The 130,323-nt window shown below is 39.4% G+C and overlaps 2 protein-coding genes across 7 annotated transcripts; one reads left to right on the plus strand and one right to left on the minus strand.

The window, feature by feature from the left end:
* Nucleotides 1-15,244: 15,244 nt before the first annotated feature.
* mkks (McKusick-Kaufman syndrome) lies at nucleotides 15,245-23,221 on the minus strand. Of its 2 annotated transcripts, XM_002931737.5 has the most exons (6): nucleotides 23,132-23,221; nucleotides 21,578-21,805; nucleotides 19,837-21,229; nucleotides 19,451-19,626; nucleotides 17,717-17,827; nucleotides 15,245-16,845 (listed from the first exon to the last, which is right to left on the minus strand). In XM_002931737.5, exons 3-6 carry the CDS (start codon nucleotides 20,825-20,827, stop codon nucleotides 16,405-16,407), a joined length of 1,719 nt encoding a protein of 572 aa, XP_002931783.1. In that variant the 5' UTR covers nucleotides 20,828-21,229; nucleotides 21,578-21,805; nucleotides 23,132-23,221; the 3' UTR covers nucleotides 15,245-16,404. The 2 variants fall into 2 exon arrangements, with proteins under 2 accessions (XP_002931783.1, XP_004914779.1); XM_004914722.4 differs by lacking the exon at nucleotides 21,578-21,805.
* Nucleotides 23,191-116,898, plus strand: slx4ip (SLX4 interacting protein). Of its 5 annotated transcripts, NM_001097385.1 has the most exon segments (10): nucleotides 23,709-23,787; nucleotides 28,343-28,387; nucleotides 55,150-55,239; nucleotides 60,934-61,057; nucleotides 86,623-86,700; nucleotides 92,076-92,167; nucleotides 108,832-108,935; nucleotides 113,707-114,354; nucleotides 114,464-115,370; nucleotides 115,426-116,898. In NM_001097385.1, coding segments are annotated over 8 exon segments (1,197 nt in total). In that variant the 5' UTR covers nucleotides 23,709-23,787; nucleotides 28,343-28,366; the 3' UTR covers nucleotides 114,504-115,370; nucleotides 115,426-116,898.
* Nucleotides 116,899-130,323: the final 13,425 nt, after the last annotated feature.

Raw genomic sequence — 130,323 nt, forward strand, 5'->3', positions numbered from 1 at the left:
TATCTTTACATAAGGTTTAAAAACCTAACAATAACTCCCCTTTACTTGACAGTCAAGTGAGAGGGAAATTATTCAGAATAAATAACAAGCTCTGTTTAACAATTTTTTTATTCTGAGGAAAATATATTGAGATGCGGCTTTCCCTTTTTCCATCCGCCCAACTGTAGGAGGGCTTTAATAAAGAAAACACATTAATGCCCAATGTAAATATTAATTAAAACTGAATATTAGTAAAGGTGACTGCTTGATTTTGTTTTATATAAGCCATATTTGTTGGCATTATGTTCTGCATAGGTATGTACTTATGAACACTACATAGCCCAAAGTATCCACACTCTTTATCTAAAATGATGAATAATTTTAGCACTAGAACTTTTCATAGGGTGCATGGGATTTTTATGGGTGATCAGAGGCAAAGAAACTTATGTTACCATATGTAATGCCAGCTGAGTGGTGTAAAGGTCACTGTCATTGGGCTCTAGAGCAGTGGAAATGAGTAGCCACTTGAAAAAGGGCCTGTGATGCTCAATTAGAGCTAGGGCTTCTAGTTAAAAATGAAATTGAACTAAACGCCAGCTAGGAATGCCATATGTTATACTTTGAACTTACTGCACCAGCTTAAAGCTTCAGCATCTCCATAGTAGTAATGATCCAGTAGTCACAGCAGCTCCCCATATTGGCTTCTGTTAGAAGTGTCAGTGGGCTCTGGGCAGCTGTTGAGAAACAAAGCTTAAGAGTCCTCGCAAATTATCAAGCAGAGAGGCTGACCTCACAAACAACTGATGCTACTGTACAGTACTGTATTTTAAATTCTAAGCCATGTACTACTACTATTTACTAAACAGGCTTATATTGTCACATTTATATACATTCTATATGTACAGTATATTGTGAGTGGGTCACTAAGCTCAGTAACTGAAGCAGCACAGAGTATGTGAAGGAATCTGTAGAAAAGAAAATGGGGGCTACTGAGGCATCTTTGGAGGCACAGATCTTCCCTGCTAAAGGCCTGTGGTTGCCTTGGGCTGGTACAGAAGCACAAAATATAATGTAACATTTCTGTCCTAATTCCTTAGATAAACTTTAGTTCTCCATTAAAGTTACAGTTCTACTTTAAAGCTTTTGGCAACAATTAGGAGAAGGCCCTTCCTATTTAGGCACAACAATGCCCCTGCACAAAGTGAAGTCTGTGCAGAATAAGTTTGCTGAGATGGGAGTAAGAGAATGTGGCTTGTGGGAGGAATTGGAACGCCAGCTGCAAGCCAGGCCTGATCCCTAATATCAGTGACCATGGTCTAGTAGAAAGCCTTTCCAGAAGAGTAGAGGCTGTTATACAGGTATAGGATCCCATTATCCAGAAAGCTCCGAATTGTGGGAAGGCCATCTCCCAAAGACTCCATTTTAATTAAATAATTCACGTTTTTTAAATTATTTATTTTTTTCTCTGTAATAATAAATCAGTACCTTGTACTTGATCCCAACTAAGATATAATTACCCCTTATTGGGGCAGAACAGCCCTATTGGGTTTATTTAATGGTTAAATGATTCCCTTTTCTCTGTAATAATAAAACAGTACCTGTACTTGATCCCAACTAAGATATAATTACCCCTTATTGGGGGCAGAACAGCCCTATTGGGTTTATTTAATGGTTAAATGATTCCCTTTTCTCTGTAATAATAAAACAGTACCTGTACTTGATCCCAACTAAGATATAATTAATCCTTATTGGAGGCAAAACAATCCTATTGTTTAAAGAATTGTTTGTTAGCCTTAAAGTATGGTGATCAATATTAAGAACCAGGTCCCAAGCATTCTGGATAACAGGTCCCAAACCTGTAGCAGCAAAACAAGTTCCATCATCATATTAACACCCTTGGTTTGGGAATAAGATGTTGTTGGACTGGCAGTTATCTAGGTACTTTTGGCCAGATAGTGTATTAGTAGCCACAGTGTTAAAATTCATACATTTGTGCTATTACTGTAAATTTCTGTTCAGAATGAAAGTGTTACACAAACTATCACAGGACTGAAAGATGTGTCTCTATGAAACACTAAAGGCAGAAAAGAGCAATGATGTCTCTCTAGGGCACACGGATCAAAGGGAATCAAAACCCTATGTTCCTGGGCTTTTAGTTAAAGAATAAGTTGAAATACTTACATACCAGAGGGAACTTCTAGTTGTTGTTTCAAAAATAACTGGTCTATGATGGTGATTGCTATGATATGCCATCAGCACGGCTTAGTAGCTAGCAACTGGGATATGTTTGCTGCAGGGCAGAGAGTGCATGTGGGAAATCTGACATTTCAGAATGGAGAGCCAAGAACTATGACTGTACAATGTTATATTGCTACTCCATAAGGCATTACTAAAAAAAAATTGATCAGTTTATTATCTCTTCTGCTAGAACTAAACCCTGTATGATGTTTTTTTTAATTTACAGCATTAGGCATGTAGATCACCGCACCGTCTGTGCCATTGCTGGAATACCTGTAGTATCTACTACAAAACTGAAACAGCTAACATCTCCTTTGTACCTTATGTATACATTGAAAGGGGAACTCCACCCAAACACAACTTAAGCTTTTTAAAAAGTAAATATAATTTCAAGCAATTTTGCAATATAAATAGGCAGCCTTTTCATATTTTTTAATATAATAATATGGTTTGGAATAATTACCTAAGCCTGACCCCCTGTTCCCCTGCTGATTTGGCTGACTACTTTAAACTGTAATAGTAATCATCTGTCCTCAGCCTGCCTTCAGCTTGTATCCTCCAGATCCCACAATTCCCTGCACACGTGACATCAATAAGGAAAGAAACATCACAGTGCAATGCATTGTGGGTTATATAGTTCCTGCATGCTGTCTGTAAGCTATGAAGAAGTTGTAAAAATTTGTAACATCAGTGTTTTAGTCTCTCCTCCCCTGCCAGGATTTCAAATGATGTAGAAAGAGAAGAACTGTTTTGCAGCTGGATTTCAGCATATAAAAATGGTATCTATTCATACTTTTTGAAGGAATAGATTACAGTGATAGGTATATTGGAGTTTCTGTGTTATGGAAGCCAGAGTTCCCCTTTAATTTAGTAGTCAAGGGTAGAACATGTTGACAGTCATGAAGACCTGGACATGAAGCCTGCCAACCCTGTGAAGCGGGCATCAGCATTCACTGGAGGCCTCCAATTCATTTATGTGCACAAAGTTATGAAAAGAGAAATTACTGAGTATGCTGACACCTGGATGCTACACACTCGCAAGGACTGATCAAAAAGGGGAGTTGATGGATAAGTATCATCTGTGTTTGGCAACAGTGATGGCACCTATTGCTTTTTCAATTGACTGTGACTGCATTAAGCTAAAATAGTGCGCAATGTGCTGTGTTAAGCTAAAATAGTGCACTATTTGCCTTGAGCCAGTAGACAGAATTAAGATTTGGGCCTGATACTGTTACAGTTCTGGGCTATCGTGCCCTTAAACTCACTGGCAAAAACCCCATTAAGCCAAAAAGGTGTGTAAAGTGGTGTGGTGATATTCTGTGGTAAAGGAGCAGCGTCCAAAGAACAGTTTCCGTGACTTGATGTATAGGGGATGTATTAAAAAAAAACTGCTACTTGGAAAGGAGATGAACTTCCTCTAGGAAGATTGAAAGTTATGTGCATTTCATCAAATACCTCTGTGCGAGAAAGTCTCTACTGCTAGTCTGCCTGTGTAGGGTCAAGGTTAAGGCAAAAGTCCATAATACAGCAGGTAACATGTTCAAACCCAACAGAGGGCAAGGCAGGGGATGATTTCTTACTCTTCTTTTCTGCGTAGCTTTTCAACAGCTGCCCAGGGCACACTGAGCATGTACAGTGTCACTGACACCCCTAAACAAATCCAGGATGGAAAGCTCCTGTGTACAATTCTGAAGCCCTATAACATTACTGCTATTGAGAGGCTGGTACCGTAAGTAATATGGCATTTCTACCCTTCTATTTGATTTTAGGATTTAGTTCTCCTTTAGTACTGTGATATTACATTAGGCACACTGTCCTACTTAGCGTGGTTGGGTAAGAAGGTGGCTATGGAAAATAGGGGGAGCATGAGTGGTTTTCCAAGAACACCATGGTAATATACAGCAAGATGTGACAAGAAGCAATTAAACTGATCACGGCTGTTAATATCACTGCAGCTTGTTGATTAGAGACTACCAACCCTTTACAATACACAGTATTTCTACAAGCAAACACTGCCAGCATTATTTCCATTTGCTCGTAGATTACATCCCTTTCATTATTATTCTGTTCCCTGTCTGCTGGAATAAGTTCCCTCAAAGAATTCTAATCAACAACAAGAACGCTGTGACCTCTTTTTGCCGACTTAGGCTCAGAGATTAGTATTTTATGCCATGAAATCATATGCGGAATTTTCACATTTACACTTGGTTTGTCAGATGTTTATGAATAATAGAACAGAGATGAAGCATAAGATTTCTTACATACGCTCAGTATTCAGGATCTAACACACACAAGAAAGTAGTCTAATACACTCAGGGGGTCTGGGAGGGTTTTCAGTTTGGTAAATTTGTTTTTCATTTACAAATTATTGTTTAATTAGTTTATGTAATAATGTAAAATTACATTTAATGTCTAGTGATAATTGTAAAAGTACACTTATGCTGTCTGTACCGGCCCCATTTTTGTACACAGGGTTGCCACCTTTTTAATAAAAGCAAACAAAAGGAATTCTGGGAATGAATTCCAAACTCTTAAAAAAATCCCATTTACATGGGTTTATCCTATAGGCTAAAGCTCACCCACTGGGTTTTTAAAGCAGAAGCCAGGATAATAGCTGATCAGATTCCTAACTACAGACCGGTTTCGCCTTTCTTGAGGCTCATCAGTGTAGTGCAGGGTTTTCTGATCAGCTTAAGTAGAGTCACCATGTGGTTCTACAAACAAATAAATAAGGTTGAGGAGACTGCCTCATACAGACAAAAGCAAACAAAAGGAATTCTGGGAATGAATTCCAAACTCTTAAAAAATGCCATTTACATGGGTTTATCCTATAGGCTACAGCTCACCCACTGGGTTTTTAAAGCAGAAGCCAGGATAATAGCTGATCAGATTCCTAACTACAGACCGGTTTCGCCTTTCTTGAGGCTCATCAGTGTAGTGCAGGGTTTTCTGATCAGCTTAAGTAGAGTCACCATGTGGTTCTACAAACAAATAAATAAGGTTGAGGAGACTGCCTCATACAGACAAAAGCAAACAAAAGGAATTCTGGGAATGAATTCCAAACTCTTAAAAAATGCCATTTACATGGGTTTATCCTATAGGCTACAGCTCACCCACTGGGTTTGAAGCTGAAGCCAGGATAATAGCTGATCAGATTCCCAACTACAGACCGGTTTCGCCTTTCTTGAGGCTCATCAGTGTAGTGCAGGAAACTATAGCAGCCAGGGTAGGGGCAGGACCACAAAGGGAATAACTGTGACATAAGGGGCGGGGTTATGAAGTCAAGGGGGTGGGGCCAAGCCATTGAGTGCGATTTGGTAAGTATTCTAGCTAGTAATGGAGAAAAGGTATCAATTGTCACTAAATGTGTAATACTAGCACTAGCCTTTGCTGTTTTACTGGCTTGGCCATTGAAATACCGGCCACCGTATCTATCAACCCTATCTGTACTTCATCTGGTAGCAGAGGTGCTTGTTTCTTTCCCATCTCGAGAAATGTCAATGGAGATCTAATGCCTTCTATTACATGGCCGTAGGAGAGAATAATGAGATTCTGGTACTCATTCTCCAATGTTCTGGCCATCTTTCAAGTTGTTAGAAAGGCAAGAGGCTTGTTCTGTCCATTAAGAAAAACCCATGATTAATACATTATAAGTGCACATGATAAATTGCATTTAGTAACAGAATGGCTTATTTCCAGCGTGACAAAGGAAAGTATTTACTGGTGATTTGTTTTTAGCTGAGATATTTATGAACACAGTGGAATATGCTCTGTCCCCTCCAACGCCCTTGAGACCGTAGCTTTTGCTTTAGGTGCAATGCATCATGGATCTCATATAATTAGTGACGCAGAAAGGAAACTGCCACCAGGGCTGATAGGTAGATGACATTAATAAAAAAGAGATTAAATATTTGCTTTGGTGTAAATCTTCACTATATCCCTTTTAGTTTGGTCATTGCCAAAAAAAAGGAGCCTTACGGTTATACAGAACTAAAACTGCTGAAGTTCATAGTTTATTATAAGAATACAAACTGCTTAGGCCTTGGTCATAGTATTTCTCCTCAATGTGGAAAAACTTTAATAGTGCTTCAATATCAACATTATATATTTAAATCAAATCTTTAATGGCAATATTAATTTTTTAAAAAATGTTATATAAATGTTCCTGCCTATTTATCGGTACCTTATACTGAAAATGAACATAACCAGCTGACAGTGTACTAGCCTATGCCCCGTCATTTACTGTAATGCTACTAAAAAGGGGAATTATCCTTACTGAAACAAAAAATATCCTTTTAGCAGAACAGACAGATAGAAATGTACCTTCTTTCATTAAACCTGAGACTCATGTGCGCCCCCTTCTGTGCTATGGAAGGATTTTTGTTTGAATAAGAAGAGGGATGTCATGCTCTGGTGCTGCAGATTTGTGTTTTGGATATTCAGGGTTTCATGCACATCTGAAATTCTAATGTGTGACCAGTGTATAAAGTAGCATAAAAGTGCATTTAATGAGCACCTTGTTACAGTTCCAGACTGGGTGTTCTACAGTCCACAGAGAACCTGACACCCTGGGTCCACTCTCACGAATAGGATAAGTTTTTATATAGGCTTGAAAAAGGTGCTCCAGTCCTCTGTTCCATTAATCTGAATTTCTTTATGAAGCAACGTGAGATGGATAATTTAGAGGTGTAGGGCCTATCAAGTTAAGGTCCCTTATGTGCTACATAAGAGCTTCATAATCAAGTAAGGTTACTACCTGGCGGTATTTGACCTACTCAGATGGTAAATCACCAGCTAGGGCCGATGCCAGAATTATAAGGTCATTTTGTAACACCCTATGAATCCCTCCCTTCCCCGATCCACTTTGCTGATGTATATCACTTTATATGGCCTGACCCCCCTATACTCTGCCCATTTTGCACCTACCCAGCCCATTTTCCCACCCATTACCCTTCCTGCTCCCTTGACCCGAATGGCGGTATAAATGTAAAAAAAAAATCATGTTATGACCATAGAAATACCTATACAGAGAAAATGTACCACATTTGTGATGTCTACCTGTTAGGGCACTAGGATACCCCAGACCTAGGTTCCCTATCCCTTGCTGTATCATGAGATTGGTATGAACTGGCACCTTTTTGTAGGACTCTTACAGTTGCTTAGATATGTAATTTCTTGCACAAGTACAAGATTCATATTCCTCAAGGGTCTCTTTAGTACAGAACAGTGCTGTCCAACTTCTGTTGTACTGAGGGCCGGAATTTTTCCGACCTACGTGGTGGAGGGCCGATAATGGAAGCCAGTTTTGACCACTCCCCTTTTTGAAACTGCACCCACTTGAAACCACACCCATGTTATCACATGACCATGCCCATTTTAATGGTTGTAGTACAGCAAAAACCTGCCATACTCTGCCTGCCCTACCCTGCCTGTGTGTGTGCCATACTCTGCCTGCCCTACCCTGCCTTTGTGTGTGCCATACTCTGCCTTCCCTACCCTGCCTGTGTGTGCCATACTCTGCCTGCCCTACCCTGCCTGCGTGCCATACTTTCACTGTGTGTGCCATTCTTGGCTGGGTTGTGCCATGCTTGGCCTGTGTGTGCCATACTCTGCCTGCCCTACTCTGCCTGTGTGTGCCATACTCTGCCTTCCCTACCCAGCCTGCGTGTGCCATACTTTCACTGTGTGTGCCATTCTTGGCTGGTTTGTGCCAAACTTGGCCTGTGTGTGCCATACTCTGCCTGCCCTACTCTGCCTGTGTGTGCCATACTCTGCCTTCCCTACCCTGCCTGTGTGTGCCATACTCTGCTTGCCCTATGCTGCCTGTGTGTATGGCACACACAGGCAGCCTACAGTGACACAATGCTGGCACTGCTCCTACAGTCTGCACAATAACTATATATTAAAAAACTTTTTAATTGCAGTACTACCTCAGTATATGTTCTTTTTGTAGTGTGCAGGGATTATTTGTGGGTTTCTACTGCTCCTGAGGTGTGAACAGGGGAACAATGGGGGTGAGCCTGAAGTGTGAACACTGCAGGGGGTGAACAATGCAGAGATTAAAAGGTGTGAAAAACACAGGGGATTAAATATTTAAACAATACAGCCTGATTACAGCCTGAATCTGAGGTGAGAACCATGCAGGGGGGGCAGTTAATCACAGTACTGATACCACTTAGAGCTTACACAAGAGTAAGCCATCAAAGCAGCCAGACAGGTGGGGGGCCACACAGAGGGGGGTCGGCCCGCGGGCCGCCAGTTGGACAGCACTTGCAAGACATTGTGGCAATTGGAATCTTTCCTGGAGGAGGCTGACTAGGGTTGCCACCTGGCTGGTACTTTACTAGCCTAACTGGTAAAGTACCAGACAATATTTGGCCTGGCATTACAAATTTACTGGCAACATAGTTGCAAGTTAGGTTGTAACCCCCAAACTGTTCCACCCCAAAGCCCTTTGCTCTCTCCCAATCTACCCCCAACTCAGTAACCCTGCCTTCTCACGCCTCTACACCACAACTCTGCCCCCTAGAATGTCATGTCATGGCCCCCCTCTATTGACATCATGGTCAGCAGCCTTTTCCCTGCTGGCCGGTATTGCCCTGGAAAAAGGGTATCAATGCTACTGGCTATTGCTTTGTTTCAATAATACATTTATTTGGGCTAAGCAGTGCAAAAAAAATGGAAAAACGTAGAGACTGGTAAAGCTACTGTAGCTTTAAGAATATAACATTTCCTTTTATTAAAATTTTTATTCTTTGGGCGCTGTTCGTTTCTATGTGGAGAGTGGAGTGACAGTTCTATGGGCACAGTAATTAAGTGCAGTGAGACCTGCATTATGGCAAAGCAGCTCCCTCTGCTGGACACACAAAAACACTGCAGATAAAGCTACAATTTGCCTGGTTTGTCCCCTGACTGAGAACAAGCAGGCTATGTGTAATATAGGAAATAATATACAGGGACTGTTGCCTGAAGTATTGAAAAGGCTGCTGCCATTGTTAGACTAACCGAGCAGATTATCCAAATTTAGGGAGCAGGCAATGTGTTATAAGGTAAGCAATATACAGGGACCTTTACCAGCTGCCATTGTTAGTATAATAAGTCGATTATGCCAGTTTAAGGAATGACTGGCAGAAGAATACTTATACATAGGAGAAATTAATGACAACACTTTATTGATGGCCCTAAACCTGTTGTTATTATTACCTTTTATTTATATCCCGATAGACAGCTGACATATTCCCTAGTGTTTTACAGATTATATATCAGCCTGCAATCTAAGGTCCCTATCACATTTATACATTCTCTTGTCAATGTTACCAGGAGCCAGCTAACCTGCCAGTAAGTAGATCTGGCACATGGGATAAGGAACGCCAGGCAAATTCAAGGTGGCAATTTGCAGTGACAGCACAGTCCAGAAAAAGAAATGCAGTTTTACTAGAGGGCACCACAAGGGATCTCTGACGCCACAGGATGGAACAATTATTTGTGAACTGAGTGGATTCAAATTAAATTGGAAGGCAAAGATAAGAGCCAATATTTACTGAATAGAAAAAGAAGTAACATTAATAGCTAATTATACACTATTTCTAATCATGATTGGAGCTTTCCCTTAAATACTCTATTATACAGTGCACATAGAGCATCCTTTTGCTGTGTATTAGCACTTACACATTCTAAAGTTGGCTGCCATACTGCTTGGCTCAGCTGAGAATTTGTTTTTACACAGACTCTTTCCCTGAGGTCTATGGTCTACTCATACATCAGTCACTTGTAGGGTGGAAAATCTTCCTCCTAAATAGTCATAGATACTGATAGCATATTGAGCACTGGGCCAGTTATTACTAAGCCAAACAGTTGATTTATATATATATATATATATATATAGAAACAACAACAAGAGATCCTCTGCACTCACCCATTATAAATATTTATAGGACATTAAGACATTCTGTGAATTAAGCTACTAAGAAATGCCCTCCCCTTTAAGCAAAACAGGGATTATTTGTCCATATATTGCAATATATTCAAGCTGGCCAACTGCGTCAAAGTCATCCCTTCTGGCCAGTCCTACACTGACTTATGCGATTCATTAAGCTGCAGTCAGGTGATCCCAGTGGAGCCAATAAAAGGGCAACCATATGGGGGTTTTAACCTTGAAAGCAAGAAAGTTGCAGGTAAAACTTAGTCCCTTTGCTATTGAAGCAGTAGAATTCTTAATGAATCGCATAAGTCAGTGTAGGACTGGCCAGAAGGGATGACTTTGACGCAACAGAATGTCTTAATGCCCTATATATATTGATAATGGGTGAGTGCAGAGGATCTCTTGTTGTTGTTTCTATGTATTTTGTGGTCACAACCTCATATATATATATATATACATATATATATATATATATATATATATATATATATCTGTCGCCAGGAGAGCTGTGATGTTTGCTATTAGTTCATTTTACTGCAGACAGGGAATGTTTACGGGGGCACCCAGACAGTTGTGTAATGTAAAATATAGATTATGGGCCAGGCACAGATACCATATTGAAGCTTGAAAAAGAAGTAGACTAGAAATGCTACAAAAGTATAGATCAGATGTAGCACAGCCCTAAAGTTGCCCCAGTAGCTCCCCATCATCTTTTTTGCTGATTCTGTCAGTGAACTGCGCTTATTATTGAGGACATATTTTTGATTTAGTTACTCAAGACCCGTGAGTGTAACTTTTTTCTGCTTGTTTTTCTTGTACCCGGGCAGCTGTTTTCTACATTGTTTAAATAGTCACTGTCTGTGGCACCTTGCAGCCGCCCTGCTGGCATAAGCCAGAATCCACAGATTACCAGTCCGGGCCTGATTACATTACAGCTCAGATATTAATCAGCCCAGTAGCATCAGGATCTATGTCCTACAAACCTAAGGCTGATGCCACACGGGCCTATTCTCGGCAAGCCGAAAAACACTTGCCGAGAATACGCCCCGCTACTGTACATTTACCCTACCTTGTGCCTGCACCCGAATGAATGAAATACGCTCAGGTGCAGGCACATAAAGCCGATATACGCCAAAAAAAATGCAAGACTTCGTATCGGCTACATGCGCCTGCACCCGAGTGTATTTCATTCATTCGGGTGCAGGCACAGGTAGGAACGTATGGCGGTATTTTCGGCAAGCTTCTTTTGGCTTTCCGAAAATATATGCCATACACTCAGTTAGGCATCAGCCTAATTTTCTGCCTGATGATCAATGACCTCTAAGCTTAGTTTCTCAACCATTTGACTGAGCATGTGCAGTGTTACAGGCCTAACAGGATCCAAAATGGCATGCTGCTCTGGAATTTTTGAAGGCCTAGATTTTGCTTTTTAGTGGGTTTCTGAATCTCTCTCCTGGCACAATAAGTTCAGTATATTATACAGCATTGTAGGGCATATTCATTTTTACTCTTTGGTCATCCTTTAAGCCAGTGATCTCCAACCAGTGGCTCAGGGGCAACATGTTGCTCACCAACCCCTTGGATGTTGCTCTCAGTGCCCCCAAACCAGGGAGTTATTTTTGAATTCCTGACTTGGGGGCAAGTTTTGGTTGAATAAAAACAAGATTTCCTACCAAATAAAGCCCCTGTAAGCGGATAGGGTGCATAGAGGCTGCCTAATAGCCAATCTTAGCCCTTATTTGGCACCTCCATGAACTTTTATGGTGCTTGTGTTGCTCCCCAAGTCTTTTTACATTTGACTCTGGTTCACTAGTAAGAAAGGTTGGGGACCCCTGATTTAATCTAACTGTGTGCTTTTCTTTAAAATAATGGAATATATAAAGTTATGGTTACAATAAAGGTAACAAGCAAATTGGCACCGGCCTTTATTTATATAGCACTCACTGATCATCATCCTCTCAGTAGCTGCCCCAGTGGAACTAACAAGGTCCCCATCACATTCTCAGACATGCACTAGGATCGCTATCAGAAGCCAATGTGTCTGCCAGCAAGAAGAGCATAAACACTCTGTGTAGGTCATGGCGTGGTTGGAATCCAACACACATATTACAGGATACATTTAAAGGAGTTTAAATGCTGAATATCCCCACTTTGTTGTTCCTTCTAATCACTGAAAAACATCTCAGCAAGTAGGATTTCATTATTATAATAACGTACCTAAAGTTTTATTTCTTATTTAGCGCTATGCAGTAACAGCCGTGCCACCAGCCTCAATTTTCCTCGTAATAAGCAGTCTTTAATCAATTTAGGAGATTAAAGGAATTTATCCAAGGAATCTCAACACCGTAATTCCTCCATCATTTTCAAAATTGGTTTTGCAGGGAAGGAAATCTATTTTCAAAGCACCTTGCAATTAGTGTCTGCGCTACTCATTCATCCATCTCAGCCGACACGTGTTTATTGGTTGCCTTTAATGCTATGCTAGGGATTTTCTTGATATCTTCTTTTTTTATTTGGAAAAATAGAGGGCTAGAAGATCAATTACATTACTGACAGTGATTATAGATACAATAAACACTATTATAGTGCACAGGGCTCTATTTTTTTTAGGATATTTTTTTCAGTGGCTCTAAACCCATATCAAACAATTTGCTTGATAAAAGGTCAATATAATTCTGGGCCACTTTCCAAAATATATGAGATAGAATTGTATGCCTTAGAGCAGTGATGTGAAGCAGAACATGTTGCTCCCCAACCCCTTGGCTGTTGCTCTCAGTGCCCCCAAACCAGGGAGTTATTTTTGAATTCCTGACTTGGGGGCAAGTTTTGGTTGAATACAAAGAAGATTTCCTACCAAATAAAGCCCCCTGTAAGCTGATAGGGTGCATAGAGGCTGCCTAATAGCCAATCACAGCCCTTATTTGGCACCTCCATGAACTTTTATGACACTTGTGTTGCTCTCCAAATCTTTTTACATTTGACTGTGGCTCACGAGTAAGAAAGGTTGGGGACCCCTGCCTTAGAGTTACATTTGCTTGCATTATGCAAAATGTTATATTTGGGCTTTAAGCACTTAAAAAGGAACAAAAATGTGAACAACTGAACAACTCCAATCAAGTTTTTGGAGTTGTTTATGGTAGCTTCCAGTGCCCAAGTACTTTACTTTAGTACAGTATGGACCATGCATAGCAACATACGAGAGAGAAATAACAATATAGTATAGCACTGTTATACACTAGTATATAGTATAGTACAGGTATAGGACCCATTATCCAGAATGCTCGGGACCAAGGGTATTCCGGATAAGGGGTCTTTCCATAATTTGGATCTCCATACCTTAAGTCTACTAAAACATTAATAAAACATTAATTAAACCCAATAGGATTGTTTTGCATCCAATAAGGATTATTTATATCTTAGTTGGGATCAATTACAAGGTTCTTTTTTATTTCTACATAAAAAAAGGAAATCAGTTTTAAAATTCTGAATTATTTGCTTATAATGGAGTCTATGGGAGACGGGCTTTCCGTAATTCGGAGCTTTCTGGATAATGGGTTTCCGGATAAGGGGTCCAATACCTGTACAGTACTGTTACACTATATGGCTAAAAGTATATGGAAGCCTGCCTGCCTGATAGCTTAATCCAAAACCAAATGTATTAATATAAAGCTGCTTCTACCATCTACTCTTCAGGGAAGGCTTTCCACTAGATATTAGGACATTGTTGGTGGGAATTGGTTCAATTGGTTTCAGGTACTGAAATTAGGAATAAGGCCTCACTCACATGGATGTTCAAGTTCACCCGACAGATGTTCGGTTGGCAAGAGATCAGGGCTCTTTGCAGGGCAATTAAGTTCTTCCAATCCTATCTCAGCAAACCTACTGTGTATGAACCTTGCTTTGTACATTATGGTGCCTTCGTTAAACTACCCAGCTCAGAATTGTCAAGAATGTCAATGTATGATCATACACTTGTGTCAGCAAGTACTTTTGGTCATATAGTATACCTTTACAGTGCAGAATTCTCCCTTCTCCAGCCTCTCTCCTACCCTAGAGCAGGCAGGGATGTAGGGATGTGATTGGGCAGAAGGGCGAGGGGGAAAGCGTTGGTTATGCATGCCTGGCCCCTCCAAAGATTTTTTTGTTGTGGGGCCCTGCATCACATAGTTACCCTGCATCACATAGTTACCCTACTGCTTATGACCCTCCCTATTTCTATCTCTTTAAAAATGATCCAAAGTAAAGTATAATAATGGAACTGGGAGAAAATATTTTCTGTGCTACATCACTTTCTATACCTATTCTGCATAGTGGTACAACACAGAGAATGGGTTTTATATTAGACCTTACCATGTTGTTTGATAACCTTACAGGTAGTACATACAGCAAGGGACCTACTAATTATGCTGTTTAAAATAAATTATTTTAAAACACTTTGGTGTTACTGTTCCTTTAAGAAAAAATGGGGAACTAAAGCACCATAAGGAACAGATTTCTACGACTGATAAAAACAAATACATTCCAGGCACTTTATGAGGAGATGCTACATTGCTGCTAGACCTTACAGAGCCTCTCCAGAGGATTTCTACTTGATTTGGCTACCCATGAACTTGGCTAAATAAGGCTGATTGGATTATTGGCCTCATTGACTCTCTGAAGACCCGTTATGAAAGGATGAATCAATGTGGCCCTCACCCAAGGAAATCTTCAAACATGTCTAATAAATATCAAAGATGCAGCCTGTCGAGAAGCTCCCATATAAGAATAATAAGCCGCCAAGTTGGCATTTTATTATGGATCATGTATGTCCAGCTTGACACCAAGGAATTTAGTTCGTTTCTTCTCCTTCTACTTCATGGTAAGTAAGTAGATTTACCCTATGATCATGTTTCCCTAAGCCACTGAAGCGAGTGAGATTTTGCTGTTCTCCTGGAACCATATGACCCTGACTGTTACCCCAATATATTATTTATTTGTAACACTGTGTATATCCATGTATTTGAAGAGATGCTAAAAGAAAATCCAACCTTACACACCAACAACATTACAGTGAAACCAACTGCCCTATAGTTACAGTTAGAAAAATAATACAGACACCACCATATATGACTGTGATTTGTGAATATTTATTTACATTTATTATTAAAATGACACGGTAAAGTCTAATTAGGTTTAATTAAATACAGAATATGGGATCTGTCCTCTGGAACAACACATTAATCAATACTCTGGAATAATGCAGCTTAATTACCATGAAGTGCAAGGTACCATCTTATTATTAGGGAGAAAAAGGTAATCAGTTGGAGCTTTCCAGTAATGAATTTGCAGATAATAGATCATATGCCTATACAAGTATGGGATCTGTTATCCGCAAACCTGTTATCCAGAAATTTCCAAATTACAGGCAGGGCATCTCCCATAGACTCGATTTTAATCAGATAATTAAAAATTTAAAATAAATTCCCTTTTTCTCTGTAATTTAAAACAGTACCTTGTACTTTATCCCAACTAGGATACAATAAATCCATATTGTAGGCAAAAGAATCCTATTGGGTTTATTTAAAGTTTAAATGATTTTTAGTTTATGTGTTACCCAAAAAAGTGCAAACAGAAGAACTCACTAGTTGAAATGTTGGGTTTGGGTGCCTGAGGGAGCGGAATCACAAGAACTTGGTCAGGCACTCCAAAAGTACCAACAATGACGGTTCAAATAAAGTAAAGTAAGTACAAATGTTTATTGAGTATTACATGTCTAAAATAAAGCCCGACGTCCAAAAAAATTCACTTCAGCTGGGGGGCACATGGGACATAACTTTTCAGTTAGTTTGTGAGCACGCGGGTCAGATTCAATTAGTGCAAACTAAATGAACAGTTATGTCCCATATGACCCCCCCTCAAGTCACTGATTGGTTACTGATGGCTAACAGCTTAGAGAGCTGTAAAGGAGGTATTAGTGATCTGGCTATTATGTTAGGCATTTGCTCACTCCAGCCTTTAGAGATTACATTTTTGGCTTACTTTTAGAAATATTTTTTATTCAGTTTATCTTACCCAGTTTAATTTTACACTTAAATGTTCCTTTAATGACTCGATAGTAATATATTTACCACAACTCCCAACATTTAAGTTTTAATCAGTAGAAACATCACATGGTATAAGGTAATTTGCCATAGATAAGACCCCACCCACTGTAAAATATCTCTATAGCAAGGTGAGTTTTACAATCAAATTTTTCACTCCGAATACACTTGTTTAAGAAACAGGACTTAATTGGGATCTTCAATTACATATGACAGGTCCAGAATTAAACTGGCAGTGTTAACAGCCACTTGTAAGGCGTTACATTTTGCAGCAAAACAGTCAAAAACAAACTTGTCCGACTTTGGGTATAATTGTTTTTCTGTGCTCCCCTGAGGACAGAATGGTTCGTACCTACTTCCCAGAGCACTGCACTTTAACCCTTCTAATTTCCTGTGCGTTCCACACCCGCATTGCTGCCCAGTATCTGAGCAATGGAAATCCACAGCACCATCAGGAGCAGCAGACCAGCAATGACCCATCTGTAGATCAATGGACATTTCTCCTCCGTCGTGTTCCAGATTTCGTGCTAGAGCCTCTAATGAGATGCAAAAGCAATCGGCCACCAGCTGGTACTCTGCCGCTGTGCAGTTCAGCTCTGTCAGGCCACTGCTGTGCATATTGGCACTCTGAAACAGAGTAAAATCACAGCTAAGCTCTAGCTAATACTGGATAGATATTAACTACTTCTATGGTCATAATGTTTATATACTCAGAGGTTTGTTAGTTATAACGGTTTGGAAAATCACTTGGACCTGACACATTAGCTACAGCTTTATATACAAATATATATATATATATACAAATATATATATATACAGCATGAAATAATCCATGGCCGGCACACCCTTAAAATTCAAAAAATTTTTTTTGGCTGTGCACCCCACAGAATACTAAAGCCTTGGAGTGCAGACACCATCAGGACTGATATATATATATATATATATATATATATATATATATATATATATATATAAATATGTGTGTGTGTGTGTAACTAAGTACATATGCTGACTGCCTAGAGATAGAGTTTTATATTATGGTGCATCCAGACACAAAGAAAACAATACCAACCTGAAGACCATTATCAGTGAAGCCTCTGGTATATTCCCAGTACAGAAAATGTGTATGCAATATATATTAGAAATGCTTTACTTAAAACAGCAATGGAGCATGATAAGTAGGATGCTCTTTGAAACAGGGGTAAAAAAATGAAATTATTTATCTTGTTCACTAAATATAGTCATTAACAGTCACAGCATGATTAAATTGGCCCATGGTGCACGCTCCTGTGTGCAACAGTAACTAAAAGCCCAAAAAAAGGTGGGAGGGGATATATAAGGGTGTACAGGGTAGCTGCAAGCTATTTCCTACATGCTGAATTATCTCTAACAAGGATGTCCAAGCTCAGGGTCATTTATTTCTTAATTACAATCTAGCTTCTGGCTTTTGATGGGGTGCATTAAATTAGACAGTTCTATTTTGCAGTAATAATTTTACCTTGTATCTCAGCAATGCTGCCAAGTGTGTTTCTGTGCAGCCACCACCAAGCAACACCCATGGGTTCTTAAGAGTGAGCTGTAATACACGCTCTGCTGCCTCGCAGGTCCGCTGCAATAAAAATGAAGATGTTGTTATTTATTAAATCACTGTTCAAAGCAAAACAGGTTAATAACTGTATAAATCACCCCATTCACTTAATGATCCAGACAATTTTGGAATTAACTTTAAAAAAAATGGTACCGTTGGACAATTCAGTAATTTATAATTGGTCTCCAGTTCCAGGCTGGAACAGAAGCAGCCATTCCTTTATCTCCTAAATTAAAAACAGTCAGTGATATATATTCTAGCCTCCCGTTAGGGAAATTGGGTTTATTAAAGTACAATAAAATAAAGTCACCAGCTAAATCTGCAAGATGTATTCTCTAGTTTTATTTTGCCATTTATCAAATATTTGTTTAATGCTGACACAAAACACCAGAATAAATATAAGAATAAGATTTTAGACTTAGTATTGTAACAAAACCATGATAAATTTGCAAGAAACTAGTTACAAGGCAGAACTACTAAGAAAAAAATAAAATATAATATGCAACAGAACTTCAGGAAAAAAAGTGCAAAACCTCACAAATTCTATGTGCTCAAAACTTTGCAAAAGTCAATAATAGTTGGTGCCCAATGACATTTATATTGCTACTGAACTTATATAAGCTCTTGAAGCTAGTCCTAGGGGCAGCTCTTATTGCTTATTTAAACAACTTTGCATACAGGGTCTGGCTGTGCTATACACCTAGTGCCAGATTGGAAATAAGGTGCAAGGTAGAGAGATTTTGGTATCACCAGGCAGCACTGTATTTATGGGCAAGGGCCAAATATCTGTGCTCCATTGAGCACATAGAGTTTAGAAAAGTGAATGGCAGGTGGTTAAGTGTAAAAAACATAAGGAGTAATTTATAATACCAGGGGGCACAAGTGCAAGAGGGTGGCCCTTAGTCACATTTACTAGCACTTCTGCCCCCCAGGGTTGCCGTTCTCTGCACAGAGTGCCTGCTGCTACTACCTTGTATCTCAGACGGGCCCCTGCCCGCCTATTTTAAATCTAGTGCATTGAATCTCTGCTCCATTAGAGAGGAATGATCAGAAAATTAGAATTTGACCAAGCAGCCACACATATAAGCCTTTTGACTTCACAAACTCACCTTTAAGCTTATGCCCAGTTGGACAACTTTCTCATGGCATTTAATCAATGTAGGAACATAAGCCAAGTGGCAGTTGATCTGGCTTTGAAAACCTTGTCAGTAATGGGTCAAAACTGCAAGTGCAAGCGATTGCTTGGATTTTTACAGATTACTAAAAGCTTTACGGGGCAGGGACCTCCTTCCTACTGTGTCTCATACCACATGGCACTTATTCCCTGTGCATATTATATATATATATATATATATATATATATATTTATTGTATTTATTTATTTATTATAACACTTGTCCTCCCTGTGTGTAATTTTGTATTTTGAAAGATTGTACAGCACTGCGTACCCTTGTGGCGATTTATAAATAAAGTTATACATACATACATACATAATGACATCCTATACAAGGTGGAACACTTACTTTACTGTTAAAAATGAAACAAAAAAAAATAATTCTAGACTAGTAACACATGGTATTGGTAAGGAAGATAAAATACTACAGAAAAGGGCAAGACTTGTGACATAGTGAAACATGGACTTACCATAAGCTCTTTTAATGATGTCTCATTTCGATTACAGAGGACAAAGCTGCACACTGAGTTGCCAGTGGGAATAAGGTGTATATAATGCTTAGATCCCATAGACATTTTATGAAGACCTTGCAAGCTGCCATAGCAAGTGTCAGGGATGGAGCTAAGAGAAGCTATAGGTTGTGCACCTGTTATTGGAAAGGGAGCAAAAATATTGTCATGTAAAAACTTTTTCAACCAAAAATAGGTTACAACTGATAAAGCAAAGAGAGGAGAGGACAATGAATCATGTTCATACTTTTAAGGTCACTATGAATATTCACAATAGCACTTGCTCATCACATCACTTGGCTGAAGATTACCCCTTTTAACTTATACACTATTTAAAGAAAAATTACCTGTCATTTGACTCACGGGTTCCATTAAAGCTGCACCTAATCTATCCACTGCAACGACACTGTGCTCTTTAAGGTATTGCTTCAAGGATGGATGGACAACTTTTTGACACAGAAGGAAGTTGACACGGTCCTCAACTAATTTTTTCCCAAGAATCAAGAGTTGGTCCAGCATAACATTTTCCGTGTCAACGCTATTTAGTATGTTCAGAGTCCCTTCTCCTGTATCACAAAGGTCTCCAGATAGTGAGATGGAAAACAAAGCTAGCTTAATTTCTGCAAATGGTAATCCACTGGAAGGTACAGATCTGCTCCAACAAAACTCGGGCATTTCAATGAGAAGGCCAGGCACCACGGAGGATTCTGATACACTGTGACCTTCAATTGGTACAATAACACTTTTCCCTAAAACAATATTGGGCCCAGACTTATCAGGAATGGTACAGATGAAGGCTTTTAGGATTAACGTGCTGATGTAATCTGCTTCTTGGGTAGTCAGCATACAAGCCGGCTTGCTAGACACCACAGAACGTATTAAGCATAACAATGGCTTGCTGCTATTAAAATCTACTTTTACTTTACATGCACAGTCATCAGCACTCAGATAACTAATACACATGTTCAGAAGACTCCTGCTTACTTTAATTACTGTGTGCCGTGCTATGTTTAAATTGAAAAAGTGATCGACCAAATAGCAACACAGACTGGCTGCAAAAAGGCCAGAATCACTGAAGCAAGATATATGATTCCTTATGGATGCTACAAGCAGCTTTGCCACTGGTTTGCTGACAGAAAAGCTATTGAATAAGGCAGAGGACTGTGATGTAGTGAGAACACATCCACCTGTGCCATTATGGACTTGTTTGATTCTGCCTAGTGGGCCATAACATGACATAATAACACCATGCAGCACACTAAGTGAGTCCCTCACAGACTGGATATTCATTGGGCCCGTTGTACAAACGGATGGCTTTTTAGCTTCAACTCTGGACATGGTAAAATACTGATCTGATTGCAGAACAATAAATACAGTCTGTAATTAAAGATTCATTTTTTTTATTCACATTATCTCAAAATCTATAAAATGAACATCCCCCATCTCAGATCACATCAGCATAATGACAAAACATACACCCCACCAACAATCATGCACCATGCTGTCTTGTTTTGTGGATGGAAGTGAAGTAGCCAGTTGGATCATTCACTGTTTTTGGACTCTTTCAGTTGTAAATTTGACTTTGCAGACTGTTTTGCCAGCTTCTGAATAAAGTATGTTCCAAAATGAATGCCTAAAAAGGATATGCCAGCAACCCACAGCCAGTTCTTTCGTAACCACGTCTGTTTTTTAATCATCCTTCTTGAATTAATAAATGGAGATATAAGCTAGGACGGTTATCTGAAGGAAATTGGAAGAAAAAAGAGACAGTGATTGTTTATGAATGCTACCTGTTGTAAAAGGGTTTTCATTCACATATAATATTGCTTTTAAGAGAGCTTATTGGGAATATTTTCTAAGCAGGTAAAATAAGCATTACAAGCATTCCAGAAGCCCATTGTAAACATAAAGTAAACAAGAAGTTGACAAATATTTAATTACACATGATAAATGCCTAAAAAAGAGTGAAAATCTTGGTATAATATATGTAACCTAACAGCCAAGCCACTACTTTTCCTCTATCAAACCTCAACAAGGTTGGGGGTTACAAGTATTTTGATGAACCTTTAACAGACCACGAAAACGTACCTAGATCAAGTTATGTGTAGGTTATTTGGCCTTTTTCGCTGTGTTTTTTTCTACAGCATATCCAGTTATGGCAGGCTCTGGTTCTAGAGTGTCTTCTCTTTCAGGCTGGAATATTGGGTTTGACTTAATATTATACCATCCCCAATGTACAAGTCCAAGACCTGTTCCCATAACAATTAAAACTTTGTAGTTCTTCCAAAGGTTTCCTAGCCCCATACCTCAGATTATCTAAATAAAAGAAAGACATAAAAAATAGGAAATATGTCTGTCACAGAAAAAAACCCTAAACATTATGCTTTATGAGTAGGCAAGATCAGCAGGAAGACTGCATGCAGGTTTCATGGGCACTCCCTGATCTCTCGAAGTTCTTTAAGCTGAGGACAGTATCAGCATGCACTAAAAAGTCTACAGAAAATCAGAACCGGCACACATGAGACTAAGGAAAACACACCGAAATATAATGCACAGTTTCCTTTAACACATTTAAGCACATGTCTTGTGGCAGCTCTGAGTTTTATGCAGTTTACAGACTTATTAACCAGTCAGCAACATCATTCTGTGCTACTACTGTTCTATCCCTGTCACATTTATACGAGAACATTCATTGTACAAGGATGTCTTTCTCAGTCATTCCTTGAAAACATTGCACATAACGACAATATAGTTGTATAACTAACTTATAAGACAAGGAAATATACAACAACTGGGAGGTGCCAAAATTTTAGGCCGCTCGGGGCTAGTGCTCCTGTTAGGAGAAAACTGCACTGGCTTTCCCCAGACGAAGGAAAGCAGACAATTCACTCCATATGCTCCCAGCCTTATAGTGGTAGTTCACCTACAAGTTACCTTTTACTAAGATGGTCGGTCATTTATTAGAAAGTTTTGTTCTTTTTTTTTTTTTTTATTTCTTATAGTTTTTAAATGATTTGTTTCTTTATTCTGATTCTTCCCGCTTTCAAATAGGGGTCACACTGACAACAGCAGACAAGAAACTTTGTATATTTATTACTTATTTTTTTTCAAGTCACTGGTTGCTAGAGTAATGTGGACCTTAGCAACCAAATAGTTTTTGAAGTTAAATTGATACTGAACTCTTCCTATAACTGAGACACCAACTAACCCCTTGTCATTAGGGTAATAATGATCAACTCCAGGCATTTTGGATACCTTATTTTATGTTAAGGTGCATATGTTTTTTCCAGAAGGCTCTTCTATTTACATTCCATTTACAGATTGGTATTTTATAAATAAATGTTAATAATAGTAATAATACATGACGACAGCCATTCATATGTTCAAATAACAACAAAGCAGTAAAGTTGCGTTTTAAGAGCCCTTATTTGGTCCTCTTGTGAAAAAAGCATGCTATACACTGTATTATTAAACAAAGTATACTTTTTATTGTTATATTGGTTTATATAGTCTCCCTTTACGACTATTACTTAGTTCCTGGTTCCTGAAAGCATGCCTAATACACACACAGACTCATGCAACCCACATATAAACCAAAGCACAGAGAACCCAATAAATGAAAGCCATTTAGCCACCACTCACCAGCAGTCTCTTTATACTACCAATAAGGATAAAGACTGTCCCAAGCGAGGACACAAGGTCATGCCAGCAAACAGGTTGGGCAGCGAAGCCACTCACTAGGGCGCAGCTTGATGACGTCACGCCCCCTGACGCAGATGTAACTTTTAGGATAACAAATTAATAACGCTACTCCGGGAATTTGCCCCGTTAACGCAATGCATACCAATATCTAAAAACATGTCGGTAATTTCAACTTGGCATAGTGCGTCACGTGGTATTTTTTTAACGTCAAGCCATTTGTCATTAGGTATAAGTCGCTGTAACAGAAGGCGCTGGTGGGGGGGGTGTAGCCATGGAAACGTTGACGCGCTGGGATTCCCGTGTTTTCAAAGACGGATTTACTGTAGACCGTTTGTGCATTCCGATTAAATCGAAACGAAGGCCTACTATGTTTTCCTGAAACTCGTAAATAATCGATTGGTCGTAACGAGGACTTTTGCCTCTTTCCGGCTACCGTAGCGTCCATCATTGAATGGGGAAGGCGCTGCTGCTTTGCCCATACTAAGTATTTCCCCCCTAGGTATTAGCGCGGTTTCTTGTTGCTGCTTCGCAGTCTCCAGCTCATGGGACCGTGGGGGATGTAGGCAAGAGAGGGATTAAAGGCATTTGTCTCTAAGGTAAAGGCGGCAAAATATTGTCTAAACATAACGATTAGGCATATGTGCAACCTCTAGTGGCCTTCTATTGCTGTACTACTGTTCCCATAAGCCCCTTTCAGCAGAGTTCAGTACTACTTCAGCAAAAGGACCCAGCGAGTTATATAGTGAATGCACTATTGTAAAATATAAGTCATAAAGGAGTTCCATGACCATATATAATCACTGGAGCATATTCAGCAGCTGATTTGTGTGGACCATTTAGGCAGATCTGGGGAGAAAACCTGCCTCTTAATTGTTTAATGTAACTGTAAATTAAGTATTTATTATTAAAACTACCCCCTGTTCATTTACTGTTCTGCTGTACAGTTCTGCCTACATAAGTGCTATATAAATAAAAATACAGTGATTTTAAGTTGTTGCACTGCCACCTAGTGGCAGCTTTATAACTATTAGTGCAATGTGCATCAAACATGATGTATTTATTTTTTTTAAATTTTGATTAAAGGCAACAAATACATTTTAAAAAGCTAGTGTTTTTTGTAGTGGTTGACGTAAGCTTAATATGTTGAAAGGAGTGTATGCGCTTCACTGTAATAATAAAGGCCCACCCACAGTCACATAAAGCCTCACCCATTGGCACACCAACCAACATGACTATTGTTGCATTTTCTTTAAAAGGGATATAATGGGTAAAAAACAAGAATGTGCCAGTGCATTATACTCCTCCAAATACTGAAGAAATATACTTAAAAAAAATATGTGATTGTGCTGATTTATTGAAAATTTCCCCAAAAAACTTTCTAGTCCCACCCATCTGTTGTTTCACTAGCCACTGGCTACTTTCTCAGGCTGTGCAGGGGAGCTGACAGTACCGCACTGTGCAATAGGAACCAATCAGCAGCTAGGTGGACCTAATAGGGAACCAGGGTTGGACTGGGCCGCACAGACATCGAGAAAAATCCCGGTGGGCCCGACCCTTGCCGGCGCTTCCCCTGCCTGACTGGTCCTCCCCTAATGCATTAAATTTCCGCCTGCTCAGGGGAGGACATCGGGGGGGTTTGGGGAAGCGGACGGCGGGGGCACTTGCAGGGCCCCTGGGACAGGAGCACCCCCCTGTAGGGAACTGACATTTGTCTTTCCTTGTGTGACGTTAGTGCAGCTATTGGTTATTCCCCTCCTACTGTGCTTCTGGCAGGAACTGTTAGAACATGCCCACATTTTCATTTGAACCACGGACACGAAATTTAAAAGATCATATAGGGAGCTCCAATAACAGGGCTTATTTTTAAAGATAATAATTTTTAGCTGCCCCGTATATTGTTTGCCTACAGGAATAGGGGGTGGGCTTTAAAACTCCTTTAAAAGCAAAGTTTTTTTTAAATTGAAAGTTGGACTGAGGATGTAGCCAGTACTTCATGACCCAGTGACCATGACAGCCCTAGCAGTTCCTTGCACTATACATGTTGCATTGTTTTTTTTTGTTTTTTATTTTGCTTTTAATACCTGAGGTGAGGGTGTTCACTGATAACGCTGGTATGTAATAATTACCCCTGTGTATAGTCACTCAGCAGCTTTGTTTATTTCATAACAAGTTATGTCATGGAACAGTGGCCTCAGCAATTTATGATACCACAGCCCCAGCAATATTTAATACTTTATTTTTTTTATCCCGTGTATTAGCACTGACTATCGGATTATAGTACAGAAGTTATCAGTGTTCCCTGCAATCATGCTCCAACCTGTTTATCAGATAAAAATATTCTGAACTTTCGCCACTCGGCAAGATCATCACATTCTGTGTGTTTTTAGTCTTAATTACAATTGAGCAATTCCGAATTCAGCATTTTTATTTTTCAATGTGAATTGGAGAAGAGTTTTGGGAAAGTGTGAAAGTAACAATACAGAATGTCAAGACAGGATGATTCTGGCTGATTCATGTTGTAATAAATCTGTAATTTCCCCAGGAGCATGTTGCTAGTGCAATTTTATAGACTCCTGACCAAGCTTTTTTTTTTAAATGAGTATTTATGTTTTTATGACCCCACCTGATGTTGCCTTGCGCAATTGCTAGTACTTGTACAGAGATCAGGAGAGCATTGCACTCTTCATAATATGTTCCTTTGATTCATGTGATTTTTCTGCAAACCTGAAGAAGAATATTTTTCTCACAGAAGCACATTTGGCCCCGTAATTGGTATTTATTGGAACTACCATACTGATTTCATCTTCTAATTGAAAGCTATAGGTTTTGAAACAAAACAAAAAACTCAAGCACTAGGGAACAAAAAACAAAATATCTGTTTTTTTTATCCATAATTGTTCAGTTGAAGAGATAAGCATAGTTTTAAATTATTGTCATTGCTGTAACATAATTGCAAGTGCCTAGATAAGTTTTAAAGGGCAAGGAAAATATATCGATAGGGGGCTGAGTTGACTCTCAGATTTAAAAATAACATTCTCAGACTAAGCAGAAGAGGACCATAGCCAGCATCAAATTTGAATTGTTTCATTGCCAATAAGCCACACCTTTATCTTGTAGACCCTTAGGACTCATTTAGAAATACTTATATAGAACTTTTCTTTCAGGGGATAATTCCAGCAGATAACGTAAGCTTAATTGGCACTTCTTAGTTAAATTAGTTTGAAAAAAGGGAATTCAACCCTTTCAGATAAACCCCCATGTAAGATGTGATATAATAATATGCCCTCTTCCTGAGGAGCAGACACAAATTCCACACCAATAAGTGTACATTAAAGGGAAGATATTATTACAATTAAATGATTATTTAAACTAAAACAGTACTTACACTATATACTATTACAGATTATTTATAGTCTACGTTATAGTTACCAACAAACAGTGAAAGAAAACGTGGTGGCTTTCATTACCCATAAGATATGGTAGTTATAGACCCATACAAACCAATAAAAATAATGGCAAAAACAAGATATAAGTTTCTTACAACTCATCTAATAATCACTGATAAACAGATTATTGGGTTTTTAAATGGAAACTCTCACTACGAAAGAAAATCCACCATGTTCTGTTGGGTATTTTAAAAATCTATCCATCGGAAACGTATCCTTAGAATTGTTGTGATATCCCATGTTTTATTTGTTGGTTTTCACATATAAATCTATTTTTCCTGCTGCAGAACAGCTGACTCATTGTGATTCCCAGACTGATGGTTACACCATCGTATAACTGTTCTGTTGGGAGAGGCTGTGCCATTTGCTTTATTCTTGGCTTGAGGGAGAATAATGGGCATTTTGTGCCAATAAATGCATCCTCAGAATGTCGTTGAATGCAGTAGGAAGCGGCAGGGGCTTGGGGCTTTCGGTGCAGTCAGCCCGTGTGCTGTAGAATTTGGAATTTCTGAATTGTAATTAGTCTAAAAACACACAGATCTTGCTGAGTGGTGAGAGTTAGTACAGGTAGTACAGTACTATCATATTGCAATATACATTTATAAACTTATCAAATTTTTCATATGTCACATTATTTGGTATAAAAACATACATTTCAGTAACTGCCTAAGCAGTACCTATGCTTAGAAAGCCTGTGGTATATTTTCCAACCAGTGGTCCCAGGTTCTGTGGGACAGTTCACAATCGTCCAAAAAGGGGCAGGTTGGACAAGTGGAAGGCGTTTTGGGTGGATTAGGGTCAAGTCTAAGTGCCTTGTGCTTTGCAGATTGGTGGAAGAAATGTTCTGCTTCTCTTCAGTTTGCTTTTGCCCTTTTCTTTTGCAATGTCTAATTAGAGTTGGCGCTCTTATATAACTACACACACCAGAATATAGTTAAAAACACACAAATGATTTTTATTTGCTTGTAGTACAAAACATAAAAGTAAAATTAATTAAAAAGGTTTATGGTATATATACAATACACTTTTAATCTTATAGCACATTAGCGGCATCTGTCTGCTTGGGATATACTTTTATTTCATTACATCGGCTTCTTGCTTTACTCTGTATAGGAGAAGGGAAAAACTAATTAATCCCTTATTAAATAATCGCTTCTCCAAGCTACTTGCTGATACAATAGTTGATCTTATATGATCATATTGGGTGGGAATCCTGATATAAGTAGATACTAACTGTAACTCTGTAAGAATATTGTATATCATACAGGCTCCATATAAAAGATATTTTTAATCCATAAAAGAATCACACTATCTGACTTTTAACGTGTATGCTCCGCTTGAAAATGTATATAAACCATAAACCTTTTTTTATTAATTTTACTTTTATGTTTTGTACTATGAGCAAATAAAAATCATTTGTGTATTTTTAACCTTACTCTTGTGTGTGTAGTTATATAATAAGCACGCCAACTCTAATTAGACATTCACTATATATTACATGGGATTAGGTGGAGGAAGGCGGCTCACTATCTATAAAACACATTCAATTTAATAATCTCTTATTTTTTTTTGTTTTTGTTGTGTGGTAAAATTTGGAAATATTGTTGCAATATTTATTCAGTCATTCAATAAGTATTTTGTTAATTGTTTTTTTAATTGGCCCTTGTGTATAATACTACATGAGACAACCTTTAATCTCTTGCAGATCTTGATTTTGAACTTTTTTGCCATGAACAAGCTTGTTGTAAAGGTATGTATTTCAAACTGAAATGAAAATGACATGCAAAGTACCAAAGTAGTATCTATCTATCTATCTATCTATCTATGATCTGTCATCATCTATCTATCTATAGATTAGGCTAGAATTAATACTTATTTATACTTTGAAAGTTGCCGCCAAGGCTCCATATTTTCCCACTCTTTTAAAGAAATGCAACAATCAAGTGCTGAGGTTTATTCTCTAGTCTGCATTGTTTTTTTTCTCTTAATCAGCCATATTGGGCTTAAGTTGGCAGATAATCACCAATAAAACTAATAAAGCTGCATGGATGAATAGTAATTATTTCAGCTGCAAGCCAAGACAGAGTCTTCTGCATATATCTGCGTGTGTTCTTATTTTTTTTTTTTTTTATAATAAGTAAGCTTCCCACATTATCCCTACATCTAGGAACAAAACAATCCTTCCAGAATCCAAGACCTCCTTTCTTAAAATATCAGTGGATGCTCTGGTGTTTGCTGGAAGGATCTACTGGTGAATAAGGCACCACAGAGTTTATTGTATGGTCCCATAATATAATTATACAGTTATCATATTCCCCTCTTAAGGGCCTTTTCTCCAGTTTAAACATTCCCAGCATGGCAATTCTTTCTTTATAATTTCTATTACCTTTGTCAGCTTAGTCGCTCTTCTCTGTACTTTTTCTTTTTCAATTATTTGAGCACTGGAGACCAATACGGTACTGCATATTCTTGAAAGGGCATTACCAGTGCATCTGCCACTTAGCTGCCCAGATTGGCAGCTTGTCCAGAAACCCCTGCCAGGATGCTACATCCCGCATGAAATTAATTGACCTGTATAGTCTTATTAGCAATATCATTAATCTAAAAAACATTAAAGTAAAGTGGACCCAATACATCACCCTGCTGTGCCTGACTAAGAACCCATGTAGTGAATGCACCATTGACAAGCTCTCTCTGTACTGGGTTCATTAGCCAGGTTTCTATAAATGTGCAAACAGCATTACAACGAACTTAATTAAAAAGCAGTTGCTTATGTGACACTATTTCAGTTTTGCTAAAATCTAAATAGATTACGTCTGCTGCAGCCCAGTTATCCAACTTACTACTTAAATCATCATAAAAAGCTATTAAATTTGTCTGAAATGACCAGGTCCTTTCATAAAGCCATGACTACTTATTATGCCATTCTCCAGAACAGTGCTGTCCAACTTCTGTTGTACCGAGGGCCGGAATTTTTCCGACCTACACGGTGGAGGGCCGATAATGGAAGCCAGTTTTGACCACTCCCCTTTTTGAAACCGCACCCACTTGAAACCACACCCATGTTATCACATGAACATACCCATATTAATGGTTGTAGTGCCATACTTTCACTGTGTTTACCATTCTTGGCTGGTTTGTGCCATACTTGGCCTGTGTGTGCCATACTCTGCCTGTGTGTGCCATACTCTGCCTTCCCTACCCTGCCTGTGTGTGCCATACTCTGCCTGTGTGTGCCATACTCTGCCTTCCCTACCCTGCCTGTGTGTGCCATACTCTGCCTTCCCTACCCTGCCTGTGTGTGCCATACTCTGCTTGCCCTATGATGCCTGTGTGTATGGCACACACAGGCAGCATACAGTGACACAATGCTGGCACTGCTCCTACAGTCTGCACAATAACTATGTATTAAAAAACTTTTTAATTGAAGTACCACCTCAGTATATGATCTTTTTGTAGTGTGCAGGGATTATTTGTGGGTTTCTACTGCTCCTGAGGTGTGAACAATGGGGGTGATTACAGCCTGAGCCTGAGGTGTGAACACTGCAGGGGGTGAACAATGCAGAGATTAAAAGGTGTGAACAACACAAGGGATTACATATTTAAACAATACAGCCTGATTACAGCCTGAATCTGAGGTGTGAGCAATGCAGGGGGCCAGTTAATCTCAGTACTGATACCATTTAAAGCTTACACAAGAGTAAGGCATCAAAGCAGCCAGACAGGTGGGGGGCCACAGAGAGGGGGGTCGCGGGCCGCCAGTTGGACAGCACTACTCCAGAACATAACTGCCAATGTGATCCCTTAACATACCAGATACAAAGTTATCTGAGAAAAAGTGACCTAGGTAAAACTGAACTAAGCTCTCAAATACTCAAGGGTCTATTCCATTAGGGGCCTTCACTTGAGATTCATATGGGCTTTTCTTATATGAAGCTTATATGAACAATTCTAGATGAATATGCAATAGGGCAGAGGGAAAATAAGGAAATAGGGTTTGGAAATAAGGGGTGTGTATTTTCGATGAACTCTAGTTCATATAGAAACTTGTTTGTTCATGCAGCAAAGCTGACTGTTTGTGTTGTTACAGCTCACAGAGTAGGCTTGATTAACTCTTTGTGAAGATTTATATTGGTCAGTAAAATTTCTTTAAAAAAATCCCATTTGCTGAGAAGGGAAATAAGAGGAACTGGAGTAGTATGCTCGTTAAATTTTATCTAAATTATTAGAATATCCCTCCAGTAGGTGGCAGTTTCAATATGAAATCATCTATCCCCCTGATCTACAATCATAAACCCAATGGATGTCAAGGCCTTAAGGTGGTCATACACTTATCGGCCCATGTAGCTCGTTGATGCGGCCCCCGAACCAACTGCGCCTATACCGGTCATTCTAATTCAATCGTATGACCATTGGTCGCACAAAAGATCGTTCCCACCCTCCACTGACGTTCAGGGCTGAATTGTCACATATGGAGGTAGAAACAATAGGCAATTATACCTCTACCTGGCGATTCAGCTCTGAACGTAGATTTTGCTCTGGGGCCTTTAATGGTGCCCGATCAAAACCTTTTAACCTGGCTGATCGATGAGTAGACCGATATCCGCAACCTTCAAGCAGCCATACACACACTGAATATCATACGAAATGAGGTTTCGTACGATATTATTGGTGCGTGTATGGTCGGCTTTAGTGTGATGTTTCTTAGGCAGCAGTGTTCATTTCATGTTTTCTATTGACTCCAGTCAGAGGCACAAAAATGCATTGGAGCTAAAGCCATTGCAACTTAGACGGAACTGCTCGGTGAATGGCACTTTATTGCTTTCAGACTTGCCGCATACTTTTGTACCAAGTTATTGCACCAGCAATAGTAATCAAGGCCTGTACAGTAGCAAGTTGGATAGATTAGCAGACAATGATAATAAGATGCAGTACAGGTAAAGAACCCATTATCCAGAATGCTTGGGACCTAAGGTTTTCTGGATAAGGGGTCTTTCCGTAATTTGGATCTCCATACTACTAAAAAATCATTAAAACATTAATTAAACCCGATAGGATTGTTTCAACTCTATTAAGAATTAATAGAAAAGAAATACAATCTGAATTATTTGATTAAAATGCAGTTCGTGGGAGATGGCCTCCCCGTAATTTGGAGCTTTCTGGATAATGGGTTTCTGGATAACAGATCCCATACCTGTACTGCCAAAAAGTGTAGATCTTAACCCAGTGTGACGTGGGGTCCAAGTGCAAATGCCTCAAACCTTCAACTTGAGACATTTAATAATATCAGGCACTCACAGACCCCTACATTTGTTTCTAAGTGTCTTCTTGACATTAAGATACACAAAGGGAGAGCATAGTAATTATGGTGTCTACTTGGGTTTCCCCTTAGGTTCCTTGCCAGACACCATAGGTTAAATAGCTACTATGAAACTAACCTTAATGCTTGTTCTTTTTATAGGCTTTATTGTCCAGAATGTTAGAGACCTTAGGTTTTCTGGATAAGGGATCTTTTTGTAATTTGGATTTCCATACCTCACCACACTATTACCTTAAATATTAAATAAACCCAATAAGATTGTTTTGCCACCAATATAGATTAGTTGGGATCAAGTACAAGGTACTGTTTTATTATTACAGAGAAAAAGGGAATCGTCTAAAAGTGAGATTGATATACTTAAATGGAGTCTATGGGCGATGGCCTTTCTGTAATTTGCAGCTTTTTGGATAAAGGGTTTCTGAATAAAGACTTGGGATATGTTTGGGGGCCTTAGAGTGTAAGCTCCACTGGGGGTGAGGACTAATGTACAATTTCTATAAAGCTCTGTTTAACATGCTGGCAGCCATAGGCTGAGTATAATAAAGATTTAGGGATGCTTAGCCCCCACCAAAAAAAAAACCCAGAAACAATACACACACATATAATTATAAATTTCCCGGTAGAGAGCCTTCTGTTGGTAGCATCCCCTCCTCCTACCCTGCTGGTGCTGTATAATAAAGCATAATAATAACAATAATAATAGGTGGCTAAAAATGATTTAATCCTGGCATATACCTTAGTAAAGAAGAAACTTCTTAGGAACCTTACTAGTGCATTTAACCTAGTACAGGTATGGGACCTGTTATCCAGAATGCTCGGGACCTGGTGTTTTCTGGAGAAGGGGTCTTTCTGTAATTCGGATCTCCTACCTTAAGTCTGCTAAAGAATTTATTTAAACTGTAATTAAACCCAGTAGGACTGTTTTGCCCCCAATAAGGAGTAATTATATCTTCGCTGGGATCAAGTACAGGTACTGTTTTATTATTACAGAGAAAAGGGAATCATTTAACCATTAAATAAACCCAATAGGGCTGTTCTGCCCCCAATAAGGGGTAATTATATCTTAGTTGGGATCAAGTACAGGTACTGTTTTATTATTACAGAGAAAAGGGAATCATTTAACCATTAAATAAACCCAATAGGGCTGTTCTGCCCCCAATAAGGGGTAATTATATCTTAGTTGGGATCAAGTACAGGTACTGTTTTATTATTACAGAGAAAAGGGAATCATTTAACCATTAAATAAACCCAATAGGGCTGTTCTGCCCCCAATAAGGGGTAATTATATCTTAGCTGGGATCAAGTACAGGTACTGTTTTATTATTACAGAGAAAAGGGAATCATTTAACCATTAAATAAACCCAATAGGGCTGTTCTGCCCCCAATAAGGGGTAATTATATCTTAGCTGGGATCAAGTACAGGTACTGTTTTATTATTACAGAGAAAAGGGGAATCATTTTTAAAAATTGGAATTATTTGCTTATAACAAAATCTATGGGAGATGGCCTTTACGTAATTCGGTACTTTCTGGATAAAGGGTTTCCAGATAGGTGGTCCGATACCTGTATTAAACCTGTAATATTTGCAGGTTTGCCATAGAATTTTCTGATCATGGACTATTGTCCCTTGACATATAAGAACATATTTATAGATATTTAGAATTACTTTTGTTATGCCACATGCAAACACACAGCGATAAAGTGCCAATACTTTGGATCTGTGTTTTATGAGGTTATAAATATGCCCCTTAATTTTGATGCATTATATTTGCAAGTTCTCGTAGTTCATTTATTTAAACAAATCAGCGGTTACATACTTTATATTGCATTGTACAATTATCTGCTACAGCTTATAAAGTTTTCCTTTTTCTTTTTAAATAGCATAAACTGTATATACGTCTCCCAGCTTTTATATACAGCACAGCATAGAAATGGTATCACCATGTTGCTATCACTTTAAGTATGTGCACTTCTTACCTCATTTGTATGTGCACACTCCTGCCATACGCATCTAACAACCTCCTTAATCTGACGTTCTCTAGAAAATCTAAGCATTTAAGTAGGTTGAGTCCCCCCCGTGATCGGTATCAGCCCCTCTCGTGCACATGTGGAGGCGACACGTCAAGCCATTGTATATTTTACATTGCTTGAAACTCTTTTTATGCACATTTAACACTTGTAGGCTCTCTCCAATCTCTCAGCAACTCCATTAAGCTGCACCATGGCCGGGGGCCAAAAAAGATTGAAATTTATCCGCAGGTGGCCCCGTTAGATTTACATTTCCATTCTCACAATTTGTAAACAGTATATTGCATCTGAGACTTAAAGTAAACCGATGCGGCAGGATTTCATACAGAAATGGAAAGCTTTACTGATCTTTTCAAAGCCGAATGTGTTGTCATTTAAAAGCACCAATAGAAATGTTATGCACTATTCGTATGCATTTCTCTTGTTTGCCTATAGAAACGCAGGGTTATAACCAACCTGAGACCTTTCAAATACATCGTTTTTACTGTGCATGTGTATTTTTTTTCGAAATTGTATAATTTGATAAGGATTCCTTATCAATATTCCCTCTAAGCTGTGTGCTCGTACACACACACACAAATTTTGAAGCCAGGGCACACAACAAATGACAAGCAAATCGGCACATTGATACAGTCCTACAGGTTTCTACAGGCCCCAATGGAGGATACAATTGTTGGCCCTAGGGTCAACGATAGAATCAGCCAGACTTGATGCAAAAAGCAGGACAACTAGCAGGAAAACAACTGCTCCCTTATCAGACTAGGACATCTGGACTGCCATGTATGGCTGTTATAAAGGAGAACTAAACCCTAAAAATGAATCTGGCTTAAAACGAGAAGGAAAGGTATAAACTAAGTAAGCTTTATCAGTAAGGTCTATGTAAATACAGTCATAAGCACTTACAGTAATGCTGCACCTCTATCAAAAGAAACACAGGGTTTCTTGTCTCTTTTTTTGTTAACATGATGTTCCAGTGTCAGTGTCTGACTTCCTCTCTCAGAAACATCCTTTATTTCCGGGGCCAGAGTCTGCGCAGTTCTCTTCTCTCTCCCCTCCCACTAGAATGCTAAGAACTCCCCCCCCCCCCCCATAAGGAATGTGTGATCTCAGCTATAATGGCTAGACTGCAGGCAGGAAGCTACTTAAAATGGCAGCTGCTATCTTAAGCAAATGGAGAAAGCTTCTAAAGCTGTTTACTCAGTTATGGTAATGGTTTCTGCAGAATAAATATATTGTTCTAGGTGGCACTAATGTGGCAAATCTATTGGCAGCCATCTCCCATAGACTCCGTTTCAATCAAATCATTCAGATGTCTAAAATTATTTCCTTTTTCACTGTACTAAAACTGTACCTTGTACTTGATCCCAACTAAGATATAATTAATCCTTATTGGAGGCAAAACAATTCTATTGGGTTTAATTACTGTTTAAATAAATTTTTTTAGTAGACTTAAGGTATGGAGATCCAAATTACAGAAAGGTCCCTTATCCGGAAAACCCCAGGTCCCGAGCATTCTGGATAATTGGTCCCATACCTGTAGTATTTTTTTTATGTAAATATAATAGAATCCCCATTTTATGTTTTTTAGGGGACAACAAAAAAAATGGTGTAAAATCTGGCAAAATATAATATCAGGAAATGCATTATGCATGATATATTGGTGAGACCACAAAAAACAGTGCATAATGAGAAAAAAAACGTAAAATTTGGGTATGTAAAATTGATGTTTCACTGTACACATATACACTGTAGTTGCATGCTTAAAAAATTGCAGTGGGTTAGTGAAGGAACCATAATACCAATTAGTAAGTAGCCCCTCTCTGCTTCAATAGTCGCATGGTATTTCTCAGTTCTAGATGGGAACTGCCATAGTCACAACCGTGCAACATACTGAAAGGGCCGTAAAAGGCTGTAAGTTAATGTTATATACATAATGGATACCTATAATAATACAGGTATGGAATCTGTTATCCAGAACCCATTATCCAGAAAACTTTGAATTACGGGAAGGCCATCTCCCATAGAGTCCATTTTGAGCAAATCATTTTAATTTTTAAAAATGATTTCCCTTTTCTCTGTAATAATAAAACAGTACTTGTACTTGATCCCAACTAAGATATAATTACCCCTTATTGGGGGCAGAACAGCCCTATTGGGTTTATTTAATGGTTAAATGATTCCCTTTTCTCTGTAATAATAAAACAGTACCTGTACTTGATCCCAACTAAGATATAATTACCCCTTATTGGGGGCAAAATAATCCTATTGGGTTTATTTCATGCTTAAATTATCTTTAGCAGACTTAAGGTAGGAGATCCAAATTATGGAAAGACCCCTTATCGGGACAACTCCAGGTCCCGAGCATTCTGGCTACCAGGTCCCATACCTGTATTTGTTATGCTTTTGTGGGCTATTTTATCAGGACCTAGATAACCTTCATGTGTATTTAAAAAGTGTTCTTTTTAATGCTCGATGCTTAACTTAAGTTGAAATAAAGTTGCATTTCCATAAGTGTACGCAGCCACATTCAGCAGATCCAGATCACTGTTTCTTTTGCCTGAAACACCTGATGCTGCATGGTCTGTTTATTCAGCAGAACATGGGAAATGGCAGTTCTTTACTGTCCTCACCCCCTGCTGCTCTTTGGCTCCGTAGAGTGCAAGCAACTGACTAAGAATGAAGTAGTGAATGGAAAATATTCTTCCTGCGGCCTGTTGCTGCACCTGTAATAACATATTATTAGTGTTACTAACTATTCCCAGTTACTAGCGTAAATGAATATTCTTTCATATAGCCAAAAAGAAGCCGGCTGAGTTTGGCAATGTTAAAGGGGTAGTTCACCTTTAAGTTAATGGCCAATACTAAGCAACTTTTCAGTCGGTCTTCATTTTTTTTAAATAGTTTTTTATACTTTATTCTTCTGCTTCTTTCCACCTTTCAAATGGGCGTCACTGACCCCAAGCAGCAAAATCTATTGCTCTATGAGGCTACAGTTGTATTATTATTGTTACTTTTTATTACTTATCTTTGTATCCAGCCTCTCTCCTATTTATATATTTGTTTCAAATATAAATTACTCCATGAATACTAAGGTAATTTGGACCCTAGCTACCAGATAACTCCTGAAATCCCAAACTGGGAGCTGCTGAATAAAAACTGGAATAATTAAAAAAAAAAACCACCAATAATATAAAATGAAGACCAATTGCAAATTGTGTCAGAATAGCCCTCTCTACATCATACTAAAAGTTAACTAAAAGGAGAACAACCCTTTTAATCTCATTGTTAGAACTCATCAATATTAAAAGCATGGTTGGCATCACTAATTAGAGTAGATGAAAATAACAGTAGAAAGGTAGTTAAGGAGTTAAGGTTGTCCCCTTTTCTGGGAAACAATTACCTGCCTTCCTATATTTTTTTTAGTTTTGTTCTCCATTAATCCTGTGTTGGCATCAAGTATTGTTTAACTTGCTAGGTGGCCTCCCTGGAAGGACTTCCATTTTAGTTATCAATAAATGATGGCACATTCCACAGTGCTATAGCCAGCAGGGGGAGCAGTTCATCCATGATTGAGCATTTGGTGACATTGTCTTTCAGAGTATGTATGGACTCAATGAAATGGAGAAAAAAAAAAAGCTGACTCTGTAGAAAATACTGTGTATGTACATTTATCAGAAGAACAAAGCAAGTACAAAGTTCTGACTGCACATGTTTTTCGCCTAAAGACTGTGCAATATGCTAGGTTTGTTCCGTGTAATACACAGTGCCTCACATAGTACTGGCTTGCATGTTCTCCATGAAAAAAGCGACATTTGAGGACTTGTAAATAACATGTCCATGCCCCGCCACCTGATTATTGTAAGGGTTATAACTGTACTTATATCTTGCTGACCCCAATGCTACAAGTTACGATTTTACGATTATTGGCTAAATAAAAGGGGGGCCCACTGGGATTGCTGGTGGAACAGCAGTATATAAGGGCACTAAAGGGTAGAGCATCTGCAGACATATAAGATAGTATCCCCCACTAGCTTAGCCTGCAGATATATACTAGTCATTGGGTTTCTGTAATGCACTGGAATTGCACCTTTTTGTCATTTAGTGATATAGATTGTATGTGATAATTTTACTGACTTCAACAGCCAGGATGAGAAATAAAAGGTTGTGCATTTTTTTTTATAGTGAAAGTTTATTGGAAACTCATGTAAAATAAACAGACAGTCTTTATCAGTCATGATCAGTCAATCAGCAATGGGACTGAGCATGAATATGTTACATACAGCACATAAAAACACAGAGTATATGCCAACACATTATACTACTAATGGTAAAATACTTTGGCTGTAAAGCACAGTACAGGGCTCACAATGAGTAAAGATACTGTCCGCATATCAGTCTCTTTGAAATAATTGCATTTAAACTTAAAATACTTTATTGAACAATACTACAGACTTGATCACCCTCCTCAGGGCTATTGTGAATACATAATCTCGCAGTAAGCTTAGGATCAGTCACAATCAAACCACTAAGCTTCCTTTATGCAACACATAATTCTCTAGGCATTGGATGCCATATACACACCCATTCCATTTATTAGTCAAGGGGTAATAACATAAGGCCTTTGTAGGGGTAAGTCTCTTGGTTTAGGCTTCAGTTGCCCAATAGACTTGATCTTGGGTGCTGCCACAGTTACTTTTAATTTCTCTTACATGTTTAAAATTCCCCTTTGCATGTTCAGCATTCTTCCAACTAAACCCTGTTATGGCAGCAATGAGTCAATAAGTGGCTTATGGATGGGTTTGGGGACCTGTAAGTTCTGTTCAACTTCTTCCACACAGTATTCTCCTACACACTTTGCAGTTGTAAGGAATAGAGTTGTGTCATCTGTTTGTATCCCAGCCTTCTCTAAGGGGAGGAATCAAGAGCCGGAGAGTAGGCAGTTATATTGCTGACTGGCCGGCAGCATCTAATGGGGTTATGTAATAAAAGGCACTAAGTTTGCCCAGAAGCAGTGACATATCAGCCAATAAGATGTTTGTTTGTAAGCAGGGTGACCCTGCTGATTGGTTGGTATGGGTTACTGCTCCTGGGCATACTTAGTGCTTTTTATTACATATCAGGGTAAGTATGTTATCTGGAAATCCATTATCCAGAAAGTTCCGAATTACAGAAAGGTCATCCCCCATAGACTTCATAATATGCAAATAATTCAGATTTTTAGAAATTATTTCCCTTTTCTCTATAATAATAAAATAGTACCTGATGCTTTATCCGTTTTGGAGGCAAACAATCCTATTGGGATTATTTAATGTTTAAATTATTTTTTTAGAAGACTTGAACTCTGTTGATCCAAATTATGGAAAGATCCCTTATCTGGAAAACTCCAGGTCTTGTATTCTAGATAACAGGTCCCATACCCGTATAACAAAATTTAAAGACTAAGAGAAAGGAAAATTGTCCTACTTACATAAGTTACATTAGATGCTTAGTATATTTAGTAGTTGCAATTAATTGTACTGTCAGTATAGGAACGGATCACTACTATTGCATAAGATGCCAGAAAGCAATCTGTACACGATCTTTAGTATTATGGAATGGCACAGCCATTTGTTACATGGGTAGGCCTGTGGCCTTGGGATAAACAGATTGCAGATTAAAGCTCAGCACTTTTGTAAACCTTATTGCTGCAATAGTGCTGAATAGTTCTCTACTACTATAGAATGGGGCAGAGTCATTAGTAAGGTGGCTGGGCCTCTGATTGTGCTTGGATTCCATGTCCAAATGTATGTTATATGATAATAGGAAATATCAATAGAAGGCAGGGGCACTTGCTATGCTGGGCCATTGCTTTCTGGGGCCCATTTTACTTTGAGCTACTACTACTTTTTTTAGTTGACTGAGAGGATGGTCCCTGAGACATTTTGTCCTGTATAGTCCTACTGTGTCTAAATACAGGAAGAACAAATCCACAAACGGACAAACTTTTATAGCAGGCAATAGCCCTTTATGTGGCTATTTAAGCCTGCATCCTTCTCTACCCATTGCTGGATAATTGAGCTCTTTGCAGTGATCAAGTCTCCTGAGTTTCTACCCCAAGTATCCTGTGTTACTGTAAGTCTTTTTCTGCCCTGCCCTTTTTGCCCTTATTCTCACTCCCTGGTTTTTGAGCCCTGGCCTGTAGTTTGGATTCTTGTTTTCCTTCTGCCTGCCCTGACCTTCTTCTTGTTTCACAAACTGTTTTGCCTGCTGCCTGCCCAGACCATTGCCTGTACTCAGCCTTTATTTGCCTGCTGCCTGCCTAGAATATATACGCCTTTTTGTTATTTTAAGATCCAGGAATGCACTTGCAGTTAGGACAGATATCAGGGCAGTGCAGTTGGTACCAATTTGGAATTCATTGATGATCAAATCACCATGAATATTTAATACATGATTTTTGGTTAGAATAAGACTCCCCAACATTTTTTTTATCAGATCATCAGTTCTTTATCTAGATTGAATTGATTTACTTGCATCTGTTTAACCCAACAACATAGCAGATCAACAATTTACTAACTGCTTACTTGGTAGGGTTTGCCCAGAGGATGTGGATTTGCTTTGCAAAAATCTAACTATATAGGGCAGTCCCAAACCCTTTCACCTGTCCCAGACAGCCCCAAACCACCAAGTCCTTGTCACTACCAAGTGACAGCTTCATAGTCACCAACATGTAAAAAATAAAACTTCCCAGGTATTTATTTCTGCTGTGGTGGTACAGTATAGCTATAATTAGTGCACCACACTTATTGTACATGCATAATACAAACTACTGACTATGATACAGGTAAAGGATCTATTATCCAGAAAGCATGGGACCTAAGGTTTTACAGATAAGGGATCTTTCTATAATTTGGATTATCAAACCCCATAGGATTGTTTTGACTTCAATAGGGATTAATTATATCTTAGTTAGGATCAAGTATATGGCACTCTTTTATTATTACAGAGATAAAGGAAACCATTCCTAAAAATTAGAATTATTTGGGGTATGGCCTTCCAATAATTCGGAGCATTCTGGATAACAGGTTTCCGAGTAACAGATCCCATACCTGTACTCTTAGAAGTTCAATTGTTTAAGCAAACTATTTCAATAACTCTAACTTTTAGAGCAAGAGAAGAAACACTGACAATTGCTTTGTGGTTATTAGACAGGTTGGATACTTTAGAAGAGCTGGGCAGTTTGAATTGTGGGGATATTTCCTGGAACATTAAATCCCTCCAAACTATTCTAAAAATGTATCAGTTCCTAGGAATAGGGGAGAGTTGCCAGTTATTGAGGCATCATAAAGGGAAACATTTTTTTTTCTTTTCTTTGCATAATGTGTATGACTTATATGATTATTGGGCCTGACTCAAGAAACCACCAGTTCTATTAATAAAATCTTAGTCTCTCCCATCTCCCAACGATTAGGGAAGGCAAGTTTTGAAATTACGGAAAATGTGTAATAATGGAAGTATCAGAAAGAAAAAGTTCAGCAGCGAGGCTTGTGATCTGACTCGTCATTTTTATTGGGTAATAAAAAAAATATTCATTTCAATTACGTTCACCATGATTGTGCACATTTCTTATGTCTTCCTTCCCTTTTCTTTTGCAAAAATATTTATATTTAGATCACTGAGGAACCAAGATCCATTTTCTAATGACCTATATTTTTGCTTTAAAATGAATTTCATATTTACAGATAATATCATATAATATCTCTGCTATACAATATATAGATGTATAATACTTAATGACAATACTTTAACAAGGGTTACAGAGTAAAATATAATGGGATCAGAGGATCCTACTCTCAAGAGCTTACAGCAAATGCTATCAAAGTTAATATTTACTAATTTTATGGCAGTCCTTATATTCCTTACTGTAAATGGTTAATATTATAGTTGCAATAAGGACCCTGCCCTTACGCAATTGGTTAATCTTAGGTTCAGGTATAATCTGGCCGTGTTTCAAAGGCTTAGACTGTCCTAAATGGTTGCTTTCTGGCTTTGAAGTGGGATGTCAGTGTTGAATGATAAGCACAGGACAGTATGCTACCAAGAGGTTTTTAAGTACAATGTCACATTTGTTTTATCAATGGTTGTGAATACTACCTATAATGTTCGCAAGACAAAAGAAGAATAAAGAGAAATAACATGAATGAAACAAAACCACTTTTCTAACTCTTTGCAATTTACACGGACTGGACCTATTTATATTTGATGGCCACATTTTTCTTTTTGGGATAAAATCAGGATAGAGAATTTCCTTTGACAGTTTGGGAGGGTTCTGAATAAGTAATCTTATTTCTTTTTCTACACTTTAAAGGTGGTGATTATACAAGGGCAGATTTAAGATTCTGATTTGACCCTGTATATTGGGGGCACCAATGGGCTAGCTGGCTGAGATCTGGGCAAAAATGGAGCTGATGTCAATTGGGCAGGTTTCCCCTTCACACAAAGAGTGCATCAGCATATCGATGCATCCTCTTCCAACCAGTCTATGTAGACCCCAGTGGTTGATGGGCTAATGATTGGATCAGCTAAATTTGGCCCAGCATATGGGTGGCCAAATTGGGCTTTCTTCCACCGGCTACCTAGAAAATTGGCAGAATACTTGATAAGTGTCTAACCAATTGTTTAGGCACCTCCCAGCAAATATAAGCGCTATCTCCAGACTACACTTGCACTTATGTTCACTGACACGTGCACTGGCCTGTGGGTGCCATGCCGCTCTCTTTCCTGAAGTCCCTTCTGTACTACCCTGTGCCACACTTATGTGCAGTAGAGTAAGAATTGGAATTTAAGTTAAAAGTTCTGGTTTTTACCCTGCACTGCATGCACACAGCTCTGGATGAAACAGGGAATTCCTGTGTGTAGAATGCTAATAAAGGCCAGAGTCAGCCTTTTTTGGACTTTGCCTACTGCGTGCGGCATTGTGCAAATATCCAAAAGCAGAGACCTGTAAACTTCTTTTTAAATCTAATGCAACATGTGTAAGGCTGCACTAGATTCAAATTTGGTGGGCGGGGGAGGCACGTGGGCGTCTCCCCTCCTGCCCCCTACCTTCCTACGGAGCTGTAGGAGGCACAGGCCACATCAGGCTACTGTCCTTACTGCCTGCTCTAAGGCAGACGCTGCTCTTTGCATGGAGCAGTGAATTTTTTATTTACTTATTTTTTTTAATACATTTCTCAGTTTTAAAAAAGCTTTAAAGAATTGGTCGAAAAAGTTTAAGGCTAACGTCTCACGGAGAGATTAGTTGGCCATAACAAATCTCTGCTGCCGCAGGCGATGCCATTTGTTGCTGGTGGAAAGGCATTTCTGGGAGGTTAGTCGCTGTGGTATCATGGCCGATTAATCTCTCTGTGGGACTGTTCTTCCTTGTAAATCTACTCCATAGATCACAGCTATAATCCAATACAAAGAGCTAATCTGATTATTCATAAAGTTACGTACTTGTTCAACACCACCCTAATTCCTAAAATTACACCATCATTTTATTTACACCACAGTCAACGTGGCATTGCTAGCAGACGTCAAATTCAGGCAGCAGTGGACTGTGTAGAAAAGTGGCGCCACTCAATACCATTTTTACGGTGCCTTTTTGAGCTTTAACCTTTTTTATGCCACAGTTTCACGCTTGAATACATATTTGCATTAAATAGTTATAAAGCTTAATAAATATATGTGATTTTATAGCACACCATGGAGTTAAATGGGATGTCTGGTGTATATCAATGCCGTTTTTTTGCACAGCTTTATGTATAAGTGTACTTTTTACATATCGGACATTTTTATTACAATCCCTTAAATGGAGCTGAGATTGCCCACACCATGCATTTGTTTGCCTTACTGTGGCACACACAACTGCATTTCAGCTGTCAGAGACGGAGGGGCTGCTATGTGTAATTACCTTATCTATAAACGTGATAATTGAGAGTTATTTAAAGGACAAGGATGCTTTATTTGTCGTCTTATCGGTGCTGCTTGAAAGTTAAAGCCTGCTAATAAGATGAGAGAAAATGTGACAGGAGAGGACACATCATAAAAATGCTCTTAAACACCTATAAAGGAGCTAATGATTGGCTTATTGGCTTTCTTCATTCAGTTTTCGTAGCAATTTTTTCACTTTTTCCTGCTATACTCACACACGCTGTTTCAAGTAAATCCAAATTGGTTAACAAAAAAGAGATTATTTAATGTCACCTTTAATGGTAGTAGTACTCCTGCTTTGTCAACATCAGAGCAATGAAAAGAACTGGTACTGGACATACTTTTTGCCTTTTGTTAGAAATAAACATCTATTTATTAGAAAGAAATATCTATTATGTTTGGTTCTTGCATTAAACAGGACAAAATTATATAAACTGAATATATATATATATATATATATAAATATAATATATATATACATATATAAATATATATGAATATAACTTCATTCCAACTTTCTGATTCAAACAAGCTGCCAAAAACAAACTACTATTCCACTGATAAGCCCTCTGTATAATGAGCTGCTTCTTATCTCAAAACCCAACAAAGGCTGCAGCTGGGGGAAGGAAGGTGTTTGCTTATACAGAGGGCTTCTTAGTGTACAGTTGGGCAAAAAATATGTTCAGCACAAGCCCCAATTCATTGACCTCATGTTGAAGAAGGGTGTATAACTACATAATATAGTCAAGAGGAAAAGAAAACTATCTGTTGAAATCCCATCTATTGTGATTATTTCAGTCAATTCTATTAGGGGAACCAACTTAATTGCAGGAACTCCCCAATTTAGGGAAGCAAATGACCCCAGAGATGGGTGGCTGGTCATATTTGCTGCCAACCTCTCCACACTGTCCCAGCCCCACTGCAATGAGTTGCAGCCACCTCCTCAGGCAGTAGTAAGGCTATTTATATTTGTAAATGTAATTACTACTAAAAGACGTATTTGCCCCTTTCTGTTCTCTGCATTGCTAGTTCTGAATCTTGAAACAGTGAAGAGGTCAGTTGATAAATATCTGTGAAGAAGCATACAGGGTACTTGGGTTCTTGGTTGGAGGAAAGCTGGCTTGTGCTACATTGCTTCAAGAGTCAGAACTAGCAGTGCTAAAAATGCATAAATACTGTACATACTGCTTTGAATTGCAGTTAGGCTTACAAATAACTTTAAAAGCACTGAACATTTTTTTTATTAATGTACAAGTTCCCTTTTAAAAGTTCTGTGTATTTAATATGTATATGGAGTCTGCAGTTATTAATGCTGCCAAATATTCTAGCTGCCTTAGGGCTAGCCAGTGTTTGCTGAACTACAACGCCAGAGATTTATAGTTTGGCAGTGCCTTGTGTGCCACCAGTTAGCAGCAGCCAGCGAACTAGGCAAATGCCATACATACTTTGCAGAAGACATTGTTATCAGTAGTCCAGGCATTTTATTAAATCCTCAAAGACTTTCCGAAGCACTAAATTGTATCCAGTGGCAATTAATATCCTTAGATGTTAGCCGACATGATCCTGTACTGATCATTCCCTTTGCTAGCACCCTGGGAAACGATAGCCTATACTGCTTTTTATAGCACGCTGATTCCTCATTCATGTCTTGAGACAGAGCGAGAGGATTATTTTGGCTAAACCCAACACCAGAGTTCAAAGTTTAGAGGGACCATTTAGCCTGCTGCATGGATCTAGTTAACATTTTTATGCAGTGTTGCATGCCTCAGAACTTTTATGTTGCTCTTAGTTATTACCCAGCATTAGGCTATTTAGATAGGGACTTCCAATATCCGCTAATGTACATTATGTCTGCTTACATTTTATCATTCTGGCTAAGTTCAAAGGTTCAGTATTCTTCCAGGCGGATTACACAGAGCATCGGAGCATTCCTGCCAGTGCAATGTATGAACAGTACTGATTTGCCCGAGTGTAAAACCAGTTTACCTTTTGCAGAAACCTTTTTAATAGTGCATCACAGATAACTTTGCTTTCTAGTTTATATGTGTACTGTTTTTGTAAAATGTGTTATTTGATACATTAGTTGGTGTTATTTTGTTAGAAGGTGTTTCTCCCTGACTTTACAGGGGTCATATACTCTCCTGTATAACATAATGTAATGTTGCTCTTCTAAGCATTTTTCCCATATAAATTAAAGGGCGCTTATTGCATGAAAAATGTCCCCTCAAAGTGCAGGCTAACAGCCTCCTAGGGCTTAAAGGAGAAAGAAAGGTAAAAACTAAGTAAGTCTTATCAGAAAGGTCTATGTAAATACAGCCATAAGCACTCACAGAAACGCTGCACTGACTTCTCTGAAAAAAGATTTCTTGTGTCTGTAATTCCTGTGCCACAGACACGCAGCTTTCTGCTCTCTGCTCTTTCCTGCTACCCCCTCCCTCAAGAATGCTAAGAACTCACCCCCCCCCCCTTAGGAATGTGGATCTGAGCCAATCAGCAGGAAGCTGACTCATAGTCGAACTGAGCATGTTCACTTGGTCTGCATGTCTGTGCAGGAGTGAGGCATTATGGGAACTTTCTTTACTCAGCTCAGCATTTTTTCTTCCTGTTTGGCTTCTGATCATCTGAACAGGAGAAATATGGGGAGATTTATGGGCACTATTGAGACAACTGAAGGTATGCCTGCAGCTTGAAATTAAAGGAACAGTAACACCAAAAAATGAAAGTGTATAAAAGTAACTAAAATATAATGTGCTGCTGCCCTGCACTGGTAAAAGTTGTGTGTTTACTTCAGAAAGTCTACTATAATTTATATAAATAAGCTGCTATGTAGCCATGGGGGCAGCCATTCAAAGGAGAAAAGGCACAGGCACATAGCAGATAACAGATAAAACACTATTGTATTCTACAGAACTTATCTGTTATCTGCTATGTAACCTGTGCCCTTTCTCCTTTTTTCCAGCTTGAATGGCTGCCCCCGTGGCTACACAGCAGCTTATTATATAAATTATAGTAGTGTTACTGTAGCAAACACACCAGTTCTACCAGTGCAGGGCAACAGTGCATTATATTTTTATTACTTTAAAGCTCTTTCATTTTTTGGTGTTACTGTTCCTTTAACTCTTTACTAGCCTTTCCTTCTCCTTTAAACCGTGGGAGAGTTGATATGATTCTCACACATGTACTAAAATAGTGCATCAGTGAAGAACTCACTGTTTCATTGGTTGTTGGGGTGCCCTGGACCGAATTCTGGGGGCTTTAAAACATTTAAATTGGATGCTAGTAAATTCTAGATATGTTACTGCAAGACCCCATAATTCTGCCCAGCCTCATAGTTGCTATTTGGGCTTTCCATGTTGTTTGGGCCCTGTGTGAGTGGCTTACTGGCTGACCAATTAGATCGGTTAGAAATCCAGAGCAGCATTTGCTTACTAAGGATTCTGGGAATTCCTGAAATTGTTTCTCTATCACTTTCCTGTAGGAAATGATTCCATCATTGTTTCTATACTCTGCCTTATGAGACTGGATAGACCTTCTTGGCTAAATCAGCTACTCTATTGCATTGCAAATGTTAAGTAACATTTGCTTCTTGTAACTTTTCAGTTATTGGAATCCTGTCAGTCTAAAAACTCTGTTTTGGCTTCGCTGCTTCTACGTTCTATAGTCATGGAAAAGCGTCTGTATAAAATTCCCATTTATGGAAAAATGCTCATGAGAGCTGTATGCACGTTCCCTGCCTCACCACTTCTTTATTCCTTCTGTTGCTGAAGTGTGGCATATTGCTCTTTTTATTCAGTTTGATACTGAGTCGGACCACACACATGCAGTAGTCTCTAGCCACTTAAACACGTAAACAGTTTTGGTTTCTCCTAGAGAAAGAGAAGCTAGTTCTGATTCTGATTGGCAAAACTTTGTTCATTTGTTTGTCTACATTTAGCACCCACTAGAAAGAAAGAAAATACAAGTTGGCAAACTTGTCGGGTATAAGGTGCCTGTGATGTTGTAGATAAGGAATATTCTATATCCACAGGTAAAGCAATGTGCCTAGAGTTACTTTTGGGGGGGGGGGGGGTTGTTATCTGTTAACTGATATGCATATAAATAATGTTGCTCATAAAATAAGGTCTATTTAAACAATGGACCGGAAGTATTTTATTTCATTTGGAATTAAGTAATAACTACTGTTCCTTTCGCTATATCTCCTACCAGAAGGAAAACCTTTTGGCTTTTCTTTGGCTTTCTTTTTAAAGGGAATTGACAGCAGGAATAATAATGCTAAAGGGCAAGGAGGTGTTAAGCAACATTTTTCATCTCTGCTAATGCCTTCTTCCTAGAAAAACACAGTTTGACAGTGTGAAACTAGACTAAAGATAAGGGGCAGTGAAAGGCCGCTTGGGAACCGAGAGTGATGCAGTGCAGAGTTGTTATCAAGACATTAGGAGAATGGGACCTTGTGTTAAAAATGCACCCAAAATTATTTGTTTTGTGATTAGAAGTAAAAAATAGAATTGCTGGATTACACGCTTATATGGTTCTCATTATAAGAGAGTGGTGATTTCAAAAAGGGTCAAAGTTGCTTTAGTTGGCACTTGTCTTGGCAATCAGATGTGCTTTTTTTTAACATTCTTAAAGATGTTATTCCATGTGAGTTATGACTTGGTGACTGCTTATTCCATAAAGTTTTCAACAAGGGAACCAACTGGTGTCTCTAATCAAAACAAACTCTGAATAATAAAATGGTTGCTAAAAAATTAGTGTTTCAGCACAACAGGTATTAGAACCACTTAAAAAGCAGCCAAACTGAATACGGAACTTCGGGACTCTTGCCAAATAAACCCTTTAATTTGAAGCATAGGAGGTGCTAAATAAATCAGTTTTAGACATAGGGGTTTATTTATTAAAGAGTGAAGTTAGAGCTCCTTACAGTCCGCTAGAGTGAAATTTCACCATGTATAGCACTGCAGAGTCTCCTGGTTTAAACTGCGCGCTTGATTTCTACACAAGTTGGCCCTGTAGAATCTCTTCTCTCAAATCATTTGCTTATCTATGGGGCACTCCCTGGTGACATCATCAGCCATACGCGTTTCGTCTACAACTTCCTCAGAGGCTTGTTCCTCCTGTCCAGGAACAACGTCTGAGGAAGTCGCAGACCATCCATAAACAGCGGATGGTAAGATTATTTGACTTTTAAACCCTTGGTACAACAGTGATCTTTATCCACTTGGGGCCTACATAGATCCCAAATGGAACACAATAAGTGGTGGTGTCTAGATAAAAAGTATTACACTAAATGTTTTCTCTGCTAGTCTTCCCTGGAGCCTATGTGCACTGGCTCTTATTTTATGTAGTGATAAATATACCCCATAGTCTTTATTGGGGTTATTATTATTATTACTAATGTGCACCCACATTTCGAAAAAACGCTTTTCCCATCTGGAAGAACATACCTTCAGCAAATGGGTTCTTCTTTATGGAAAGATCTGATGGTATTGCAGGATACCATGTATAGTGATGGTCAGTCAGTCAGTCAAGTGCAAATAGTGAATCTCATCTCAAATGTATCAGAAAACAAGAAAGTAAATGCAAACTTCAAATTGCATAACTTCATTTAATAGCAGTTAGCAACATTAGAACACTAAAATCTCAAAGAAGCACCACCCCTTTCCCAACCATCCAACATAACTAAAAACAGACTGTGGGTACGTTTATGTAAACTGAACAGTAAATCCTTGGCCCATCATGTTTGGCAAAATCCATATTGTGATCTGTATCAACCACAAGAAGGAGCTACCTGGCTTCAATTAGGGAAATGTTCTCCTACTATAAATATGGATCAGTCAGTTATAATTTGGTCTTTTTGTGTAACCATGACCCCTTAACCATAGTGTATTTAGAATTAATATTACAGACTAGCAGATTGTAATGGAGTGACACTCGAATAGGGTTTTAAAAGGTCACATTCTAAGCAAACACATATATATATGGTTTTTTCTTGTTGATCACTTTTTTACTAAAAAAAAAAATAAAGTTTTGTCCACCTGCAGGTTTTAGAAACTTATACAAAATAGCACCCCAAGTAGCCTCCTGAAAAAGGCAGCTGAAAACCCAAAATTATACATGTAGGGGTTAAGAGCGGTTTGGTGCTACGTCGTGCAGTACTACTAGTATCAAAGTGCCGTGGCTTTGAGGTGTGGCACAATGTGGCCCTCTATGATACTGCTCCCCCTGCCCACAAAGGACTGTTTTAGTGTCCATTCAATTATAGTGCTTAATTTATTTTTATCTAAGTTTAAAAGAACGGGAGATTTTAGTCATAGACCTTAACATTTGAGGAAATAGGTCATTCTTCCCAAGTGAATATTATTGTGTTATAGCAACATGATAATCTCTGCAGCATTGCCAAATCTTGATAAAATCAAGCAAAACACAATGGTAGATTAAAATTCCTTTCCCTGCCCAGGCACCACTAGATATTTCTCAGACCTTGTTCTAACCGCGCTTGAATTTTCTACATGTCCATGTGCTACCAGAGTACAAAAAAAATCCCACAAGAAAAAGTATATCCCCCGCAGATATAGCTATCTAACAATGTAAAGACAAGGGAAAAGACTTAGTAGAGCAGGTATGGGATCACTTATCCAAAAACATATTATAAAGAAAGCTGTGAATATCAGCAATGCCTTTCCTCACAATATTTTGTTGCAGACTGCCACATTTCTTGTACCTGGTGTCTCCCAAATTTGCAAAACAAATTGCAAAAGGTAAAATGGTCCCAACAACAAGTTATTGAAGGGGTCCCACCCCCCAAATGTGGGACAATAGGATTTATTGCAATTGTTTTGGATTAAGAGTCCAAGATTAAGTTACAGGCATTGTCTCTCAAACATTTAAATAGGGATTATGATCTGATCCTTTTTAGGATTCCTACCTCATGAACCTTCTTTATTTGCCTCCAGGAGTTTTTGTCTAGATCAGAGCTGTCCAACTGGAGGCTTGTGGGCCAAATGTGGCCCTCCCAAGGATTTTTATGGCCCCCAGTCTGCTTAGAGGCTCCATAAACTCCTCTGTATGATATCATCTTAATTTAAACAAGCCCTTGAACATGCTATATGAAAAATCATCACCCCACTACAAATAATCAGTTGGACAGCACTCGTCTCGATGATGAATACTTAGAACTGTGTGTTTTGGTTTAAATGGCACCTGATGCCACAGTAAGTAGCTGGATTTTTTTTATCCATGTAAGCCTATTTCTACCTTATGCGTTCTTTATATACTGTTTTATATAAGCTCTCGTTAAAGCTTGAGAAAGAACGAAATTTGAAATGTTACTGTGTAAGGTCAGACTTGGCAATAATAGCATGAATCTCTTCGGAATGCTTCTGGGAATTTGATTCTAGAACTTATATGCAGGGCTGTCAATAGAAGGGGACAGGGAGGTCTCCTGCCTCGGGCCTGGTGACTCCATGAACAGGCCTTCCTGTCAAAGGGGAAAGGTTTGGCTGGACCAGGGCCTGGATTGGGGCAGTTCAGGGGCATTGGCCATTTAGGTGTTTTGGGCCCCACTATTTCACACACACAGATACATAAAGGAACAGGTGCACTTACTACAATGGCAAAACCAGGAGTCTGTATAGAGGTAATGATATAAAGTTCATGGAATGGCGCTCGCAAGATTTAAGGAAAAAAAACATAGACAAAACTACATCCAACAACAGTAAGTAATCCAAAGTGTATTGTAATGTACAGCAAGTGAAAGGCAGAGAAACAGAAATGAAAACAACATCAGAGCCTAAGAAAGCAAAAGAAACAAACAATGGTGCTGCCAATGGCCAAACCTGTAGGTTGCCTGTCCCCTACATTGGAACGTAACTGGGGTTAGCGACAATCGTGCTGGTCATATCTATTGTAAACGTGGATGCTGCTTGTTTGGGCATCACCTGGGCCTTTCTTGCCATTTTTTAAGTGCGCTGCCTTTAAATTATATATATAATTCTGTTTTGCTAGAAGCACATAGCAGAAAATGTCATGCAGCTTAGTCAGTACTCTTTATTAGTTTATATTACAACCTGCACTCATGTGGTAGCCTTTTGATTATCCATTATCCCCAAGACTGCCTTGGCAAGAAACCATTTCAGCCCTGCCTAGTATTATTGCTTAGTATTATTGTGTGTGGCTCAAATAAAGCACTTTGGAAATAACTACAGAACTGCAACTTGAACCACAACACTGATATTACATTCAATAATCCCAAAGTTTCAGTTATATACTAAATTGACACATAACCTTTTTGTGCTTAGTATTCTGCCCACTGTAAGAAGGAAAAATCAGAAAGCTTCTCATTTGCTGGGAGCAGACTTGTTTTCAGACCGCGGGTTACATGTTTTCTGCAACCAACCTATAATTACATACTTTACTGTTTTACTTCCTTCAGTTTCCCACATAACGTCAGCATTCTGTTAGTCGGACATTTCCAGCGAATGAACCAGAGTCTGAGCGTGTTGCACACAGTCTCCTGTGTTACATTTGGTTCGCCCGCATGGAGGGGCTACAGGCTGATTCTCTCACATGATTTTATACTCCATATTTTTGATGACGAGGATAACTCGGCTTGCTCCAACTTTGTGGCTGACCAAAAAATCACATCTAACTTACCATGATTGCAGCTGACTGATTTAAGCCATAGGACTTTCCAAAGACCATTTCCCCTTGCCACCACAAACCTAACCGAGGGTGTCTCCAGAGCATTGCAAGGTCATTATGATGGTGCTGGTCTTAGAAATGTGCATTTGCATTACTCATAGCCATAATTCACATGTATAAAGAGAATGTATAATACTAACTCATGTGCTACACCAGTTTAGTTACCAAAGGCGGCTTATCTGAACTGCACAGGGGCAATTTAGCACCTCTTGGAGAATGCTATGCTAGACACTATTCTAAACCAATAGCCACTACCTTACTTGGTTTTATTTTCACTTCATATTTATATACAACTTAGCAAATTTAGATAGAAGCCGGTCTGAGTATTTCACAATCTGCTCAGTTACTGGGATTTTCACGCACAACCATTTCTAGGGTTTACAAAGAATGGTGTGAAATGGGAAAAACATCCAGTATGCGGCAGTCCTGTGGGCAAAAATGCCTTGTTGATGCTAGAGGTCAGAGAAGGGTATTAGTATGGTGTTCCTAATAATCCTTTAGGTGAGTGTAAATGTGAGCTGTAAATGTAATACTTTAGTGGAGCAGATTTAGGCAAATGGCACGTGGAGCTTTTTTCCCGTCAGCATTTTCTCATGATGTCACTCTGCTTAGAACTGACCAGAGAAAAGTCAGATGATTTTCTATGTTTACTAATGTCATTTTCTAAGCAGAGCAACATCAAAAGATGTGACCAGTTGGCCAAAATGACCAGCAGGTGGCAACGTTGTTTCAAATTCATTATATAATCAGAGTACAAAGTTAGAAAATCTTGAAAACTAGAAATGCATCATTTTAGTTGTGAAAGTGATTAGAGGACTGCAATTTTACAATAATTTGTGAATTAAATTATCGGCAAGTGTCTCATCCCACCTTTTAGAGTTCCAGTTGCCACCTTTGTTACCTTTATGATCTGGTTCAGGGGGTGGAGCTGGTGACATGGAGGTGGAACAATGACATGCAGACGCCAATTAATGACATGGCAGGCCATCTTCAGACTTGAGAAAAGTAGACAGGCTGTTTTGAACTGGGCAGCTCTGTCTGTATGTCAGTCTGTATGTTTCAAAACTGGATGGGTGGCTGCCTGGGCGCTCTATTCATGAGGGTTGCCATAGGTCTGATAGCAATGGCCACAGTGGTCTGGTAGCAATGGGCGATTGCACACACTGCCTTCTTTACTGTAAATGACACCTAGGGGCTGATTTACCAAAGTCCGAATTTCGGCTGTTTTTAAGTACGATTGGCAAAAATTCGTATTAATAATGATAATTTCTGATGTGCGTTAATTGCACAAAATTTCATACCTGGCCCAAGGAAAGTCTCCCATAGGGCTCAATGGCACTCTGCAGCTCCAACTCGGCCCAAGGAAAGTCTCCCATAGGGCTCAATGGCACTCTGCAGCTCCAACCCGGCCCAAGGAAAGTCTCCCATAGGGCTCAATGGCACTCTGCAGCTCCAACCCGGCCCAAGGAAAGTCTCCCATAGGGCTCAATGGCACTCTGCAGCTCCAACCCGGCCCAAGGAAAGTCTCCCATAGGGCTCAATGGCACTCTGCAGCTCCGACCCGGCCCAAGGAAAGTCTCCCATAGGGCTCAATGGCACTCTGGAGCTCCAACCTGGCCCAAGGAAAGTCTCCCATAGGGCTCAATGGCACTCTGCAGCTCCAACCTGGCCAAAAGATAGTCACGATACCGAAGCTTGAATAAATTCCAAAACTTTCATAGTCGTTGTAACAAATACGATTTTGTTGCGCAAATTCACGCAAAGCACGAAAAAGTCGCAGAAAGTAACGAAAATATTGTGGAAAATATGCAAAGTTCTATAAATTAGAAAATATACTAATTTTTTGTAATCGTACCCATTCAGATTTTGATAAATCAGCCCCTTAATGTTCCTTATACAATTCCAATGAAATTATGTAATAAATTATATTTTTATTATTAATATCAAGGTGGTTCTAGCTTATCAAGGTGGTTCTAGCTACAGCTGTTTTAAAGACAGAATAGGAGGGCAAATAATGATAATAAATAAATAACATTAAAACATGAAGACCAATTATATACCATTGTGTTATATAATGTTTGAACACAACATGTGTCTAAATGCAGTTCCAGTTTTAATATTCAAATATTTCCTAAAATGGCATAAAGATTGAGGCACAAAGTTTATAAAGCGTATTACCTGGATATTATTATATGTTTAATGATAATCTTTAGCCACCTGTTCGGTAATACCTTGTAATTGTGGTTTAAAACGGGGTACTTCTGTGGTCCTCAGCGCGTCGTTTGTTTCCCCCTTAATTTTACAGGCTTAATTGAAAAGTTCCAGCAGGTCTTTCAATGAATGCAAAACTAATGGCCTGCCACTTCCAGCAGTGGGTCAGGTAATCATGTAATTTGATGTGTTCCTTTTGAATTAGAGGCTTAGAATGATTTCTGGATGGTGGCTTCCTTTTTATGTCTCTCGTACATGTGCCTTACAACATCCTAAAGGTTTCATCCTTTGTTCCGCAGTGTGGGAACTTCGCCGTTCTGGTGGATCTTCAAGTTTTGCCTCAAGGCACCAGTAAAGACACCAGCTGGTTTTCTGACCATGAGAAGGAGGTACAACAAAACCATTTTAACTTCAAAAGCCTGTAGCTGCAGGGAAGAAATTGGACTGCCCTGATTTGCTCAGATCTTATTTTCATTGTTATGTTGGGACTACTGTGAGTTATAAGTAACCTTTAACAGCTCCTAAGGGACTCTTAGGCATGTGTTCTGTTTCCCTTTACTTAATGACTCCTTTTATACTGCTCTTTCTCATAAATGCATAATTTTACTTATGTTTTTCTATAGCTGGACTTTACGCCATGCCTTGTTAACGTTACAGTAAGTGTTTTATAACACACACAACTGTAAAAATCATCCTTGGTTTCATGCTGACATACGCTTGGATGTTCGTGCTGGTTTAGTTTCCAAAACCCCAAAACGTTATATATATATATATATATATATATATATAGTACACAGGGAGGAGCACACCCTATACAAGTCCAAATGCCCTTGGTGCAGGTCAAAAACAAAAATATAATAGAAAGAGTGCCGCACTCACAGGGACTTGATACAAAAGAAAAAGTGTTTTTATTGAAAAAAGTGAGTGCGGCACTCTTTCTATTATATATATATATCATTTTTTTCAAATAATCGTTTGAAGCCTTTGATGTGAAATAGCCTGTGAGTGCCGGTTTATTCCATTTATATATATATATATATATACAGGTATAGGACCCGTTATCAAGAATGCTTGGGACCAAGGGTATTCCGGATAAGGGGTCTTTCCGTAATATCGATCTCCATACTTTAAGTCTGCTAAAAAATCAATAAAACATTATTTAAACCCAATAGGATTGTTTTGCATCCAATAAGGATTATTTATATCTTAGTTGGGATCAATTACAAGGTACTGTTTTATTATTACAGAGAAAAAGGAAATCAGTTTTACAATTCTGAATTATTTAATTAAAATGGAGTCAATGGGAGAGGGGCTTTCCATAATTTGGAGCTTTCTGGATAACGGGTTACCAGGTAAGGGATCCCATACCTGTATATAGATATTTTTTTTAATGGGGAAAGTAGCCCAGCAAGAAATTATTATCTTAATGTCCCCATGATTTGTTTCTGTTCGCCAGCCTAATTACTCTGAAAAATCCAGATAATCCAGTAGAATTTCATTATTTGAAATATGAGGATTTCTCTGTGATAACTCAAAAGTTGGCAAATAATAACCCAGGAAGTGTTTACAACGTCACCATTTAATTATAGTACCAGGCATAAATATTTAAATTACAGGCTTATTTGTACTCTCACATTCTACATCTTTCTAGGCAATTCAGTTGTAAATGCTCTGTTTAAGAAATCTTTTATTTTTTTCCAAAGTAGGCTATATTTTACATATCTTTAGTAAGTTGGTTCAAAGCAAAGTTCCTCCTTCCTTCAGTTTAGTGCCAAAAGGGCCTGGATGTTCTCCAGACAATTTTAAGGAACATTCTCTTCTCACAGCCCATTTCATATGTTACACAGACTTAAAGGGGAACTAATTTTGACTCATTTTAATGTAGAATGTAATGCGGTCACATATATCCTAGTACAGGTATAGGACCTATTATGCAGAATGCTCAGGACCCGGGGCTTTCCAGATAAGGGATCTTTCCATAATTTGGATCTCCATGCCTTAAGTCTACAAAAAAATCATTTTAACATCATTTAAACCCAATAGGGCTGTTCTGCCCCAATAAGGGGTAATTATATCTTAGTTGGGATCAAGTACAGGTACTGTTTTATTATTACAGAGAAAAGGGGAATCATTTAACCATTAAATAAACCCAATAGGGCTGTTCTGTCCCCAATAAGGGGTAATTATATCTTAGTTGGGATCAAGTACAGGTACTGTTTTATTATTACAGAGAAAAGGGAATCATTTAACCATTAAATAAACCCAATAGGGCTGTTCTGCCTCCAATAAGGGGTAATTATATCTTAGTTGGGATCAAGTACAGGTACTGTTTTATTATTACAGAGAAAAGGGAATCATTTAACCATTAAATAAACCCAATAGGGCTGTTCTGCCCCCAATAAGGGGTAATTATATCTTAGTTGGGATCAAGTACAAGGTACTGTTTTATTATTACAGAGAAAAGGGAATCATTTACCGTATATACTCGAGTATAAGCCGATCCGAATATAAGCCGAGGTACCTAATTTTACCTAAGAAAACTGGAAAAACGTATTGACTCGAGTATAAGCCGACACCCCCAGTTACATGGGAGTAGGAGAAACAATAGGTTAGCTGAAAGCAGTTCTAATGTGTAGCGCTGGCTCCTTCTGAAAGCTCAGACCCAAGCACAATGCACCGAGATGGCGCCTACACACCAATATTACAGCTACAAATACATTTGTTGGTTCAAGAACACAATTTTATTTGCTATGTAAACAGTGTAAAGCATGCTGTGGCTTCCCTTAATGGTACAACGATGTTATACACCATTACATAAACTGGAACTTCCTCAGGGGCATCTTTACTTCCACTTTCTGCCAATCAGACCACATTATTAGCCCAATTATACACATACATTATGTAACCACTTGATATAGCAATTAAGCAATACAGACAGGCAGGTCAACAAACGGATAAAATGGTGTAGAGGCATAAAGTGCAAAGCTACCATATGAAGTTGAAGGACTGTCTCATCAGCAGGGTCTGGGGGCGTATAAAAAACTCATGGTGGCGATTTGGGACATAAGTGCCCGATGAGACACCTACAGAATGGCCACCCAGCACCCTGCTATATTTCAATGAGACCCAAAGCAACTCCCGGTGTGCAAGTGAAGCAGCGGTACCTTGCGGTGTGCCCTGTCAGCAGCGCCAGAGGATCCGTAAGTCCAGCATTTACGCTGCTCTTTAAATAAGCGGCGGCGCTCCTCTTAATTCCTACCTGTGTGTCTGCAAGGAGCCGTCATGTAATCACCTCGCCAGCTGCCGCGTGACAAGGGTTAGAGGAACAGAGCGCTCTCGGCAGATTACAATAAGCAGCACACCCGACAGCAACAAGACAGTAGTTTCGCGCTGCTTGGCCGGTCCTTAGAGTTGCGGGACAACCTCAATAAAGTCCGCGAATGGGTCCTTCTCCTGTGTAGGCAATACAACGCCGAGTCCGAGCGCTATCTGGCGGGAACGAGCAGCTGCAAATCCATTTACCATATATGCGCGTATATGCTCGAGTATAAGCCGAGGGTTCCTTTTTCAGCACATTTTTAGTGCTGAAAAACTCGGCTTATACTCGAGTATATACGGTAACCATTAAATAAACCCAATAGGGCTGTTCTGCCCCAATAAGGGGTAATTATATCTTAGTTGGGATCAAGTACAGGTACTGTTTTATTATTACAGAGAAAAGGGAATCATTAAACCATTAAATAAACCCAATAGGGCTGTTCTGCCCCCAATAAGGGGTAATTATATCTTAGTTGGGATCAAGTACAGGTAATGTTTTATTATGACTGAGAAAAGGGAATCATTTAACCATTAAATAAACCCAATAGGGCTGTTCTGCCCCCAATAAGGGGTAATTATATCTTAGTTGGGATCAAGTACAGGTACTGTTTTATTATTACAGAAAAAAGGGAATCATTTAAACATTAAATAAACCCAATAGGGCTGTTCTGCCCCCAATAAGGGGTAATTATATCTTAGTTGGGATCAAGTACAGGTACTGTTTTATTATTACAGAGAAAAAGGAAATCATTTTTAAAAATTAGAATTATTTGCTTATAATGGAGTCTATGGGAGATGGCCTTTCAGTAACAGGTTTCCAGATAAGGGATCCCATACCTGTACAGGTATTGGATCTGTTATCCAGAAATATGTTATCCATAAAGCTCCCAATTACAGACAGGCCATTTTTCATAGACTTTTAATCAAATAATTAACATTGTTAAAATTGATTTCCTTCTTCTCTGTAATAATATAAAACATCAAAATTATGAAAAGACCCATTACCTGGAAAGCCCCAGGTCCCAAGGGTTCTGGATAACAGGTCCCTTACCTGTAGTATGTGAAAATAGCAGGTCAGAAGTCCGCCTAAATAATATTGGTAAAAATAAAAAAAATCATCACATTTCTACAGTTTATTGGCAGTGAAATGTTAAAGGGGTGGTTCACCTTTACATTAACTTTTAGTATGTTATAGAATGTCCTATTCCTAGGAACTTTGCAATTGGGCTTTATTATTTATTTTTATAGTTGTCAAACTATTTGCCTTTCACTTCTACATTTTTTCCAGCATTCAAATGGGGGTCACTGACCTCCACAGCCAAAAATGATTGCTCTGGGCGCTTACAAATCTATTAATATTGTTACTTTTAATTACTTATCTTACTTTTAAGCCCCTCTCCTATTCATATTGTAGTCTTTCATTTAACCCACTGCCTGGTTGCTAAGGTAATAAAGATGCTAGCAACCAGGTAGCTACTGAAATCCCAAACTGGAGAGCTGCTGAACAAAAAGGTAAATAACTAAAAAAACATAAAAAATGACAACCTATTGTGAATTGACTCAGAATATCAATATCTACATCATATTAAAAGTTAATTTAAAGGTGAACAACCCCATTTAAATAGGCAGAACTATTTGTATGGTTATCCAAAACACTATTGGGTCCCAAGCATTCTGGATAATAGATATCATAGCTGTACTGTATTTACAATCATCTAAAACATAAAGATTGAGGGTCAGGTTGAAGAACTAATCAACCAAAGGAAAATGGAATTATAAAGAACTTATTGAACAAATTGTTGATGCCTGAGGCATTTAAGAAGCCCCTGACTGCTTGGAGACAAATTAAGATCATTACAAGGTAATATGGGCTTATTGAAACTGCATGCAGCATCACAGTCAGTGGGCAGGATAATACTATATGGATTAACAACTGCTTGTTTGCAAGAAAATCCTGCCTGGGGGTAAAGGGGAGGGATTTTCAATGGTCACAGCTATTGAACGCAACTTTACCTAGGTAAATGGTTTTGCTATTGAAAAAGACAGATATTGTCAACTCTTATCCTAATTGTTCATCAGGGCCACCCATAGTTCTTAATGAGACAACTTATTCTTACTGGCAGGAACATCTAGAACAGGGATCCCCAATCTTATTTACTTGTGGCACCTACTTTGGGCCACTGAGAGCAACATCAAAGGGGGTGGTGAGCAACACATTGCTCCTGAGCCACTGGTTGGGGATCACTAGTCTAGAACAAATATGCTTGGAGTAGAAGAGTGTAGTGCCAAAGAAACAAGGCTTTAGTGGCTGGAATAGACCTGTGTAGGCCTACACTATTTTAAACAGGTCATTGCCATAGCAAAGGGTATTTTTTAAAGCAGTTGGGGATGCAACCATACCTAATGGCTTATGGGCCAAACAACAAAAGAAATAATCAGTTTTTCAATTTTGACCATTTACACTCAATACAAATTTGACTGATAAAAACTATTGTTTTGTGGCCTTACATACAGACCAGCAGTCAAGCCATAACTCCATGAGAATAAGCTGTCTCCAAGCAGGTGTACAGGTTACAGACTGACCAGTGCATTAGCAGAACTAACTAGATGTATACTGGATTGCTTCTAACTCTACCCATTTCAAAGTTTTGTACAAATAGATAAAAAAAGAACAATTTCAGTAGGTCCTTAAGATTAAAGAACAACTTTATGTTTGTGCTGCTCATATTGTTTGAGTCACCGTAAAAATATGATGTTCATTTCAGGAAGTTTGCACTCTTGTAAGGGATACACTCGATTCCAGGGTGAAAGAGTATCTTGACAGTCGCAGACAACCGGGCCAGTTGAAACGTAAGGAATACACTCAGGCTAGCCCACTGATTTTGAAAGGTGAGTGAAAATACTTTTGTCATTTAGCTTTCAATGATTTTGCATTGTTAAAATAAAAAAAATGAACAATAGATTGAGTTTTAATTAAAAAAATGAAAATGGGAACATTTTTCAGATGGAGCAGGGGTTTGTTTTTTACATTAAAGGAATACTGTCATAGGAAAACATGTTTTTTTCAAAATGCATCAGTTAATAGAGCTTCTCCAGCAGAATAAGCAGAGTAGGAGAAACAATAGGTTACCTGAAAGCAGTTGTAATGTGTAGCGCTGGCTCCTTCTGAAATCTCAGACTCGGGCACAATGCACTGAGATCTACTTCCTGATTCCAAAAAGCAAAGACAAACAAACCAGCAGCCCCCTGAAAGGCCTCTGTATAATGAGCTCCTCTTTAATTAAAAAGATAGCAGGCTGTAGCTGGAGAACTGGAGAGGATTATACCAAGGCTTCTCAGTGGGCTGTTGGTTCATTTGACTTTGTTTATTGGGACCAGGATGGAATTGTTTCTTTAGGGCTCTGGCACACGGGGGAGATTAGTCGCCCGCGATTAACTCCCTGTTCGCGGGCGACTAATCTCCCCGAGTTGCCTACCCCTGCCATCCCACCGGCGACTTACATGTTCGCCGGTGGGATGGCAGGGGTAGGCAACTCGGGGAGATTAGTTGCCCGCAAACAGGGAGTTAATCGCGGGCGACTAATCTCCCCCGTGTGCCAGAGCCCTAAGTTTCACTTTCAAACTTCGCTATGTTTAGAGCAAGCAGTAGATATACCGTTCCTTTAAGTTCTAATGATCATGGTGTGTTCTGGTTAACTCTGCTGTCTGCTTTGAATCTGGATTACTTCCCACTGACTGGAAAAGAAAAGTGCTAATGTGCTAATATTTTTATGAGCTTTGTATAATAAACTCTTCCTTACCCTCTATGGCGCTTGTTTCTTGTGCAGAATTGATAAGGAATGGTTTTCTTGGTACAGGGGGCAAATTTAGTCCTTACAATCCAATAATAAAGTCTATGGGAGATGAAAGAAAGCGGCCAATTTGCTCCTAATTGCTGGTGTAACATAATTTGTACATAGATCCTCATAATCTGGGTTCAGGTATAATATGCAACTAAAAAGAAATTGTAGACTTGAAAAAAATGCTTTATATTATGGAAATGGACTAGATACCATGACCCACTAAAAAGCGCTTTACTAGCCTAAAACCGCAAGTTACAGGTCAGCCCAAACATCACAAGTTAGGAGAAAGGTACAGTTCACTTCGGTGCAAGGCAGTCCTATATTTACAGTAACACTTGTCTTGAGTAAATGTTTAGTTCAGGCCCACTGCTGCTGTATGTTGTACCTGCAAGCACTCTCACTTATGGTTGGTAGATGTGCTTGTCCTGCCCATGTTCAGCCTCTTATGCCCAAAAATTCTTTATGCCGAATTAAGGTATAAAATGGAATGCTTGGAAAAAAAATGCATGAAAATTCAGTTTCAGCATTTTTTTTTGTAATTTGCACTTTAACCAACTTAGTAGACGAACACCAAGGTGTGATAATGAAGCAGTGTTTGGCTTTGTGGTAATATTATATACCCATAACATATACCTACCATCTTGAATAAAGGTGCTTTAATAATTTTGTTAGTGGAAATTTCAAATGTTTATTTAGAATAAATGATGTTCTGCCCATTGACCCGGATGTACAAGTGTTTAACCATAACTTCAAAAGGCACCTAATTACTTTCAATGATCAGGACTACAAAGTCAGCCGAGCAAGTTCTCCAGCTACTGAAATGTACACCCCTAGTGCTTTTGATATAATATTAAACCCCAGAGAATTGCCCGGTGATGTTAGTTAATTGTGTTAAACAGGCCTGGCAACATCTGATACATTTGTTCTGTGCTGTTGCCCAAGGCATCCGGCCCATTACACATGAGGATGACCTAACCGGAAATTTTCTGTCAAACGCACTCTGAAGACCTGTTGTACTGGGAAATCCAAACTGGATTGTAGTTCTCTGTCATTGAGCATTGGAATATTTCTTTTCAAAGCTTCCAGTGATAACACTTTTCCTATAAAATTACAGACACTGTTTGCTTTTAGAAAATACCATTTTCTTCTGAATCCTCATAACACAGGGAGCCTGTACTGCTCACGGCAGAAAGATAAAAAGTACAGTTACTGGGGAGTATGATTATTAGATCCTATTTGTTTAGAATTGCAGAAGACACAGTAATATGTATTTTATTGGTTTCAATGAATATTCCTTTGTCATTTAGACATACAGGTGGGGTATGTGTTATCCAGAATGCTTGGGACCTGGGCTTTTCCCAGATCGGTGATCTTAACATAATTTGGTTTGACCATACCTTAAGTCTGCGAAATAATTTTTATGGACTTTTTATTTATCAGTTTTCGAGTTTGTGAATATGAGTTCGTTTTTCTACATTAAATAAACTTGAATATTGAATGTTTGCTTATTTATTAATAAGGAAAAAAAAACTGGAATACCTTGAATTTTTGAGTTTAAAAACTCAAACAAAAACCCCCGAAAAATTTGCAAAACTCTAATTGAAAATATGGCTTGACTTTGCGTAGGACAACTCCCACTGACTTCTATAGAAACTTGCAAGTTTTTAATTAGCAAAGTTTTACATTCAAGTTTTTTGCAGATATTCAAGTTTTTGAACCATAATTCAAATTCAAGTTATTTGCTCTAAAAAATAGGGAAAAAATTGAACTTGAGCATTAATAAATCACCCTCTTAAACATGAAATAAATCCAAAAGGATTGTTGTGCCACCAATATGGATTCATGCAGCTTAGTTACTATCAAGTACAAAGTGCTGTTTTATTATTACAGAGAAAAATGAAAACATTTTTTAAAATTAGTTTTTCCCTTATTTGAGGCATTCTGGATAACGGGCTTCTGTATAACAAATCCTGTTATAGCTGTACTGTCTCAAATCTAAAACAATGGTCAGACAACCATTAGTAGACTGAAATGCATATTTTATGCACTTTGGCAGTTACAGTTTTTGATGGGGGGGGCAGATCATTGGTATGTTATTCATTTTCTAGCAATTAGCCCGTTATAGCATAAACTTGTTTGTCACTCATGGATCAGTTTTTGCTCAGAACCAATCACTGTCATGTTTTCTAGGGTTCATTGCCTGGCAGGGACCAGGCAACCATACAGGTCAATGGATGGGCAATTCCTAGTATTTTTCTGGCTGTCCACCAAGCTTGAAATCATGCAGGCAGTAAAATGATGCCCAGTATTGCCACTGTCCTGAAAATTAGTAGTGTGTAGACCTGTGCCAACCAAATGGGAGCAAAATTCTAATTACGGATATACTTATTTGCTGTGTGATATTGGTATGTTTGTGCTCACTTTGCCTAAAATGTCAGATCTGTGGAGAACCTAAGAACCTAAGAAATAATTCCAAATCATTTTCTATCATATTAGTAGAGCAAAATAAACCTTACTTAAACTATGTAAATTATTACATTTTTTTCCACTTCAGTCTTGAAATTTACAGTCACAACAAGCAGGCAGCCGCCATTTTATTATTTAGGGAAGCTTTGTATCACCCCAAAATCTTAAGCATTTGCCATGTAGGTGATATCTAAGAAGTGCTGAATGGAAAGTAAAAGTAATTGTAATTAAACATCTGAGCTGTCAATCATATATTGCCTGCCCTGCCTCTATGTCTACGGCATAGAGGCGGGGCAGGCAATATATGATTGACAGCTCAGATTTTTCAATTCATTTATAACAGGTATGGAGAATTTAATTTACAAAAAAATGGGGTTTCATGCTTAATTTGTTATACAGCTATTTATGTGTGGGTGACAGGTTCCCTTTAAGACCATGGGCACTGGCTGTAATTTGAGACTGCCATGCAGTTACATTACCTGCCTTTTGTATAACAGGGACAACCTCTGACATTGCCAAGAACAGCAAAATCTGTTGAAAAACACAACTACATATAACTCTGTCATTTGTTTCTGATAGCATAATACAATTATATATATTTCTTCCACACCAGGATGATGTATCACTGCATGTTTAGTGTTTCAGACTCCCAAATGTAAGCTGATATGAAAGAAATGTGAGTGTTCCTTCCAAGCGATGTACAGAACCAGCATCTGAAGCAGAATCAGCCAGCGTGTGTCATGCTGCTCTAGGAAAAAGCCGAGCATTGTATAAGATTTCTTAAGGGCGGAATTCAGTCATGCCTTACATCATGTTTTGGAGACTCCCTGTTTCAAAGAATATGAAGCTCTACTTTTGTTCAGGGCTTGTTACTCTATGAAACAAAACTTTTTTTAAAATTAGAACATACAAGGGCTCATTTACAAACGCGAGGTGCAAACCTGGCACCATTTAAATTGACATACAAAGTGCACTTGCGCTACTTGTGCTCATCTATGTGGTGCCATTCAGTAGTCTGCCAGTTTAAGGTTTTATAGTGCATAAGGCACTGGGTTCAAGGAAGTCTTGTACCTAATACAGGTATGGGACCTGTTATCCAGAATGCTCAGGGCCTGTGGTTTTCTGGATAAGGGATCTTTCTGTAATTTGGATCCCCATACCTTAAGTCTGCTAAAAAATCCTGTAAACATTAATCAAACCCATTGGTTTTTTTTGCCCCCAATAAGGATTAATTCTATCTTAGTTGAGATCAAGTTCAAGGTACTGTTTTATTATTACATAGAAAAAGGAAATCATTTTTAAAAAATGTAAGTAATTGATTAAACAAGGTTCATGGGAGAAGCCTTTCTTATTCAATAACTGAATTAAATTACGCTTGCGCATAATGAGCAAGTGTCGCAACATGGCTGCCCACACCAGGAGCTCCCTCTGTAAGCCCGCACCTCTGGTGGGGGAAACAATATAGGGGTGATAGGTGTCCTTTAAGCCTAGTGGGGCTTGCTGTTTACTATTCCAAATGCTGTTTGTCTCATTTACTAAGAGTGGGCAAATTTTAACCTGGCCCAAATGCATGCAAACATGCAGGGCTGGAACTAGGGGCAAACAGAAGAAGCCAATCCACACTCACCAGCACACCCTGGCCTTTCCACTCTGTTCCACCTGGTGCACAGTATTTGGACCTCGGCACTATCCACTGCATTCCAAATTGCACTAAAATACGCCCCTTCATCAGATATCTGAAGAAGGGGCGTGTCCCTGAAATGTTATATAGTTTGCTACTATTAAAAATCAGCAGGGTTTATCCCGCTTAAATAAGCCCTGTTGTGCTGGTATTTTTGTGCAATTTGCAAACAGAAGAAGGTCATGCTTAGGATGCAATAGTGTGGGCGCTGCACAGGTACCTCATCTGTCTGCCTTCCCTAGTTTTGGCCTGTCTGTAAGTCCAGGGAGCTCGGTGCTTGAGTTGTTTGGGTGGTTCCGAGTCCAGGAACAGGTTGGGGGTGTGGGATATGGGGTAATTACTTGCCTTGGGCCCCCGCAACCTAAGGCCTGGCACTGACAACCAGCCACATTTTTGCTTTCATTATTCTTTCTGTAGCTGACTAGACAAAGCTATGGCTTACAGCACATGTTGTTATGGTAAATTCCTATGTGCAGATTTGCCCAGTGATAGTAATTGAGACTAGTCCTCTTTATAATAAATTGGTTCCTGTTCACATGCATTACAATACTTGGGCAGATATTGAAAGAATAAAACATTTCCATTAGCTCCACTGCAACTAAAAATGTGTTTCCCAAGATTCTTCTGTGATTTATACATATTCTCAGGATTTTTTTTTTTTGGCTGGCGTCTTTTTACCTAAGCATCTTGGGAGCTCAGAGGTGATGACAACCATTGTAACCAATGGGCACGCCAGCCATTGCATTCATGACAGTGAACTTAAGTTGAATTTGAAAATCTGTTCAATAGATGCCTACGGGAACATTGCACAATGGAAGAAGAATTTTCTTGGTGTCACGGAAAAATATTAATAAATGCTCAACAGCAACAAAACACAAGAAACAATACTCAGTGTTTCTCACTTGCGAGGTCAAGTAAGGGGAAAAAAAAGAAACTCAAATATTCATAAATCTGCCCCTTGGAGATGTTTTAAAAAAATCTAAAACATTCCCAGGAGCTGTAAATTTCCTGCAAGTCAAAAAATGAACTGTCAGAAACGAAGAGTGGAAATAAGGGACTTCTGGGAAATCTGCATTATTATTATTAGTAAAGGAAAAATCAGTCTTCAACAGAACAGTGCACACTATAAGCTTGAATATATATCTTTATAAATATAAACACACAGATTAACATTGCTGTACCTTTGAGAATAGCACTTTCCCAATAGGCTTTTTTATTATGTGCCCGATATATATGAAGTGGTATGGGCAGTGGTATGAGTAACTCTGGCAGCAGTTCAACTTGTCAGCGGTAAGGCAGTCCCATCTCACTCAGCATGTTCTGTGTTGTGTATAGGGCACTGGGAGACTGCTGAGTCAGATCTGCAGCACTCCCACTTGTGAGAACGCATTTCATGCCCTTGTCACAGAATATTAAAAGGTACTAAAAGTAGCTCCGCTTAAGGGAATAGGGAAGTAAAAATATATTAACTATATATATATATATGGAAAATGATTAAATTTCAGCATTTCATTTGCTTTACAAAGAATGTGCCAGTAGCATTTTTCCTAATATTGAGTTTTTTTGTGTGTCTTCTTACATCGCTAAGCTTCAGTCTGGCATAGGCACTGGCTGGTAATTGTATGCCTTCAAGTTGGAGGAAATTTATTAGCAGGTGTGAACTGAGCAGTTCAGAGAGCACTAGAGAAGATGTGGAAGCCATGGAAAGATATTGCTGGAACAAGGACAGCTTACCCTGTGGGAATTGCACGAAAAACATTGCCTTAATTAGCAATGTGTTCTTTCATTGATAGTGCCAGTGTCAGTTGTGCACGCAGACCAGACAGTACTGGTTTGTTGGATCTAGATTAGAAATGTCAAACAATTAACATGGCTATGAATTTTAATTCAAGATATAAATATTTGTCATTTTTAGCCGGTATCTATATAGCACCAACATATTGATCAATCAGTAACTACACGCCCTGCTCATTAGAAGTTACAGTTTGGAAGAGTATACAGGGAATAATGTCCCCCCAACTGAGAAATAAAGGGATATTAGGCAGGTCATGGAACTCGGGTAACTCCTATATCCTCACACTGTATTTTGCTACAGGAAGTACATAATCTTGTATAATACACAAGTCGAGTCATTTGACACAAACAAAATCACTAAGCATCAGTTAAAACTGATAACATCACTAATCACTGTTTATAAGGATATAATTTACAGGATATTAATGGCTTATATATATATATATATATATATATATATATATATGTGGCACACACAGGGACTTCAAGAAAAAACAAAAAAGTTTATTAATTGGATTCTGTCCTTTTATTAATAACTTTAGCCAGCACCTAGGGTAGTTGGTTGTTTCTGGGGTGTGCTCCTTCTGTTCTTTTGTATCAGCTTGCTATATATACACACACGTGTAGGATCTGTTATCCAGAAACACATTACAGGAAAGCTATCTCCCTAACCTTTTTTCTCTGTAATAATAAAACAGTACAATCGTAATGGGTTTAATTAATATTTTAATTATTTTATAGCAGACTTAAGGTATGGAGATGAATATATATATATTCATCTCCATATATATATATATATATATACCAGGAAAATTTAATAAAAAAAAGATACTTATTTTATTTAGATCGACGTTTCGGTCCTCACCCGGGACCTTTATCAAGATCATTTACATACATATAATAGGTATAATGGGAACTCCAAGGTGAGTTCTAATATCCTTATATTTTACAACAAGTTTTAGTAAGTCGTGACAAATTACATCATTAAACCCTTATTATAACTCTGTTTATAAGGATATCATTTACATGATATTCATGGCTTGTATATATACAGTATATATATCTTCTAGATTGTAAGCTCTAATGCAACGTAATAATACAGGTTAAAAATCGTGGAGACTGTTATTGTCTTACTATTGGGGGCAAATTTACTAAAACTCTAACATTTCTCTTTTTTTTTTTTTTTATTTTAAAATTCAAATAAACTCGTAACCTGGCATGTACTGAAAAAATTTAAATGAAAAAGTCGCAGGAAAGGCTCAAAAATGTTGTATTTTTTTGCCAAAAATCCAAAACCTCTAAAGTTTCGAAGCAAAAGAAGCATCCTCCAGGGGAGGGATATCTGCCATTGACTTATACATGATCTCAGCAGGTTTTAGCTGGTGAGTTGCCGGATTTGGATTTTTAGCTATTTTGAATCATAGTAAGTCTTTAAAAAGTTACAGTTAGTAAATGGCCCCCATAGTCTTCTTACCTATTGAATTGCACCTCTTGTGGGTATTAATACTCTATTTTATGCCAGTCTGTCAGTGAATGAGAATGAGAGTCGGTGAATGCGCCACCAAAAGCAAGTCATACAGCTATTCCAGTACATATAGAAAGAGAAACAGATAAGTATGGTAAACTTTATAAATAATTAAAAAAAAAACACTACATGGGATAATTACAAAAACGGATCTTGAGCATTAATTGAATGAAACTATATAAGCATTATCTTTAATGGCAACAGGTGGAAGGTGCTGCCATTTTGACCACAGTGGTCAAAATGGCATGAGTGCCAGAGGTCTAATGAATGTGTTGCTTCCAGTAGTTAGACACCATTGAAGGTCTTCTTCTTTAGTAAAAAATATTTATTTTGATTTTGTTTATAGCCTTTAAATCCTAAAATAGATAAACATGAAACTGTTTCCAACCAGTTAGTGTTGGAAATAAAAATGAAAGTGCTATTAAATCCTGTGGGTTTGGACAGTAGCCATGAAGAAGGTTCATTCAGTTTTCTCAAACTCCAGAAATGCAAAGAGGCCGCAACCTACAGAAAGATTTCATCAGAATTCACTAGTTAACTTAAAAAAAAAGAGCTCTCGGAGGATAAAAGGTGATAAAACAAAGGCTTCTTCTCATTTGCACATGCTCTAACCTGTAGAAACTCAAGTTAAACATATTTCTCATTAAAAGGTTTGGAAGCGTACGCTGGCTCCCACCAAGAACATTTTGAGTAAGAAAAGAAGCCAAGCTTAGGAGTTGTCTCATTAGGATACCAAAGTCAAAGACGCGTTTGTTGCTGAAGTCTGTTATTGCTAAATATTGTGACAGGCTGCTTCTCCTATCTCGGTTTTAAGGGCCATATCTAATAACATGCATGTCAATCTCTGCAAGTCGATGGGAGAAAATATGCTCGGCATTTATTTGAAATGTCTTCACATGAAAAAATATACCCGTAGTATCGATAACAATTAGCTTACAATGGCTGCTGTATTCCGGGGCCGACTTAAGTGTTGAAAGGATAAGAAAGTACTTTGGAAACTTGACAGATTTGGAAAATAAGAATTTGCATAATTGCAGCCAGAAGCATGACCTGGAAATGAAATGTTTTGACCTTTTAGCTGCATGGTTTCCTGCATGCATTGTGTAGGCATCCAACAGTGTGAGAAAATTACAGGCGAGTTCGCCAGGACTACGGGCATATCTTTGTAACACAGCAGACACTATTGTGTAAATGTCATTTAGATCAAATGGTGTACATTGTGTGCCTTGACAAGGCAAAAATTATAAACTGTTCATATTTTTCTACCTGTCATAACTTCATCTGGAATATCAATTGTCTGCAGTGTGCACAAATGGCTTTCCTGCTTTAGTGCCTGCAGTCTTATCACCGAGATAATGTTTGGAGACAAAGAAAAAACATAAATCATTATTTAAAGGAAAGATAAGAGTGCCAAGTTACAAGGAAATAAAGCTTGTGTTAGGTCATAGAATTGACTGAATTGATTGCATTTACCATGTTAACTCTCATGCAATTAGAATACGTGTTTTTAGAATAGCTAATCAGCTTTATCGCTAGTAAAACTGCATTAAACTATATTAATGTTATTATATTATAATATTATTATATTATTTAACATTAAGTTTCAATGTATAAGAAATTGCACTGAATCGGACAGGCAATTGTCAGATACTGCTGTCAATCTCATTTCTAAACCCAGGATCTTGGTCTTTATTACTTTTGCTGGGACATTTTTTCCATTAGATGTTATTGGGATTTGATTTCATTCACCCCCAAGTACATTAGTAAGGCTTGACCCTATTGCAGGTTGATTAGGTCTTGCTTGCATTTAGCATTCCAATTCAGACCTAGTGTGTTCAATTTGTTTAAAGTTAAGGTCAAGACTCTATGTAGGTACAGAACTTTCTTTGTGCATTGAGTGTTTTTCTACTAAAGAAAGAAAGAGCCTTCCCTAGTTGCCACTAAGTAAGAAGCACAAATTGTCAAGCAAGTATTCCAGCACCCGACCATATTCTCCCTGCACCAAATTTTACAATCGGCATTAAGCATTTACATAGCACTTTATCTGCCTGCCAGATCCGGGCTTGTCTGTTAGACTGCCAGAAGTGTAGCACAATTATCACTTCGGGGAACCCGTTTCCACCTCTACAGAGGTCAGTGGCATAACCCATTATATATGCCAAGGCATGGCAATGTACATTGAAATGTGAAGGTAGTGTGCAGCTGCCCACCCATAAACAAGTTCACGCTTTTGATGAATAATTCCTGTGCTGATTTTGCTTCCAGAGACAGTTAAGACCTCAACACCATAGGGCACATTTACTAATCCACAAATCCGAATGGGAAAAATTCAGATTGGAAACGAACATTTCATGACTTTTTCGTATTTTTGCGATTTTCCCGTCACCGCTATGACTTTTTCGTAAATTGTCGCGACTTTTTCGTAGCTGTTACGACTTGTGCAAAGTGTCGCGACTTTTTCGTAGCCGTTACGATTTGCTCGTATATTGTCGCAACTTTTTCGTATTGAGCGCTCGTAAACGTTGGGCAAACCTTTCCGACTTACATGATTTTGGAAGCCTCCCCTAGGACTCAATGGCACTCTGCAGCTCCAACCTGGCCCAAGGAAAGTCTCCCATAGGACTCAATGGCACTCTGCAGCTCCAACCTGGCCCAAGGAAAGTCATGATACTGAAGCTTGAATGAATCCGAAACTTTCGTACTCGGCGCGACGGCTACGAAAGAGTTGCGACAATTTGCGCAAGTCGTAACAGCTACAAAAAAGTCGCAACAATTTACGAAAAAGTCGTAACGGCTGCGAAAAAGTCGTAACGGCTACGAAAAAGTCGCGACAATTTACGAAAAAGTCGCGACAATTTACGAAAAAGTCGCGACAATTTATGAAAAAATCGCAACAATTTACAAAAAAATCGCAAAATACCGATCATTACGTAAAAAACGCATTCGGACGCTTTTCGGACGTTCGTGGATTAGTAAATGTGCCCCAATGGGTCCTATTCATGGTTGTTGAAACCTTTATAAGTTTCCTAACTCGTACTTGGTTTCAGGCCCGATCATCATCACCTTTTTTCCCCTGAGTGGGCTTTTGTAAAAAATAAAAAGTTTATATTTTAGGTGGAAAGCCTGTGTGGTAACAATCCCTTCCTGCTACAGCATCTCCGATGTAAGGTCCCAAGATACAATGTAATTTAAGCTGGCCGTACACGCACCGATAATATCGTACAAAACCTCGTTTTGTACTATATTTGGTGCGTGCATGGCAAGAAGGCGAGTCGAGTCTGCTGATATCGGTCGACTCGCCGATTGGCCAGGTTAAAAGATTTTGATCGGGCACCATAGAAGGCGCCTGAGCAAAATCTGTCGTCAGGGCTGAATCGGCAGAAGGAGGTAGAAATCCTATTGTTTCTACCTCCTTATCTGCTGTTTCAGCCCTTAAGATTAGTGGCGGATTTAACGATCTTTAGTGCGACCGATGGTCGCACGAAAGATCGCAAATCACCACGTGTGTGGCCACCTTTAGACAACAAACACTATTCCAGATAATCATCTGTAAGGTTGGTGAACACAAGCACAGTTGGCTTATGCTGGTTTATCTAGTCGTTTGTATGTTTTAAAGTTGGGATTTCCATAAGTATTCTAAAAGGCCTCGCGGCACACCCCAAGGCATAAATGTTAGCTGCTTTACCTATAATATCCTCCTTATCTCAATTAATTGGTTCCTATACTGTTACCATGTCTATAGTATGTGATCTCAAATTTGAATTCAGAGACTATACTTTTATTACATTTCTGCCCATACTTCTTTGTTTTATAAAGAAATATTGTTACATTTATCTGAAATCCTGTTGTTATAAAGAAAAAACTTAAAAACAAAAAAAGAATATCCTGAAGGATTCCCAGACATCCAGTGTATGATAAATCAGCCCCATTATATGTTTTGCTTGATGTATTTCTTGATTGATTTTTGCTTCTGGCAACATGCTGTGCACAATTACACGGTAATTTAAATGGTAAAGATTTAAGTAGTAATACGTTTAATGGTATAACGATAATAGATAGGGGCAAGCGCATAGCAAAAAAAATTATGTGTTTCAAAGTCAAAGAGATAAATGGATTTTGCACGTTGTCAGTTTAAATTTGTGGATTTACTTAAGGTTTTTATAGGAATCCTGTGCTAATTCATTTTTACAGTATGTTTCAGATCTTCACACCATAGTATAGAGAATTCACGTTGGCTTGGTGTGTCAGGGGGTGCAAAGTTTAGCAAGTTTTACCTTCACTTTACACAATCGCAGATTTTGACAAAGCCAAAATTATAGGAAGGCCATCTCTCACAGAGTCTATTTTATGCAAATAATTCTAATTACTGGAAACGATTTGTTCTCTATGTAATAAAACAGTAGCTTCTAATTGATGGTTACTAAGCTGCATGGATCAATATTGGTGGCAAAACAATCCTATAGGGTTTATTTTTATTTATTTAGTGTTTAAATGTACTTAAGGTACAGTGATCTAAATTATGGAAAATCCCTTATCTGGAAAACTCCAGGTCCCAGGTTAACATGTCCCATACTTGTACTACAAATGTTATTTCTAATTTACATATCCACAGTCTTTTGCCATAAGTTCCCTCAGGTGGCAATTTTAAGGACAATGGCATGGTATTTCTTATTTCAGATGTCTTGGCCCTGTATCATTAAATAGCTCACCAAAAGCAAAAATCAACCTTGTGCGTCTCCAAGCACATTGCCTGATTAATACTAGGATGCTAGCCTGGTTAGTGATTGCCAACTAAGTCAATGGGGGTAATTTCAGGCCTGATTTTTAGTAGCCCAAAGTACCGCGAATCCGTATAAGTGGCCATATTGGTGGAAAGATCTGCTTGTTTGGCGAACTCACCAAACGAGTGGATGTTATAGAGTAGGGCCACCTGCTTTTACCTGGTGGTCTGGTTTTACTCGTGTCTGGAGCTTTGCAACAATGCCATTTTCCAAGAATTAAGGAACTAGGAATCTTTTGCAAATATGGATTTTTCAAATATATGGGCTGGGTTAAAAGTATATAAATAGAAGTCTGAAAAGCATCAGTGAAAAAAATATTATCCTTTTATAGTACTATTAACTCCCCCCCTTCCCCGCACTTTACCCTGTAAAAAGTGACTTCTCTGGAGTAGTACTTGTTTAGGCTGATCACTTTTTCAGTCATGGTATGGGAATGTTTCCTTATCATCTAACTAGATGCACGTTCCAATGTATCTATATGATGGCAGAATGTAAGCTTTTCCACTGATTACTATAATTAATGTAGTTCTGACATGTTATGTTGAAGTGTGCAGCCAATTTTCTGACTAGGCATGCAATTCCAGAGAAGCCAAGGCTGGGGTGGCACAGAAACAGTAAAAGCCAAAGGGCTTTGTCTCTTTCCTATCTATTTAGCTAATCTTGGCCTATTTAGTTTATTGCTTAGTACATCCTGTATTATACATATGAGGGCACACGTATGTCTGCAAGTGCAACAAGCAAAATGCAATTTTGAGGCCACTCGTCTTTTTTTTTTTTTCCACCACGCAGTGTTTTTTCCCTAGAATTCCTGTGTCATTGCGGCCACAAAGGGGCAATGCTCTTAATGCAATTGCTCTGCACCTATCAAAAACTATGCTAGTCAGATTCCAAAATATTTGGTGCAACTGCACCCTGTTTGTAACAGAGCGCAAAAATCAGTTGTGCCAAATATTTTAGAAGTCTACATGGCATCGTTATCGAGTTGTGATTGACCTATGCACCCTTTTCTTTTGCCTAACTGATTGATGCAGGATGCAGAACCCTGGAGCTACCATCTGGTCCAGAGGTGGTAGCCAGGGGACTGAGTGGCACCGAACGCAACTATATGGAATTGCAAAGAGCGCATTTTTTTTTTTTTTTTTTAAAGGTTTATTTTTCTTTTTATTGATAGTGAAATAAAATGTTAACATAAACAAACAGGTTACATATATGGATATGAGTGGTTGGTTACTTTACACAATACAAGTTGGTTATACAGCTTTGTTATCATGAGTACAGTTTTGTTGCAAGGTGTTAATACGGACGCGGTTCTTTTAAGGGGTGAGGGGCCCATTTGATTCACACCACGTGGCCCAGATTTTTTCAAATTTGCCGTGTGCCCCCCTGGTCTCATAGGTAAGTTTTATAAGGGGTAGGGCGGCATTGACGAGTTGTTGCCAGAGTTCGAGCGTGGGTACACTGTTGCCCATCCATCTCATTATAATGGCTTTTTTGGCGTAGAATGTAAGGGATCTAAATCTTATTCTGGCTGCATTGGTGGGGAGCATATCCTCCACCGTGCCTAGGAGACAGGTTGTGGGATTGATGACATTGGGTAGCGCTAGCACTGTTGAGATAGTGTCCATCACAGCAGTCCAGAACTGCGCTATGGGGGGGCAGCTCCAGATTAGGTGAATAAAGTCCGCTCGGGGGGATTTGCACCTGGGGCAGCAATCGTCAGGCGCTTTGCCGAACCGGTGGAGTTTTGTGGGTGTAATATATAGTTGGTGCAGGACCTTGTATTGGATCAACCTGTCCCGTATGGAGATAAGGAATTCATAACAGGTTTCTGTTGTTTCCTCCCAGTGCTCTAGTGTTAAGCTGGGGATAGCGGTGGTCCACAGGTTGTATGCACGTTCGAAGGGTTTGACATTAGTTGCCAGAAGGTGGGTATATATTCTAGATAGGAGCTTTTTGGTTTGGGGTTGGTATAGTGTTGCTTCTAGGTCCAGTGAGACCAGGGTTGGGGTTAGGGTTTGGAACTGCGCCTGAAAGGCGTGCCTGAGCTGTAAGTATCTAAATAGATGTAGGTGCACTTGGGGTGCTTTTCTTCGCAGTTCTTGGTGTGAAGGGAATTGTGCACCTTGGACTAAGTCGCCTAATTTTTTGATCCCTAGTTTGGGCCAGATTGTGAAGTCAGGTAGGTTCTTGATGTGGGGGAGTAGGGAGTTACCCCATAGGGCCATGTGGGGAGATAGATGTGGGAGTGGGTGGCCTAGGAGTTTGAGTGCCACTGCCCAAGCTTTGTGAGGGGTTTTGAGTGAGTCGGGTAGAGCACCTCCGTCAGTAATATGTCTGTAGGGGAAGTTGCCCAGACCCTCCATGGAGTTAAGGAGGGAGGCATGCAGGGCCATGTTGGGGTTGTACGGATTGGGGCAGAACTGCCAGTGTAAATATGATATCTGGGAAGCCAGGTAGTAAAAGAAAAAGTGTGGGAGAGCCAGGCCTCCTTGTTGCAGTGGTGCTGCTAGGCGTTGCCAGGAGATACGCGGTGTTTTGTTTGCCCATACATATGGTATTATTAGGGTGTTGAGTTTGCGGAATAGTGAGCGTGGGAGGGGGTATGGTGTGGCATGGAATATATATAGGAGTTTGGGGAGAAAGACCATTTTCAGTAGGTTGATACGCCCCCAGAGTGTGAGTGGTAATTTTACCCATGCTTTCAGCGTCTGGGCCATGTGGTCCATCAGTGGGTCAAGATTGAGCTTGATAAATTGTGTGGGATCGGAGTGTACATGGATGCCCAGATATTTGAAGGACTGGACCCATTGTAATTCCATACCAGTTGGGAGCGGAATTGCCGGTGTTTGGTCTAGGGTATATACTTGGGATTTGTCCCAGTTTATTTTGAGACCTGAGAATTTGCCGAATTTCTGGATCTCTAGGAGAAGTGCTGGGAGCGATTGGGCGGGGTTGGCTAGGTATACCAGGATATCATCCGCAAACAATGATACCTTCTCGGATATATTGCCGTATGTGAGACCTTGTATGCTGGGGGAGTTCCGTATAAGTATGGCCAATGGTTCAATGGCGAGAGCGAATAGGGTAGGGGAGAGGGGGCAGCCTTGGCGAGTGCCTCTAGAGAGGGTAATGGGTTCTGAGGTAATACCGTTGACTCTGATTTTGGCTGTGGGGTTTTGGTATAGCAGTTGGACCCATTTGATGAACTGCTGTCCCAGGCCAAATCTTTTGAGGACCTCCCATAGGTAGGGCCATTCAACAGAATCGAATGCTTTCTCCGAGTCTAGGGAGGCTATGACCCTCGACCCGGTTTCCCTGTGGGGGGTCTGTAAGTTTGTAAATAGTCGACGTAGATTGATATCTGTCGCTCTGCCCGGCATGAAACCGGATTGGTCGGGGTGGACCAGGTCCTCCACCACCTTTGTTAATCTGTTGGCCAGGACTTTTGCCAGTATTTTGGCGTCTGTGTTTATTAGGGATATTGGGCGGTAAGAGCCGCATAATGTAGGATCCCTGCCAGATTTGGGGATGACCACAATTAGGGCTTCTGTAAAGGATGGCGGTAGGGTTCCCGTGTCCCATGCATCTTGGAGCGTGACTAAAAGGTGCGGGGGTATTATGTCTGCCAGCCCTTTATACCAGTCTGGGGGCAACCCATCCAAACCAGGTGTTTTGTTGGAGGGTAGGGCTTGTATGGCAAGTTGTATCTCAGCTGGTGTTATGGGGAGGTTAAGCCAGGCTCTCTCTGCTGGGGAGAGGGAGGGGATAGGGATATTGTCTAGAAATTGTAGGAGTTGTGGGGTTGTGTGTGAGGCTGTGGACTCATATAGTTTCTGGTAAAATTTGGCAAAGGTGGTGGCTATTTCCCTGGGGTCACTTAACAATTTCCCTTCGGAATTTTTGATTCTAGGGATAGCTGTGGTGGGGTTTTGAGTTCTGGCAAAGAACGCCAATAATTTGCTGTTCTTGTCTCCCTGGTCGTATATTCGCTGGGAACTGTACAGGAGGGCTTTTTTAGTTGTTGCTGTGGATTCCCTGTCTAAGGTTGCCCTGGCTGCCAGAAGAGAGGAGTAGGTGAGTGGGGAGGGGTTGGCAAAGTGTTGTGCTTGGGAGTCCGCCATTTGTTGCTCGGCAGCTCTGACTGACTCTTGGGCTGTATGTCTAGCATGGGCAATAGCCCCGGAGAGAGAGCCTCTCATGACTGCCTTGGAGGCCTCCCATACTATGGATGGGGAGGCTGTCCCAGAATTGAGTTCCCAGTACTCCTTATATGTTTTGGCCAAAGAGCGCATTTTGACACAAGTACCTGAAAGTGATTTTAAACACTAATTGCAGGGACCACAGCTGCATTTGCAGACATACATGAGCCCCATGGTCTGTGTAGAACTAAAAAGTTTAGCAGTGCCAGCCTTGCAGCCGCAGCATGTTCCACTCAGATGAGCCGGAGACATGCATGCCTTTGAACTTTCCTGCTGGTGACCTACAGCCTGACGGAGTATTTTCCAGACCCGTTTAGAGCATATCCATCATACAGTACATGAATGGCATGCTTCTCCAAAGGTCCTCTCTCCATTCATTTACAAACTACTTTTGAAGGACAATGTCACCCTGTTTTATCCATTTGTTGTTATGTTGTGCCTTTGTGCTGTGGATTTGCTTTGGAAACTCTGAGCTTGCAGCTGTTTCAATTGTCTTAGCATTATTCTAGGTTTGCACGTCAATGCTTACATCTAAAAACTCACAATGAGAGGCCTGGGTTCTTCAAAGTGAGCAGGATCCTTTCATTACAAACCTTTTGTCTTTCTTGATGTTTCCCTTCTTCCAGTTATTTAGATAATCAGCCACATTAGGCAAGTTACTGGCACACCCTCATGGGGCAATGCGCACGAATCGATTAACAAGCGAAGGCACTTGCACAAGATTATCTCGGCGGGCAGTGAATTTGACGCATTTTGGCCCTAATTGTTTGGGCAACATTTATAAAAAGGAGAGCATTCATGTAAGGGCTCTGGCACACGGGGAGATTAGTCGCCCGCGACAAAACTCCCTGTTCGCGGGTGACTAATCTCCCCGAGTTGCTGCCAGTTGCCATCCCACCGGCGACAATGTCAGTCGCCGGTGGGATGGCACACGCGGCAGCACGATTTCTGGAAATCGCCGAAAAAGCCTTGCGAGGCAACTTCGGCAATTTCCCGAAATCGCGCCGCCGCGTGTGCCATCCCACCGGCGACTTACATGTTCGCTGGTGGGATGGCAGGTGATGGCAACTCGGGGAGATTAGTCGCCCACGAACAGGGAGTTTTGTCGCGGGCGACTAATCTCCCTGTGTGCCAGAGCCCTAAAAGGTAAAAATGCTACAAAGTACAAGGTAATCCAAGGCATTTGCTCCAAAAGACTGTAAGATCTTCATCAGGAGTATTGCAGGCAAAAGCCCCAAATATCCTTGTGTGCCACTGGCTTTGAAAGGGTGGTTCACCTTTAAGATAACTTATAGTATAATAAAGAATGTACAATTAGCAGCTTTGCGTTTGGTCTTCATTATTTTTTAAAGTTTTTGAATTATTTGCCTTCTTTGTCTGCATGTTTCCAGTTTTTACATAGAAGCCACTGACCCCGCTAGACCAAATATTGCTCAGTGAGGCTACGGTTTTATTTTGTTAATTTTTATTCCTTACCTTTCTATTTAGTTTATCTTCTGTTCACATTCCAGTGCCATGGTTGCTAAAAACTAAAGATGAGCGAATGTTTTCGGCAGGCATGGATTCGCAGCGAAATTTTGCATTTCGGTGTCATCGACTTTTTTTCGTGAAAGGCCCACAAAATTTTGCTGCAGAAAATTTGCAGTTGCGTCAAAGAAAGTTGCTTATATCAAAAATGTTGTGTTTCACAAATTTTCCACCGTTTCACTAATTTTTCAGGAGTTTCGCTACTATTTAGGCAAAGCGAAACAGAACCAATTCGCTTCTTACTACTTACAACCAGATAGCTGCTGAAATTCCAAGCCGGAAAGCTGCTGAAATTAGTTGTAAGTGTAATACGTTCTGGTAAAGGAGCTAAATGGGAATTGGGCTTTGTAGTAAAGAGAAAAACAGCCATTGCTATTGCAGCTGGAAAAGGGCAGTGACTTCCATTGTATTCCCAGTTATGTTGTGTAAGCCGCTTGCAAGCCTGTGCAGTGTATCATACAAACCGCTCTGCAGGATAAGAAACTTGTGTCTCAACCCTTTCTCCTTGTAGATTGTAAGCTCTTTTGGGCAGGGCTCTCTTCACCTCCTGTATCGGTTATTGATTGCTTTATATGTTACTCTGTATGTCCAATGTATGAAACCCACTTATTGTACAGCGCTGCGGAATATGTTGGCGCTTTATAAATAAATGTTAATGTAATGTAATAAGAAAGGCCACTGATTCATTGAAATGGGATAAATATTAATTTTTTTTCCCTAATAGTGTTTTACTTATATGTTGGTAAACCAGCAGTGTGCTATTCTATGGGAGCCTGTATGCATATATATATGTATGTATGGAGTAGAATACCTTCCTTGGCCTGTCCTGTGGATTTGGAGAAGACTACACTGGATGCTAAGCAGGTGCCAGATTTTTCTGAGACGCAAACACCTGCCAGGCAACTCCAGATAACTCTGCAAGTCAGAGGCATTTTCCCAGGCTCCCAAATGAATGGTCACTAATAGCCGTGGGAGAGGGCTTTCCACTATTATACACTGTACCACAGACTCTTTTTGGCAGCCATGTGGAATATCGAGTCAACTTGGCTGTGACTCCACTGGAAAACAAGTGTTGCAGGATAGTTTTACAGCTTAAAAACTCACTGTCTGATATTTCCTTTTACTGTCCTGGGACTATGAATTATAACAAGCAGGGCAAATTACCACTCCTTCTATGTGATTACTCATTCCACAACTTTCAATGTTCAAGTTTAACCTTAAGGAGAATTTGGTAAATCTTAGAATTTCTCTTCGTCACATTTTCACATCTGCTGCTGGTGATTCTGCAGCATTAGCTTGCCCTCATACAAATCGTACCTTTCCCCACAACACTGAGATTCATGATAAGTTATATAAAGGAGAACTAAAGCGTAAAAAGAATATGGCTATAAATGTTGTATCGTATATTGAATTTACTGAACCAGCTAAAAGCAGCAGCCCTATAGCAGTAATGACCCGTACCTTTAAAGTTGTGCACAGCAGCTCCCCATACTCTGATGTTGTTGGGCCAACTGGCTCCATTTTATCTAAGCTTAGGGGTCATTTTTAATCATCAATCATTAGCAGAAAGTGAGGTTACGTATGTCATAGCAGCTTATGTTACAAGGCTGGTTATTAAAGAGTTGTTTAAATTACCCTGCAGTATGATGTAGAGCAGTGGTCCCCAACCAGTGGCTCATGAGTAACATGTTGCTCTCCAACCCTTGGATGTTGCTCCCAGTGGCCTCAAAGCAGGTGCTTATTTTTTAATTCCTTGCTTGGAGGCAAGTTTTGGTTGCATAAAAACCTAGATGTACTGCCAAACAGAACCTTATGTAGGCTTCCAGTCCATATAGGGGCTATCAAATAGCCAATAACAGCCCTTATTTGGCACCCACAGGAACATGTTTTATGCTTGTGTTGCTCCCCAAGACTTTTTACATTTGGATGTGGCTCACGAGTAAAAAAAGTTGGGGATCCCTGATGTAGAGAGTGCTTTTCTGAGGCAATTTGCAATTCTTCAATTTTTGAATTATTAAGCTATTTGTTCAGCAGCTCTCCAGTTTAGAATTGAAGCAGCTATCTGGTTGCTAGGGTCCAACTGCACCTAGCAACCAAGCAGCAGTGAGACAGGAGGGCCTAAATAAAAAGTTGGGTAATAACAAAATTGAAGCTTGAAGTTTTTTGGCTGCAGGGGTCAGTGACCCCCATTTGAATGCTGGAAAGAGAGGAAGGCAAATTTAAAAAATAAAGACCAATTAAAAAATTGCTAAGAATAATCCATTTTGTAACATACTTAAAGTTAATCTTAAAGTGAATCTTAAAGTGAACTACCCTTTTAATCTATTCTGTTGCAGAATGTACTTTTATGTTGCCCTGAAATGTGAGTTTGAATTAAAGGAGAAGGAAAGGTAAAAACTAAGTATCAGAAAAGTCCATGCAAATACAGCCATAAGCACTCACAGAACTTCTGCTCTGAGTGAAAAGAAACATCACATTTCTTTCCTTGTATTCTGTATACATGTCTTATGTATCAGACGTTCTCTTTGCAAAATCCTTCCGGGCAGTCTGCTCAATTTGCTCCTCTCTCCCCTCCCTTCTTCTCCCATCTCCCCCTCCCCTCTCTGCTGTGTAATCTGAGTTTAGAGCTGTTCCAGGAGCAGCGTGCTGGCATGGAAGTGACATCAGACCGAGCTAAAATGGCAGCTGCTATCTTAAATTTACAGAGAGAGTTTCTATGGTTGTTTACACAGGCATGAGATATAAATATAAAATTCAGCATTTCTAGCTTAATTCTTTGTTAAAGGGGACCTGGCACCTTAAAAATAATTTCAAAATCTTCTCTGTGTTTGTTATGTAAAATAAACTTCACTTACACTATATAAATAATATACATTTTGTTTCCTTCAGTGTTGGAATTACACAATCTCAGCAAGCAGACAGGCGCCATTTTGAAGACACTGTGATTAAGGGGACTTTTTTTTACCACCCTAAAATCTTATGTATGTGCCAGAATGGGGGACCTGATGCCTGTGCATTGGCTACACAATTAGATGGAAAGGAGGGAGGGGTGAGTGCTGAATGGAAAGTGAAAGTAATTGTCTGCCCCGCTTAAGGCATTGAGGCGGGGCAGGCAATATATGACTGACAACTTGACAACTGGGATTTTTAAATGCCTTTATAAGGGGTATAATGGTTATGGTAATAAAAAAAATATTCGAAAAGGACTTTTATTATTTATTTCTGGGTGACAGGTCCCCTTTAAGCTTTAGTTTTCCATTAAAGGTTTCATAATATCAGTGAATTACGTGCTGTGCTACCATTATATTGATTGTAGCACTGTAACGGGGAAGTATGGGGTTTTATTGCTGCTGGAATCAGGGCATGTGACAGGCGAGCTCCATATTATGCCAATCTCCCCAGGTATTGTCCTCCATTAGAGATCCCCCTCCCCAGGTTGTACATCTTTGAAGTATAAACCATAAAAATATTTAAAGGAAATGTATAGTATATGAATAGTGGGATTTTTTTTTCCATTCAGCAGTGGAATTTAGAGGTATTTGGGTGCACAGAACACTGCTCCACAAGAAGCTGCCAAGGGCTGATATTTCCCATAGACATTAATTACATAGCACCAACTATTAGTAAAATAATACTACTCTTTTGAATGTTGTAAAGAAATGTTCCCACTCAATTATAGATACATAAGAGCCATGAATATCCTGTTAATTATGTGCTTATAAATGTTGCTTAGTGATGTCGTCAGTTATAAAAGCTGATTAGTTATGTAATTTGTATCACATGACCCACTGAATCTTGTCAGTTATAAAACATAATGTACTCCCTGTTGTAAAATACAAGCATTTTAGAAGTGCCTTTATCTGGCCATGGAACTCCGCCTTGACTTCTAATATCCTCCTATATTTGACATTATTCCCTTTGTATCATGCCTTCTGTCTAGTGAAAAGTAAATGGAAGAATAAGCCTATTTAGAAACACTTAGTGGCAGCTTTATCAACATTCAAATCTGAAACTAATTTCTACAAAAGCCACAAATGGCGGAATTGAAAAAGCACAAACAAAAAAAGACACAGGAAAAACATGAACACCACAATTTTATTTTGGTGCACAAAATTGTGAAAAAAAACATCTAACATTAGTAAATGCCCCCCTCTGAATCAGTAGAAGCGTTATATTGTTGTCATGATAAAACTTCTGTTGGGCCTTCATTAGGGTGGTTCACAGTTCCTTTCAGGCTAGTGATGTGCCGGTTGACCCACAACCTTGAGACCTGCGGGTTTGCCCTTAGGTCAGGTGGGTTAAGGATGAAATTTGGGCAACCATTGTGGGTTTGGATTGGGTGCAGGTCAGACTGGGGAAGTACACTTTTCCTCTGCTCTGTCTTGGAACCTAAGGCGCATACAGAGCGGAAAGACATGGGTACGGCTTGGGTGCGGGTCCTACGCTGTCAACATTTTGCAAGTTATGGTTTGGCAGATTAGGGTTTGGTGCAGGTTGAGTTTTTCCCTGACCTGCACATCACTATTTCAGACTCCTGCCTCTCAGCTGAGAGCAGTCTACTATGGGCACGAGCACAGTCTCACTCACTGCCTGCCTGGAAGCTAAACCACCATTGATTCACTTGTTGAGAGATCATTATATTTCTCAGTCAATGAATGGATCAAACCAAGTGTATAGAAGGGCAGTGAGTAAGGTTGCACCATCACACAACAGGCAGCTTACAAGTAGCTGGAGTCAATTTGGTGCCTCCCAATAGTAGCTAATCGCCAGTTGTATAGCAAAACAACATTAGCATTTAGCAAAAGCAATGACTGTGTTATGTTTTGTTTTGTTTTTTTTAACCCTCCAGAAAAATTTGGAGACCACTGGGTACCCATACCTTGAGTCCAGTCATGCAGACCCAGCAATGCAGACATCTCTGCCAGTTCAGCCCAAGTGATTCCTTTTTATTTAGAATATTTTATAGTATAAGTGCAATACACGGTGCCTTTCTTGTATTAGCAGTTCATATTGATTCCTTCATGTAATAATGTATTTTTTATTTTGTGATCTGGCATGCAAGTTGTTAAGTACTTTGAGGTCCATTAGGAGAAAAGCTCAGTGGAAATGCTGGTTCGTAATAAAAAGAATAACTGCAATGACTAAGAAATAAAACAACTATAGAAAACCAGTTAATGTTATATCATGCGTAAAAGGCTCTCGATTCCGTCCTTGGAACAGCGTGTCAGCCTGCAAAAGCTCCGGTAATGAAAGTCATGAAGAGTATATTACCATCCAGATCATCTGAAAATGATCAGCCTTTTACAGCCACTTGTTGAGTTCAATTAGTAATCTTGCCCACCCAGATTGTTGTAGTTTTGGCAGGCACCGCGTTTTTAAAATCAGGGTTACAGTGTTAGTATTCTCTTAGCTAACTGTCCATGGAGTGTTAGGCTGTTTTGTTTGGAATTACATGCTTGCTTTTCTTCCTTTGAATTGGGGCCAACGCTCTGTTTAAAGCAACAAACTTTTTTACATAATACTTGCAGGACGTTGGTGGAAATTCATTTTTTTTCTTTTTCATTGTAATGGAAATGGAAAACATAATTGTGGTTTTTCCACGTATCCTTTGGAATTAGCTCAGTCAACATGTGAATTGTCTCTAAGGTAAAGTTAGTCAAAGGATGGCTGGGAAGATGCTGACATTTCAAATGTAGGTGATCACAGTTATCCATTCTGGGTTGTCTGTAGTGTTTGGGGACTATTCTTGGAGTATGTTCTCACCATTCCATATAATGAACCATAGCCTGCTCTTCCCTATGACCAACTTCAGGCCCAGACTGGCAATCTGTGGGTTCTGGCAAATGCCAGAGGGGCTGCTGTAAAATGCCATAGACTGTCCTATTTAATGGGCTGGTGGGGGATGTTTGTAGCTCTGTGTACTGGAAATGCCAAGGCCTATTTTGGGTCATAGTCCCAGGCAACATGGTCTCCATGTCTTAAGTTACACAAAAGACATTAGCTTTATGCATTCTAGTGAGGTTTGTCATATTACCCATTGTGGCTAAGAAATTCCTAGTCAGGGACATGTTATAGAACCCCAAAATGGGAAGAGGTAGAACCCCCACCACCGCCGCCACAGTGAGATTGCAGCAATGAGTACGTGCTAAAGGCTATGGGGGTCATTTATCAACACTGGGCAAATTTGCCTGTGGATGGTAACCTCCATTGCATTCATTGTTCTACCTGCAGGTACATATCTTCACTACTAAATGACTGCGGTTGCCTTGGGCTAGTACTGAACCCCAAAACATATTGTACATTTCTGCACTACTTCTTTAGTTAAACTTTAGTTCTCCTTTAAAGTATACCTTGCTATCAAGCTTAAAGTATACAGTGTTATCAGACTTCAGTTGTGCAGTTCTATCAAGCTTAAAGTATACAGTATTATCAAGCGTAAAGTATACAGTGTTATCAAGCTGAAAGCATACTGTGTTACATAATTAACCTTATTTGAAAATAATCTAGAGATAACATTGCTAGCAGTTCACGGTAAATCACAGTTGTTTGTCTTGAGTGGTTAGTTATCAATAAAATATGACAATATTTGCATTTCTCTTATAGCAACTTTATTGATAGGTTTCCAATTATCTCTTGTAGGAAACCGATTACGTATTGCAGCCTACTTCATTAAAAGATGGGTGAAGCTCCGTTGTGTTGTGAAGCGACAGTATCGCGGTATGTAAAAATATATACAATTTTCCTTATATATTGTTACTTGAACTGCTTTCCAGACCGTGCCAGTAGTTTAAACGGCTCACCTATGGGCCTGCCCAACCCGGTATCTGGGTTAAAATCCTACAGATGTCAGCAAGGTTTGATTTTTCCATTCGATGATCACCACATTGATGGGTTTATATGCTTCTCATCTGAAGGGACTGTAGGCTGCCTTTTGATCCTATCGTGGCTGCTGGGCCAAAGATCGGATCAGCTAAATATTGACCAACCCCAGGGTAACCAAATCTAGGCTAGAGGCTGCCAAACAAGCGGATCTGGCAGTGTATGGCCACCTTAAGACTGATGTCACATGGGGCAGTTTCTCCGCCAGCATATTTGAGCTGATGGAGATGTGCCCGAAACTAGCCTGCCACCTCCTTATCACTTAAATGCTAATTCAATCAGCACTAAAATATTATTGGTCATTTATGTTTCCCTAGGGTGCAAGTGCTGGGGCACTAAAGGGTGCAAGAGCTTTTTCCCTGGTGAATGCTGGCTCTGTCGCTGGCTGGCAGAGCAGAGCAGAGCACAGCATCCGAAGGCTCAGCAAGCCGTTGTAGCTGTTGTAGCTTGTGCCTACTGCCCCACCTAGCTTGTGTGTCTAAAGTTAGAGTGTGGGAGGGGGGCAAATACTAATGCAGGCAGTGTTCAATTCAAGGGGCTAGTCATTGGTTTCTGAGTCCCATTCAGGAAAAGCAAAATACATGGCCGATTGTGGCCCTTTTTGTACTTTGTACACTGCATTCTTCAAAGTAAAATTGTCATTCTCACTATAGTTTGGGGGTGCAGTACAGAAGGCTGGATTCATTGTGCTACCTGGAACATATGAGATTATGCTCTACTGGAACATGGTGCCCTCTGATTTCTAGAATAGATAAATGTAAAATACATTTCTGTACATTACTTTTTCATTGGCATTAGCTCCTCATTGAGTCTTCTTGAGAAAAAGTATAAAATAGTGATTTTACTAAATTTGCTGTTCCCACTTATTTATTTAACACATTGTTCAGTGAAATAAACAACCATTTATTGGCTCAGAATTTAAACACAAAAAATCAAAAACCAAAACATACTATAGCAAACAATGGAAAGGTACATCCCAGTGCTTCATGGTACCCACTCTCCTAACGTGTTTCGCACCATTGGGTGCTTCATCAGAGGAAGTCACACTTATTTACCCTTTGATAAATCACAGCTGATACAGTATGTACAGTGTATTTCTCTCAAAAAGATTTTCAATAATATCACTTTTCTTGTTAAAGGAAACACAATCTGTTTCCTTTAAATGTGTCCACTCGGATTACTTTACCTTTCTATCTCCATTAGCATCTATAGAGATATATTTAGAGACAAGATCAATCGCCTAATACTTGCCCTTAGCAAGAAGAACCCTTAAAATAAAGTGGTGGGAACTTACAATCAGTATGGCTAGCTATAACTACTGAATGTTAGATGGAAATCATTTGGTAAGGAAGATACCTCCTTGAGCGAAACACAAGTATGAACATTGAGTATCGCAGGTCCCACATGATATAGGTTTCACCCTCCAGGATAACTGCTACAGAGCTGGATCTTATATTATACCAAGTCACCTATTCTCTGTAATATGAGTCAATATTGTTCTCGTCAGTCTCTCTTGCTAAAAAGAAATGTAACATGAAACCAACTTTAGCCTTTTGTTATGAAAGAAAATGCTTTTTTCTCAGGCTCTCTCGGGTGGAATTTTTCACTATATTATGTCACCATAAACATTAATAAAGGTTTGTGTATTGAAATTTAAAGGCACAATATCATCTGCTGTCAAATACCTTTGCCTGCATCTTGCGGTCGTACAGTCACATGATTCCCAAACTCTCAATTGATTCACTTTATTAAATACAGTGTATTTGTTAAACTGGATGAATTGTATATGTATGTGTATTTATCTGCTACATTGGAGATCTATTGTTAGAAAATCAGGATTTTGTCAGCTCTGCAAATAAAATTTGTCTTCCAGACCGCTGTGTCTTGTGATGCAGAAAAAATCAAGCAACAATTAAAATCAGATAAATTCATCATGTTACAATTTCCCTCAAATACGCATATGCTGACAACCCCAATAAAGCTGGTAGATTATAGTTAACTAGTTTATATTAGGGATTCACCAAATCCATTATTTTTGGGTTCGGCTGAACCCCTGAATCCTTTGTGAAAGACTCGGCTGAATACGGAACTGAATCCGAATCGTAGTTTGCAAACGGAAATTAGGCTACTGGGGGGTTAAATAGGAGAACGTGCTTAATTTTTTATTTTATTTCCCTGTTCATTTAACCAAAAGTAGGGATGCACCAAATCCACTTTTTCGAGTTCGGCCGAACTCTCAAATCCTTCATAAAGTATGTTATTTATGTTTTGGAAGGGTTAAATTTTCAACTGAAAACAAGGTAAATTTGCATGATTTTTCGGATTTGGTTCGGCCAGGAGCATAAATTTGGCCGAATCCTGGATTCAGTGCATCCCTAATTTTAAGGAGTCGGTTTGGCCAGACATTTGTATTCGGCAAAATCCTGCTGAAAAGGCTGAATCTTCAGCCAAATCTAGATTTGGCGCATCCCTAGTTTATATATTGAAGATTTCTCTTCTTAATTCATTGCATGGAATGGTCATGACTGGGAACATTAACAACATTAATTGAACCTTTTTTTTTTTTTTTGAACGAGGGTGTGCCCAATTCCAGAAAATATTTTTATTGTGGGATGCACAGTGGCATAGGCACCTGCCTAGGAAAAATTATTTGTGGAAAAAGAGGGGGCCCAATCACAAAACATATGTTTATTGTATGGTTCACAGTGTTATACTTCTTGAGTGGCTCATCATACAACCATCTTGTATCTCCTCAGGAATGTGGTATTACTTGATTTATGTCAACCACTTTCTCTACCAGACAATGGATAATGGTGTGATGGGATCTAGGGTTGGCACATACAGCTATCCCTACCTTGGCCCAGCTTTGTACATAGCTCCCTGCCAATCCTAACCCAGTGCCCCTAATCCTCACTAACATGCTCAACACACCACAACTCACTACATTTACACTGGGGGCTATAAGCTTTCCCTCTGTTCACCAAGCCTCATTACGTCATTGATCGTTTCATCTTCAGGACATTTTTTCTACCGAGAAGTCATCAGGATAAAAAGCAAGGCAATGTCTCCCAGAAAAACATATAACTGTTGATGTGGTTGTGGCAGATAGAGGCAATTGCCACCTTAAAACCTGGATACCTGTTTTTAAGACAGGAATGTTCTATAATCCTGATTATGCCTGGTTGTTCTATAATCAAGGAACTTCTCATAAACAGTATTTTGTCTGGGAGATTTTCCCTGGGAGAAGTTTTTGGATAAAATGCCAGAAAATATCGCATGAACACTTGCAAAAAAAGATATTATACAGAGATATCATACTTGTTTTTCCACCAAACCTATTGAACTACATAATAAATCCATTTGGATCCTTATAAATAGGTTTGGAGAAGGTACAGATACATAATACAGATACATATTTAGGGCACTCCATGGGATTTTGCTTACAAAAATGAAAAACCTAATGAGGTTACCAAATGCATCCTTCCTCAGGCCAGAAGCACTACTTTAGGTACCTCCCAGCCATATCTACAGTATATATTATATTAAGTTTCCCTTTAAAAGAAAGTTAAAAGCTGTTCGTTGTATACATCTGCACAGACATACACATAAAACCTAATTTATTGCAGATAGCATTGTTTTAATTATTTTATGCTTTTAAATGCGTTTTCCTTTCCCACTCGTTGTGTCATTCTTCATGCCCTTGACTGCTCAATTTGTACTAAAACCTCCTAGCAACATACAATTGTGTTCTTGTAAACAAAACAAAATATACAGTTTGGCCAAACTGCTTAGCATGGCTGCCAAAAGTGAGATTCTGGATTTCCCTGTGCAATGTATTTCTATAGATATGGGCTGATCTCATCTCCTGCTAAAATATCTTCATTAGCTATTTCAGTTTACAAGGGCTATAAATCAATTCTTAAATGTTGGACTGAGATAGATAGATAGATAGATAGATAGATAGATAGATGATAGACAGATAGATAGATGATAGATAGATGATATGATAGATAGATAGATAGATAGATAGATGATAGACAGATAGATAGATAGATAGATAGATAGATGATAGACAGATAGATAGATAGATAGATAGATAGATAGATGATAGATAGATAGATAGATGATAGATAGATAGATGATAGATAGATAGATAGATAGATAGATGATAGACAGATGAGATAGATAGATAGATAGATGATAGATAGATAGACAGATAGATAGATAGCAGTCTTGAAATTCACAATTACATTCCCTGGGCCAAAGTGTCAATGGAAGCCACACAGAGATGGTTGTGCATTTTGCAGTGCAAACTACCAAGCATAACTACTGATATAACTCCAAGAGTCATGAATGAAAGTTAAGAATCTAACTACACTGGCATGCCATAGGTTGAGCTGGAAAATTATTACAATTATCAATATTATAATTAATGATTAATATATTATAATTAATTATCAAGCTATGCCCCTGATCTTCCTGGCTGTACCCAAGTACCATTTCTTCATTTCATATTATGGAGAAGGAACCTTTAAAGTAAATTACTCCTGAATAGCCCTAGCCTATGTCATTGTCAGCTGCCTTATAGGCTTTTTCAGAGGACAACAGCTTGCAACCTGAGTAATCCTCTGGTACATAGACACATCATAAAGTCTAAAGCAGAAATATAAAATCTTTAATATTTGTAAATGGAGGCTAAATTAGAGAATAGCTAATTACCCAAAACTGCTGTTATTATTTACAGTGCCCGTGGCTCCCAATCAGACAAAATGTAGTTATTTAATATATCTTGTCTTCATCATTTATTTACATAGTACCAACAAGTTGTGCAGCACTTTACAACAAAAATAAAAATAATAATACACCAAACAAAGGAGTGACATTACATTAAAGAATGAAACAGAAGGATTAGAGGGCCCTGCACGCAAGACATAATATCTGCCTTTTTATATAGAATCGGTACCATCACTCTTGAAATAATTGTTTCCATTGCAGGGTTCTGAGATGTAAGTTTGTGTAAGTACCTATTCATGTAAAAGCTTTTTCAAGAGCTTCCATCAGGCATATTAACATGTACAATTGTGTCTCTCAGCATATAACTTCCTCTTAATTGTTATACCAACATGTAACGTTTTCTTAACTACCCTCATTTTCTTTTTGACTGTCAACGATTTTTTTTCCTCCCCATTTTATTCATTTATTTATTTTTTCAGAACTGCACGTGTTTCCAGACAGATTTGTGGTCTGTGCAAGTCAGCTTGAACCCGCCTCCAGCGTGTGGGTAACTGAGGCTGCTGCTACTCTGGTATGTATGTGAGAGTAGTCTTTGCACATTCATATTATTATTATTACAGGTATGGGATCTGTCATTCAGAATGTTTCAGACCTGGGGATTTCCAGATAAGAGATCTTTCTGTAATTTGGATTCCTATAACTAAAGTCTACTAAAAAATGATGTAATTAAATACATTAAAAACATTAAATAAACCCAGTAAGGATTAATTATATCTTAGTTGGCATCAAGTACAGGTACTGTTTTATTACTACAGAGAAAAGGGAATCATTTAACCATTAAATAAACCCAATAGGGCTGTTCTGCCCCAATAAGGGGTAATTATATCTTAGTTGGGATCAAGTACAGGTACTGTTTTATTATTACAGAGAAAAGGGAATCATTTAACCATTAAATAAACCCAATAGGACTGTTCGGCCCCAATAAGGGGTAATTATATCTTAGTTGGCATCAAGTACAAGGTACTGTTTTATTATTGCAGAGAAAAAAGTAAATCATTTTAAAAATTTGTATTTGCTTATAATGGAGTCTATGGGAGATGGCCTTCCTGTAATTCAGAATTTTATTGATAACAGGTTTCTGGGTAATGAATCCTATACCTGTATTATTATTATTACTACTACCATTATTGTTGTTGTTATTATTAAAGCATATTTACTCTAAACATATTCCTCAGTACAATAGATGGGTGTATACATTAAACATACAAGAAAACATAGAAAACAACCAATAACCAGTACAAGAGGTGCTTATAATCTAAAAAAAGAGCTTAACATTTAAAATCTGTTTATTGGTGTGTTAAAACTGGAGCACTGGGTTTCCCTATATCCAACAAATTTCATCCAAATACACAGCACATGAGGTGGCCATACAAAAAGTGTATAGAGGGGAGCACAAGACAAAGTGCAATAATGCTGCAAAAGTGCTTTTATTGCTGTGCTATTTTTTGAATCTATACAGGCTGAGAGTGCAGCTCTATCGTTTGGGGGTTGATGCACGAGGTCTGGAAGGCAGTACCACAGTCGAGTAAGGTGGCCATATGGGTCTATAAAATTTGCTGGGTCAGAAGCTTAACAGCTTGTTGATTTGGTCCTTGCTTCCATGGTCTACACACCGTCAATGTGATTTAATTATTTGGCCAGAGGGCCAAATGATTGAATCATTTTTATATGCCCTTCTCAAGGTGGGTATATTGGGGAAAGATCTGCTCGTCTGGTGACCTTGCTAAACAAACAGATCTTTCCATGTATGCCCACCTTTACTCTGAAGCAAAAAGGAGAGAAATTTACTGAAAAAAAACTTTAGTAATACCGAGGGTAGAATTTTTTTTGTCCAAGCTTTTGAAATATCTGTACGTCTCTTGTAGATTTAAATGTCATAAGTAGAGCCCTTGTTTCAGTTCTTTATGCTACTGTGACGCCTATAGCTATGTAAGCCGTCCCCTGTAGGCAGCACCATTATGGGATAATTATTGCTGTCACGCCCCGCTATTGTTTATAATAATGCAAATTCTAGAAGTAAGGGAAGAGGAGAAGGTAAACCTTATCATTAAGTCATAGCTTGGCACCAGTCGGCCACTGCATAGTTTAAGGTAAACAGGACCATGTTATTTTCATGTTAGATGAGGAGTGAATGAACAGCCTTATTGACTTCTGCATGCATTCATATATATGGGGAACCCATGCAGGGCTCTTAGTAAGTTATTGGCTACTGATTCAACTGAAGGGCTGTGCCGTTAAAAGGGTAAATCAATACAGAAGTGAAAACTAACTTTCTCTAAAACCACAGCAACAAATGTGAAAACATAACCCCTTTAGCCTATGTCACTCATTTCAACACATAACTGCCTATAACAAATGTTTAGTCCAGGATTAAAGGGGATCTCCATAATCCCCAGCTAAGTCTACTGCTTTGAGGGCAGTCATACAGATTTACCTGGGCCTTCATTATGGGTTAGACAATGACCCCTGTGGACTCATTCTTTCCTGTTATTCAATATATTTAGTGTCAAGTTTCACCTGCTGTGACTCTTTCCAACAGACAACATATGGGAGTAAGTTACAGTCCTCTGAATTAGTGGCAAATGTTGGGCCTGCAGATATTACCCAGGCTACCCCTCTTGTGGACAACTATAGACTTATGGGAACAGCAAAGTGGGCAAATTTAAAGTGCATGTTAAAGGGTAACTATCATTGCTAGTGAAAGTAACAATCACTGAAAATATTTTCCTTCTTTACGGGGTTTTAGAGAATGTCATATTTGTTAGCTCCTTAATTAATGTTTGCTAGTGTAAGCTCCAGTATGACAATAAATGGTTATACATGCAAAAATTGTTAGGTTATAAAATAATTTGTATGTAGGGATACGCCTGGTCTAGCAAAGTTGGATTTTTTTACAGCAGAACAAAACTGTGAGAAGGCAGACACACTTATGAGCCGTAAGTACTTCAACATCTATATTAGAAATGCTTAATGGAGCAGAATACCTGTACATACAGTCACAAAAAAAGCTTAAAGGTCGTGGTTGTATACTGGTAATTAAATTATCTATCTCACAAAGACCAAACAAGAAGTAGCTTTAAAGGAACAGTAACACCAAAAAATAAAAATGTTTTTAAGTAATCATAATACAATGCACTGTTGCCCTGCACTGGTAAAATTTGCACATTTGCTTCAGAAACACTTCTATAGTTTATATAAAAAGCTGATGTGTAGCCATGGGGGCAGCCATTCAAGCTGGAAAAAGGAGAAAAGGCACAGGTTACATAGCAGATAACAGATAAAACACCATTGTATTGTACAGAACTTATCTGTTATCTGCTAAGTAACCTGTGCCTTTTCTCTTTTAAATGGCTGCCCCCATGGCTACACAGCAGCTTCATTTACTAAACTATAGTAATGTTTCTAAAGCAAATACACCAGTTGCACCAGTGCAGGGCAACAGTACTTTATACTGTAGTTCCTTTTATACACTTTGATTTTTTGGTGTTACTGTTCCTTTAAGGTGGCCATACACATTAAGATCCGCTCGCTTGGCGAGGTCGCGAGCAGATCTTCTCCCAATACCCCCTGCTACGGGTGGGCTATATCGGGTGAATTTAGGCTAATTCGGTCATTAGGCCCGAATTAGAATGTCAGTTTATTGGCGCAGTAGGTTTGGGGACCACATCAACGAACCTATGTGGTCTCCGTTTCGACTAAATTTTTTAACCTGCCCGATCGAGATCTGCCTGATTTCAGGCCATATATCGGTCAGGCAGGCCCGTCGTTTGTGCCCCTACATGGGCTGCCGAATTGCTCTGATATTGGCAGCTACAACCAGCCCGTGTATGGCCACCTTTAGTCTCCCTGTGTAACAAAAAACAGAATTTTTGTGATTAAAACAATAGGCAAAAAGTATGTTCAGCAGAAACTTTATTTATTGCATTCATTCAATTGCTCCTTTAAATGCATGTATGAAATATATTTAGGGGGCTATATAAAAAAGGCACTAAGTTAGCCCAGGTGCAGTAACCCATAGCAACCAATCAGCAGGTAGCATTTACTGGTCACCTGTTTAAAAGCAAATATCTTATTGTTTGCTATGAGTTACTGCTCCTGGCTGAACTCAGTGCCTTTTATTACATATGTATATGTTACACATACACGTTTAAAGCTTACTCCAGTTCTAGTAACCCACAGCAACCAGCAAGTAGCTTTCTGAAAGCAAACACCATGGGAGCTGCTGAACCTGGAAAAAACTTTGTGGCTGTTTGCATTGCCCCATTAGTACAAGTGGGTGACCAATAATATGTGTGGCCATTATATTTTTATATTCCAGGCATATATTTGTTTATATTATTACTATTTCTGTGCAGCTTACCTTCATAAGTATAGTACAATACCTGTATTCTGATACACTGACTAAAACATTAAACTAAACTTTAAGCAGCTATAGTGCCCTCTCTAGGACACAGGGCACTTGATCGCCAAAGACGCCGCTACCAATTTATGTTAAATAGGTTCTTTTTTATTTTGAAATGTGATGATTTTCTGGGAAGTAAATGTGTTTCCAGTGCTGAAATGTACGGGCTGAGAGTGTGTGGCAGCCAGTATAGTAGGATGCCTTGCTGGTTAACCTCTGCCACTGCACTAATTGATCCTGTCTCCTTCCTGCTGTGTGATCTGAGGCAGCCTAGCGGGCAAAGCCATATAAAGAAAAGCAGCTTTGTAAATGGAGAATGGGAAAGGCAGTATCTGGCCCAGGCTTTACCAGTAATCCTGAAAATCGAATGCACAATTCTCAAACATTTAAACACAAAAAATGTGTATATTTGTTGTCATTTGCATACAAATTACATGGATGTCTAGTCCTAAAAGACACTGTTAGGGCATTGATGGGATGTTGTTTCAGCTACTGTGCTTCAAGCAACCCAACGCCTCATACTTAAATGCTCCAGCCTTCTGAAAGGTACAGTAGCCGCTTTTTAACTGTAACAGGGCTTCATAGTGGTTCTTCAAAGAGTTCTACATCTCGGGACCTATATTTAGGGATCATTAATTAATATTTGGATTTTCGTGGTTTTATAGTTTTTTTTAAACCACGGCTAAACTCATTTCCATGAATGTCAGTCATTTATCAAAATATTCAAATGGAAAAAAAGACACAAAAGAAAATGGGAAAACCACAACTTTTTTATTGTTGTACAAAGGCAAAAAAATGTGTAAAGCTCTAAAACTGAGAAGCAAAGAAAGATCTTAAAAAGGACACCTGCCATTGAATTCTACATGATCTCAGGCAGGTTTTACATGGTGTATTTTTGCATTTGGATTTGTCACAGTTTTGTCGCATGATGAATCACAACAAAATTGTATTTTAGCAAACTATTACATCCACATGCTTGAGGCCAGATTCATTCTATAACATAATAATGTTATACATCGTTATAGAGGTGTGGGATCCATTATCAGGAAACCCATGATCCAGAGAGCTACGAATTATGTGAAGGCCATGTCCCATAGACTCTGTTTTAATCAAATAATTCACCTTTAAACAAGATTTCCTTTTTCTGTGTAAAAAAACAAACAAACCGTGTAGTTGTGTTCTTGATACTAAGATATAGTTAATCCTTATTGGAGGCTTTAATTGGGTTTTATTTAATGTTTAAATGATTTTTTAGGAGACAAAGTAATGAGATCCAGATTAGGGAAAGTATTAGTGAAAAAGACCTGGAAAACCCCAGGTCCCTAAAATTTTGGATAGGTAATTAGTGGAAAAGACCTGGAAAACCCCTGGTCACTAACATTTTGGATAGGTAATTAGTGGAAAAGACCTGGAAAACCCCTGGTCACTAACATTTTGGATAGGTAATTAGTGGAAAAGACCTGGAAAACCCCTGGTCACTAACATTTTGGATAGGTAATTAGTGGAAAAGACCTGGAAAACCCCAGGTCACTAACATTTTGGATAGGTAATTAGTGGAAAAGACCTGGAAAACCCCTGGTCACTAACATTTTGGATAGGTAATTAGTGGAAAAGACCTGGAAAACCCCAGGTCACTAACATTTTGGATAGGTAATTAGTGGAAAAGACCTGGAAAACCCCTGGTCACTAACATTTTGGATAGGTAATTAGTGGAAAAGACCTGGAAAACCCCTGGTCACTAACATTTTGGATAGGTAATTAGTGGAAAAGACCTGGAAAACCCCAGGTCACTAACATTTTGGATAAGTAATTAGTGGAAAAGACCTGGAAAACCCCAGGTCACTAACATTTTGGATAGGTAATTAGTGGAAAAGACCTGGAAAACCCCTGGTCACTAACATTTTGGATAGGTAATTAGTGGAAAAGACCTGGAAAACCCCTGGTCACTAACATTTTGGATAGGTAATTAGTGGAAAAGACCTGGAAAACCCCAGGTCACTAACATTTTGGATAACACGTCCCATACCTGTATTCATTGTTGGAGATTGTAGGCACTCGTGGTGGTTATAAGTAATATCTTTGGAGCAGCACGTTTGGTCCCAGGTACTAGTGCATTGCCAGTATTAGAGTGACACTGATCTGTAAAAAGAAAAAAACAAAAAAACAAACTCTGATAGAAGATGTTACCTTAATCTAGAAAGCCTTTTTCTGGCTCTATCCATTAATCCTACTTTACTCTTCCCAGAGCTCTCCTGTCAGAGTTAGCACTGTATAATAATCCTTTTACAATACACCAGCTTGGGGAAGTCTGATCTGTCAGCAAGAGATCAAGGTTAGTGTTGCTGTTACTTTTTTAGGCTAGGATGCTTTTAGGATGTTTTTTTTTTTATCTTTCTTAATTACGAAATTTAAAAAAGGTTTGAAATCATACCTGGTCCTTTTGCTGTAAGTCAGGATCAGCAGTGCTGGTTTGGAACTAAAAAGAATAGAATGTGGCGTGTTCTATTTTAGAGGAAAGAAACCATGTGATTTTGTTGTTTTTCTTTTTCCCATTCTGTCCTTTCGCCATCTTTTTTGGTTAACCATAAAACAAATAAAACATACCACTGAAAATAATGCTTAGCAGGCTGATGTGATTGCACAGTATCATATTGTTATATTCCCCCAACCAGAATCAAACCCTTATTTACCATTGACTGATTTCATTTTAAACAAAACAAAAAAACACAGTCTGTAGCTCTCAATATGACACAATCAACTGGCAGGTTCTTAAACCGTAGTATTGGATAGAGACTGTATTACCTAAATTAGCTTCATCTCATGAAAATAAGAATATACTGTATATCAGAATATAAGCAATTAAAAAAATCTGTTCTGTACCTTTTCTGAAATAATTATTTAAGAACAGTAGAACTTTAATGTTACGGTTCCCAGGGGAGAGAGACAAAATGGGAGGGAAAAAAGATGCCACGTGCAGTGGCAATTTTGTAAAAACGTTATATCCGGGTATGTAAAAAGAGGGTTTTATCTTCTCAGCAGTCTGTCTTCTCACAGTCCTTTGTATTTTTTTTTTGCAGTTCTCAACATTGCAGCACTGTGACATTTTTGTAGCATACATTTGGACAGCCCTGACTAGTATACAGGATAACATTTCATAACTGTTTACTTCAGTAAGTTCTGGAGGCAGAGATTCGAGAGCCAAATAACTGTTGTGCAACAGGTCATACATGACAATACACGATTGCAGAAAGATTAGAATATCTGGAACCATATAACTTTTACCCTCCATCAGTGAGGAATGAAGAGCTTTGTGTTGCCAGCCACTGGGGACTGACAGTAAGCTGTGCACATAAATAATATACAAGATTAGGCCACAGACATCAACATTGTGTAACTGAGCGCAGTGTAATCCCAAGCGTGCATCATTTTATCCCAATGTACAAGGAAGTTATCAGTGCCCCACGCCTCATAAAACGAGAGGAAATTAAAAACATCTAAAGTTGACTCCAGTTTGCCTCAGAATGGAAAATATAATCATTCCTAACTCAAAGGGTTATATCTCAGTAACCTCTTATTTCTCACGTGCTAACAAGGCCTCAAACCTTTCCTTGAACCTGTCTAAAGGTGGCCATACACGGGGTGATTGTAACTGCCGATATCGTTTCGGCAGCTTATCGGCCCGTGTATGGGAACTAACGACGGGCTTGCCCGACCGATATCTGGCCTAAAATTGGGCAGATATTGATTGGGCAGGTTAAAAGACGTAGTCGAATCGGGGACCGCATCAACAAGCCGATGCGGTCCCCGATCCAACTGTGCCCATTGCCGCCGTTACAATTCGATTGAATTAGCCTAAATTTGCCCGATATCGCCCACCCGTAGGTGGGGATATCGGGAAAAGATCTGCTTGCTTGGTAACCTCGCTAAGCAGGTGGATCTTAACGTGTATGGCCACCTTAAGGCAGTAGTCATCAGACTTTTTAATTTATCAACACTGGGCAAATTTGCACCTGGTTAGTAACCCATGGAAATCAGTCAAATTTTTGCTATCATTGTTCTAACAGCAGCTAAAAAAAATGCTAAATCCTGGTTGCTATGGGTTGCACACTGGGTGATCTCAAGCTCTTTATCGCCATACATTTTGTAACTCTGTGAGCTCAGCATTAAATGCCAATCACCTAAAAGCACTGGTGCACTTTGTTGACAATTGTTGCTCAAAGATGTTACCTGTGAAACCATTTCATTTTTTAACGGACTCATCAAGTCATTTGGTACTGCCAGGCAGCATGCTTGAGCTGGATTTAAGGGTTTAGAAAGTGCATATAAAATGCTTTTTTTTTTTGGTGTTATTTTTCCTTTAAGATCAGGCAGCTACTGTATCGTTATAGGGTAATACCTATGCAATCATTGCAACGCAGAGACACTCAAACACTAGTGCCTCTATCATTAGTAAAAAGGGTCTTTATTTGTATCTGTAGCAGTAGAACTTGTGTCTGTACTTGCCTATATTAGCAGTAAAGTTGGCTTGCCATCAGGTTGTTTTATAGAGAGCTGTGACTGTTCACATCTTAAATTCAACCTTTTCTACTACCATAAAATGCAATTACATTGCCAAAAATAGGTGGCTGGTTTGTAGCTATGTTCAATCAAGAAAGTTGTTTGCAGGTTAAAGGAGAAACTAAAGCTTAACTTAAGAAATAGGCTAGAAATGTTACATTATGTTTTGTGCTTCTGTACCAGCCCAAGGCAACCACAGCCCTGTAGCAGGGAAGATCTGTGCCCCCAAAGATGCCCTCAGTAGCCCCCATTTTCTTTTCTGCTGATTCCCTGCACATACTCTGTGCTGCTGTCACTTACTGAGCTTAGGGACCCACTCACAATATTCTGTATATATAGAATATAAATGTCACAGTATTAATTCAGATTCTCATTACATGACAGCTCTGAAACCAGTGCAGTTAGCATCAGAATTTAATAATCAGCCCTGTAGCATCCATTTATATGACAGACAAACTTTATTATCTGCTTATTAATTTGCAGCGACCCCTAAGTTTAGCTTCTCAGCACCTGCCCGGAGCCCACTGAGCATGTGCAGAGTCACTGACAACTCTTAACAGAATCCAGGATCACGAGCTCCTGTGTCAACTGTAAAGATCATTACTACTATAGAGATGCTGAAACTCTAGAAACTGTAGGCTGGTGCAGTAAGTTCATTATATAAAATGATGCTTTTCTAGCCATATTCATTTCTAGGGTTTAGTTCTCCTTTAATATAATAAAATGAGTTGGCACTTCCATCCTTGCTGTTTTTTCTAACCCTTAGAGAAGCCATATGTGTGCATGGCATTTAAAGGCAATGGAGCACCATGTCCTCTTATTTACACCTCACGATTAGCTTGTATACCGGATAATGTGAAGCTTACGGGGTGTTGTTTTTACGTCTGATATGAATTAAGAATCTCGGCTTGCCTATATAGCAATTCAACATATATTAAGTATGCTTTAGGGATAGCCGCATAGCCCATTATGATGATTCCTTTTTCCTTTTCAACTGACAGGGTCAATAAAATCTAAAGCTTGTTACGCAGTGCCTGTGTGTGGTCTCATCGGGTGCTAAGGAGGAATGGGATAGAGCCTATAATGTAGCAATGAAGATACAATCCATTTCTCAGCTCTTGCAATGTGCACTTATGAAGGAAATAACCATCTCTACTCTAATCCTTAGGAGAAGGAAGAGCTCATAACCTTTTTCCAGAGCTTATGAGGTGTTACTTTCCTCCTCCGACTAAAATCAGAGCACTGCCATTCTTCTCTCTTTTCTTCTTGTTTGTATCCCATATGCATTGCATGCTATCTGTGCCATAACCAGAATATAAAGTCTATCCTCATTGTGCTTCCTCTGAGTGCAACTGGCATAAATCCACAGATTTATTTCCTTCTGAAAGTCTTGCAGTTGCTTCTCTTGAAGATATGTAACCATATCGCTCCACGAGGGATTCCATGATCACTAAAAAAATGTATTAATGGCTGCATGCCACCAAATATTACAAGAGCAGCAGCAGTTGAGAATTAGAGGAGAAATCCTTGGCCTTCACTGGATGCAGACCACATTGAGGTTGATTAATATTTTCTCCACCGTGCCTGCGTGCCGCCAGCAGGCCTAAGACTGCGTTCAACTCTCAGTGCAGCTGAAAGCAGAGAATGCCCAAAGGAGTGGCCACCTACAAGCTCTGGCCATCATAGCAGCAATAGGGAGATACGTGTGCCTTTCCTGTTACCTTATCTAGCTTAATATTCTACCTGCTTGTTTTTAAACTGGTGCGGATTTTGGACAAAACTCAATTGAATCAGTGTCAAATCTTGTGGGCATGCTGATTTATTATGGTTTGGGAGTCAGACCAGCAATACCGTGCAAAATATGAGCCGTGGAGCCCCTTTTCTTATTTTATTATTTTACATTTTGCACAAGGAAGCATTTTATTTGTCAGATAATTCTTTCAACAAGTAAAAGTTTTCCACCTTATTGAGTGATATAATTTACATGAGTCAAACAGCCCCCTCTTTTACTAGTACCCAGGCCTAGGTAATGTATCGGGGTCAGAAGATGGATGAATACTACTTGGCCCACTGTTCTCTACACACAGAACAATTTTAGTTGATTAGAATCCCCAACAGGGGGGTGCCTTTGGTGTCTATACACACAGAAGCAGGCATTGAACTGGTATTTTCACAGCCAGCAATAATATAATTTGGACTCTGGTTGTCACTACATATAGTTGGACAACTTTACCTTCTGTCTCTAGAACTAATATTCTGCCATGGTCCTAACTTGCTCAAGCAGAGATTTTGGATCCCCATCTAAAGGCATAAGGAACTTTGTTCTCAGCTGCCAAAAGTATAACAATTTTCATTGGTTTGGAGGGGGTGCATTCTTTATTTGACAGTACCTAACCATTTGGGACAAGGCAGGTGGAAAAAGTACAATGACTTTTCTCTTAATATAATTGTATTGTGCTGGGAGCAGTGTGTGTTAATATCAGATGAACAGAAAGGCAAACCAGCATTAAACACCACAACAGAGAAACTTTCTCCCTCTCCCCCCTAACCCATTCCCCCAAGGGAAGTCAAGGCCGTAACCCTTCCCAAGAGCACATATTTGGAGTCAGAAATGTGAAATAGCCTAAGTGCTGTCAGAACACGGGAAGGCTAATAAGATTTGACAGTTCAAGGGCTGGAAAGCACACTAATCTGCCGTGCCCTCCCTGCCTGTGCACAAGTGTAAATATGCCAAAAAATGTGCTTTCCATTTAATGGGTGAAGAAACAATTTCAGCCTTCGGTTTTTATTTTGCAAATGTTGCCGAGTCGGAATGCCAACTTTGAAACCTTTTTTTGCTTGACGGCAGAAGAGCATGGAAGAAATAAAAGGTACATGTGCAGCTTCAGGGGCTGAGTAATGTAGAGACAGAAGCAAGAACATTCAGGGACATCCTGTAGCTCTTGTTGCCCAGCTGTGTTGGGGAGTTGCAGTTCCGCAGCAGCTGCAGGCCACAGGTTGAAAATCTCCGTTCTAGACGGACGACACGTTGTAATAGTTGTAATAGGAGGCTGCAGCAGTACATCTACATGGAGCACTCTCTGTGTTTTTATTTATGTCTCTCTGTGAATTCTGTTGTAGGCTTTGGAGGCCCTGGGGAGTTTACATCACTCGGCATAGCAGAAGGCTGGTTCCCACAGAGTTTTTCAGAGACTGACTCATGGTCTGTTTTAATTGTTTAGCTCTCAAAATACAGCGCTTGCAAGGGTGTGGCACACAGAGGAAAGTCTACTGTACTTATAGGGCAAGTTCAGAAATGTTTCACACATAAATCATGCTCTTGTTCACATTTTCTTTCAAGCCTTAAAGCAGAAATGCCACCTTGCATGTAAACACGCTGGGCCACCTTCTCACATATCCCATGCCAGCAGCGCCTGATCAATACAGGCACATACTGTTCTGCCGTGAATCAAACACTCGCAGCATGCAAACATATATAGCTCATGTTGGATCCATATCCATGGTGATAAGCTTACCTCGGAACCAGAAAAACCCAGAGTGTTGTATTGGGAATAATTAGGGAAAAGCACTTTCCTAATTAAATGTAAACAGAGTACCAATACTTCTGTAGCTACAGCTGCGTACTGGATTGGCCGAATAGGTACAAAGTCACACAACTATCCAACAATCTACTATATTTGTGTGTCTAGAATCTTGAATGTCATATAGATACTCCACTACAGTTCCCAATATCCCCCCCCCCCCCCCCGTCCTAAACAGCCTTCTGCCTAAAATGCTGACAGTAGTTTCAACAGCAGTTGATGAGCCACAAATGGTACTTGCCTTATGTATATCTAGAAAGTAACAAGTGTCATGTTTTGTATATTTATTGATTTTCCCTCAAAAGATTCTTCTGATGCCAGGGGCCCAGAGAAAACAATTTTCCTGTGGAATAGTCCTGATTGGAAGGAGGTTTATGTAGTGTAGATAGGGGTGTAAAAGTCTTTAGACCTGTATTAAATGGGTTATTCCTTGCCTGAATAGTATGTAAGGAAGTGGGGGGCCAAGGGACACAGATCTGTGCAAGTTTTTGCAGCTGCCCCTGAGAGTGGAAGGAAAAGCAAAAGGGTGGCAGGGAGAATTGCCGCCAGTCTAAATAAGTCCTGCAGGGTCTACCGAATCCAGTAACCCTATGAAAAAGCATGTGATAAATAGGATCTTATATATCACTACTTATTATACATAAGTATTGTTCACCCTGAGAGTACCAAGCTGGTCAGTTTGCTTGATATCCCCTTGCTCCAGGTACAATGAGGAATTAACTTTGATCTATTGAATGTCTGGTTGCTATGTATTACTGCGCTAGGGTTAATGTGCATCTGTAGCCAATGAGGGCTTTTGCTTTTTATTAGGCCTTAGACAAAACACACTTATGACTTGGTCCCAAGAGCCTTACAAATTGAAAGCACCATATTTTGGTATTTTAAGCAAAGAATTTGACTTTCCATAAGTGATGGATGATTTTCTAAAACATCTTCTTAAAGCTTAGAATGTATGAAACATTTTTATTATACTGACCCTTTAACGGTATTGCGCATAGTTTCCATGCACAGAGTGCTAGCCTGCTATTGGGTTCATGAAAATCCTGAAGATTTATTGTGTGCACCATATGCAGATCAACACTGAAATACTTGGATATGGCAGAAGAAATACCTTTGTCCTAACCATGCCAAATAAAACACAATTAGCAATCAGGCAAGTTATATCCTTTTAGAAAATGAAATACATAAAGTACATGTTTGAAAATTTTGAAGGGGAAAATAAACCTTATGCAGAAGTCGGTGTTAATCTGGCACTTTTGTTCCCATACGTAGGCAAAGTCGGGAACATCTAATTGTGTGCTCAGAACGTTGCTTTCAGGCTTATTTGTCTTTGTGGGGGGCAGAAATGTTGCTTGACTGTATACACATTCTTTGTAGATTGAATAGGACCCACTATGGTTTCAAAGGACCGCTGGACATTAAAATATTACTGTAGAATTTTGTTTAGTACAAACATACTGTAGTTTTGTGGTACCTAAGCTCTAAGAGAATGCAGGGGTATTTCTACGTCTTCTTCTTCTAATGCTACACTATCAGAGGTTAGGCAAGAAGGAAGATTAATCTTTCAAAGAGACTAGAAAACCCAGAGCAACAGGAGAATGAATATAATCAGTAGGGAGTTTCCAGCAAGGGCAAGGGGTTTGCATGTTCTTCCCATGCTTGCTTGGGTATCCTTCTAGGAACTCACACTCCAAAAACATACAGGCAGTAGGGATGAGCAAATTTTTGTATCAGGTTTCGAGGCGAAAAAACTCCTTATAAATGAATAAGTGAATGATGAACAATCTAGGTAAAATGCATAAATGAGCCTGCACTATATAAATAAGACATAATAATGGTGGCCTAATCAATGGTTTTGATCTGTTGCTATAGCGGGGAATACATCAGCCAAGGAAAGGGATATAGCATCTCCCATACATGTGTAGATCTACAAGGATCAATAACTATTGTGTCAAGCGATAGCCTTAGTCTAGAACAATTGAAAGTCGTTTTAGGGGACATTGGCAACTTGTACCAGGCCTATTATATGTGGCATGCCAAACGGGCCTGATTATTGAAGCTTTTTTTTCTTGAAGGACTGAAACCTACAGATACTTGAAATTGTTTTCAACCCATGGAAATATAAAGTCAGAACCAGAGAGTTCCAGAGACAGCAGTTACTGGGACAATAACTGACTTTATACTTATCTGTTCATAAAACCATTTGATGAAAGCCCTACTGATAAATACGGATTCATTCAGAACAGCAAGAGCGAGTGCATGTGTAATAACCCCCTGCCCAGGCTTTCCTCTCTCACAGTATCCTTCTCTCCAGATGTTTGTGATATCATGGAAGCAGGGAAAATGACCAGAGAGGGTGACCTGGGAGGGCGATCACGTGCTCCTTGGCTTTTTAAAATTCCTTGTGTTACCCTTTGAAATGAAGGGACTAGGAAATGACTGTGAATACCCCCAGGGGCTGCAAAGATTATTTCATTTGAAAGGTAAACAACAATATGAATCAAGCTCATAAAACAGACTGTAACATAAAAGCTCTGAATTTAGCCTGTGTTTGTTTGGTGGAGACATGCAGCCCCTCTCTCAGAATACCCTTTTCCACCCCTTCTTTATCTTATATAAAACATCAGGCTCTCTAGTCATGTTTGTTCATACCAAAAAACCCTCTGCTGTGGTCCATGAAGGAACTGTAGCCAGTAACCACAAACCATCCTTATCAAAATGTTAGCCCAAATGCCTTTAACTCCCTATGTCCAAAGCCAAATTAGCAAACAAAAAAATTGTAGCAAACAAAAAAAAATTCACCTTAGGTAATTATCTGTGGTGCAAAGTCTCCTAGACGTATGGCAGCGCCCCAACAATGTATAGAACAAAGCAGAAATAGAGACTGCACTCAAGCAAAATTTCAGCTGGGGAGCTTACTCCATTTATTATGCCAATGTACCACCAAAAAAATCAACATTTCGTGGGGGCACTCCCTTCCCCTAATGAAGGGAGGGAGTGCCCCCCTCCCCCCAAAACGTTGATTTTGTTTTGTGGTACATTGGCATAATAAATGGGGTAAGCTCCCCAGCTGAAATCTTGCTTGAGTGCAGTCTCTGTTTCTGCTTTGTTCTATACAAAGCCAAATTAGACCATACAGAGAAGATAATTAGTACATTTATGTTCACAAATGATTCTACTGATCTTATTTTGTACAAAAATCTGAAATTATTCATGTGTTATAGAGCATCAGCTGATATTCCTCTACTGTTGAAAAGTCCATTTCTCTTTTAGTTCACTCTTTCTGTTTAAAAAAAACCAAAACACATATCCAGTGTCAAAGCCTTTTTTCTATGAGGTAGTTGGAAATAGACTGGAATTTTTTAGTCTGCGTAAGTAAGCACCAGCCTACAATGCTGACAATCTAAAAGATGGGGTAAGCTGATAAAGGGGTGGCACATCATACAGGAGTAGGAATGGTTAATGCGAATGTTACAAAGTTGTAATATCTCTATTAGCAATATATAATGTAATAGGAGGGATAATATAAGTCATAAGAAGCTTGTGCCCAGCCAGCTTAAGACACAATAATGACTTTAAAGTGGAAATACACAGCCTGATACAAGCCTGCCCACTCAGTCCAGAAGCTTATTGGCCCATGTATGGAGCCCACCAACGGGCCTGTCTGACCAATATCTGGCAGGTTTAATTTTCTGTCTGACAAGGACTGCATTGGCATTTAGATGCAGAGTGCCTGTAGGCCCAGCTGTATGACCCCATTGTTGGCTGCAGTCCGATTTTGCCGGCTTGAGGCTGAGCAAATCAGGCCCAGGTTTCACCAAACAAGCGGATCTGGGCCAGATTTATCTATCCACTTGCTGGGCAGAGTATGGCCAGCTTTAGCCTAAACTTGCAAAGAGAGCCATGTCCTCACAGAACTTGGATGGGGCAAAAGGAAAATAATTGTTTATATTAATATTTCTATATAAAAATACTATGGGGAAAAAAGAACCCCTTTATCATTTATTTCATCAGTTTTCTTTTCCATTATTTGTTTTTATGAAACATCCCCTATCTATGTGGCTAAAGCCACACCGGGTTATTTCTCCTCTAGCATATTTCTGGTGTCAAAAAAATACTGAAACCACCCGTGCGGCCTGTCATTGAGTTTAATGGCAACCACCTGTCTTTGCTGAAACAGCCATTTAGGTGGCCCATAAATGCACCTTTTTTTTTTTTTTTTTACTTTAAGCCATCTGTACCATTTCCTTTAGACTCAATAGGTATCACTGGGTTTCCTCCACTGGAAGAAAAACCAGGTGTAACTTTATCCTGAAAAAAAAGAAAATCCTTGAGCTCAACCTTATGAAGCTCTATTATAAGTGTTGAGTGTATACCTATGGGCTTGGCCCTCCCAAGTGATGCCCATAATGATGTGAATGCAGTTGGCACGAGATTTCACATATAACAGGTTATTGCTTTTGCTTTGGGTTGGTTGGAAAATATTCATTGGATGGTATGACAAAGAAGAGCTTGGCACCTATAAGCATCATCTCCTTACAAATCAACTGGTTATTTTATTTATAAGTAGCTGCCCCATTTGTGTAGTTTGGCTTTTTTTATGTCATATTTGTATTTTTCCTCTGTTTTCTATAGAAAGAATCATGTTCAAGCGGAACATCAGAATATTTTGCGCAACCCAAAGGAATTGAAATGACCAACCTACTGACTACACCAACTCAAGCTGTGCTAAAGAACATGTATGTTATTATTTCACTTGACAAGATAAAGAAGCCATTGTGTTGCATAGATATCTGCATTTCCAGACATTTCTTGTAAATTTCCATGCAATGTGTTAACTTCTGTTTCAGCATGCTCTTATTATATGCATTTAAACTGGGATCCTAGGTTTTTAAGAGGTAATGTTGGGGGGGTGGGGTCAGCAGACAAACTCTACAACAGGGGTGGGCAAAGTTTTTGGCTCGGGGGCCACATTGACTCACAGGCGGGCCAGGCCGGGCCAACTTCCTCCCACCAGCTCCCCCCCCCAGCATCCTCCATCTCCCCGACCTGCGGCTCCCTCCATCGTTCGGCTGCGTCTGTTTCCCGGCTCCCCGCTGCATCCTTTTTTATGGTTGCGCCCCCTGCATATACAGCACGCACGAAGTGCAACCAATCAGGGCCCAGAAATTATTTAAAGGGACCCGGAGTCAGCGGGCCGGATTAAAAAGGCCAACGGGCCGGATGTGGCCCGCGGGCCGTAGTTTGCCCACCCCTGCTCTACAATGTCTTGCAAACAGCGCTTGTAAGATGCCTTGTTGCCTCAAGGCTAAAAACATTCAGATTTTAGTCTTCTTCTAACGAACGATCGGTCTGTAAATAACATTCAGACTGAAATTGTATGATATAGCCCTTAAAATACAATTCGAAGGATGTTCTGAACATGAAATAGTTGTCAGATACCAATTGTACCAATGTGACTTCCATTGTAGGTCCCCCAAGGATATTGTCAGATACACAATACATGCGCTGATTTTATCGTTATCCGACCAAAATTTTCTAACCTGGCCGATCAACTAAACAACCAATCACCATAGTACGAAATTATTGGGACAATAATTCAGAGCCCACACATGGTCCTAAAATCATACAAAGCGTAGTTTCTTACGATTATATCCATACATGTATGGCCAGTAGTACAAGGCGGGTTAAACTATAAATAATAAGAACAAGTATGTAGCAGAGAATTGTCTATTATAATTGTGAACTACTGCTCAAGGTCCAAAACAACCAGTGCAAGAATTGGTAGAAATTTATTAGGTGCCTAAAAAGCAAAAACAATTTTTTTTACCATACCAAATGACAGTGGTTTCATATAGTGGCCATAGACTCCAGATGAGGCTTCATACAATAATCAGTGCATGTATGGTTTGAGACAAGGCGACCAATAAGGGGCAAAAGCCTTGGATATCGGTCGTCTCGTCGATCTGGCAGGGCGGAAAAATTTGACTGGGCAACTTTGAAAGTGCTTGAACTTTGGCAAACGTTAATGCTGAATCGTCAGAAGGGGGAGAATTCTTTTGTTTCTACCTGCATATCGGACAATTCAGCTCTTAACGTTACTGGGGTGGATGAATGATCTTGCTGCATGGTTCTTAAGCTCCACCCTTCTAGGTGTTTTGCACCATCGGGGGCTTTATCGGAGGAGGTGTAGTATCATAGTGGACTACATTTTTTTTTTATACGCAATGTATATAAACATTTTGCAAAGCATTTCAGGTTGAACTATCTGTATCTGCAATATTGTGGCACTAACTAAATTCATAAGCAATTGGCATTGCCAACACTGTCCAGAGCAGGGGTGGCCAAAACGTCGATCACGGTCCTCCACTTGATCCCCCATGGATTTCTGGTAGACTGCGTCTAAGCCAGGAAATGCAGAAGTGCAGCGTGAATGCGGAAGTGCAGTGCTTTTACGGCATATGCGTACGTACACGGGGAGGATCGCTGCGCAAAAAAGTCTGGGCACCCCTGGTCCAGAGGGTTATAATATGATTTTGGGCACTTCATGGTGTGAATTTCTACTGAAACTTTTTATGTGTAACTAACAGCAGCTGGCAGAGGTAAAACCAACCTTTAGCAGGTCAGAATATTCACACGTTACACCAACCTGTTGCCAATTAGATTATTGGAATGTACACATGTTGTAAACAGACTACAACGTGTAGAACTGATTGGACAGACTGTCCTGTGATCAAATTATATTCAGATGTGCCTCTTTCAGGTTGGTCTGTAAGGCACTGGCAGGTCCAAATGCCAAAGAAACAGATCTGGCCATGTGTCAGTACTGTCTGATCGTGTATATGGAGGGCCACATCATATATCTGATAACTTTTCCAGTGCTGGTAGGTTTGATGATTTTAAATCTTGACGCATGTACAGTCCTACATCATATATTAAAGGTGGCCATACACAGGCTGATAAAAGCTGCCAACTCGGCCACTCCACAGCAAGTCTGCGGCTTATTGGCTCATATTTAGGCCTTCTGGAGGCCTGCCCCACTGATATCTGATTGAAATTCAGCCAGATACCCATCAGGTTAATAAATCCCATCAGATGAGAAACTCATCAACAAATTGATGCAGTTGTCTCTCAATGAGTCTCCCTAGTGCATCTTATCTTGTATCCCTACTTTCCGGTTTAAGTATAGATTTTCATTGACTATTGGTTAAAGGTTAATAGAACAAAGTATTTAGAACATCACTAATATTTATAATATTTTTACATATGGCTGAACAGGATCGGAGTAGATCTTGTGTTTCCTAACATCAGATCATTGCTGCAGCTCTGTCAGATTTTACTCTCACTTTAGTTTTGCTAAACAATTAACTACAGAGGTAGTGAAAGTCATTGATTTCCATCCATAGAATGGATGCTTGGGGCAGGAGAACATGGTGCTGGTCCTGAAAACCCGGGGCCAGGTAGGTAACTTTAATACAGTATGTAAATGCCACGAGAAAATAATCATATTTATCAGTGAACACTGGTAACTCTCTTCCCACAAACACACTGTAGGTGGTCTGGCAAAGCTGAGCTCCCCATAGTATTGGCCTTTGTGGGTAGCCCTGCGTGTATGGCTAAATGCATGGTACAGGGTGCAGCAGTACATTAAGGTGCAGCCTACATCTTCAAAAACCCTATTGTTTCTACAAAAATGTAAATCTATTCATTATCCTTTTGTAAACAATGAAAAAACTAAAATTGTTCTGGTTAAGGAGGCCCTATAATTGCCTTCAGAGGGTCTGATGCAAGGCCTAATCATTTACATCATATCATTTATCCTTGTTCTGTGTGCTACACATACAATTTGTGTGTCAGCGCTCCGCCGCCTCTTTCTGCCTTACACTGCAAAAAATGATGGCACAAGCTAAAAATGCATTGAGTAATACCACTGTGCGCCTAGGGACGTGTTCCTTGAAACAAATGTATTTATTCGCTCATTTTTTTTTTTTATTTGGTCTTTTCTGTAATGTGATACCAGTATGTTATATTGACCTGAACATCTGCAACACATTTATTTGGTTCAGGCTGAACCTCTCCGTGTTTGAGATACTAATTGTACTTATGTGTTTTTGTATCTGTGTCAGTCTGTCTATCTACATTACTGTATGTATAGGAATAATGTATCCCCCTATTGCAAAGGCCTTAGGTCTGTGTGTATGTATATATATATATATATATATAATATATAATATAGTATATGTCTGTATGTATCCCCCTATTGTAAAGGCCTTAGGTCTGTGTATATAATATATATATATATATATATATATATATAATATAGTATATGTCTGTATGTATCCCCCTATTGTAAAGGCCTTAGGTCTGTGTGTGTGTGTATATATGTGTATATATATATATATATATATATGTATTCAATCCATAGAAGGCACTCATGATGATCCTGAGTTGATTGAAACGCGTTGATTTGGGCATCTAATAAAGGACTATTTTTGCAGTCTGTATCCCGTGAGTGCTTTCTATGGATTAACGATAGTTCCCCTTTAACAAGCTTTTGGCTGGCGTTACCATGAAGAATGGATTATGGGGGAGGGAAGATATAATGTTAGTAGTGTAAGGTCATTCCTGCATATGGTTCCAGGCCCAGGTTGCAGCTTCTGTACAGAATGCCAAGGGCAGAAGGAAGTAACCAATTATCCTATGCCCTGTTACTAACATGTAAACACTGCCAAGAGCATTTTCTTATCAGCACTCCTTGCTGCTTGCTCTATGGGCATTGCCAGCTATGAATGCCAAGCTGCCCACCTTTTCCATCCCACTTGGACATTAGTAAACCTGTTGTGAGTTCCCTTGGCTGCTTTCAGCCTTCTGGACCCAGCACCATTTCTGTGTAGGTAACTCTTCTCTCAGGGAGCTGAGCTGGGTACCTCATTCCCCCAGCTTCTCCTGGCCTTAGCTTTCCCTTTTTTATTCCTCCATGGCAGTTGGTTATTTCAGCTGCCAGATTATCCCTGGAATTCTGTTATCTCACTGTATGAAAGAATACGATTGTGTAGGTGCATGCATGCCTATTTCACAGCCTATATATCCTTGATAAAGGTCCCAAGAATGACAGAAACATCATGAAGTTAAAAGCACATTGGAGCACAGAACTGGAGCACTGGTTCATTCTTTAATTGTACATAAACCAGTTAACCATGCACCAAAGGAATTAAGCAAGTCAGAGTGCAGATATACATATATAATATAGGGTCCAAAAGCATGCTTTACTATTGGAAGTATTAGGGGCTTCACTACAGTAGGTCCTGTGGGTGCAATTCGAGGAGTGTGTGCTGCAGATAAATTGCCATATTATTCTCCCACTAAAATGTTACTTGTCAAGTTGATATATGTTTGTCGGCTGTGCTGCATTACAATATAAATGTTTTGTGAGCCTATTAAAGTGGTAATGAATTGCATTAGTGGTAATGAGAATGATCTTTGCTGTAATCTCTGTTTTTTAAATTACAGAGTTCGGAAGACAAAAATAACAAAGGACATCAGTGATGAAGCGGAGAGAGACAGTCGGATGTCTCCTAGCCTTGGGCTGGCAGACACTGGCAAAGCCGATGCAAACAATATACAGAAGGCTCTGTCCAAAGCACAACCCGAAGAAAAAAGGGCAGAAGAACCAAACGATTACATAAATACTGAGAACAGTTTGGGGCTTCCTGTTCCCAAAGTGGAAAATGATGTTAATCACAGACAGCCATCTGAAGCTAGCAGCCAGCAAAAGCCTCAGTGTGCCGAGTTAAAGACACAGGACCTTAGCAAGCATCTCTCCAGGCTCTCTGACTCAGCAAAGCAAACACAGAGCCTCAGAGCGAGTGTTATGCAACAGAAGAGGAGACGACACAGTTCCGAAGGGAAAGAGAGATGCAAAAAATCTTGTTTAACAAGCGATACATTCATCCAGCAAGGCATGCAAAGAAACGAGGCTCAAGTGAAAGATCTAGAGCATGTCCCATTAGCTTCACAGACTGATCCTGTCCGACATGTTTCAGCAGATAGAGGTGACACGTTGCCAAGCAAGCCAGCAGCTATAATAAGTGTGGCAAGCAAACAGCAGCAAGGTGCCTTGTCACTCTTTTCAAATATACACACTGAGCAAAGTGTAAAAGCTGCCGAAAGTAAGGCCAAAAAGTCAAAACTTCAAAGGCCAAAGAAGATGCATTAGTTTGGTTCCAAAACGTCATTCATTAACAACCCTTACATTGGTTTTAAACATAGCTGTATTAGCTCCTTCATTAAACAAGGACCTACCTTGAATAGACACTTGAAGAATGTTATCATTCCCTCTCTCAGGATTTGACTTGTATGGTGGCTTGGTGCCAGGCTGAGCTGGCTGAGGAAGTCTAAACGCCCAGCAGTGCCAAAACACAATAGACTTCATATACATTCAATTATGATTTTTGCTGTAGCTAGCAAATAGTGAAAAAAAAGATCTTTGGAGAAGTCCCAATTTGTACAAAGTGCTTTTCAACCTATGGGTGTGTAGACTGCCATTAAAGGCAATAGGTCTCTGTTTATACAGCCCCACGCCACTTCTCAGTGGCTTATCAGTTATTTACATGGAAACATCCACAGCTACAGAGGAGCTCATTCTGCCAATGGATACTTGTAAAAAGTTTATCTTTCCTTTGGAAGGCTAAGAGTATATTGGATATAAGTGTGTGTATGTATTACAAATATGCACAATCCAAAGAGAAACAGCACAGTGTATGCAACCTATATGATCTAGAAATTATGGGTTATTATCAAAAAATAGGCATGCACCCTGGGGGTTGTGATACACAGCTGCCACCCACATACACCCTTGGTGCAGTACAAGTGCACTCTGAGTGTCATTGCTGGTGCTTAATTAAAGGGCTCCAGATGTGCAGTGGTTGCACAAGTGCTCGAGCTTGCACCATTGGAATGGTACTCCTGTGGAACAATGCACAAGTAATGGTGGCACAGAAAGACAATTATGTTTATGGTGCTGGCCATTTAATATTTTTGACCACATGTCAGCCATGATGGTAAGTACAATAAACAAAATTATAACATTTCCTGGATATGAAAACCTTCAAAATATTGTTCCTGTTGGTCTAGTGAGTAACAAAGCAGAATGTTGATAAGGACATATCCTTTCCTAAAGGCCTATAAAAGCTGATGTTGTCATTCCACAAGTTGCTCCAAATTTCTGTGTGACCTAGGAGAAAGGGCAAGTGAGTTTTCCTGCCTTAAAATGTCTTCTGATTTCTTGTGTTTTCTTCAAGAACATTTCCTGTTGTACTTCTGATTTACCTTTAGATTTGGTTGTTTCTCAATGTCTAATTCCTGCCAGTGTTTTAGATTGCACTAGGCCAGTGTTCCCCAACCAGTGGCCCAGGAGCCACTCACCACCCCCTTGGATGCTGCTCCCAGTGGCCTCAAAGTAGGTGCCATTTTTTTAAATTTCTGGCTTGGAGACAAGTTTTGCAAGTCAAGAGACACAGTTTTACTCCAAGCCTCCTGTAAACTAGCAGTTCACATGGGGCTACCAAATAGCCAATCATGGTCCTTATTTGGCATCATCAAGAAACTTTTTTCATGCTTGTGTGGCTCACCAACATTTTTTACATCTGAGTGTGGCTCACACAGTATGGATCACGGTATGATCCAATTGTTTGGCCCCCTGGCCAGCTATCATATAGGAAGACCTATCAGGAGAGGACCATGTCAGAGCACATATGAAGCCCTTGTGTCTGATTTTCTAACCTACACAATAAATATCTATACAAGTTTCATCCATATATTGGTGGGGCAGGCCTTCAGGAGGGCCCTATACTTCGGTTTGGAGGGTCAGCAGCTTATATTTGTCTGTGTATGGTCACCTACATATGTGCAAAAATAGGTGGGATTGACTATAGACTCATATGATTTTAGCGTTTTTGACCAACTGGCCCATAGGCATATTAGGTAAATGCCAAAAGCAGCCTAATGTGTGAGTAGCTTGGAATACTAAAAAATGTGGCCCCATACAAAGGAACATCATGCACTAGTACACTAACAGGGCATCCTGTGGCCCCAGCAATCTGGGTATCAGTTGGGATGGTTTTCCCTTTTGCTTGAACGTCTCGTGTGATCACAAATTGCTCAGGGGGTGGGGGCGACGTGACTGTATGAGGAATTGGTCTGTGTGTGGCCACATGTACATTGCCTGAAGGAAAACATTTGTGGAGCAGTTGATTTTATAATCTGCCCAGGGTGGAACACTCTATTTAAAATCAAACAAGTAAAGAGCAAACAAAAGCTCAAACCCTTATGCCAAGCAAGATTTACACTTTCCTGATCGCAGAGTGGGACCCGGAGCAGCACTTTCCGTGTGTGTCAGTCACTTTGATGTGAGCGGATCCTTCTCTTTTTTGTCTATAACATTTCCATTGTGCCCCCACCTAATAGCATCACAACAGGCTGGTACTGCTAAAGTCAATATGTATCCTGCACCATGTTACATTCTAGCCGAATTTGTTATCTGTAAAAATATTGTTTTTAAAATTCACAGAAGCATTCCTCTCTTAGACTTTGTTTTGCCGGGATTTATTGCGGTGTAGCAATGGTTCGGTACAAATACATATTTTTTTATTTGTTCTTATTATTTTTCATGAAGTAAGTTTAAATAAAGTGCCTTGTACATGTTTTGAGAGCATTTATAGAGTTATTTGCTCAGAGAAGGGGTGGAAGCAAAAGCTTTTCTTAAAAAAATAACCCGAATGTGTCAGCTTGTTTGCCTTGTATTAGAAGGAGATAAAGGAGGATAACAGGTCTCTTTACTGTGTGCATTATATCATTAGCCCTACATTCTATTTTACAAGAGACTTGACTTTGAAGAACATACAAAGCATCGTTTGAGGACAAATTGTCTGCAAAACCATTATTGTTGCAGTGTCTGTGTCTCGTGGCTACCAAACAACCCTGCAATTCTAGCTTGTGGTTTCCCTAATGGCATCAGTGAATGCAGTTAATATAAGAAGGATGTGGTGCCCGTCTTGTACCAGCTCAGTATATATGCATTAAAAAGGCCATTATTGTGCATACACCAAGCCAGTAGGAGGATCTGGCCATGGAGGGTAGCAGAATGGGACATTTTTGACAGAGGGTTTCTACTGAAACTGGAGAACTGGGCAACCAGCTGACAGCTGAGATTCAGTAAAGATAAATGTAAGGTTATGTACTTGGAGTTTATCACCATGTCAGGATGCTTATACCCTTAAAGGGAAAGCTAGGTGTGTCCTTTATGAAAAAAGATAATAGATATTGTTATAGCACCTAATGGTGGGAATTCAAGATCTGCTTGTTTGGTGTGGTTTTCAAATGAGCAGATTTTTCCCTTGATATGCCCGTCTTGAGTTGGGCAATAGGTTATCCAATCATTTGGCTTGTTTGGATCATAACTGCCACCATACAGGCCATCAGATAGAGGACTGCATCAATGCGCAAATCTGCTCCTTGATCCAATGGGAGAATCACACCTGCCCAGTCAACATTGGTCTGGTAAGTTCATTGGAGGGCCCCATACATGGCCGATGCAAGTCGGTGTATAGTTGGTGTATTAGTTTGGACAGGGAAAATATTTAGATTTCCCAGAAGTTTGTGAGGCAACATACACAATGGAATGGCCTTGGGCACCACAAGCAATTACTCTCCCTACTTACAGCATTGCCGCAGCCCCAGGTACCGTTAGCACTACGGGTTTTATCACCAGTTAAACAAACAGAATCATATTGCAGCATTCCACAAATGGGTTTCTAATTAATATAAAGAAGGTTTTCATCCCAAGTCAGTGAATCGCCATCACCCTTTAAAGAAACTGATGCTGATGGTGAAATCTTTCACTTTGGTCGTTATGCCCTCTAAGGCAATTCTTTTTGTTGCAATGGTTTGCATAAAAATATTTCAAGCTGCTGTTTTTAATGTTACTAACCTCCAATGTGGTAATAATAACCTATTTATTGCGCATTTTATTTGTGCTACACTAATCCATCCTCTCATCTTCCTCTCTTTCCCAAGCTATCATTAAACCTTAATTCTCACAGACACAACTACTCAGCCCTTAGTCTTAACCCTTGTCTGCTCCTTTCCTGGATCAGGGTTTAGCTTAGTGAAAAGGGCCATACCAACTGGCAATGTGGAGTAACATGAACATCTGGATGAATGCCCTAAGGCAGGGAGCCAATTAATGTCATCCAGGAGTTTAAAGAAAGTGATACTCTAAAGCTTCTGAGAACTCTTGTTGCAGGGACTGTGTCAAGTACTTTAATGTCTCTTCTGAACTTGGTATTCCTCTTGATCGGCTTGCTGAGTTAGCAGCTCCACGGGGCATTGTATTATTCTAGTTACACCTTATAAAATACAGTACTGCCTCAGGCGTATGGGTGGGGCAGGCAATATATGATTGACAACTCAGATTTTTCATTACAATTACTTTCACTTTCCAGTCGGCACTTCCTAGATGTCACCTAGATAGTGTAATCACAAGGTTTTGGGGTTATACAAAGCTTCAATAACAGTGTCCACAAAATGGCGCCTGTCTGCTGTGATTGTGAATTTCAAGACTGAAGGAAACACAACTGAACTAATTTATACAGTGTAAGTGAAGTTTATTTTGCTCAACTAACATGATAGAAAAGGATTTGGAATTATTTCCTAGGGTGACGTGTCCCCTTTAACCCTGAAAGCAAGTAACTCAGCCCCTTTGTTAAATGAATAAGAAGCAGTAGAATTGTTAATGAATCAGATAAGTCAGTGTAGGACTGGCCAGAAGGGATGACTGTGACGCAGTTGGCCAGCTTGAATATATTGCAATATATGGACAAACAATCCCTGTTTTGCTTAAAGGGAAGGGCATTGCTTGGTAGCTTAATGCACAGAATGTCTTAATGCCCTATATATATTGATAATGGGTGAGTGCAGAGGGGCTCTTGTTGTTGTCTATATGTATTTTGTGATTTAAAATTAATTGATTGAGCACAAGTTACCCTTTATTGGTTTGTTTAAGTTAGTGCCCTCAAAACAACTTAGTTGCCAGATGTAAGGAGACAAAGTTGATTAGCTTTGACTTCCTTCAACTTCTAAACTCATCAAAGAGTATCCAATACAACTGGGAAATATCAGAGCACCAGTAGTTATAGTAACTCCCTCTTCAGATATACTAGGCAATGTTATGGCGAGCACACAGCCTGATCACACCTGACAATCAACTGACTAATTATAACACCTATATGGACCTGTGGTAAGTGCAATTTTGTTTTAATATTAATCAGTAAATCAGTGTCATGACCAGGTAGTATATATTGAGAGCTATACCATATTTAAGGAAAAGGGTAATAGAAAAGTACAGCAGTGAGCATGTTTGAGGGATCAAGCTGTGGGGACATGGGAGTTTAAAGATCTTCCATGGAAAAGGTATTTGTGGGCGTTTAGTCGACTTTGTGCCCTGATCTCCCTGATGTTCCAATCATGCACAACATATAGGCACACCCCACACACTTTTCTATCTGAACCTGTCCCTATAAAAGAGCCTATAAACTTTAGTGTTTACTAGTTACCGTTACTGGTGTTTGCAAACAATGCGCCTCTTCATTCTGTAACTTGCTCAATTTTTAATCTCTCCGTTCCAGCTGTTCAGCACTATGTATGAGTTGCTTTTGGATGCACCATCATCATCCCTACACAAATTTCATAGCCATGCAAAATCTGTATAAACTTGCTCTGCATCTCAGGCATAGCCCATAGCATACGTAATATCTCTTCCATATGAACCTGCCAAGCCTTTGACTTTAGATTTTCAGATAACTCTTTAAAGTCACGCTGATGTCTTCATCTCTTTCCTTGAACTTTGTGTCTTCTTCAGCCTCCACCTAATACTCTATCTACTTGCCAGCATCACACTGGTCAGCATGTAGGGATCGACCTACCCTAATGAATAAATCCCCTATTGCTTTCCTTATATTCCTCTACTGGACCACTGGGGTATTTTGAAAGCCATCTTGCTCACATGCCACCCCAGAGCTGTGGACCCACCAGCTTGCCCACCAGTCCCTTATGTCTCTTGTTTATCTCTATGCTATCCCAGATCCATAACAACAACCTACCTGAATCTCAAACAAGTGAACGCTCCCTAGCAGGGTTGCTCCAAGATTGGACACATGTCAAGACACATATACTGCTGTACCGCAAATACAACATTTGGTTCCTTCCTAACTCTTATCTTCATATGAAACCTGCATTACTTGTTTTACAGCCAAAAACACTCTATCGATATCTCTGGTGAGAACTGGCAAACACAAATCTTGATGAGAACCCAATTTACCACACCCCTTCATTTGGCAGGCTTTTTGGGAAAGTACCTTTAGAAAATACCTAAGCAACATTATCTGAATTATATTTACTGAATTAAAACAGACAGCTTGTGCCAATGAGAAACATGGCAAACCTGAGGAAGGGCAGTCTACTCATTGAGCAGAAGCCAGTACCGTGAATTTGACCAGTTGAGAAAAAATAAGTGAGACAAATTTGTGGACATACCAAACAATATTATCGGTTATTGGTTGCTTTATATATTACTCTGTATGTCCACTGTATGTAACCCACTTATTGTACAGCGCTGCGGGATATGTTGGCGCTTTATAAATAAATGTTAATGTAAGTTCCAAATTATGGAGAGGCTTTCTCCTATAGACTTCATTTTAATCAATTAAATTTTTTGAAAATGATTCCTTTTTCTCTGTAATGATAAAACCGGAGCTTGTACTTGATCCCAGCTAAGATATAATTAATCCTTATTAAACAATCCTACTAAGTTTAATTAATATTTAAATGGAGATATAAGATTCAAATTACAGAAATATTCCTCATCTGGAAAACCCCAGGTCCCGAGCATTCTGCATAACAGGTCCCATACCTGTATAATGTATTTTTTCTACATGCTCATCAAATAACCCTAGCAGACAAGGGGAGACTGAATGTGAAATGAGCAAACCTGATATCTGTGGATTGGTAGAATCTCCCACACTAACTATTATTCCCTATCAGCCAATTGGTTAATTTACACTTACTCCCACCTAATTCCCAGCATGCACGGTGCACCGCAGCCTTTGGTTGATATCACTTCTCAACACATTAACACTGACTTTATTGTGACACTCACTGTGTGGCCTTAACAAGTAGAACTAAAGAGATTTCACACCCAAGAAGATTGTACATGTACACATTCCATTTATAAAGCTTAACATCAGAGCAGACAATACTGCTCCTCCAGTGTCTTTGAAGTAATCAATACCGTCAGGAGGCAGAATTACTGTAGGACAAGTGTCCACCAAGGTGTTGCCAAAGAGTAGAAGAGTGATCCCCAACCAGTGGCTCTTGAGCAACCTGTTGCTCGCCAACCCTTTGGATGTTGCTCACAGTGTCCCCAAAACAGGTGTTTATTTTTGAATTTCTGGTTAGGAGGCAAGCTTTGATTGCCTCCCTTTACACGCTGTCTTTGGGAGATCTTATCCGTTCATTTGGCTTCAAATACCATCTGTATGCTGATGATACCCAAATTTACTTTTCGACCCCTTCATTAACAGTTGAAACTGAGACTCAAATCTCTAACTGCCTCCTGGCTATCTCCAATTGGATGAACCAACGCCACCTCAAACTCAACCTAACAAAAACTGAACTAATGATCTTTCCGCCTAAGCCTGGTCCTACTCCCCCCCTTTTCTATCTCTATTGAAGGCACCCTCATCAACCCTGTCAATTCCATGCATTGTTTGGGGGTGATCTTTGACTCCAGTCTCCCCTTCTCTGACCATACTAACACCACTGAGAGAATCCTCCCTCAGTCTTTTTAAAACTAAACTTAAAGACTCCCTCTTGGAGCACTCACCCAGCACCTGATCTGGAAACTGGCACTTATACTGTACTGTCACCCACTGTGACCTACAGCACTTATATCTGCCCATTTGTGTCTGTAAGTTACCCTCCCATATAGATTGTAAGCTCTACGGGGCAGGGACCTCCATCCTCTTGTGTTTTGACTCTTCTTGCAACTGTATCTTTTATTTCTTTGTCTTTATTGTAATACTATGTATTTATTATCTTAATAACCCCCTGTTTGTATTAATGTATTCTACTGTACAGCGCTGCGTACATAAGTAGCGCTTTATAAATAAAGATATACATCTTGTTCTCTAAGTGCATAGGAGTTTTATACTTGTACATGTTCCAAAAGAATCATGACTTACAAAGTGGAAACATGCACTGATTACATTACAGTATGCTTGATATGTCCTCGGCAGCCTAAGGGTTGGGCTACATTGGTTTTTATCTATATGGAAGCGCTTATTGTCCATCAGTTGACTTGTAGCTTATCCTACTGATGAAAAACAGCAATCTCCTCCTGTTCCATGGCAGAACTTCTCCCATACAGATTTTAGGGCTAGTTTGCCAGGCAATAAATCTTTATTGAAAAGGACCATGCTTTCTGTTGTTTATATTAGTGAGGTGAGATAAGACATTTAGTGGAGGAATTTTCTAACATGGAAGAGATAAGAATAAAATTCTGATATAAGCCAGTGATGAGAACCAGAATGATGTGGGAACTGGAAGGACGATGAAAATGAACTTTGGCATTATATTAATCTAGATTAATGGCACAGTGGAAGAAAAAAGGTAATTCCTCGCTATACGTGATAAGGTAAACCTAAACCATCAACAGCCACTGATTCTTTCTACAAAGCCATTGGTGTAAGGATTCTGTGGGTCCTGGGGCTTGTAAGGAAAAACAATTATTGGTTGTGCCAAAAAAAAAGGGGGAGATACTGTATATTAGATAGATTTTTGTACAGGTTGGATTGTTATCAAGTGATATATATATAGAGAGAGAGAGAGAAAGAAAGTAACTTTATAATATGGTTCAAATAATATTAAATACATTGATTTATTTTCATGGCAAGACAACCAGCCACCCTAGAATTTCTATACATTATATTTTGGGCTTCTGTACCAGCCCAAGGCAACCACAGCCCATTAGCAGGGAAGATCTGTGCCCCCAAAGATGCCCCCAGTAGCCCCCCATCTTCTTTTCTGCTGATTCCCTGCACATGCTCTGTGCTGCTGTCACTTACTGAGCTTAGGGACCCACTCACAATATACTGTATATACAGAATATAGGGGGAAGATTTACAAAAACTTTGTTTTCCTGAATGATATTTACTAAAAAAAAAAGTCGTAAAAAAAATTGACTTTTTCAAATTGTTGCTGCAAAAACCCAGTGAAACCTATGAAGTTTCGAGACAAAAGAAAGAACTTCAAGGCAAGAGAAAGGACCTCTGCCATTGACTTCTACATGAACTGGGCAAGTTTAGTCTGGTGAATTGTCAAATTGTAAATCTTGGAAAAGTTGCAGTGTTTTTTCTCTGTGACTTTTTCTAAAAAAAAATTGAGTTTAAAATTAAAAATTAATGGTTAGTAAATGAGCCCCTTGATTCCTTGCCCATAGAAGCCATTGTTCTCTGTGCCTAAATCCCCTTTTGCCTCCTGGCAGTAAATATCTTGTCTGATAATATTAAATAGCGTCAGGCAATCGAGAACTAGTAATGTAGTGAGCCAGCAGGTTGGAGCAGTATTGCATGCTGAGTGGCCATGGCCAGAGTCATTGGTACCCGGAATGGCAGATACCAATCATAGCTAAATAGAAGAAGAACCGATACAGACTTATATCTAGCATTTGAATTCCTCTGACCTAGGAACTAATAAGCAAAGAATATTTTTGAATGTTCCAGATTAGGTATGTAATTCTGCCTCTTGAGTCTCTTCTTTCTGGTAGATCATTCTTTGCAGGTAAAAAAGTTATTGAAAAATAACTTTTCTATGTTTCCTATTTGGTATCCTGTGTCTATAGTTAACCCTCGCGTTGTGAATGCTGGCGACTCCTCTATCTGAAATGTGTACATCAGCCGAGATTTCATTTTCTCCATCTCCGCGGGCTCTTGGCATTCTGAGTACCTGCCAAATGGACATTAAGGCGTAAGTGATTTTCCTCCTTTTCTGCACTGTTGCCATGGGACAATAACAAAAACTCTCGCAAATTCAGGGACCAGATTTATATGCAGAGAAAACTACAACATCAGGGGCGATGATGATGATGATGATGATGATGATTATAGTTACGACACAACTCTACTTTACAGTAGGTCAACCTCATGGGAACAATGTCCCTTTATGTCATATAGCTTCAGTCATCTGTCAAGGAAAGTCACATACAGCCAGACTAAGGGCTTGCACATAGGGACAATATTATTCCCATGGTTTAGTGTCAGTGTTGTTGCATATAGGTGCCCCGTGTCGCAGAAGACAATTATCTCCATTTATGTTCCCCCATTTTTTCCATTTAGTAGAAAAATGACCCTTTTCCAATTCCATTCCTGCAATGCACCCTGTTCTTCTTTGCTGGGAGCCCTTATCTTACAAACAGTTAATCACAGCTCGTTTCAGTGCCATGCCCACGCAGTCACTAATGCACATGAAAGGACATGCACTGATGATGAATGCGCCTTTCAAATTGCTTGCAGTCCTGTTTTTGTTGTGAGAAATAGAGCCAAGGCAGGGAAACTGATTTCCTCTAATGGCATTCAACTTTCCAGAGCTTTGACTTCTTAGGCCTGTGGATTAAGCTGCTAAGCGCTAATGCAAAATCGGGGGGTTAGTAAATGTGCATGCCCCCTATTGCACCCCACCATTGCACTCCTCACTACTCTGCAACAAAATCATAACTTTTACACATAGAAAAGGGGAGCAGATATTTTAATGAATAATGAATTTACATTTACTAATGGCAGCATGATTAATTGCTTAGGGATCTTTTCACAAAAAGTGGGTCCAAAATGTTGTTTTTGATCTAAAAAGTCCTTTGGTGGAATGAGAAGCCTTGTTACTTAAGGAAGACTTATCTTTCATTTAGGTTCCCTTAAGACTAAAGTTTATCATTTTTATTGTGCAGATACCAAGTTTGTCTGTAATTTTGGTCTTATCAATGCATATGGGAGCTTCCATTCTGTTTGTTTTGGCTGAGGCATCCTCCATAGACTTCATTACAACAGTACTAGACCTTCCTATCTGTGACCTTTTGGCATTGCAGCCCATTTTGTTGGTAAAATACAAGCTATGTGACAACCTTAGATCTATTGATGACTTTTTCCACCATATATAAGCAGGGGGCCTCTTCTAAGACTAGCAAACGGAAGATACATAGTGTAGGTTTAACTAAAATAAGTATAAAGCTAAATGAGGGATATTTGGGCAATTTGGCAACCCAAACTGGGCTGATCTGATCATTTTGCCTCCAGGCCAACATTTGGATCATACATCATGGGATGGACCTGCATCAAATTGCTGATACTTTCTTTTCCCAACAGGATATTTTGAAACTTACCAATAGCAAAAAAGGGAAAGTTGTGCTCAACCACAAAATTTTAAACCATTAGGCGGGGGTGCAATGAGGTTGTGACCACAAAATACATATAGACAACAACAAGAGCCCCTCTGCACTCACCCATTATCAATATATATAGGGCATTAAGACATTCTGTGCATTAAGCTACCAAGCAAGGCCCTCCCCTTTAAACAAAACAGGGATTGTTTGTCCATATATTGCAATATATTCAAGCTGGCCAACTACGTCACAGTCATCCTTACCAATAGATTTCTGGTGTATTTTCAGCCAGTTATTAGTCAGGCACCATACACAGCCAATAAGGTGGGGACTCAACCTGGAAGTGCTGAGTCAGCAGGTTTTATCAGCCCGTGTTTGCCTATTTTTATACAAAGCCTAATGCCCAGGAACTGAAGAAGCCCCTTGGATGAGTCTGCTTGCTTTAGACTTACCAATTCTAGATACTCTATATCATAAACTGGAAGAAATCTAATCAGACCTTTATTTGTTCAGGAGTTTGGAACCCAATTCCTGCTTTCCATCATTTCCTAAGATAGTAGACAATGAAGATTAATAGAAAACTTATTAGGGGCTTTTATGGGAGGTTTGTTCACCTGTTTTTATTATAAGTCTGGGTACTTCCAAACAGCCAATCAGAGTGATAGAATGTTCACAACTCAATAGGAACAGCTCCGACATGTGTTCGTTTCCCTGGTTATATTTAGTGAGCACAGACAGCTCATAGCACAATATGAATTGCTCTTTCCTCTTTCGTACCCCAGGAAGGAAATTGCTTTGTTTTCTTAAACTTCAAAAGTTGAAATGGATGATTTCAAGATGACTGGTAAATAAAACATTTAAAAAAGTGATTGATTGGTGCGAGGGCAGTGTGTACCTCACACACAACAGTACAGAGAGTCTACATGAGAGAATCATTTACTTTTATTCTGCCTTGACTCTACTATCGAACATGTATTCCAGAGGCTTCAAACTGAAATGCTACACAAACAAATACAGGATATACTGACTCAAAAATGCCACCTGCTTTGGGCAGCCCCTTTCCATTTGCACCTGGCTTTCTAGGCTTTATTGTAGATTATGCTCATTTTGTAAATGTGCAGATTTTTAAAACTAGAGGTTGATGACAGTTGGGTTGACAATAAGTATACAGTTGTAGGACATATAGAGCGATGATGGAGAATGCGCTGAAGGCCAAATGCCATAGGAATGGAGCCTTGGAGCTCTGCTAGCCACCAATAGGATCTGCACTTATCCAGTGGATAACACTCACTTTTGTCCTGAACTCATATTATTTAATACTAATGCTCCTAAATGCCATTTTTTTTCTAGTTGGATAACCCTGATAACATTGAACATAAGTATTTCAGCATGAAGCAACCTGCTAGACTTTCCCTGGAAGCCTTCAAAAGTTGCTCCTTGCTCAAACTGCTATTGATTGGCAGACGGGCCAGTACAGTTAAGACCATGGTGGACATAGTAGGGTTTTTATTGCTATGATCTAGGCATCCCCAGCCATGCTCCCTATCTTGTCATTTAGAAACTATGCACCTTGTGCTGAATGTTTATGTTCCACTGAGCTAAAAATCCCGAAGGCCAGTGTTACACCAGTTGACTTCCCAATGCTGATGAGACAGATGAGTAAATGGAATGGCTTACGCACATGCAGTTCTTAGCCAAGTGCTGCTGATGCATGTTGGTAATTACATCTTCTATTGGTATAATTCAGGTATAAACCAGGGATGTCCAACTGGAGGCCTGCATACCTTTCAACATTTGAAAAATGAAAAGGGAAATGCCACACATAGCGCCTTGAAAATGTTTGACCACGCCCACTTGTGAACACTCCTATTTTTGCCAAAAGCCTACTTATATAATTAGGTTTGAGAAACTGTGTATATTTTTTGGCATTCAATGCAGGAGATCAAAGGGAAATGAGGGACGTTTCAGTAAGAATTTGAGACTGGGGGTTGAGCTGTTAAAATGGGGACTATTCCATGCAAATTGGGACAGTTGGGAGGTATGTGCCTGTAGACCAGATGTGGCCCTTCAAAGGATTTTTATGGCCCTAGACTGCTTCAAGTCTGCATGGACTTCACTGTTTGACATCATCATTTTAACTTAATCTGGCCCTGGAATATGTTATATGGGAAATAACTGGCCCATTACTTATGTTGGACAGCACTGGTATAAACAACAAATTCTTAAAGGAACAGTAACAACAAAAAATGAAAGTGTATAAAAGTAACTAAAATATAATGTGCTGCTGCCCTGCACTGGTAAAAGTTGTGTGTTTACTTCAGAAAGTCTACTATAATTTATATAAATAAGCTGCTATGTAGCCATGGAGGCAGCCATTCAAAGGAGAAAAGGCACAGGCACATAGCAGATAACAGATAAAACACTATTGTATTCCACAGAACTTATCTGTTATCTGCTATGTAACCTGTGCCTTTTCTCCTTTTTTCCAGCTTGAATGGCTGCCCCCATGGCTACACAGCAGCTTATTATATAAATTATAGTAGTGTTACTGTAGCAAACACACCAGTTTTACCAGTGCAGGGCAACAGTGCATTCATTTTTTAGTGTTAATGTTCCTTTATTAAGTTGCAGCAGAGGGTTCCAAATAATATGTCCAATATCCCCATTTACAATCCCAAATGTTGTCTTTTGTCTTCCTTTACATCATAACAAGGTTGGCGCTATATTAAAATACTGTAATGAACATTACCCTGCTATAGATCCAGGAGTATCAATGTCTGTATATAAGTGCCCACTCTCAAATCTAAATGGCTGGGCCTCCAGAAGAGTTAGTCCTAACTCAGAAACCCATGAGCTATTGGGTTGGTGATACATTTTCCACACTCTGAGATAAAGCAAGGTACCACAGGGATTCTGAAACAAATTCAATTTATTTATATTGCCTATTGCTTGTGAGAGATTAAAGCTGAACTGCTTATTCTCAATGAACATGTAGATAGATTCTGTAACGCTACCATAAGGCCATGATGTGTGGCGGCACTGCTTGGGGAGTGAGCAGGATATACAGTATAGATCAAGGCTTTGCATGGAGAAGAGCATTTCAGGAATGCACTATATTGCGGGGTAACAGGAAGCTGGATAACATAAATTAACTTTTTCTCTTCACCCGGAACATGATAAGCCTGAAACATTGTGCAAGTGCAGTATTTTCTTTCCTGTACCTGCTACTACAAGATTTCTCTAACCACGTGAGGGTGCACAGCAAGTCCTCGGAGCCTCAAATATGAGGGAACAGAAAAGGTGCTATTTCTACCTGAGGACCCTGCAGATTGTCTGTATTCCATGCAATGAAACCAGGCGGCATAGGGGCCAAAAATGGTACTGCTGATAAATGCTTTTAAGATGGAGACATAGACACAAATTATTACTCCAGAGAGACTGAGAAGGGTCCAGAGTCTCTGGAAAAGTAGGACTAAAGTACAAAAACGCCATTGGGAATACCAAAAATACCTTGGAATATCCAGGAGCCTTAGTCCAAAGAAGCAAGCCCCAAGCAAAAAACTTGTCTTGTCTGGTCTATTCCCGCAGCAGGAAAAGGAGGGATGAAATACAGTATATCACAGGGATTTGATGAGCAAAATGGCAGAACTATTAACTTTCTTAGGTACGGCAATCTAATGGAAGAGTATTATGTACTTCTTTGGAAACAGGTAATGAGCTTGCAAAGATGGATGATAAGCAGGACCCTAATATGGTGGATCTGGATGAGCTAAAGGTACGGGTTATGTTCTAGCAGTAGGCCAGAGTCATGTTACCGGATATAAGAACACTATATATAAGTGTTCCTATTCTTCACCTAATTCAATGATAGACCCATGTTATCCGGGTCAAAACAGGTAAAAAGTTATTGCCATATAAATCTGTTTACAGATGGAGCCTCCACTACTGGCTCCAAGTGACTTCTAACATCTTCTCCCGTATTTGTAAAGTGAAGGTTCCAGGAAATGATTTTTCCTTGCTTCATCTGAAATCTGTCACATCAGTAAAATAAATCAGACCCAAACACTGCAAGAGGATAAGCCACACGCTCCAGTGCAGCACCTGGTTCAGTTTGGTGCCATTTCCAGAACACCTAATGCTGTACCTTCTGGCCAAGGAATGGGAAACTATTAATGCTCAATTGCCTAAAATGTGGGGTGGGTAATGCACAGCTGACACACAGGCAGAGAGTTTGAATCATCATTACCAGGAAAATCAAGATCATATGGGGCCTCTAGGTTATTTCAGAGCACATGGAATTCATTGTAGGGTTCCATTCCCTGCTGTAATCCCATCTGGCAAACAAACTCCCTATATAAGTGATTCACATTAAACACTCCCTCAGCTACCCAATCTCTTCTGCTACCTACCTGTAAAATATATCAAACACTTTTATATAGAAGGGAAAGGAAAACAAAAAAACATAGTTGCAGAGAAGGTAGATGTCTATTCTCTTCCGACACAGCCTAGTGCACCAAGACCAATATAATAGGAAGCAGAAGTTCAAGAGTCAGAAGGGCAAGTCATCAGTCCAGGGAGGGTAAGTATAAAGTGTTGCACAAGTAATTGTAACTTGCAACAACCAATCAGCAGATAGCATTACT

Source organism: Xenopus tropicalis, chromosome 5 (genome assembly GCF_000004195.4).
Source record: "Xenopus tropicalis strain Nigerian chromosome 5, UCB_Xtro_10.0, whole genome shotgun sequence".
Classification (NCBI taxonomy): domain Eukaryota; kingdom Metazoa; phylum Chordata; class Amphibia; order Anura; family Pipidae; genus Xenopus; species Xenopus tropicalis.

Coding starts and splice junctions, on each gene's coding strand:
- mkks (XM_004914722.4), bottom strand. CDS start 20,827: ATGTCCAGAGTTGAAGCTAAAAAGCCATCCGTTTGTACAACGGGCCCA. Junction 19,627..19,836: donor ACCCGTGAGTCAAATGACAG/GTAATTTTTCTT, acceptor TTCCAATAACAG/GTGCACAACCTATAGCTTCT. Junction 16,846..17,716: donor CAGCATTGCTGAGATACAAG/GTAAAATTATTA, acceptor ACTCTGTTTCAG/AGTGCCAATATGCACAGCAG.
- slx4ip (XM_031901418.1), top strand. CDS start 28,367: ATGAACAAGCTTGTTGTAAAG. Junction 28,388..55,149: donor TGAACAAGCTTGTTGTAAAG/GTATGTATTTCA, acceptor TTTGTTCCGCAG/TGTGGGAACTTCGCCGTTCT. Junction 92,168..108,831: donor CTGAGGCTGCTGCTACTCTG/GTATGTATGTGA, acceptor TGTTTTCTATAG/AAAGAATCATGTTCAAGCGG.